This window comes from Mytilus trossulus, chromosome 2, assembly GCF_036588685.1.
Source record: "Mytilus trossulus isolate FHL-02 chromosome 2, PNRI_Mtr1.1.1.hap1, whole genome shotgun sequence".
NCBI classification, from domain to species: Eukaryota; Metazoa; Mollusca; class Bivalvia; order Mytilida; family Mytilidae; genus Mytilus; species Mytilus trossulus.
The window spans coordinates 20936151-21080329 of NC_086374.1; the positions used below are offsets into that span (position 1 = coordinate 20936151).

General features: G+C 32.3%; 6 protein-coding genes across 8 annotated transcripts; 4 read left to right on the forward strand and 2 right to left on the reverse strand.

Annotated features, from left to right (window-relative positions):
* Positions 1-2722: 2722 nt before the first annotated feature.
* On the forward strand, positions 2723-21833 carry LOC134705651 (ankyrin repeat, PH and SEC7 domain containing protein secG-like). Its single transcript, XM_063564371.1, has 6 exons — positions 2723-2801; positions 4544-4639; positions 9603-9701; positions 10840-10938; positions 16547-16746; positions 21449-21833. The coding sequence occupies exons 1-6, from the start codon at positions 2757-2759 to the stop codon at positions 21831-21833; spliced, it is 924 nt and encodes a 307-aa protein (XP_063420441.1). The 5' UTR covers positions 2723-2756.
* A 109-nt stretch (positions 21834-21942) lies between these two features.
* LOC134704962 (uncharacterized) lies at positions 21943-29233 on the forward strand. Its single transcript, XM_063563742.1, has 6 exons — positions 21943-22221; positions 22711-22976; positions 23979-24228; positions 26249-26633; positions 27461-27511; positions 28853-29233. Exons 1-6 carry the CDS (start codon positions 22078-22080, stop codon positions 29158-29160), a joined length of 1404 nt encoding a protein of 467 aa, XP_063419812.1. The 5' UTR covers positions 21943-22077; the 3' UTR covers positions 29161-29233.
* Positions 29234-30824: 1591 nt separating this feature from the next.
* LOC134706713 (endoglucanase 4-like) lies at positions 30825-44969 on the reverse strand. The gene is made up of 12 exons (XM_063565897.1): positions 44837-44969; positions 40015-40201; positions 39311-39647; positions 38596-38766; positions 38137-38324; positions 36566-36725; positions 36084-36195; positions 35562-35712; positions 34760-34904; positions 34226-34397; positions 31444-31616; positions 30825-30891 (listed from the first exon to the last, which is right to left on the reverse strand). The coding sequence occupies exons 1-12, from the start codon at positions 44914-44916 to the stop codon at positions 30833-30835; spliced, it is 1935 nt and encodes a 644-aa protein (XP_063421967.1). The 5' UTR covers positions 44917-44969; the 3' UTR covers positions 30825-30832.
* A 7334-nt stretch (positions 44970-52303) lies between these two features.
* Positions 52304-53817, forward strand: LOC134704963 (antistasin-like). The gene is made up of 3 exons (XM_063563743.1): positions 52304-52410; positions 52757-52858; positions 53702-53817. Exons 1-3 carry the CDS (start codon positions 52356-52358, stop codon positions 53782-53784), a joined length of 240 nt encoding a protein of 79 aa, XP_063419813.1. The 5' UTR covers positions 52304-52355; the 3' UTR covers positions 53785-53817.
* A 1374-nt stretch (positions 53818-55191) lies between these two features.
* Positions 55192-79974, forward strand: LOC134706714 (histamine H2 receptor-like). Of its 3 annotated transcripts, none has more exons than XM_063565900.1 (4): positions 55192-55354; positions 69332-70307; positions 78156-78276; positions 79453-79974. In XM_063565900.1, exons 2-4 carry the CDS (start codon positions 69459-69461, stop codon positions 79536-79538), a joined length of 1056 nt encoding a protein of 351 aa, XP_063421970.1. In that variant the 5' UTR covers positions 55192-55354; positions 69332-69458; the 3' UTR covers positions 79539-79974. The 3 variants fall into 3 exon arrangements, with proteins under 3 accessions (XP_063421970.1, XP_063421969.1, XP_063421968.1); XM_063565899.1 differs by lacking the exon at positions 55192-55354 and adding an exon at positions 63562-63688; XM_063565898.1 differs by lacking the exon at positions 55192-55354 and adding an exon at positions 66390-66615.
* Positions 79975-120387: 40413 nt separating this feature from the next.
* LOC134704964 (high-affinity choline transporter 1-like) lies at positions 120388-129870 on the reverse strand. The gene is made up of 8 exons (XM_063563744.1): positions 129641-129870; positions 125463-125570; positions 124638-124793; positions 123455-123603; positions 122554-122700; positions 122246-122375; positions 121486-121703; positions 120388-121067 (listed from the first exon to the last, which is right to left on the reverse strand). Exons 1-8 carry the CDS (start codon positions 129804-129806, stop codon positions 120528-120530), a joined length of 1614 nt encoding a protein of 537 aa, XP_063419814.1. The 5' UTR covers positions 129807-129870; the 3' UTR covers positions 120388-120527.
* Positions 129871-144179: the final 14309 nt, after the last annotated feature.

The following is a 144179-nucleotide window of genomic DNA, read 5'->3' on the forward strand; positions in this document are numbered from 1 at the left end:
ATGTTTGTTTTATGTTGTTTCGCCTTTTGCTTATACACCTGCAAATAGCGCCACGTTATTTGGTGAATGCTGTTCATGTATGTCTGCATGTTTCATACATGACGTCAATTGTATTTGACATATTGAATGATAGTAAGATGTCTATGTCTGACTGTCGGTCAGGGTTCATATACTTTCGACCTTATGTTATAAATTAATTGGCCAAACATGACTTTTACATTTGTCAATTTCTAAGGTACTATTTGGATTGGAACACCTATATTTTGTGTACGTGATGTTTGTAGAGATCTGTATAGCATGTTTCATCTAACCTTGACCTATTTTTTTTAACCATTGACAATCTTTTTTTGACACTTCTACTAAAACCCTTAATATTACAGACGTTAAACAAATATACTATCATAGGTTAAGCAGACGAGAAATTTCAGCATTTGCGCACTGGTATTCTTTAGTCTGTAGTATATAGTTATCACATTGGAAATCAACCAACATCTACTACGTTGTTTATAAAGATACATAGAACTTAACAAAGTACTGTTGTAAAAAATGTTGGTTATCGTTCAATCTAAAAATGTTCATTACAGATGCTGTTTTTGCTATAAGGTTTTGGTTGATGGTTAACATTCTGGTTTAAACGTTGCATATCCATATTATTAGCTAAATAATGGCAGTCTGCCTGAATTGTACAAAAACGATTCTCATAGCTGAATTGTTCACACTGATTTAGACACTTTTTAGTTGGTTTCTTTTTTACATTTAACTTTCGAGCTTAAGTGTTGATTTAAAAAAAAATATATATATAGCTTTAATGTTCATTTTTATTAAAAAATAGTTACAAATGGGAAAAGAAATATTGATTTCTGATTACTAGTATTAAGTCTGGTCAAGCATTATCTTTCACGACCAAAACAATGCGTTGCCTGTTCTTTCACGATCAAGTTTGATGAAAATTCAAGGTTTTTATAAACAAATTAACGGTTCTAAGGGAAGAGCATCATTTAATTTTACTGTACTATCAGATACATCAAAGATTAAATTTCAAATATATCATGCTATATTGAAATATGACCTTTAAAGGTACCAAAATTAATTCCATAGACATGGTTGCTTCTTTTGTGTTTTTTCATAATGTATTGCATATGTTCTTTATCTTATGGCCACGAATGTTGAGAAAGTGGAACCATTTTGACACACACATTTTTTTGTTTGGAATTTGTTCCTCGTTTTGAAAATTAAGCGATTTTTTTTCAGAATTTGAACAAGAATTTACATTTAATATCTTTCATGATCCGGTACCAGAGCTTTCACGATCCGGCACTAGAGCTCGCAATACCTGACCACCGTTAGTTATTCTTTCACGGTCATTTCTCTCGTTAAACCGAATGACATTCGTGTTTTTGTTCTTTTAGTTGTGAGATTGTTATGGTGTATCGTGTATTTTATTACTTCCATAGTGTTCTGTGGTTCAATCTTGGAGCTCTGTTGGTAAATTTTTTCTACGTTACGGGTTTTATCTTGGAGATCTGTTGGTTTACCTACACCATGTTCTGTGGTTTAATCTTGAAGTTCTGTTGGTTTACCTTTTGTACGTTACGGGTGTTATCTTTGGGTTTGTGGGTCACCCATAGTGTTCTTTGGTTTAATCCAAGTATTCAGTGGGCTTAACTTTACTATGTTCTTTGGTTTCATTGTGACATTCTGTTTGTTTACCTTTACTAAGTTCTATGGTTTTATTCTTGAGTTCGGTGGGTTTACATATACTACGCTCTGTTGTTTCACCTTGGAGTTCTGAGGAATAATCTTAACTAGGTTTCGTAGTTTTATCTTTACGTTGTGTGGTCCAAGAACATATTCAGTGAACGTTTAAGATATGTGCCTTCGTCTTTAGAGACATATATATTTTTTCAGGCGTTATGTGGACCTCTAGATGTCTTTGTTTTTGTTTTTGTTTTTGTGACGTTGTGTTACTATTTCATCAACGCATACTAACGCAAACATATTGGAAATCTAAATCCACACAGCGTGAAGAAAAATTACCTTCTAAGGTAGCTCTATGATCCATATATGTGACAAGTCTATTAAGCAAAAATAAAAGCGTTTAAAGTAAAACTGAATACCTACCTATTCCAAAACAATTTCTCAAGGTTATTTCACCAATCGATCTCCACTTATCTTTCGATACTAAGATTTGCTGACACGCATATCGACATACGATCGTATTACAACTTTACGATTAAAGTAATACTATATGTTTTTATTTTTACATTGTTTACTGTGAACCTATTCAATAAACACATCGCTCGAATCCAAAAAAGTCAAAAAGGCCAAATAAAATTGTATTAGAGCATCACGATTCTGTCGTTTTAATCACTTTCAAAAGTAACTACGACGTTGATTACTTTACCCATTGTATCATAGTCCAAATAATTAAAATACAAATTCACGATGTTCTATTGAAATATGCTTAACAAATAATTTGAACATGTGAATTGTTTGCATGTAATTATTTCGATCAGTTTATAACTGGTTGCGACATGTCATAGTCATGCAAAACAATTGTCTCCTACTGGTTCTTGCTGATTTTGTAATTAATCAACAAGCATAGGGTTAAGCTCTTCTTCAAATTTTGTTTAAATCAGTATCGGGAACTACAATAACATCTATCAATAAATGAAATAAGTGATATGTAAAAGATTTTGACATCTTCAAAATTTTATTTTACAGATTTTGAGAAAACTGAGCTGATGTAATCAACTATGGGGCTGAACAAGATAGAAATATCTGAACTTTCGAGTGAACAAGTAAGTATATTACGGATTACAAAAGTGTCGAAGTTTGTGATTGGATAACAACACAGAGATGTCAGTATATATTCAGGAAACTACCGGGGTATATACGACGTTTTTTTTATCCCAAATTGGAACCTCAAAAACGTCATCATAACACCGGTTACTATGTGACGTAGTTAAAAGCTATCAGACTGTCAGAGGCTTACAGAGGAAAAATAATGACGTGCTTCAGTCAATAATACATTTTTGATACAAAATCACGCAATTAAGACTTTTAATACTTAAATTTAATGTTAAAAGTGTTATTATAAATGATTACATACACGATAAAATTATGTTCATAGCAAATAGCAAATTAGAAAATCCTTCACGTATGCCGAACATATCAGGTTGGGTTTTTCAATTTATATATGTGTTGTCAACAAATACCTGCACTGGAAAATAACATTAAGTCAGGGGTAATCCGTAATATATGTGTAATTCAGGTCTCAGAAAGGGTATATACTGTGACATCCCCGGTTTAGGGCTTATATCTGATATGATATAAACTCTAAGCCGGGAATGTCACAGTATATACCCTGTCTGAGACTTGAATAACATATGATATTAAGGTTTGCTTTGTTGTATGATGTTTCTCCATATTACTTTGACCAGCTGTTAGCCACAACTGTGTTTTATATGAATTTGCACAGGTGTAGTGTTATTATAATTCTTTAATAAATAAACTTGATTTTCCTATTATAACCCCGTGTGTGTGACAGAATTGCTTATACAATATATACGCAATAAAAGAATAAAATGAGAAAAAAAACTTTTACTTTGTTGCATTTCCATATTACGGAAATTTATTCTTTTTGACTAAAGGGAAATTTGCGTGTGAGTATATTATATGTGTGACCAGCTCTCCACTAGATGCTTTATAGTTTAGAATCCAGTGTTCAAAAACTATGAAAAATGAGGTTATACAAATTTCTGTACTGTGAAGTTCCACGAGTCATTGCTCATTACACAGCAATACTGTTTCATTTCTGTACTTTTTGTACAAAATGTTTTGATATTTAACAGTATTTGAAAAACATAAGATAAGGAAATAGAACAGAAATTCAAAACAAAACGAAATGTCATCGACATAATACAAAGCATCGTCGTAGCTTTTACTGAATAGTGTTCATCTGAGAATTTACAATTCATTTGCGTGATTTTTCCTGAAGACCCCTCCACAAAAATCACGTCACAGTGGATATTTCGATTCCCACAAAAAGCTCAATGATAAATTAAATGATAAATAAGTACGTCATATGTTCAAATTCTTCATGTAAGAGTTTCTTTCATAAATGGATAAAAAAGATACAGTAGTTGAAGTTTTTTCTTGAGGGAGGTAACCTGCAGTGTAAAAGTTGTTGTGTAAAAAGCGAATTTACTGTCCATGCTTTTCTACAAGAGTCTTAAGAAATATTTATTCTTTTTTGTTAATTCATTTCAAGATGGCCATGGGTGCTCGTTTAACTCTTTTATTGTTTTTATTGCTTGTTATAGACCCGTCTTTTCAGCTCCATGATCTCTGATAGCTTCATAACAGTATAGGTTTCATTTTTTGGTCCACACGATGACCTGTGATTGTGACATACATTCCGTCTAAAAAAATTGTCTCACTACAATGTAACATAACAAATATTATCTTTTACAATGCTTTTTTGTAGCTTGATTGTTTTATAACTGTCTTATGAGATATACATTTTTTTTTATTAATTCAGTTATCACAAACGTTGATTGACTGTGTCAAAAAGAAGGATACAAAAAATGCAGCAGCCTTGATAGAAAGTGGCGCCGACTCCAATTATGCTGATGAGGTAAACATTTAATATTTCCTTAAAACAACCAACTTGTTAAAAAGTTGTTTATAGTTTTGTAACATTAACAAAATAAAGTGAACAACCTATACAGACATGAAAGCTTAATGTGACAATGATTTGGACTCAGCAGCAAAAACATACATACAACAAAACTGACTAAAACATTCAAGTAACGTTACTGAATTAATCTAAGTAAGGCGCGCAAAAAGGGTGTAAATATGACATTTTTGATAATGATACCGTAAATAGTGTTCGCTTTCTTTTATTAGTAAAAAATTAGTTAATATAAATATTTTCAAGGTACAGAAAATAGAAACAGAACTGCTCTTTATAGCTTGCTGTTCGGTGTGAGCCAAGGCTTTGTGTTGAAGCTCGTACTTTGACCTTTAATGGTTTACCTTGTATCAATTGTGACCTACATAGAGAGTTATGATTCTGTACACTACAAAATATAATATATAACAAGTCAAAAAGGGTACAATATCACCAATAAATAACTATAAAATGAGCAAATATTAGATATTTCGGATAACAGATATCTTTCTTCAATAAAAGCACGATGTCAAATGAATAATGTCATTATATTCAAACTGAGAAACTTTTTCTAAATCTTGAATTTATACAATTTAACCAGACGCTAATACAATTTTAAAATTTCCAAACACGGCGCACATATTACAAAGATATGCCAAATGAAAATAGTTATTTTGGATGTGAACTTGCACAACTCTAAATTTTCAAAGGTTGTGACAGTTTATATAAATACAATAGAAGACGAGTTTCATTTCATTCTACAGTGTGATTGTTATAATGCAATTAGGAGACAGTATATTAAGCCATATTATTATAAGCGTCCATCGTCATTTAAGCTTATAAGTTGTTGAGCACAGAAAATGTAAAAGACATTTGTAACCTTTGTAAATTTCTTTTCCATGCATTTAAACATAGAACAGACATGTTATAAGTTACCAATACTTACTACAGATTATTATTCTTCTCGGATGTATTCATTTATCAGTTATATATGTTTTGTGTATTTATTTATGATATATTGTATTTGCATATATATTATATTTGTACTGATGAGCATCATTTGCTCAAAGTAATAAAGAATTGAATTGTTATAACTGCATTGAGGGCATCCTCAAACAAAAAAATCAAAAAAATCAAAAATGTCCTCACCGATCCAAGTTGGTAAGTATATATGTTGTTTGTGCTGTTTTTAGATCCTTCTACAACGAAATTTGTTTGACATGCACACGTATAAAAATTGCGGTTTTTATCCAACGCAATCATAGGTTTGAACGTAGTTTTCAATTTAGACTCGTATATATATATATAAAGATTTGCTGATCGTTTATTCATTCATTTTGTATATTACAACGAAGCAAGTTAATTGTAAAAAGGAAAGATAAAACCAGGTTTAATCAACCTTTTTCTACAAAAAGAAATGTCTGTACAAAAAATACTAAAACAAACCCCAACAGAATATCAGTTTTAAACAAGTTAACTAAACTATAAATTTACATTGTCAAAAAAGTAATTATTCATATTCATAGAGTACAAAATCGTTTTTAATGACACTTATTTCCCAAACCTATCGCACATCAAACATTTAACCCTTATTATAAATGTAAAAGTGAATGTATAATGTCCTTTGTATACTAGTACAGACATCTGGTAAGGACTTTCTCGAAAGCCATAAAACACAATGATGAGTTTGCTAGAATTAACAAAGATGATTCATTTTTGCGTTTATGAACTGTATATCCATACAAAAATTTCTGATTCATTTTATCGGGAAAATAAGTTTTTTTGTGAAATTATAACCTGCAAACTATTTATATCTATAAGCAGTATTGTGTTTTCTTTCGTTAAATAATTGTTTTCATTTACAAAAAGTTGAAATTAGTGCGAGGCTTCATTTTGTTTTTTTAAAGGATACGTTTAATCGCCAGTTTTATTTACTATACTAATCACAATGTTGGCATTTTATTTTATGTTAGTTTAGTTATAATATTGCATGTTTTATGCCTTTTAAATTGTATTTGTTTTATTGTAAGTATCGTGTTTTAAAAGCGTTTGTAGCTTGGGTATTTCACTTTTTTTTGGTCTTGTATTATGTACAGAACATGCATATTTACTGCAAATATCGATATGGGACGCTTTGGTAAAATAATCTTTATCTTATCTTATTTATTGGTTAAGAATATTTCCCAGTTTAAAATATGTTTTAAGTGTTTAAACTTTTCAGCGGCGACGACTTCGAGTTCTTGTGTCCAACTATGCATGCTATTGTCAATTATAATTTATTGCAGTTTCATATATTTCCTTTATTATTTATTGAATTATATTTTTGACTCTGTTGAAGACTGGGATTCCTTTTACTTGCATTGCCTGTGTTTCTTTAAAAAAAAAATGTACTACGTCTTTCTTTAATGTGGCTCTTGGGTACAAAAATTTCAACAAAAATTTAAAACTTTATTTTTTCATTCAAAATTTTATTTATTACACTATTAGTTATTACTTAAAATGTTTGTATCATTGAACATAGCTCTTAAATATATCCCTTTGGTGAAAAATGCCATTTTTTGGCAATAAATTTGAAATATCTTTTTTAACTCATCGGTGACCTATATTTTTTTTTTATTGTTTGCAAATAAGCTGTACATAAACTAAATAATTGTAAAATTTAAGCGGTTTCTGTAATTTGGTTATTTTTTAATTTCGATACTATCTCTATTTCTCCTATTAGCTCAACAGAAGAAAAGGACATTGACAAACATGTATGCTTCTTCCAAAGGCAGAGTGTGAGCTTAAATGAAAAGTGACCACATTTTTTTATTTCAGTTTTCTTTTGAGTATATGATGAAGTTCATTTATCAAAAAATATAGCGAAATCCTATATTAGAAAAAAAAAATATACCCAGGATTATAACTGTTTCTTGTAAATGAAACAATAGAATGAATTTTAATCAAAGTAGCCGTTATATACAAATTTTACCAAAATCGATATTTAATTGCAGGACTAGATTAGAAAGGTATTAGACTTCTCTCGATTTATCTCTTTGCAATTAACCATAACAGAAAGTCATAAATTTGTATGAGATTACTGTTTTGCACAATCACTTTGAAGCAGGCTTTCAACGCTCACATGCAATAAAAACGATCCTTCTTTATTCTTATTTTGCTGCCCTCTTTCTAGACGTGTCATTTTTTATATTTCCATTTTCTTTGCTGTTATCTCACTAAATCCTTTTATTTACGATATTTATGTTTTTTACTTCAATTGTATGTAAAGCCGTTTTTTCTGAGGAAACAATAGATGAATATTCGTGAGATGAACAATCTTTTTTTTATATAACGGTTAAATCGCTTAACAATTGTTTTAATTATGCAATCGAGTTGTGTTTTCCTATAAACATGATAAAGACACAGTTGTATTCCGCTGTTCAAATCAAGGTATAGCTTTAAATAATCTTTCACTAAATAATTCAAAATTTGGTGACTATGTGGAACGCATCTATCCCATCGAAATAGAGATAAAGGATACTGTAGATACAGTTAAGTCGGCCTCATATCTTGACTTACATCTAGAAATTGACAAGGAGGGTCGGTTGAAAACAAAACTTTACGACAAAAGAGATGATTTCAGCTTTCCAATTGTGAAATTTCCATTTCTAAGTAGCAACATTCTAGCAACACCTGCATACGGGGTATATATCTCCCAATTGATACGAAAATCCTGTGCTTGCATTTACTATCATGATTTTCTTGATAGAGGGTTGCTGCTTTCAAGGAAACTATTAAACCAAAAGTTTGAAGTTGAAATCATCCCTTCGTAAATTTGACGGACGCCATCACGAGTTGGTTGACTTTTATAGAATAACCGTTTCACAAATGATATCGGATATGTTCCCTATGTTGTAAATACAATCCCCTTCTCTGTCAGGAATGTGACCTACCGAATGAGACTATTAACCGGATTTGTTATCACATTAACAACACGACGGGTGCCACATGTGGAGCAGGATCTGCTTACTCTTCAGGAGCACCTGATATCACCCCTAGTTTTTTTTTGGGGGGGGGGGGTCGTGTTGTTTATCCTTGAGTTTTCTATGTTGTGTCATGTGTCTGTTTTTCTTTTTCAATTTTTAACCATGGCGTTGTCAGTTTGTTTTCGATTTATGAGTTTGACTGTCTCTTTAGTTTCATTCGTCCCTCTTTTAAAGATATAATTAAGTATGCATACCTTCTATTGATACCTCTTGAAGTACAAGACTTTGTTCAATCGAGTTTTCCTGTTATAAAAGAAAGTTTTCCTAAAAATATTTCCACGTTTTTAAGATGTAGCTACTTTTAATAGTTGAGTTTAGATATGATCACATTTGTCATTTTTCTGAAGGTTCTTATAATAAGATTGTATTGTTTTTGTGATTTAGCAGGCATGCATTCCTTTTTTGAATTCTTAATGGTAAATATTGATATATACCTGTTTCAATTATAATCCTGGTATCTTTGATAACTTTCAAACAAAACAAATAATCTGGTCCTCAATCATAATCTGTATAAATTGGAAGATTTCTTGTACTTCCTTCTTTGGACTGGTGAACATTTACAAAGGTATGCTCACCACTTAATTTCTGTACCCATTTGAAAATAATTAATCAAGAAATCTACTTTATATCGAGTATTTGTAAATATTATGTAAGTAGTCAAGAAAGTGGTTGATGAAGAAGTTTTTTTATTAAAAGATTTGAATACCACTTGAATATAGTCATTTATTGCTCTCATACTATATCTTGATTATGAAATTTTCATAAGTCTTTCTATTTCAAAACGAATGTTAGTTGTCATCTTTGGATGTCCATAACGGTAGTTCAGGACATCAGCTTTACCCTAGCTGTTATTGGATGATATACATGCATGAAAAGTGCGTTCAATTTACTCTTTGTTATAGGCTGGCTGTACACCTTTACATTATGCTGCACTTGAAGGCTATGTTGACCTTATAGTCCAAATGATACAAAATGGTGGAAACGTTAGAAAAGTAGATATGGTACGAATTTGCCTTATTAAATAAACTCATCAGAGAAACCAGTATTGAAGTTTGTTATTTGCACAACACACGAGACTCATCATCAGTGACGCTCGAATAAAAAAAGAGAAAAAGGCAAAAGAAAAATGATATTTCGAATAAATATGAATTGAAATTAACATGCCAGTAACATCGTTACATGAAAATGCCAACACGTGGCAGTGTTGATTGAATATAAGGTGGCACGGTAGTATTTCCTGGCCCATAAAAGATAATAAAAGCCTTTTGAGAATTTTCATAACTTTCTAACACTGCAAAAAAATTCTATATTCACAGATAATCGAAGTACTGTCATTTTACTATTTAGAAATGAATATGAATGTGTATCATGACTGTTTACATTTTTTTGCTATTTTTAAAAAATGAAGGCAACTAGTGCTTTTATGTCTTTTATCATGCAAGGAATACAAAATTTAAAAAAAAATTCTCAAAAATTCATTTTCATCTGTTTGTAAAATAATTTCATATTTTCTGCACCTGATTCATCCTTCAGTTTGGAACAGTGTGTTCAGATGATACTGTATTTTTTTTCCAATCACAATCACAAATACATTGACGTAGATAGGATTCATAAAAGAGCACCCTAAATTCTGAAATACAAATACTACCGTGCCACCTAAAAGGATTGAGTGTAAAACTAAATTTCAAATTCAAACTGGAACAAACCAGGACATTCCGGTTTTATTTTTTACCTAATTATTTTTTTTTAAGATCACTAACCTGACGACAAATTACTGTGACCATGAATTTTCAGATAATTAAATGAGCCAACCGATATTGCTTGTTTAGAATATTGATATCACAAAGGACCAAACGATCTAGTTTGCAATTTTGAACTTTACAAGTTGAGCAACTTATTTCTATAGGACTAGTACTGAGGTATTAGAAATTTCAAATAAAGTAACTGCTGCTGGTCCAAGGAAAGTAATAACACTTGACAGAAGCGCCACGTTAGCAAATTACATGCACTGAAGACCCAATTCATACATGGAAAAGAGAAACTTCCTTTTAGAAACGTTATGTTTTTACAACCAGATAAAAGCACTGCTTAGCGTGCAATTGAAATTGGGCTTTTAAGTGACTGACTGATATTTTTCAGAATGGTGAAACTGCAATCCATAAAGCGGCACGAAAAGGACACATTGAAGTTATAGTGGCGATAGTAGCACACGGAGGAGATATAAACATATTGAATATGGTGAGATACTGAGACATGTTACTCTGTATTAGTTACAATGAATACAATTCCGTCTTACACGAAAACGTTCAATCAACAATTGATAGAAAAATAATTTTAAATTTAAAATTTAATAACCGAAGAAAAGTGTTTAACCTAAAAAGAATGCCTTTAGTTTGAAGTTATGAACGAAGGTGACTTTTCAATTGGAATATAAACATTACAGTTGAGATCATATTTAAGTTAACTTATTTTCTTTTTCATATATTGGTTTAACCATATTAACATGTTATCTCAAGATGATTTTATCTTTTGTAACGCCAAGTTCAACAACATTGAAATGACCTTAATGGTTGAAGCTTTCTTTTTAACAGTGGTTACTTTGGAAATATTTAGACCATTTGTGGACTTGAGTTGGTTTCTACCCTTTGGTCGGGTTATTGTCTCTTTGACACATTTCCTTTCTCAATTTTTAGTTTCTCGTATCCAAACAGTTTGACAAAAATTATCTCAATAAGACTAAAATCTGAAGATTCCTATACAAAACAATTCTAGACATAAAAAAAACCATGAACTTTGACCAAGCAGGTTCAGAATAGACTCCGACTTGAGTGTGAATATAATTTGACCAACATAATTCAAATACTGGGAGATTCAACATAAGTAAAATAATCTCTTGAAATCTGGTTGAAATATTTATTACAGTGAGCATACATTCACTGCATTATTTTGTCTTTTGTAATGGGCTTACAAAATCTATATCAGATCTTTTAATGGTTTCTGACTGTAGAGGCACTATAGGTTTGCATTAGTTCTGTTCTCCTGAATGGGGGTATAAAATAATATTTGGGTCGCATACCACGAACAGTAGGGGCGTGGCTATCTTATTTAGAAGCACTTTTTCTTTTGAAATTTTTGGACAGAAAGTGGATCAAGACGGGAACTATGCAATTCTAGATATAAAAATTTTCAATCATAGAATGACAATAGCAGTAGTATATGGACCCAACGAAGACAAACCAGTTTTTTATGAAATACTCCAAAGAGATATTGAAAATTTTGGTAATACTTCAGTAATAGTGGGGGGTGATTGGAATTTACCACAAAATTATGATATGGATACTTTAAACTATTTGCACAAAAATAATCCTAAAGCCCCAAAAAAGGTTAATGAAATGATGTCAGAAATAGATTTGGTTGATGTTTATAGGGAATTATACCCAGAGAAAAAGAGGTTTTCCTGGAGAGGACCTAACAAGAAGCAGGCAAGACTGGACTACTTCCTTGTCTCATCTGATTTTCAACCACTGATAACCTCGTGTGATATTGGTGTTGCATATAGGTCTGATCACTCACCTGTATCTCTGTCCATTCAATTTAATACAAATGAAAAAGGCAAAGGGACGTGGAAATTTAACAATGCTTTATTATACGACAAAGAATTTATTGCTAATACTAAAACTTGTATTGCTGATTGTATTGATCAATACAAAAAAGTTGATTCTGAAAATAGGGAAGAAATAGAATTTTCCATTTCAGACCAACTGTTTTGGGAAACATTAAAACTGATGATACGAGGAAAAACAATATCTTATTCATCTTTTAAAAAGAAAGAACGCAGTAGGGAAGAAGAAGAACTAGAAAGTCAATTGAACAATTTGAACAATAATGAAAATATCAATGATAAAAGGGAAGAAATTACACGTATTGAACTTCAGTTAAGGTCTTTAAGAGAATCTAGAATAAAAGGGGCAATAATGAGAGCAAAAGCAAAATGGCAAATTGAAGGAGAAAGAAGTACAAAATATTTCTGTAATCTAGAGAAAAGAAATTATATTGAAAAAGTAATTCAAAAACTAACTCTAGATAATGGTGAAACTATCACTGATCAAGCAAAAATTCGTGCGGAACAAAAGTTATATTATGAAAATCTATATTCATCCAAGAAAACAATTATAAATAATACACACAGAGCTAATTTCTTTTCTCTGGAAAACCCATTTATCAAAATTCTCTCTGATGAACAAAATATTAATTTAGAGGGGGAACTAAAAAGCTCAGAAATTCATAATGCATTAAAAAAATATGAAAAATGGAAAATCTCCCGGTCTGGATGGTTTTACAACTGAGTTTTATAAATTTTTTTGGCACTACATTAATCCTTTCCTACTGCGTTCTTTCAAAGAAGCATTTCAAGGAGGTAAATTATCAATTTCACAAACACAAGGTGTTATTACCTGTCTACCCAAAGATGGTAAACCAAAACATTTTCTAAAAAATTGGCGACCTATTTCACTACTTAATGTAGACTATAAAATAGTATCAACATGTATTGCAAATAGAATTAAAAAAGTCCTAGATCACCTGATTAGTGAAACTCAAACTGGCTTTATGAAAGGCAGATATATTGGTGAGTGTACAAGACTTATATATGACCTCTTGAAAAAAGTAGATGAGGAAGATATTCCTGGCTTGCTTGTTTTGTTGGACTTTGAAAAAGCTTTCGACTCTCTTGAGTGGAACTTTATATGCGAAACCTTGAAATTTCTAGGTTTTGGTGACACAATAGTGAAATGGTTCACAACTCTTTACTACAATTCAAAAAGTTGCATTCAAAATAATGGCTATCTATCTGATTTTTTTGTAATAGAGAGGGGGGTACGACAAGGGGATCCGCTGTCTCCCTATCTTTTTATTTTATGTTTGGAACTGCTTAGTGCATTTATAAAATATGACAACAACATTAATGGTATAAAGATTAAAAATTCTGAATTTTTACTCAGTCAGTATGCTGATGATTCGACTTTGATCCTGGATGATAGTGAAGAATCTCTCAACAGTGCTCTAAATAAGATAGACTTGTTTTACTCATGCTCTGGTTTGAAGGCTAATTTTGAAAAAACCCAAGTTATATGGATTGGGGCAAAAAGGGGCTGTGGTGAGGAGCTAAACACAAATAAAACAATAATATGGAACCATTCAGGAAATTTCAAACTCCTAGGCATTCAATATTGTTTGTCAAAAGTTGATATATGTGTTGATAATTATTTAGAAAAAATTCAAAAAGTAAAAAATCTTTTAAGTGATTGGTCATTCAGAAATATTACTATATATGGGAAAATTGTAGTTGTGAAAACTCTCGCCCTACCAATTCTAATTCAATGTTTTACTGTTTTACCAGATCCATCCCCAGATATATTAAAGCAGTTACAAGCTATGCTATACAGATTTGTGTGGGATGGTAAAGGGGACAAAATTAAAAGAAATATACTTATCTCAAATTACGAGGATGGTGGTGTAAAAATGCCACATATTGAATCATTTATAAAATCACTTAAGTTATCCTGGGTTAAAAAAGTTTTAGACCCCACAAATTATTCCTCATGGAAAGTTCTATTGGCAGATCACCTTGAAATGAATGGGGGAGAAAATATGTGGCATCTATCAAAATCAGCACTCAATGAAATTAAAAAAGAATTTAACCCTTTTTGGCAAAATGTAATTTCATCATATGCCTCACTGTGTGAACCTCTGACCACAGCCCCAAGTGATATCTTGTCTCAACCATTGTTTTTAAATGAAAATATTATGATTGATGGAAAAACAGCTTTTTATAAAAGGTGGATACAGAATAATGTATTTTTCATAAATGATCTCATTAAGGAAAATGGAGAATTTTACAATTATGATGAATTTATTAGAAATTATAATATAAAAACAACTTTCTTAGAGTTCTATGGACTAATCTTGGCTCTTCCAAAGGAATGGAAGAATATAATTCATTCACAAGTATTTATCAAACTAAATATTGTCAGTCACAAAATTGTTACCGCCATAAAAACAGTTGATAAAGTATCAAAACATTTGTATAAATTTTTTCTAGAGAAAATAAAGGAAACCCCATCACGCATACAAGAGAAATGGAAAATAAAATTGGGAATAGATATTGTGGCCGAAGAATGGAATTATCTTTTTAGTCTACCTTTACTTATAACTGAAGATCCCACATTAAGGGCATTTCAATACAGATTACTCCATAGAATTCTAGGAACAAATATTTTACTTATGAAGTGTAAATATAGTGAAACAGAACTGTGCACTTTTTGTACAGAAACTAAAGAAACATACATACACCTCTTTTTTGAATGTAGATACGTTCGAACATTCTGGCTTAATTTTTTTCAAAAGTTAGAAGATGTATGTAATGTAAGCTTTCTCCCAACCTTATCAAGTATAATCTTGGGTGTTAATTATCACATATTTAAAGATATTCTAAATACATGTATTCTGATATTGGAGAGATATGTTTACTTATGTAGAGTTAGATTTACAGTCCCATCTGTTGCTGAAGCAATTGAATGGCTTAACTATTATTATAGGGTTGACATGGTCTCTATGAGTTTGTGCTCTACCAATAAAGCAAAAAGAATAAAAGAAAAATGGTCAAACATTAATAATATTATTAGGAAATAGAGCTCGATGCAGATGTATTCTGTATTCTGTTATTTGACTTTGTACAATGTATTTTATAATTTATAACAAGTATGGTTAACCATATGTTTAAGATTTATAGCAGAATAATTTGTGTGTACATCTTTATTTGTAGATGAGATTTGAAAATGATATGAAAATAATAAAATATATATTACAAAAAAAAGTTCTGTTTTCCCACCATTTGTTACTAAGAATTGCTCTTGCTTTGCAAACAAGAACAATTTGTACATGTTTCTGATCGACGGAATTAATTTCACATATTACACACAGAACGTACCAGCAACAAACAACCGGTATTTTTATGGAACTTACTAAGCTCATCTTCAAACCTTCAATGCTGTTTAGCTTCTTCATTCAAAACTTTTCTTTTGAAGAATGGAACCAAATCAAACTACATACCGTTAAACATGTGCACTAATACCATATCTTCGTATATCTTGTTATGTATAGATTATCTGCTATCAATTGAAAAATATAGGGTGGTGAATATAATGAACGCATCTCAGGGAAATGGCCATTGTTATAGTATAGTTAGTTTCTGTGTGTGTTACATTTTTATGATGTGTCTCTGTTGTGTCGTAGTTCTCTTATATTTGATGCGTTTCCCTCAGTTTTAGTTTGTAACATGGATTTGATTTTTCTCTATCGATTTATGAATTTCGAACAGCGGTATACTACTATTGCCTTCACTATCGCATCAAACTTGATTTAAATGAATAAGCACATACAATTTAGTTTTGCCTCATATTTTGACTAACATTTAGCAATTGATCATGAGGGTAAGTTGGGAAAAAGAAATTACGACAAAATCTTTATTTCATGTCCTTATCATAAAAGGTTATTATGTTCTTGTGTTTACGTACACATCTGCTGAGTCAATCGTTTCCAGCAGACCTTTACTGTAGTTTGCTCTTATTTTGTATTGTTTAACCATTGCAAATGGTATGAGAGTGGTTAGTGCTTACAAACATTATACCGGTACAAAGAATGGACAAATTCACCAGAGAGCAAATAACAAAATAAACTTTCGTACTATAAAACAAATCATTTTGAAATAAGTCTTACCTCTTTCATAATTATTATAGATTAAATCCTTAGCAATGCATTTAAACACATGAATAATGTCTTTTAACAGCATGGTCATAGTGGACTTGAGCTATCAGTAATCAGAAAGGATGCAAATGCAGTTCGACTGTTTTGTAAATTAGGAGCAGAAGCTGCTCTCCAGGATTGGGTATGGACAGTGGGTGATACTAACGTGCTCGGTAAAAAAGACAAATGGGTTTTAGATCTACTTGTTTTACAGAGCAGTAGATACCCAGGGTATAAATATGGGTAAGCATTTGAAAGGGGTGCAGCATTATATATGTTGCACATTAACTTATTGATAACTACGAACTGTTGTGTAAAAACTTGTTTGCAGGCTTTTTCCGTTTGAATGTTTTTTCACTAGTCATTTGTTGGGCCCTTTATAGCTTGCTGTTCGATGTTGAAGACCGTACTTTGACCTATAATGGTTTATTATAACAAATTATGACTTAAATGAACAGTTGTCTCAAGGGCACTTATAACACATATTCTTATATCAATATAGTTGAAGAGGTATGTAACCAAAAAAATAACCAAACATAAAGTAGCCAAATCATTCTAAGGTCAATTTTGCATCAGTGAGTTGAAATTGTTGTTAATTTCTACATTTATAAATTGACAATTTTAAACGGTTTTTTATAAATCCACTTTTTTAAACGTCATTAGCTTTGAATGTTTCTAAGTATAAGTTTGAACGAGTGGTAAGGGACCATGTTTACTTCGATTGTATTTTTTTTATAAATAAATTATGTTAATGATTAAATCTAAATATGTATTATAAGGAACAAATAAAAGCACTACAAAAGTCAAAAAGTCTGAAAAGACAAGTTTTTGTCTGAATTTGCTTGAATTTTTACTCGACATTCTTAATTTGTATGAATAATTATTAAAAATTCTTGACATGGTATTAATTTGTCTAAAAAGGTTCTTGACTTTTCTTTACAAGTGTCTTGACAGTATGAACATTGTCTTAAAATTTCTCGACACTTCCTGTATCATCTGATAATGGTCTGGATTAGTCTTTACCATTTCTTGACTGTTTTAAATTTGTCTCGATTTGTCTTGACATGTTCTTGACATTCTAAATAATGTCTGAATCTGTCTTGACATATTCTTGACATTCTTAATAATGTCTGAATATGTCTCGACACATTCTTGACAGTCTTAAAGATGTCTTGACACTATGTAAAGAGTATAAATTTCGCCTGAAATGTGTACAAACTTATTCTGCACTGTTTATGACATTCTATTGCTGTATATACATATACTCCTTTTTATTATGGCTAAACTAAACTTTGAAGAATCAAGGATTAATTTGGTATAATAAGATATCATTTTTTGTGAACCTAAGTTGAAATACCCTTAATAATCCCCGATGGAGTTTAATTTTGATTTATTTTTATTAAACATTTAATTAATTGTTTTCACTTGGAATATAAGTTGACCTAACTGACAAAGAGCATTCAGATTTTTGCCATTTCACAGAACTGCCAGTCAAATTTGCTTTACTGAAATATGTGTCTTGAAGGCAGTTTTAAAATGTGACCATGTGTCTCTTTTGGACCTAACAATTCATCTTTTGGGTTTGTGCGGCTAAAAAAAGACGGGCCTTTCGTATAGGTCAAAGAATTCGTTCTCATCTTAATTCAAACACCTTATTCTTTTTTTTAGAACAACCCAAAAACATTTTTTATTCAAATTTGAGTGTTGAATTTATATTTTTTTTTTATCAATTTTCTTTTGTGATAACTCTTTCCTGAAAAGAAAAAAATGTTTAGATCTTTATTATACATGTCTGTTTGAGATCCATTTCATAAGATCATGATTGATGGGACCCGTTGTGAATACTTTTTTTTTTAATTATTTCTGGAGAAGATAATAATTTTCTTTTGGAATGGTCAACTGATAAGTTGTATGACAGGTAAATCAGTAATTTCTGTATGACAATTGCGTGTATTCTGGAATACCTTAATTTTATGGGGAACGTCCTGTCCATGTGTAATACTTGATATATTTTCCAACAGATGACATTACTCAAATTTTTCTTCTGTTAAATGAATGATGACATTATAATTTGCTATTTATATAAACCACGTTTCTGTACAATATAAAAAAGAAGATGTGGTATGATTGCCAATGAGACAACTATCCACAAAAGACCAAAATGACACAAACATTAACAATTATAGGTAACTATTTACCATGTTGTTAACATTGAATATTATGAACATGATTAATGTAGAATGAAATATGTCTACATAATGATTGGTTTTAATCATTTAATTAATAAGATTAAGGAATCAAAATTTTTTAAAAACCTACATTTAAATTGCGTTATATCAACACACCCACATTTAAATTATTTTGTACATTAGATTTCATACCATATTTGCATTTGAAAAAATATATAGATACCAAAATTTTTAGTTATTTTACATGCCTTACTTTCATTTTTGTTGTAAGAAGTGTAACTTAAAACAACAGTATATTATGTAAAGAGAAATAAAGATTATCACGAGCATCACTGAAGAGACATGTATTGTAGAAATGCGCATCTGGTGCAACAAAATTGGTACCGTTGATTTTATTACTACCACTGGGTCGATGCCTCTGCTGGTGGACTATTAGTCCCCGAGGGTATCACCAGCCCAGTAGCCAGTACTTCGGTACTGGCATGAAAATACGGATTTTTTTGTGTTATTAAAATTTGCTGTTACAAAATATTATAAATTATTATAAATTAAGGAATGTATCTCCCTCATGCAAAGCTCTGATTCCTTTCACGAATTTGGCTATACTTTTTGGACCTTTTGGATTATAGCTCTTCATCTTTTAAATAAGCTTTGGATTTCAAATATTTTGGCCACGAGCATCACTGAAGAGACATGTATTGTCGAAATGCGCATCTGGTGCAACAAAATTGGTACCGTTGATTTTATTACTACCACTGGGTCGATGCCTCTGCTGGTGGACTATTAGTCCCCGAGGGTATCACCAGCCCAGTAGCCAGTACTTCGGTACTGGCATGAAAATACGGATTTTTTTGTGTTATTAAAATTTGCTGTTACAAAATATTATAAATTATTATAAATTAAGGAATGTATCTCCCTCATGCAAAGCTCTGATTCCTTTCACGAATTTGGCTATACTTTTTGGACCTTTTGGATTATAGCTCTTCATCTTTTAAATAAGCTTTGGATTTCAAATATTTTGGCCACGAGCATCACTGAAGAGACATGTATTGTCGAAATGCGCATCTGGTGCAACAAAATTGGTACCGTTGATTTTATTACTACCACTGGGTCGATGCCTCTGCTGGTGGACTATTAGTCCCCGAGGGTATCACCAGCCCAGTAGCCAGTACTTCGGTACTGGCATGAAAATACGGATTTTTTTGTGTTATTAAAATTTGCTGTTACAAAATATTATAAATTATTATAAATTAAGGAATGTATCTCCCTCATGCAAAGCTAAGATTCCTTTCACGAATTTGGCTATACTTTTTGGACCTTTTGGATTATAGCTCTTCATCTTTTAAATAAGCTTTGGATTTCAAATATTTTGGCCACGAGCATCACTGAAGAGACATGTATTGTCGAAATGCGCATCTGGTGCAACAAAATTGGTACCGTTGATTTTATTACTACCACTGGGTCGATGCCTCTGCTGGTGGACTATTAGTCCCCGAGGGTATCACCAGCCCAGTAGCCAGTACTTCGGTACTGGCATGAAAATACGGATTTTTTTGTGTTATTAAAATTTGCTGTTACAAAATATTATAAATTATTATAAATTAAGGAATGTATCTCCCTCATGCAAAGCTCTGATTCCTTTCACGAATTTGGCTATACTTTTTGGACCTTTTGGATTATAGCTCTTCATCTTTTAAATAAGCTTTGGATTTCAAATATTTTGGCCACGAGCATCACTGAAGAGACATGTATTGTCGAAATGCGCATCTGGTGCAACAAAATTGGTACCGTTGATTTTATTACTACCACTGGGTCGATGCCTCTGCTGGTGGACTATTAGTCCCCGAGGGTATCACCAGCCCAGTAGCCAGTACTTCGGTACTGGCATGAAAATACGGATTTTTTTGTGTTATTAAAATTTGCTGTTACAAAATATTATAAATTATTATAAATTAAGGCATGTATCTCCCTCATGCAAAGCTCTGATTTCTTTCACGAATTTGGCTCTACTTTTTGGACCTTTTGGATTATAGCTCTTCATCTTTTAAATAAGCTTTGGATTTCAAATATTTTGGCCACGAGCATCACTGAAGAGACATGTATTGTCGAAATGCGCATCTGGTGCAACAAAATTGGTACCGTTGATTTTATTAAAGTTATATCATGAATATTGGTCATGATTTGTAAAACTCAGAACTGTCAAGTAAATTTAAGACACAATTCAAAATGTTAAGAATATGTCAAGCCATACTGAGAAATAATAAGAATGTCGAGAATATGTCGAGTAAATTTCATTCAAATTTGATATAAATGAGAATTTGTCAAGAAAAATTAAGACACAAGTCATACTTTTTTAGAATGTCGAGTAAAAATTCATGCAAATCAAGACAAAAACTGGTCTTTTAAGACTTTTTTACTTTTGTAGTGAAGGCATGCATAAATTCACAATTTGTATTTTCAAATAAAAGGCATACATAAATTCCAAATGATTATTACAAGGGACAAATAAAAGACAAACACAGAAATTTGATTGTGTATTACAAACATTTCCGTATTTAAAATTATAACTTTTTCGAATGCAAAAAAGGTAGATTAATTCTTTTTATACCTGAAAATGTTGGAATCAAAAACGTGTTGTAGTTAACCGCAAAATACATACGCGAAAACATATGAACGTACATCTTAAGTTTTGAATATCCTACTCATTTTACTTATCCAAATAAAAAAAATTATGTAATTTCCTTTTTTTTTTTTAGAGGAATATCTTTTAAAGTAGTACAAGTTCAACCAGGAACAGACGATATCAAAATAGGATCTCTTGGAATATCGATACAACCATACAATATTTTGAACAGTTTTTACTTGTATTGTGGTAAAATGCATCCAGAGTACTCAAATGCACGTGATCGATTGCAACAGCATGAAAGTTTGTTTAGTGACGTTGTTGAACTGATTGTATGGGGTAAAAAGCCTGGTTCTCTAAAATTAAAGATCACAGTACCTGGTAAACCTAGTTGCGGTGAGAGACTGTCGTTGTTTTCCATTGACGGTTCAGTAAATGGAACAATTGATGAATTCGAAAAAATTGAAACTGATGACCAAGACGACTCAAATGTAAGTTTACCATGTCTATTAACCTAACAATGAATATATATTTGTATTAACCAGGCAAAGATTTTAAATGTGTGGGAAGAAATCGCTTTTATAATTGCATTCTTAAAACAAATATTAGAACTTTCTTAGCATATTTTTGTTTTGAGCTAAAGGTTATGGACTGTTTATTATAATATATATAATTATCTGACCTCTTAATCACTAAGCATTATTTTCATTCCAGTACACAAAGGTAACTCTCACAATAACTTTTGGAAATAAAGACTCATTAATGTTTGCCATAATTACAACAGAAGTACCAGAAACATTCACGGTAACAGAGGATGCTGTGTGTATACAACCTGTAATGGAACCAGATGCCAAGATAGATATACCTCAAGGAACATTTGAAGGTCTTGGTCATTTACAAGTGAATGTAAGGAAAAAATCCTCAGTAATTTTCATATCATTTAAACATCCGGGGCTTAACCCTTAATAAGAGCACTCTGATTAATTGTTTCATGTCATTTGATCAAATAAAGCGGTCTAAAAAAAGTGAGTGTACCTGAGATCACCCCTAGTTTTCGGTGGGGTTAGTGTTGCTCTGTCCTTAGTTTTATATGTTGTTTCTTGTGTATTATAATTTGTCCTGTTTTTTTTTTTCATTTTGAGCCATGGAGTTGTCAGTTTATTATCAAATAATGAGTTTGACTGTTCCTCTGGTATCTTTCTCCCCTCTTTTAATTGTATCAAATACAAAACATCACGCAATTTTCCAAATGAGTCAAAAGTAAAACCAAATATAATGATAATATAAGTTATGTAATATATCTTTGGTTATGGAAGCAAAAAGCTAAATAAAGACACATCTTTATTAAAATTGGGTGAATATACTTCTCTTTTTAAATGAATATTTGAAAAATAGGTTTCAGAAACCAAAGATTTCTTTATGGATGACAAAGATGTAGACGAACCACTACTGATTACCAATGTATTGGATTTAACCATGTCAGATGGTAAACAGCCCAAGAAAACAGTTAAAATGCAAATGCCAGTGCACACTCAGACCGATACAGATGTTATCATCCTTGGCTGTCACAAGGAATACCCAGAGGATGATGATGATTGGGAAATCATAGAAACAAATAATCAAAAGAAATTTGTGGCATTCGACGTCAAACATTTTTCGTAGTAAGGTGTTGTTTTTCTTATTTTGCAATCGTTTCGTCCATATTTTATATTGTCTGATGTGTACTGTATAAAAGCTCAAAAGCTTTAAATGGCTCTGGTATGACAAAATTAAAAACGATTGAAAAAAAGCTGCGGCCTTATGCATGTTAAAACAATATACAAAAAAACAATAACATACAGCAACTAACAACAATTTTTGAAGTAAAGACGCCTGACTTGGGACAGACACGTTTAGAATGATGCAGGGTCAGACGTGTATTGAGCGCCCAACCCTCACCCTAGCCTTTGTCACTAGTTATCAAAGGTACCAGGATAATAATTGAATACGTCAAACTCGCGTTTCGTCTAGATAAAACTCATCAATTGCGACAGAAAATAACCATCATAACAAACTATCAAATTCATTTCAAAAGGATCTGCCAGGTAAGTCAAAAATCACTAAGTACCGATATGAGAGTACGTTTAGTGAATTAAATTCAAAGGCAACAGTAGTTTAATGGTGTTTAAATTCCTAATTTCACAAAACAGATATATCTATATATATATAAGATTAAAATCAAAACTTGAAAGCATCGCATGCATTCTAATAGGAGAGATACCAGGTCATTGACGGGACAAAAAGTAAAATCAAATCCAAACTGAAATCCGAGAAAAAGTAGAAACGGAAAGCCCATAATCAAGCGTCTTCTTCTATGTTTGCATATCCATCCACACTGAAATATAATATCACAATTGAAAATAGGTCACAGTCGGTATATTAAAGATAGTTAACAGACAATTTCAAATAAGAAATAAGCTATGTTTTCAAGAGCATATTACTAAAGTTTGTAATTAGATTAACTTTATGACAAGTATTCTAGAAAAAAGTTTAAATATTGTCAACAACACAAATAACGTTTTTGTGGTACCATTTAGTTTTCACGATTTTCCTTAGGCAAAATTAAATAAAGTACGAATAGCTTTCCTTGTGTCATTAAAACGGTGCTTTTTTATTTGTTTCAGCTTTGTTGCCGGCTCTAGAAAATATAAGAAGAAAGCGTCGAAATTGGCAACTCAAGCAATTAAAAAGGAGCAACCTATTGAATTGTTTGCAATGGTTAAGTTTGAAACAGACAGAGTGTTCACCCTGATTATTGAATGCAGTATGAAGAATTTGGGCAAACAACGACGTAAACATTGGAAAGACAAAGGATTTGAAACTCAGTCCGTGGTATACTTTGATTGTATTGTACAGGTGTACCAACAGTTTAAGGTACAGTGATATTTAGACGGGGGATACATATGGGAATATTGTCCTTGTATCAAATTGGCAGGGGTTTCTGTATGCCTTTTGAAGTTTAGGGTTTACTTCTTGTTGTCATTTGTCATCGTCCGTAGGTTTTTATGTATTAAATCCCCAAATTGAAGTTACTATATAACTTGTTTAATATGGGCTGGTCAATGTCGTATAATACATGAAATGTTGCTATAATTCCTACAAGAAGACTCATTTTGTCATTCTATAACTTTCATCATGAAGTTAGGAAGTAAAAGTAGTTATCTTAGTCCTGGCAAGATAATAGTATACGTTATGTTGATTAGGTATTACCATAACTATTCATTTTTTTCAGCTTTTAACAGCATCTAATATTGATTGTCTGTTTTCAACCTAAATACTTTTGTGAATGATATTGACGATGTTTTTTTGTGGAAATTCATTTGTTTAAGGCATCGGTTTATGAAACAAGTATCTCCACTACTTTGTATCTTCTTGTAGGAATTTGCACAATTTTCTTCAATATTTTATATTCTAACATGACGTCCTTCAAACGCTTTGAGTACACACCCGTGGTAAAATATGAATATCCCTCTTGCTGCCGGAGGGACACATATGTCCAAACCGGCAGTGCCGGAGGGACACATATGTCCATGGATAAATTTATGTAAGCTTCTCACCAATTCTGTATCTCTTTCAATTAAAAGACCGAACATTAAACAGGGTTATGTTTTTCTCCGATGGGTCCCAAATGTAATGGTCATTATGTCGTGACTTCATATATCGAATGACGTCGTTGTTTGTCATGTTACGTCATAGACGTTGAGCTGTCGTATTTTCCGGCATATGAAATGCAACCTTGAAAAACGGTCGGCAGCAAGAGGGTTAAATTGTTAGGGCTGTTCCTATTCTACTCCCACGTCATATGTATTTTAATGAATGAGCTACCCGACGTCATAGAACAACGACGTCAGAATATAAGCATTTTCCGGGAAATTACACGCTTGTGAAACCGAAAATCATCACAACAAGAAAACGTAAACAAATGATGCTAATTTAAAATGTTTTATGATAGCCATTTTTGTATACATATGAGACACTAATCATTTAGATTAATCAAATTTATCTAAATATGTTAGTGTAAATAGTTTAAGCATCATCATTTATTTAGTTTGCTCCGTTATTTAACGTAAATTTAATAGTGCGTTTATTAACGGGAACGGCAAAAAATGCCATCACCTAGAGCGCTTCGATGTAAAACAACTACGGTATTTGTCCTATTAGAATCGAAATAATTCATGGGGGCTTGAATATATCTAGATTTTACCACGGGTTGTCCCTTTATGCCTATATTGTACCCCTCGCTTTCGCTCAGGGTAAAATATTTGTCATAAAGGGCCAACCCGTGATAAAATCACGATACATTCAAACCCCATGAATTATTTCGTAAATGAAAAGAAAAATATTCGACTTTTGTAAGTTTTCATTGGAATATAGCGAAAAGTTTCGAATTTAATGTGTTGACTGTTTGTAGATAAATTTATTAAATTTCAGGTGTCATTTGTCGATAGTGCATGGCTATTGCAATTATGCTCACAGATAAAATTAAAAGTTACGTGGGGGATGTTTCACGAAAGGAATAAGCTGAATTTAATATATCAAGAAGAATAAAAATTTGAAAAATAAAATTTCTTGTTTGTTTTATTCATCACGAAATAAAAAGAAATGTGACTTTATAGTATATAGCTTGTTAAAATATGAAGTCTTTTGTACTAAAAACCCTTTTGCCTAATTCTTTTCAAACTATTTATCAGATTTTGCAGTCGGATGTATGCCAATCGTTTCAAAATACCGGTAAGATTTAAATTGTATAGATTTTCTTTGAGAAAAAATACAGTTTTGCTGTTAAGACAAAGAAACCATACTTAAACGATTATGTACACGGATTTTTCTCATAGGGGGATAATTTCGAGTCCAGATTTTGGTTCTAACGAAGTTATTCTTTTACTTTATCTAGATAACGTTCTCAGGAGATCTGCCAATTCAGGAAAGAACAGAAGGTGACAAAATTATCATATTCAATCCAAACAATAAGAAAAACCACATGACATTCAATTTAGTGGATTATCACAAACTGACTACCGGTCAAGTAACGGTTGATTCACCAAAGCTGCCTAACGGTGAAGTCAGAATCGACAAAATTATAGAGGTGGAGACAAAGTCAAACCAGAAAGCAGACTTGAATAAAGTACCAGAAGTAATACCACCACCTGGTTTTTGTAGCTGTTGTCCATTTTCAAAAACAACTGCAATTAAAAATGAAAACGTTGAGGAGAAACAAAAGCCACAGACTGAATATCCAACAACGTTACCAATTGCTGTCAAAATTCCTGACGTAGAAAGTAAGTTAAACCATTAAATTACAAATAATTTAAAGATAATCTAAACATGGGACTGTTTAATCTGTTGTTATTGCGTGGCTTCCATTATCCATTATCCGTACTTCGGATGCCTCCAAATCGTCTTTGGCTTTTCGTCAAATATCTATGTAATATTAAATTTGACTTGACATTTTTTAAATATATTGAAAATAAATTTAAACGAATTCCCATTTTATGTTTTCAAACACAGGAGGTAACTCGTGAATGTTATATATTTTTTGCACATGTGCATAGTAATTGCAATATCGAGATAGTAATTGGGTCTGGTTTTTTTTAAGTACAACACATGCTGAAAATACTGTAATAAAAAAACCCATACTCTAGTCAAATTGACTGTTTCTTCAAGGCGGTATAAAATGACTAAAATAAACAACCTTTTTGTGTGGAAAATGTGTAGAACTTCTTGATATACAAATATAGACTAAGTACGTATATGAACTACCACTCATAATAATGTATCTTAAAAATGTACGGACCAAAAAATGCCAATTACAGCTAAGGTAATCTATGTCTGAGGTTTAAAAGCCTCAGAATTTCAAAAATTCAAAATTTTGTAAACAGTTAATTTATAAATATAACCATATCAATGATAATTCATGTCAGCACACAAGTACTGACTACTGGGCTGGTGATACTCTCGGGGAAATAAATCTCCACCAGCAGTGGTTGTTAATAAACTCATCATAGATACTTGGACTAAATTTTGTATATACGCCAGAAGGAGAATAACGAATATCTATTGTGTAGTTTCAAGTGTGTAATATTCTTGACTATTGACTATATTTCAGTTCCAGATGGGCTGTTAAGAGAAACCAAACTTGATCCAGATGATCCTGAATGTAAGTTGTAGATACCGATCACAAATTAAAGTTCCCTTCGTTAGCAAAATAACAGCAATATTTAGGAGCAATATACATCATTTCTGAATATATTATTGTTGTATACAACAAGTCAAAAATAACTATAAAATTTACAAATATTAGATATTTCGGATAACAGATATCCTTCTTCAATAATAGCACGATGTCAAATGAATCATGTCAATATATTCAAACTGAGATACTTTTTCTAAATCTTGAATTTATACAATTGAAGCGAACACCACAGACGCTGATACACTTTTAAAATTTCCAAACACGACGCAAAGATTACATAGATATGCCAAATGAAAATAGTTATTTTCGTTGTGAACTGGCACAACTCTAGATTTCCAAAGGTTGTGACAGTTTAGATGTTATAACTGCATTGAGGGCAGTCCTCGAACAAAAAAATCAAAAATGTCCTAACCGATCCAGGATGGTATAAATTTGACAACGGTAGGGCAATTACAACAGAAACTACATGTTTAAGCCTCCCAAAGGAATAGCAGTCTAATAACGATTAAAAAAATAAGTTCTATATAATGAGGTAAAGTAATTGAACGTGGCTACGTACTTAGGGCAACGGTAGGGCAATTACAACAGAAACTACATGTTTAAGCCTCCCAAACGAATAGCAGTCTAATAACGATTAAAAAAAAAAGTTTTATATAATGAGGTAAAGTAATTGAACGTGGCTACGTACTTATACATCCATCACAAATCAATGGAGCCCTGTAATTTAAACTGTTATTTTTAAAAATAATTTCGAACTGTAAAGCCAGTACTAAAGCCGGCGTTGTTGGAAACAGGTGATGACAGGCAAAAGAGGGACTGGTTCTATGTTTTTTCATTAATGCCCTCTGGGGAAACTGTCCGTAACTTTCTTATCCAAAATCTTTCCCGAGCGACTCTGTCGACCTTCGACCAACCCTCGTTGTGGTCTATGATTGTGTTGGTAAGGTTTTTGAGATCAGCTTGTGTGTGTCCAGGTGATATCAAATGACGACTTACGGGTAGGTTTTTATAAAGCCTTTTTAATTATATAGCATTCACACAATTGCATTTTAATGATCGGCACTTTAATTTGTTTGTAGTTCGGTGTTTGATTTATTACTTTTGTTTGTTATGGTATTTTCCTCTATTTCACTATTTTCATTGGCATTATTTACCTGTTTGTTTTCATTCTTACAGAAAATAACTTTTGATTGTAATCAAAGAATTTATTATTTTTTATGAAAATTAATGTAAAAGAAGCACAAAAATAATGAAAAAAGGTGTAGGTCTACATAAATATGTATAAAACCTTTGATTTTGTTTCAGGTCCGATTAGATGTACAGTCCTTCGATTTGTGTCACTCACAAAGATTGGTGACAATTTAACTGAACAAGAATGCTTCAGACTAGGTGTTAATTTAAACATGTCAGTAGATACACTGAACGGTCTCATGAACGACCCCAACTTTAAAGAAAATATGTTTCGGAAGTGGCGACCAAAACGACCTTACGAAAGCCTGGTAGAAAGCTTAAGGAAAGCTCTGGAAAGAATTGACAGACAAGACATCGGACGTATGGTACAAGATGCGTTTGATAACGAAGCAGAGTTCAGATTCCAAAGAATAGTTGAATAGGCGAATCGTTTGAATGGAATTGTCTATGAATAATTTAGAGCAGAATCATTTTTATGGTCAAATGATAAACAAAATGTCGAAATAAACATATAAATAAGGAATACTTAATAAAAAATTCAAAAATACCAAGCCTGTTAATTGATTCCTGTCTTGAAAAAAAAACATAAAGTAAACAACAAACAATCAATCAATCGATCAATCATATCTCATGAATGGAATTCATGCAATATTTGCCACTGGATCTTAAACACAACTCAAACATCATCATCCTCCACCTATTTATATAAAACGGTGGAGGGCTAAATTTAAAAAACAAATAAACAAAACAAAACTGGCTGATCGTGCCATATATTATCATATGCATATTGCAACCCAGAAGCATCGTCTTGTTGCATATCTGAATATTTTATTTTCGCAGCTAAATATCTTTTTTATTTTACTATCTTAAAACATGTTACATTGTTGAAAAATGTGTTAATTACAGCATAAACTCTGTAATATTGATATTTCTAAAATGAAACTCTTGATTTTGATCCAGCGAGTGAAACAAGTAAATTAAACTGATAATTGGCCATAATTTTTTTCCGACCATGACTGCATCATTGATATTTCATGTATCAAGCGAGTTTTATCGTTTTAAGTGTTTCATGTTGATGGCAGATCATTTATTTTCGCTGATATGTAATATAACGAGTTTGCAAAAGTCTGCACCGGTCAATTTTTGAATCCTTATGGTGTTTGATTTATTTGGAATTGTGGTACTGGTTTTAAGGCGTATGCCCCAACTCTGCTTTTAATAAACAATTTGTTATATAAACACCAGCTATCACCATCCCAATAGTCCGCTATACTGGGTTGATATGCAAATCCATTTGCACGGTCATTGTATGTTAATCTACTGTGCATAAAATAACTCAAAACACTATTAATAGTCCTTACCAGATCAAAATTAACATAGCTAGATGTAGAACATTTTTTTTTGTGAATATTTGATTGTTTTATATTTAATTTGATAAACACTGATAAGACCTATCTTGGCAAATTGCGCGTTCATAAAAATATCCTTGTTGAGATTTTTTAAAACAACTGGGTCGATGCGATTGCTGTTGGATGCTGTTTACTACCCGAAGGTATATCCAGCCTAGTAGTAAACACATCCAACTTGACATGCCTCTAATTGGGCTATTTTAAATATAAACTATTCAAAACAATATGATTTTTTCTACCCCATGGCATTATTGGCATTAGCCAAACCCAACGTAACTGGTTTTGATTTTTATCGTTAATTCTTAAACTTGAAGGTCCCACATTTGTTTTGTAGCTATTCAAAGAATGTATTTGTTATAACCCTTTTCTCATGTCTCGGTATCTATCAAGTAATAAAAACTAAATTTAGGGAACTTAGGGCTTGGTTTATCTTTGTCTGTAATGGCACTTTTGTCTATATAAGTCTGATCATTGGTGTTTAAAAAAGACAAGTTAGAAAAGTAGTAAACAATTCCACACTATTTTGGACCACTTTAATTTTCTGTCAACTTTGTATAAAGAATAAAAAAACTGCTTTTGTTTTGAAACTATTAATTAAAACAGTAGCACAGTACACTGTTGTTCACTAAATATACATGAATCTGATTTTGAAACTGACAAGTCTGCAATGAGCACCATTTTTATTTTAACATTTTGCTGAAGGAGATGGTGGCAATTGGTTATTGACAGCAAAGTGGTAAAGACCTACAACAAAAGATAGTACATGATGATGAGGTTATAGTCAGTCAGTATATGCTGATATCAATTCTTTGTCAAATTGATAAAAATACTGACCGTCAAGGTACAGTTAATGGGCTCGTCACAGATTTTGGTAAAGTTTTACATTTGTTCATTTGTTTCTTGCAATGTAATGCATTTATTTCTTAAAATATAACTGAATAATTCTTTCATAATAAGTAAACATTTGTATAGAAAGAAAATAAAATCGGCGAAACATCAAATCTCCTATTTCAAATCAATAAATTCAAACACATATGTTTTTTCCAAATTTTTACTCTTTTCCTTACCGACCAAGTATTATATTACAAAATACACTAAAGACAAAGTCGATAAACCCTATAGTTTTTTAAAGTAAGAAACCTAACATACACCAGGATCCACACACAATGAATAGATCTAGATAACACTCCCTGCTTTTGAATGATTTGTCTGAAGTGAATGGGTTAACCATTAACTATTTTTTTAAAGAATCAAATGACAATCGAAACCATATTTCCTGCATTGTATCCTACATACCTGCATTAGCTGAATGGAATCCAGCATTATAATCACAGGCTACTTCATTCTTGACGTAATCTTGTCTGTTGTCTTGGTAGTCGTCATTACGGCCTGGACCACCAACCATAGCACCATCAAGTTGATGGGGACTGTCCTGACCGTCACTTACACACCCACTCTGAGTACAAGATCTAAAAGAAAAACAAAAATCAATATCATTTCACGTTTATAGATGGATCCATTATTACAGATAGCAAAAGATGTATTTTATATAGGGTTTGCGTAGATTTTAATTATTTGCCTAGCATTTTTAAAATGGACGTATTGTAATGTTTATTGGTCGTTATGGTTATATATCTAGAGAATCTTGTATTATATATGCAAAGTTTATACAGAAAGAAGCGTTGTGTAGATTTAGACGTTTGGCGGGAGAGTCGGTGGTTAGGTTCAAGGGTATAGGGGTGTTTTAGAGGGATTGCTGTGTTCGGTATCGAGAACATTTAGAGAACACCCCTATCAAGAAAATAGTATAGTCGCCCTGGGGTATATAAGAGAGTGAGAAACGGCACTCGAGGCTGTCGGTTGTCTGTCGATGAGCCGTCACCAGTCAACAGAGCGTACGTTAGGAATATTAAGACGCTAAGAGAGCTTTAATATTCAGGAGACACTTTGTACTGGGTACAAGTGAACGTACAGTTTGATAGGATTGACAAGGCAGACTGTCCCACTCGGAGGACAAGCTGTACCAGCCCGCACTGTCTGGTAGTGACAGGTTGTCCCACTCGGTAGACAAGTCGTTCCAGTCCACACTGTCTGGTAGTGACAGGTTGTCCCGCTCGGAGGACAAGTTGTACCAGACCGCTCTGTCTTGTATTGACAGACTGTCCCATTCGGAGGACAAGCTGTACCAGCTATACTGTCTCTAAGTGACACATCGTCCCATTCTTGAGGACAGGCTGGTTTATTGTATTATATTTGTATATTATATAATTGTTCGTTGTTACTTTGTATCGGCAAAGAGCCCGTGTATATATTTTGGTTCATTGCGGATTGTGCATAATTTAGATAGTTGTAGTTTTTAGCCTTACCGTATTGTGTGTGGACAACTTGGATCCAAGTATTTACTGGAACGGACGTTTGAGATATAAACGCCTGGTTGCACGTTACAGTATGAAACACACTTCTCGAATAAATTTCATAAGGCACTATCAAGATCAAAAGTATATAACGCTTGGGAGCTTCGGCTTCGAAGCATTTGTTACATTTATACCTTCAGTGAACAACAGTCTACTTGCAGTATTACAGAGCAATTAAAAGTAAACAATTGTATTCTTCCACATGTATATGTAATTAAGGACATCTGTTATTATTCTACCTTATTTATAATCTTACTTCGTGAAATCTTCTACCACATTGTCTGTGACTATACGACTGAGATAACCTTAGTTCAGAAACTGGATGATTTTTGACAAGATTGGTATGTCAAAATAATCTTCAATACCAATTTAGAATGGGAAAATCAATATAAATATAGTTTGTTACCAGGATTTGTCTTTTTGTATCGATTTATGAGTTTCGAACAGCGGTATACTGCTGTTGCCTTTAATTACCGAATCATAATAAACTCACGCTCCTCTGTGATGAGGTTTCTTTGGGAAATTATAACCGAATCATGTGATACTTACGCTCCTCTGTGATGAGGTTTCTTTGGGAAATTATAACCGAATCATGTGATACTTACGCTCCTCTATGATGAGGCTTCTTGGGGAAATTATAACCGAATCATGTGATACTTACGCTCCTCTGTGATGAGGTTTCTTGGGGAAATTGTTACCGAATCCTATTATACTTACGCTCCTCTGTAATGAGGTTTCTTTGGGAACTTATAACCGAATCATGTTATACTTACGCTCCGCTGTGATGAGGCTTCTTGGGGAAATTATAACCGAATCATGTTATACTTACGCTCCTCTGTAATGAGGTTTCTTTGGGAAATTATAACCGAATCCTATTATACTTACGCTCCTCTATGATGAGGCTTCTTGGGGAAATTATAACCGAATCATGTGATACTTACGCTCCTCTGTGATGAGGTTTCTTGGGAAAATTGTTACCGAATCCTATCATACTTACGCTCCTCTATGATGAGGTTATTTTGGAAAATTATAACCGAATCATGCTTTACTTACGCTCCTCTGTAATGAGGTTTCTTTGGAAATTATAACCGAATCCTATTATACTTACGCTCCTCTATGATGAGGCTTCTTGGGGAAATTATAACCGAATCATGTGATACTTACGCTCCTCTGTGATGAGGTTTCTTGGGGAAATTGTTACCGAATCCTATTATACTTACGCTCCTCTATGATGAGGCTTCTTAAATTATAACCGAATCATGTGATACTTACGATCCTCTGTGATGAGGTTTCTTTGGGAAATTGTTACCGAATCCTATTATACTTACGCTCCTCTGTAATGAAGTTTCTTTGGGAAATTATAACCGAATCATGTTATACTTACGCTCCTCTGTAATGAGGTTTCTTTGGGATATTATAACCGAATCCTATTATACTTAAGCTCCTCTATGATGAGGCTTCTTGGGGAAATTATAACCGAATCATGTGATACTTACGCTCCTCTGTGATGAGGTTTCTTGGGGAAATTGTTACCGAATCCTATTATACTTACGCTCCTCTGTAATGAGGTTTCTTTGGGAAATTATAACCGAATCATGTGATACTCACGCTCCTCTGTAATGAGGTTTCTTTGGGAAATTATAACCGAATCATGTGATACTTACGCTCCTCTGTGATGAGGCTTCTTTGGGAAATTGTTCCCGAATCCTATCTCGTAGCTCATATGTTTGTTGTTATCACCAAGAATATAATTCATCTGTGACATGGCAAACTTTTTGTAAGCATCACCACCAATACCATCAGCAGCGGCCGTTACAGCAACAAAAGCAGCATTGGCTATAAAATAAAAGTTTATTGGTTCACTTCTAGTTTACTGTTACAGACAAACCAACCCACTTTCATTTTTAACAGCAGTTTAATACGGAATCAAATTCATACTTGAACCTTAAATACTCAATTTAAATTAAATTGCATTATTTAATCGTAAATGATTGGATCTAAGATTGACTCTCACTGCAAGATTTGGTTCAGCTTTCAATTGACGTGAAAACTGAAATAATATAGAGTAAAAAATATGACCATTGTATACAAGAAAAGTAAGGAAATCATCGCATTGTGTGCTGAATTGAAATAAGAATAAATCAGAGATTAAAAGGGAGTAAGTAAACAAAATTTGTAAACAGACGATAATTCTTTACCAGCATATCTGTTAGCTCCCCACTGATCTCTCCAGGCAAGACCACATGGTGTGTATGGTACAGATCCACCCGGCATATACGATTTTACAAAGGCCTCAACAGATGTCTTATATTGAGCTTCTTGTGTGGCCTCCCATAGTAAAAGCTGAAATAAATGTGTAAAAAAAATGTGTTTGGCAAATATTTATACAAAAAAAGACATTATACTGGTATTATTTATAGAATGACGTAAGGTACTAGTCCATATTAATGAGACAACAGCCAATAGAGATTTTAACTTGTTTATGAAACGGCAATCTTTTTCGTAACCGTTTTCCGCAAGGGTGTAATACATAAGCCTATACATATAGTCTTCAAGAATTCATTTCTATTTTCGAATATTTCGCCAGGCATCTAAACTGTTATTGGAATTAAAGTCAAAATTTATGTTCCATGCAGAATTCTTAAATTTCATGATCCTGAAGATTTCTCCTTAAAGAATATCTGTATTATGTGTGTTTACATTATATCTGGTTAAAGTAATAACAGTATCATAGTCTCGATGGTACCTCATAAACCTGACAGATTTAACATTTGAAGGTTAAAAAAACTTTAAGATAGAGACTAAATGGACATGTGAAACTATTTTCATCTTGATGACAGATCAGTATCAAATTAACATGCTGATACTGCAGCATTGCATCTGAGCCAAACTGATGACCAATTATGATAATCTTATTACTTTATATGCCAATGAAAATAGTCTTAATAGTTATCACATGGTATGCATCATCATTAAACGTCCTACATTGATAAAACCTACCTGACAGCCTACATTCTGGTCGTCCCAGGAATATCCCCATGCAGTTCCACTATTGAACCAACCTTTAGCATCGCTCAGATATTTGGCATCTTGAGTAGCCTTGTACAGTTCTACAGCGGCTTCACACATATTATCTTTCCAACTGGTTGATCTATTGAAGTGAAAAGCGAAATATTGATATTTCTTTGAAATCTGTTCGTTCAAACACATACATACATACATGTGAAACACTGTAGGAATGTTTACCAGTAGGTTCTTAAGCAAAGGTATACACAAATTTGGTATTTTACAAAAATATGGCAAAAAATGTAGTTTCTGATAAAAACATTCATATTGATTGCCTAACAATGATCAACAATGCAATTAACACATAATTTTTGGTGTGCAAATTAAAATATATATATAAAACATTGTAAATGTGATGACAAATAGACACAGCATTTCGGAAAACGAATTTCCATCCACAGGCGTGTAAAGTTGATTATAAGTAAGCCGAAAGTAAGGTTACATTATATAGATTACCCATAGAAATCTTTGACTTGTGGAACGCTGTTGGAATAGAGACCAGGATGGGCCTTAGCAAATGTATACAAAGATTTGGCATTTTCCAAACATTTGCCAGCGAATGTAGCATCTAAAAAATAAAATTTTACAATACACTTAAATCTGATGAGTGAAGAAGCTAAATTATATCTCTATTATATATATATATCATTATCATTTGATACAGGTTTATTCATAAATATTCTTATTTGGAAAGATTTAATGAACTTATTTCTGATATGTAAATGTTATTTTCAGCTATTTGAAAAAGTAAAGTAATGAAAATTATGTTAATATATTAACTATAATAACAAAAAATGATAGTAAATAATGTGCACGGGGAAATATATTTTATTGCCAAGTGGCTCATATGTATTCTACATGTACCGTCGCATGATTTCAGTGACGGATGATATGTTAATCTGCAGTTACGTTGGAAAAAACTATCAAGAGTTACTTACCCTTGTCTTTGAAAACAATATATCCGGATGCCAATGCAGCAACTGTTGTTCCAGCAACGTCACTTCCTGGGGCTCCTGCTGTTATTTTGAACGCAGGTCTGTTCATATGCATGTCTTCAGGTCTTCCCCAGAAACCATGGTCTGCATGTCCTTCGCCTACCTGTTCAAATAATATAAATACAAATTATGAAATTTTATATGCTTAAAAAAGTACATTTGTGAGGAAATGTGATTCTCTTTTAAAAGACTAGCATGTACCTCGAATGTAAACTGATCGTGAATAAATAAAAAAAGATTAAAGAAACAACAGATCCTGGCGATATATCATATACGACAAAGTTAACACTCTGTATCAATAATAATTGATGATTATCGCTATTTTGTGCATTTTTTTTATCTTTTTTTGTGATAATTTTCATATCATGCTTCTCGCTTGAGATGGAAAAATTATCACTAGAAACTAAGGAGGCCACGTGGCGTTGCTAACGAAATTGACATGAAATTGACAACGTCGTCGTGGGTTAAAAAGCGATAAATAGATTATCATTGGTCATCTCAACTCGATTGCTTTTCTCACTTTCGCTGTACCAGCTCAAGCGAGAAAATCAATCTCGTTGAGATGATCAACGATAATCTATAAATCTCTCAAGATACATCCATGGACTCATATATGTGCTACGATTACCAATAAGACAAATCTCAACAAGAGACCAAATGACACAGAAATTAACAACAATAGGTCACCGTTCTGTGTTTGTTTTATGTCATCAGATAAGGTTTTTTCCGACGTAGTCGGTATAGTTTCGGTTTGTGCACTTTGAACTTAAGGACGCTTCACTATGGCAACAGAATACGCATGCTCGAAAATACTTTCTGTGATTGGACAAAATGCTGTCATGGTGGGTGATTTGGTTGTGTTTGGTTGTTTGAAAAAACGTCTCGTTTATTATATCGTGATGGAAAGCAAGTGAAAAACTATAAAAAATTGAACTACATCTTACAAAGATTTATATTTTTATTAAAATAATTGTTTCTCCAATAGCTTTTGCTTCCATGACAGCTGTTTATTCGGGACAATTATATAGTTTAATGTAAACTTTGTTGTACGAACGTACATGAAGTTTAGAACGCACCTACGCATGTGAGATTTCCGCAGGGTTGTGGTGAATGTGAACAGAAAGATACGAGGACCGATAATACTGAACTCAAACAGAGAAAACGTTATTTAAATGGTAAACCACTTATTTAAATAAAATCTGAATGTTCACGAAACAATTTGTAACTACGTCGGATATCTTTTTTAAAGATAGTTCTTGTTTTAAAATGTAGTAGTAATGAAAATAAAGTGAACAGGCCAAAATATTAACCTTAACTTGAATTCTACTGGTTTATGGATGGATTGTGATCGAATTGTTTATGAAATCATGAAATCATATTTTTGATATTTATTTTTGTCATTCTATTTGTGTTTTTAATAGTTCAACTCAGATACTAACTACAACACTATATTTATCCTGACGATATCAGTTTTGATTCCGATACTGAACTAACAAAACAACCTGTTGACTTACCTGTACCCAGTACTGCTGTTTACTTGGTTCCCAACATTTCATAAAGTATTCCAATGGCCACTTTGCCATATCATACATCATATCTAGTTGACCGGCACTTTCATAAGCGTCTTTAAATTTCTCTAATCCCCAAGTAAGCACATGAGAAGACCATGCCATAGGGAGGTTAAATTTAACATGATCTCCAGCTATAAAATAAAACAGTATGATTCAAAAGTAACAACTAACTTTCTCTCTGATTTCTCACTCTTTATAAATTAAATATTTGTTTTGAATATAGATCAATATACGAATATTTTGCAGTGTAATGCTTAGCTTGGTATACTTTTCGAACGTGTTCAAACTTTTTTCGTGATTGCAAATAAAGGCAACCGTATTATAACGCTGTTCAAAAGACGTAAAATCAATTCAGAGAAAACAAATCCAGATTACAAACTAAAACCGAAGTAAATAACTTACCGTCATACCATCCACCCGAGAGATCGTGACCGTCGCCATTATCATTCACTGCGGAATCACTACGCCATGGGATAGGGTTGTTGGCAGGTAATCTTCCAGATCTCTGAGCATCATAAAACTTGATAGAAAGTGACATTGCCTTTCCGTAATCGTATTTCATTTTTGAACCAGCTAAAAATAAAACAATAAAACTTTACAGCGGGAAAACAGTTTTTACTGTATCTATAGTTTTCTTATTGTACTTTCTTTATCTTCAAGTCTTCTTGGTCTTTTTTTAAATGTTTTATGTTAAGTCTTATTTCATTGGTATTGGTCATACGGCATTCATAGAGTTTATTTATGTATAACCCCGTTTGATTTTAATTAATTCCAAAAAAACGTCGAATAGTTCTGCGAATGCTGGTGAAATTTTTAATTACTCAAAACCTTCAAAGCACGAGAATGTTATCAAATTATGCCAATTGCGATGCGAGAGGGAAGTACTTCATCGATAAAGTATCGATCATCCTTGATAATGACAGATCAGATGATATATATTTATCGTCTTGACATCCGTAAGCATTAACCCAAATGAAGAGCCTGTCTAATGTAATTGGGAATGACTTTACATTTTTCTTCTACTCATCTTAGGTGACGGTGATTAAAATTTGAAGTACAATTATCGTACTAAGACTTGGAGATTGTCAAATGGGAACAGTCATCCGATTCTACTTACCGACACCTTTAGCTGGTGCTGGTGTTATGGGATTTCCTGTTCCTGTTCCAGTACCAGTACCAGTACCAGTACCAGTGCCAGTACCAGTTCCAGTCCCAGTTCCGGTTCCTGTTCCTGTTCCCGTGCCAGTTCCTGTTCCGGTTCCGGTACTTGTTCCTGTACCAGCATCCACGCCCTCTATCGTGACAGTGGCTGTTGGGGCGGATGTTCCAGGAGCACGTCCATTAAAATCAACCTTCAATTCGCCTCCTGCATCAATGTGTTTATCATAATCTTTGTTCGTAAGAACAAATTCTGTTTTATCACTGCTACTGGAAACCAAATTTGCTGTCCAGGTCTAAAATTTTCAAAATGTATAAATCAAAAAAGAAAATATTCCACGATGAACATATTTTTGAGTGGAATACGAATCATTGGTAGTTGAATTTGATGCATTTTGGTGGTACAATTGTATCAACATTTATTTTTTCAATAAACATGATTTGGATTCGAGCGTCACTGATGATTCTTGTGAAGACGAAACGCGCGTCTGGCGTATATACTAAATTTAGTCCTGGTATCTATGATGAGTTTATTTAACTCTTTTTTTTTATTAACTTAAGTATTAATGATATTTGAATCATATTTAGTGTCTTTAGTATCTTCATGTACCGATATAACAACTGCACGACATACGTCACTCGATTTAAAAAAAACAACCGTACCTCTAACTTGTCTACAGGACCACTGAATTTCAAATGTGCTGTCCAGCCATCTACTGCTTGACTTGGACTAAGAGTAAAATGTCCATGGAAGCCACCATTCCATGTATCGGTGATATATACACCTTGACTTTCACCCCTTGTTGATGATACAAACGCCAGGAAAGCTACAAATAACAAAGTCCTCATCCTGGAAAAAATACAAATTAATATTATAAATATTATCACCAGTACCGACGTAACGGCGTATCATCTTCAAATAACAAATTGTTTCTATGAACTATAAATGCTTTTACAAAACAGAATGTAAGCAAAGTACTGAAGTTCATTATACTCGGATGATCCACAGATTTGAGATCTGGCGAGTAAATTATACATCTCATGTACACCACTTTAATAAACTTCTCATATTTACTTTGATAAGATTGACCAAGTTCTAAATTCTTGAAGGTTTTTTCTATGGTCGGGTTGTTGTCTCTTTGATACATTTCCCATTTCCATTCTCAATTTTATTTAATAAAAACCGTAATTTTAACAGGATTTAGTAAATTATAAGAATTCATCAAAAATGTAAAAGAACGATATTCATCACCAAAGTCCAAAACTATGATGGAATTTAAGTTGTATATTGTCTGTTACATATTTTGCATTTGGTAAGTGACGCCCTTCGATTCACAAAAAAAATCTTTAGAAAATTTAATTTTGCCTCAAAATGACTTCAAAATAGCACAATTCAGCGCCGAATTTCATTTGAAAAATATTGAAAATGATACTCATAGTTATAGACGTTAAGATTTTGACTCTGTGACTGAAAAAAATACAAACATGTATACAGGGGGAATTGGTTATTCCTCTCTCTTTAAATTTCCACTAGTAAACATAATGTTGACCAACTGAGACGTAAAATGTTTACCTCATTTGCCAAAAAAATCGGTTTCCTGAAACCCAGAAAATCCTGACCCGGTCGATCGATGTTTTTCTTCTTCTTAATCGACTTAAAGAGACCATATAAAATACTATTCTTGGGAAGGAAAGACCATTTGACACAATAGGAGTTTTATTACTTGTGTAAAGTGTCTGTATTGGTTTTATGTAAGTTAAATGCATTAGTAATATATGGGGACATAAAATATTTTTAAACTCTGATGTGTATTATAAACAAGTTGCTTTCTTTAAAAAAAGAAAAGCAATACATGAACCTAAGACCGCTGACTGTCGGGTCATCAATGATCGTTGCTGAATTTGTGTTTACTTTTGAATTGAAATAATTGAATATGAATAGAAGAAGCCAGTTGAAAGTATATATTTACAGCTTCTATTTGAATAGTTATTTTAAAGCTCGACTATTTTATTTATTACTTGGGAATGTTCAGAATTTTCCCGATTATAACCCTTTGACAAATCCTAATTTCTACTAACCGGATGACTTATGCAAATTTCACAAACCTATCGCAATATAAATTTATGCACTCAGTTTGTTTTATAATCTGGAATTGTGGATGCATTTATTTTATCTATCATATCTTTATATTTTGTTTCCTAAATGAATGCCTATAAAATTCTCAACTCGTATTCGAAGCTGTCTTTACTCATGGCAGAAATTGTATGCGGTGAAACCTGTAGCATGCAATTGACTGGGACCTCTTATGAAGAGACTTATTTTGGTCTCATAAAACATCTCAAGGATTTCCTAACTTTTCTTAAATCAATTCAAACATTCTACAGGGAAACTCAGTTTTGCCGAAGAATTTCTTTATTCAGAAGTTTATGAATACACTTTCAAAACAACCAATTTGTATAAAAAGTTATGTAGATATAAAAAAGTATCAGAATTAAAATGATGTATGCCAGACACGAGTTAAGTCTACAAAAAAACATCATTGACGATCGAATGAAAAAAGTTTAAAGGCTAAATATATTAAAAAGTTCAGGAATCTATTCTTAGCTTTTTGTAAAGGTCAAAGTTTATAATAGGACAGTGACTCAAAAAAGAAATAAAAGAGAAACAACTCGAGTTCAAAATACCATTAGTAATGATGACCGTGCTTGAAAGTCACATGTAAAACTCTTTCTTCCGTGTCCTGAATTTAAATAACGAAAACGAAAATAAGCTTTCACGAGTGAATTTAATGGTATTGCATGCAAATAATCTTTTAGCGCACGAAATAGTAAATAGAAAGCATCTCACTGATACTCAGGAAAAGAATACGCATTTGTGTCATCACATATTTTCGAATTCGAATGTCAAACGGCCTACATTAAATGTTTTGACTCCGGATTCATTGACATTTTATCCGGATTTTTTTAGAACGCAAACCGATAGTGTGCTTTTGAAATGTGATGTATAATGTGAATGAATCTAGACGTGTAGGATAGTTGGTCAACACAATGAATACAAATTTCAGAACCGTTCCATAGTACAAATATGTAGATGCTAAAAGGTTAAACTATTTAAACATACGAACAAAAATTGAATTGAAATTTTATAATAAACTAACATTCCTGTTAGTATTTTTTTCAAATTCTTTTGAATATATATAATATCTATGAACACGAACGTCAAGTATTTACGGATGGACATTTTATTTATCGATTTTTTAAATTCTAACATTCCACTATGTGAATATATTAATACACAAAATATAAGCAAAGACTTCTAAATCCATACTTTTATGCAAAACAGTATAAAATAATCAACATTATGGTTGTAATTAAATTTTGTTGTGATTATTGTAAACTATTTTTACGGTTGTTGTGAGCTGCAAGGATTTAAAATCATGCTTTATGAATTGAAAACACACAAGCATTTTATTCACGACCGTTTAAAATAAAAAAAATAAAAAAAAATATCTTACTTTCCGTTTAATTGATATTATATTACAATACAAAAATATAGATAATAAATAAAAAAAACTAAAAACTAAAATGATATGAAATAATTAACGTAGAAATATAATGATTATTGTTTAAAATCATTTTTTTTGTAGGATGTAAGAATTTATTTAGATTCAGTTTTTTTGTTTCCTTTACAAAAGAATATTCAAAAATGCCAAAGCAGAGTATCTCGTCATATGTAAAATACTTCATTTCTTAATTGCAGCTTTGAAAATATTCTGATTTCAATCATTGTTAGTTTCTAAAAGAAAACATAAATACAGTATGTAATTTGTATATATTTCTTTGATACTGATCGAATTAAATACTTTTGATAAGAATATTATCTTTCTGTTTTCCGATCTAATATTAATATTTTAACCAGAATGTTCTCTCCCGTAAGGCTATGATGAAATACACAGTGATGCCCGTGGTTAAATCTTCAAACATAATTAGTTTACATGTTATCAAGACAACAGACAATGCAACGTTATAATTGACCCAGATACAAACGATGTACAGTGGTCGTTTTAAAACAAATATAATTGCGTCGTCAAGGACCATCAAATGACCATACCAAAGACGTAGATAACAACCTGTATAAATGACCGATAACTTTCGAGACGTTTCGAGAATTTATTCTGGCTTCCGGCCGAGAGATATCGAGTGACCCATAGACACATCCAAAACTCACCAATATATAAGCATGAACCCCTCAGGGGGTTCATGCAAAAAATATCTCAGTCTCTAAGTGCTTTAATGAATATTTCTGTTGATATCAGTATAAAAAAATCATAACCGATCCTGAGCCATAAGTTCAGAAACTGGAATGATACAGTTATGTCATATACATGAGATAAGACAGTTACGTAGTACGGTAGGTCAAATTTGAATAAGAATAATATTTAGATTTATGCAAGACGTCATCACTACGTACGACTACTCTCGCGAGTTGGTTGTCATGACCGTGGACATTAAGGAGTGCAGTATATTTTTTAATTTATGCATAATTGTGACTGGAAGGGAAGCAATCACCAATCAATCAACCAATCAATCAATATTCATGAAATAAAATCCAAACACGACACCAGCAAAATCAAAGACAAATGTGGAGTATTGTCAACAATTCAAATATGATGTGCTGCTTTCGTTTTGCATTGGAGAGATTTTGGCGCAATAATGTCATTAACTTCTCTAATATTGATGCATCACTTTCTATTGTATTAACTACATTTATCATGGATTACATAAAATATATATGGCGGCTCACTCCTTAGTTACCACATGTCAATCTCATGATTTTACAGTAAATAGTAGCCATTGCAATGAAACACATCATTGATAAACGTTTTGGTTTGGGAATAATAAGAATTATATTCTTATTTTCAGTTGTTCAGAAATTAATTATCCAAGTAAAAGATTCGTTGGATATTTGCGGTTTTATCTTACAGGGGGTATAACAACCACAGACAGGGCTCCCTTTCGCTTTTTTAAACTATGTTATGTCTTGACCTATTTGTTGTAATTTTTACATGGTCTTGGTCGTTTTATTTAGAACCACTCAGAAATAATTAAAACATCAAAGAAGTTAGGAAAACCATTAATGATTTGTTAGATAATATGCTTATATTAAGCTGATTGTTGGATTCAATATGGTTTTTTTTGCATTTTTTTGTGATTATTGTAGTTGATGGTGATCTTAAAAGTTTACATCTTAATTTTTTTAAATAAATTTCTGAACAAGGGTCGATTTAAAGCGTGAATATTGTTTCGACATAATTCTATTTTACATTACCTTTTGTTAAACCTTACTAATAAAATGGTGTTAGTTTGTTGTCTCGTTGAGGTATTACCCGCATCTTTTTTAAACAGCAATATACAATCAATTTAATTGTTAACTTGAACCATCTATACCAATAAGTAAGACGCTATCTATAAAGCAAATACCTACCTGCCAGTCTCGTAGTTTCGTCCACAATAGCTACTGGGACGAAGTGAACGTCTTATTATTAAACAATTTCTTATCAGCATGATCCCATTTCGTGAACGTAGGTCACTGGGTTCCTATGTATTAGTGTTCGGCATATACCTGTTAATAACAAAGTCAATTTATGTAATTTTAGAAGTCAAGGCAGAACCTGCCCAATTTCAAAGGAATTTGTTATAGCGATGAATTTTCTTGGGGCAAATACTAATACTACATGCACAAGAGTACCAAGTACAGTTCAAATAGTTGTTGCATAGAGTTGTTCAATTATAATTCTGTATCATCCTTGATCTATTTAAATTCATTGAAAACAATAAAAATTCATAATAAAATTGAAAATGGAAATGGGGAATGTGTCAAAGAGACAACCACCCGATCATAGAAAAAACAACAGCAGAAGGTCACCAATAGGTATACATGTACCATACAGTGTCTATCTTTTCGGCTCACTGACATTTTGATAACCGCTTTTTTTTAAAACAATCATTGAATGATCATTTGTATTTTTTCATCTTTTATTTTTGTTACGGTCTAGTCATTCGACTCACTTGCATCCATTCCTAACTCCAAGTCAGCAATAAAGGTACAAACAACTGATTAGATAAAAAGAGTTGTTGTCTGGCAATGAGAAGACTATCCACCAGAGAGCAATCAACGAAGAAGTAACCAAGTTGAACTATTAGTCATCGTGCGGTCAACAATGAGCAAAACCAGATAATAGTAAGCTACAAATACCCTGGCTTAATCAAATCTGAAAATGCGGTTTTAATAAAAAAAATAATTCAACAGAGAAGACCAAAGGCCCACTGTTTTTACTTAAATAACAATCCAAAAGAAAAGACAAACAGTCAAATGCTTAGTTTAAACAATTCAAATGGCTAGCCACGTTATCATCGGAGGCCTGAACATTGGCAATAACACTTCTCTGCGAAATTTGTTATCCAAAGGTCCGAAATATCATGAGCCGAAATAATTGGAAATGCAACTTAAAAAAACTGATGGATGCAGTCGCGGATTATGCCAGGCAATGGGCTAAACGCGAGAAAGGAGACGTAGATACTCTTTCCGAACGGATTAAGGCTACATGAAGTCGTTGATACAAATCCGAATAAAGTAACTAGACGGGTCTATCAATACCCACGCTACGTCAATTTGTAAAGACCCACATGTTGCCAAACACTTGTCCTACCTCCATGACAAATATGTTGTCGTCCCCGCAGATAAAATCCCAAATAACATTTTTTTTTGCAAATATCATTACATAAACTGCTTGATGAATGAATTAGGTATTGAAAATTCACTTGGAAACTCGTACCCTCACGACACTTACCAAAGAGGAAATCCTGGATAATCATAGGTCTGTTCTGTGTTCCTTTTGAATTCGAACCAAAGATGAAGAACGGGATCTTCCATGTATTGGTAACCTACACTACACAAGTGTCCTTACAAACAACAGTATATTTCTGGGTCTTCCAAGTGCTCCACGAAACCTCTTTTTAAATTATCAATATCTATGTTGTCAGCAATTAAAGCCGGGCTCCAAAGTTATTGTGAAAGTGCCTATTCTAGAGGTGGCGTGAATAAGATGTGGATACTAAAAAAATCCAAAGATCTTTTAGAGTACATACAATATAATACTCTCTCATTTTGCAATAGTATTAAAACATTTGACTTTTCTACACTTTATACAAGTATGCCCCATTTCAAACTAAAAGAAAAATTGAAAGAGTTGGTATTACTTTTTTTTTTAAAGAATGTCGAACGTAGATACAAGTAGCTTGTCTTGGGGAGGGATCAATCCTATTGTATAAGAATCACTCTGATCCAAACAAAAAGTTCTCTGAAACTGACATCAAGATGCTTGATTACTTGATTGACAACATTTTTGTTACGACAAGTCTGCCTCATATCTTGACTTACATTTAGAAATTGACAATGATGGTCGATTGAAAACAAAACTTTACGACAAAAGAGATTATTTCGGCTTCCAAATTGTGAACTTTCCATTTCAATGTAGCAACTTGGGAAAGGCACATAAAAACAGCTGAGTTCTTACTATGGAAAGACAACCAAAGACAGCTGAATAACAGGGTTGAGACTTGGGATAGACACCTAAAGACAGCTGAATGGCCCGAGAACACAGGTATTTCGTAGTGCATTTATTTAAGACAATAAATTCAAATTAAAAATATCGCACCTGCTCCATCTCAAAAAGATTTTTTACAGTGTAGTGTACTTTTATTGGGACAAATAATATCAATTTATAGAAACTTCTACTAGCTCTAATTAAAAAATAAATCTGTTATGCGGGTTTAAAATTCAGTTTGACAGCTTCAGATGTACTAATTTTTTTATCTATTTGAACAGGACCAAATATTTACTTAACATAAAGATACAGCACCAAACTTTTTTTAACATATAATTTCATCCCTTTACTCAAGAAATAAATTGGGATAGTGTAATAAGAAAATGCCAGTTATTCTTATTAGGAACCAAAAGAGGACAGAATAACAGGTTTGTAACTTGGGAAAGGCACATAAAAACAGTTGAAATACGGATTTGTGACTTGGGGAAAGGCACATAAAAACAGTTGGGTTTGTGACTTGGGAAAGGCACATAAAAACAGTTGGGTTTGTGACTTGGGAATGGCACATAAAAACATTTGAACTACGGGTTTTTGACTAGTTCGTTAAAATTCTACTGTCGTTATTAAATAATAAGAACACACTAAAAAAATATTAACAAATCCAAAAATTATCAATATAAATCTAGTATAGTTTGAAAATAAATCGGACTACAAAATGGCAATTATGGAGAATCTAACCATCAAATAAGACTTTGGTCGAGAATAGTTGATAATCGTGTGTCGCAGCTGTCAAAGAAGAGCATTCACACCTTATAATAAAAGGAAATAAAAGTCCGGCATATTATATCTTAATCTATCTTACAGGATTAATGACAACTGGTCTCCATTTATGACACTGTCGCTTTCCATATACCGTGTTAGTGACATGACATTGATAAACTAGATCGAAACTTTGTAGCAGATGTTAACAAAACAATAATATTTGAAAATGATGAAATCAATGCGGGCTATGATAACTTGATTTTATTTATGTAAGATCAATGTTTATTGAAAAACATTTGTGAATGCTAAATGTCAGTGGTACTCTATTTTCTTATATATTATAATGCATATTCACTAACGAAAACGAAAGTAAAAGAGTAAAAGTTAGCAACTATATATTTCCAATTTTTAAGCCTCTATTTTACTTTGGCATATGAGTATATGAGGTCAGAATGAGATAAAAGAACACGTCTTTAAAACCTGCCAAACACTAAGACGAAGACGGCATATCAATAAATGCATACATGTTTGATACTAAGTACTCTTGAAAAATAATTTTCTGTAGAATTCATTATACTGACCAGAGGTTAAAGCCGAGAAAAGTACAACTGTCACTATAGGTAAAAGATGTGGTAATGGTTTGATATAAAAAAAAAATAATGAAACATTGATCTGACCGATAGATAATAGTCGTAGTAATTTCAGTATTAGGCTGAATGAATGTACAACACTGACCAAGCAGTGTATGTGACAGTAATTGTGCAGACTAAATGGTCTCACTTTAGTGGACACTAGCCATGGACAGCGAATCAAATGAAAAAATGTATCTCCGGCAATACAACCAAAAGATTTATTAAAAAAAATAAACATGATATTTATTAGTTTTAGGGTTTTTGGCGTCAGTCAAGATATAGAGGAATAATTATCTCGTTGTGCTTGTCTTGTGTCCCATCTTCTGTTTCTACTATAACGGCTTTTGGCCAATACAAAGATCCATTTAAAACCCCGTAATTCAAAAATCAAGACCCAAAAACAGTACTGAAGCTGGAAGTATTGATTTAGGTTTGATTCTTTATTTGGTTGATGTTAAAAGTTCGTTTCGATTTATTTAGAACGCTAGTATTTAGTCTTTTTAGTATCATTGAATTATCGTTAAATTTAGAAATGATAGCAATGTTGAATCATTCAATACAGGCTGTGTTACTATTACTTCCTGCGAGATGATATATGTAGAGTACTATTTCAAGGGTTTAATATTTGAAAAAGAAGATGTATTCATGAAATATTTTATTTAAAAAGATGTCTAAACCTGTGACAAGAATGATGATGTTTCCGGTGGGTTTAGTTCTCAAAAGAGATTTACAAATGTCCATGTTTGACTGTCTTAATTGACTTTCACGGCCATGCCGCACATTAGAATAGAAAATAACAGTCTTTAATTTTCTGTAAAGAATTTTGTAGATAGTGATTGCCTTTTCGTCCTTTTTGAAAGGCCATATTGTTATTTGTTTTTGTAATGGTTTTTGAATGTACCATATTGATTATTTTCTTCCATTGTCCTGCTTTAACTGACTAAGATATTTGTAGCTAAATTAACCATTAATTTTATGTAGATATGGAAATCTTTCAATCTGTCTTAACTTTATGAATACTGAAAACCATTGCAAACTAAATCTTTATACTATTACTGACATAAAGAGGAGGATTTTAGTATTTCTTTCTTACAGATCATTAGATTTTTTCATCCATATCTGATTCACAATAAATGTAGTATCTTTAGTTTCCCTGAAGCCCACCTTTTACTTAAGAGGGTAGAAAAATACCAGAGGGACATTCCAACTCATAGTTCGAAAATAAACTAACAACGCCATGGCTAAATAAAGGCAACAGTAGTATACCGCTGTTCAAAACTCGTAAATCCATGGACAAAAAACAAAATCGGGGTAACAAACTAAAACTGAGGGAAACTCATTAAATATATAAGAGAAGAACAACAACACAACATAAAAATGTAACACACACAGAAACGGACTAAGCATTAGACAAAATCCGATGACAATAACAAATATAACATCAAAACCAATTACACGAATTACACTAAAAAAGAAAAAGACAAACAATAGTACACAAGACACAACAAAGAAAACTAAAGACTATGCGGTATGGGCTTTGCTCATTTTTGAAGGCCGTACGGTGACCTATAGTTGTTACTGTCTGTGTCATTTTGGTCTTTTGTTGATAGTTGTCTCATTGGCAAAACATACCACATCTTCTTTTTTATAAGCAACACAAACCATCACAAACTGGGGATGATCTCATGTGCTCCTGAAAGATATGCAAATCATGCTCCACACGTGGCACCCGTTGTGTTACTTATAGAAACGAATGTTAAATGAAGCCTTTGGCAGAGCTTCAGTATAACGTTGTTTTTAAGGAAGCACTCTTGTGCATTTGCGTGTCCAGTGGAGCGAATGATGCTCACGTCTTCTTTACTTGTTTAATTCTACAAGTTACATGTAACAGACTGATTTTTTGTCTATCTGATGAGTTAAGCCTTCTTCAAATGATTTTTTTAGCTCGTTCTTATGTTGTACTGTTATACCTCTGTCCCAAGTTAGGGGGAGGATTGGGATCCCGCTAACATGTTTAACCCCGCCACATTATTTATGTATGTGTCTGTCCACAGTCAGTAGCCTGTAATTCAGTGGTTGTCGTTTGTTTATGTGTTACATATTTGTTTTTCGTTCATTTTTTACATAAATAAGGTCGTTAGTTTTCTCGTTTGAATTGTTTTACATTGTCTTATCTTTTATAGCTGACTATGTGGTATGGGCTTTGCTCATTGTTGAAGGCCGTACGGTAACCCACAGTTGTTAATGTTTGTGTCATTTTGGTCTTTTTGTGGATATTTGTCTCATTGGCAATCATACCACATCTTCTTTTTTATATGATGGTGGTCCAAGAATTATATGTGTGAAGTCATTCAGTATATCCTGAATTTTCGAAGTAAATTGACAATGATTTATTAATGGTATTTGTATAATATTTTAATTGGAAAATACAATTTGTGTAGTATTACAGTGCCAGTTATTTATATAATGAGTAGGCTCTTCTGTTTTCTTGTGTTGTCATATTGTCTTTTCATAGACGTGTACCGGTTGGTTCATATTCTGAGCATATATAATAAAATAAACAGCTGCGCCACGAGCGCATGATACGCCCTTCGTCTTGTGTGAAAGTTTAATGCAATAATCATAATAAATTTCCGAGAAAGTTTAAAGCAATAATCATATATTGTTTTTGAGATACGGAGGGACAAATACCCCCCCTCTTTTTTTTTTCTCAAAAAAACTAAATATCACTAAGATAAAATTTTGAATCAAAACCAAAAAGTATACAGATCTTAAGATTAATGTAAAAAAGAAGTGTGTAAAGTTTTAAGCAATAATCATAAATTGATTTTGAGATACGGCGTGACATGTAAAAATACCCTCCCCCTTTTTTTACAAAATACTAAATAATTGAAAAATAAAATTTTAAATCATCACCAAAAAGTATACAGATCTGCAGATTAATATAACAAAGAAGTGTGTAAAGTTTCAAGCAATAATCATAAAGGTTTATGAGATACGGTGCGACATGTTAAAACCCCTCCCCCTTTTTTTACAAAATACTAAATAACAGAAAAATGAAATTTTAAATCATCACCAAAAAGTATACAGATATTAAGATTGATATAAAAAAGAAGTGTGTAAAGTTTTAAGCAATAATCATTAATCGTTTTTGAGATACGGTGCGACATGTAAAAAAACCCTCCCCCTTTTTTTTTTTACAAAATACTCAATAACTCAAAAATAAAATGTTTAATCATCACCAAAAAGTATAAAGATCTTTGAATTAATATAACTAAGAAGTGTGTAAAGTTTTAAGCAATAATCAAAAATAGTTTTTGATATACCGTGCAGTGCGACATGTGAAAAAACACACACCTGTTTTGGTGACAAAGTGGCGTAACTCAAAAAGTTTTATCTCAATTTCTCAATTTCAACAAAAATATTAATCTCAATTTCAACAAAAAGTATACAGATAATTTAACCATCATAAGAAACAACTATAATAAGTTTCATGAAATTTGGATAAGTCGTTCTCAAGTTACGGTGCGACATGTTTACGCCGGACAGACGGACAGACGGACAGACAGACCAACGGACACCGGACATTTGTATAACATAATACGTCCCGTCAATATTTTGACGGGCGTATAAAAAATGTATCAACGAAATTTTGACACAAAGGATATTATAATATAAAACCTGGCGCAAATATAAAATTTGAATCATGGTATGTATGATGAGTTTATTATGTATACATTGATTTGTTTAATACTGTATATGAAATTTGAACCCTACTTTCAAAGTAAATAATTCGCTAAAATCAAACGTTATAAGGCGAATAAACTAAACATTCCAGTAATAATAACACGACCAGGCATATCAGGAAAATTACATTCCAATAATCAAAACACGGTCAAGCATTTCAGGAAAAAATATCTCATTAAAATGTAATATATATATATACAGGTATCAATGTTCAGGTTTACATCATCACGCAAAGCACAACCAAACTGTGAGAAAGATGGACGGAAAATATTACATGTTTTTACTTATAATTGGAATCCTCATAACTTATGGTAAGAAAATCATGATTAAATCTAATTAAATACCAAAATATTCAAGTATATCCTTTCTAATTTTCATAAATAAGTGTACGGTTATATAGATGGGTTAATAAAGATGTATCAGTATGTATTCAATAGAAATATAATACATTTTAGAATATTTTATGGTAAATAGTTTTTACTCCTGGTTTAGACTAGATATATCATGAACTTAAAGTAGATGATTTGATTTTCTGATTAATAACATGTGTTTTAAACCAATTGTTTATAACAATACTGAGAGCACACAACTTCAAAAGTCTGAGAAGACAACTATTCCGATATAAAATCAGTCAAAATTTATAAATGATTTTTGTAGGTACCACTGAAAGGAGCGGGGATTGCAATCGTGTAAGATGTAGAAGAATTTGTCCTGGTAGCATGTTCCAAGTCAATGACGATGGATGTATTCTCTGTCGCTGTAAGTTTTTATCTGCTAGTTTAGGATTTGTGTGCGTGTTGGTTTCTTATATTTGTGTGTTTGTTATAAAAGGACATTCGGTAAAATACCATATAGCTTCGAACGTTATACAATCGGATGATTTTGACGGACTTTTGTGTGTCGACTTTTATAAAGTGATTTAAATTAAAAAAAAATTACCAACATGCAGACATTTAAAATCAAACAATAAACCGGCATATAAGAAATAATTGCAATCTGCGGTTAACATATAAGCATGTAAACATTAAACCCAAGACGTAAATAATTACAAGAACGATTCTAGTTGTGTACCATTGCTAATATGACGAAATCATGTAATGCACGATATCACTGGCCGCGCGGAGACCGGGGACTTCACTGTAAGTAAAAACATATACACCTCGACAATATATTGTTCTTTCATTAAGTCACAAGATGTATACCTCCATTAGGTTACAAGACACACACCTTAATTAAGTAAATATAATCTCCTTAAAAAAACTAAGACACGCACCTCCACAACAATAATTACTTTCACTAAGTAATACATTCTTGTAATATTCTTTATCGTAGAATTTGCTGCATAATTGCATTCATAGAAAAGAGGTGAAAGACGAAACTTAACATTAGGAACATATCCGCTATCATCTATGAAACGGATGTTCCATAACTCGTGATGGCGTTCATGCTATTTTCGAAGGGATGTTTATAAATTCACCAACTTGCATGCATTGAACTGTTCTAAGAATATATATTTCTTTTATGTATACTAGTATAAACAATTCTGAAAAGAAGTACTGTTGCCTTTGAGTTTGTTTTATCCTATTTTGTTTCTCGTTTCAGGTTGTACGTCCCCAGGACCAAACTGTATTAACACAAGACCAGAAACATCCTTAAAGGATTTACTCAGACTTAGTAAAGGATAAACTTAATGAAATAAAGAATTCTATGTAAACATATACGCAGACTGAATAAAAAATATCAGGTCAATGTCAGAAAGATATAATTTTATTGTTGATGAGGCCGAGAACCATGAGAAGCGCGAGATTTACTAAGCCATTAGAAGTTTCCTTCTGAATGCAATTTTTTTTTAATTTTTGCTGACAAAGACCTAAAATTAGGTATTTTTACTACGCTTGCAACTGCTACAATTATAGTTATGCAATGTCAACTTATTTTTTCCACCAATTAAACGAACCCCAAATGGTAAAAAATACTACTTGACATGAAAAAGACATTGCACGACATGTCACTTTGTTACTATAATTGTTAAAAAAAAAAAGACGATATAAATAGCTCTATCTGTCATATAAATAACGTTCTGAAATTGAAAACCAGTCACTATCTATATATAGGAAGATGTGGTATGAGTATCAGGATTATAATTTAATTCACCAGACGCGCGTTTCGCCTACATAAGACTCACCAGTGACGCTCAAAGCAAAACAGTTATTTCCAAAAAAATGTGCCAATGTGTTATCGATATAAAATCGAGAAATGGGAAACACTTATGAACCACAAAAAACAGACGACAACAGTTTTCTATTACAGTTATTGGGTGTGAGCGTTTGTGATGGAAGATAATTCCAGAAAATTGCTTCAGACGAACACAATTTATAAAGCTGTATCTTCCTTCAACCAAGGTGCCTTAAAATGTATTAAGAAACACTCTTGTCATATTCATAGTGAAACAAGAGTCAAGAGTATCGATTGAGGATTACAAAAAAGAATGAAAACATTAGCGAACTTTAACTAGTGCATTTGTATAATTCACAATAGATATAACTAGAAGTCGTTTTATTGAAGAAAAAAACCCCAGAGTTAAAAACATTTTTTATACAGATTTCTGGCATATATTTCGTACCCCATACATTCCTCTATCGTCACAATCTGATAAAGCTTACTTAAAGAAATTGCTTATTAGTGAAGCCAAACTAAATTTAATCAAATTTTGTTCTATTGAGAAACCATATATTTACATACGACGCAGCAAGGTGTCCTTTGATTATATACTTCTCTGTAGTACTAATTAAGACTTAATTTTCTTGTGTGTAGAAAGAGCGTCAAGAACTATAGATAAAAATCTACGGAAGATGTTTTTGTTTGGTATAACCTGAATGTTTATAAAAAGGATACATCAGAAATTACCCATAGCATTTGATTGGCCAGCAGTTAGTGGGAAGATTTCAAAGAAGCCGAGTCAGTTTGTTCGGTGCACTCATTTTGACATCGATGATCAATGCATGAAGTTCTATGTTGTAAAGCAATAATTTTATAATTTCAAGTTTATCAGATTGTCATTCCTCAATTGCTAAATGTAACCATGATGGGTAGTCCAGTGTACCTCATGTATTATTCTGTCTCCAAGTGGCCAAGTACAAATAAGATACATTTTACATGTTTAAAAAACGAATTTTGAAGAAAAGGATTATGTTTTGGGTGATTTTGTTTTGGTGTCCTTTTAATTATTCAACTACTGCGTTGAGCATAAATTTTGTAAGTATATTATTGGTGTTACAAAGATGTGCACAAATGTAGCAGTCCTGTCTGAATTGGGTAGATATCCTCTTTATATAAATGATAACACATATGTTTATGTATTGGCATAGACTAGAGAATTCTCCATCTGATTTATTGAAAAATGCTTATGCTGAGTTAAAAATGATAGAAAGTAATGGTCAAACTAGTTCCAATAATTCATGGCACTCTAATATCATTTTCTACAGTGAAAAATTGGGTATTGACCTTCGGCAAAAATTAATTAAAAAACTTACTGAAAAAAAACCTCAAATTAAATTTTCAAAATGATTGGGAGAAAATGCGAGATTTTTATTTACAGAAGCAAGGCAAATTTGACACTTATTTTTCATTCAAAAGGTCATTTGACTATGAAAATTATTTAGATTTAAAGCATCCACAAAAACATTTTTTAACAAAATACAGACTTAGCAATCACTGTTTAAGAATAGAAACTGGCAGACATGAACGAATGACCAATGTATGTGGTAAATATGAAATATTACCTCGACATGAGAGGATATGTTTATATTGTAATTCAAATTGTATTGAAAATGAAATGCACTTTCTTCTGGAATGCCCTATTTACAATAACCTCAGAAGAGATATCACTGATTATATAAAAAAAAAAATACCCCAGTTTAGATAGTTTAAATAGAAATGATCTTTTTCATGGATCATGATTAATGAAGATAGCAGATCACAGTTTTATCTATTTTATGTGCATAACTCGATAAAGGCCTGCAACTAAGAAAATCAAAAAATTAGTTAAATACTCTAAAATAATTCAAAATTATCTCCAATTGACCACTGATCCTTTTTCATGCATTTCCATTATTATTTTATGTTTCTTTAATCAGAGGTTTCTCAACATCTTACGAACGAACGAAAATCGCCCTAACTTGACGTAACTTGCCGTAACGAAAAAAGAGGGAGCAGTAATTTATTTTATAATTTTGGAATATCGGCGTGCTCTTCTTCCCTTTGACGTGTAAAATCTGCATGCTTGATTTTTTAAAACCATTTTGAATCAAATACATATTATATTTATTTGATATTATATAATATATAATATACAATTTACTGTTCAATCAACACAGTTGAAAGTCTTATTGATCTATTAATTTAAGTGAAGAATATTTAATTTAAGGACAGTAGTCGTACAAGAAATTTTAATAAACATGATGACAACATCACTATTTAGTATATGTGAAAAGGGTAAATATAGATTCATGTATATGGATCGAAAGGGATAAGATTTTTTTTATCTTAGCAAGAAGCTGATTAACAGTAGAAATTCTTTCGTGGACACGAGGAAAAATAAATCTAGGAGTGAATGCCTTTCGATTTAAAGTTAAAAAGAAAACATTCCATAAGTTCCGGGATAACTTCTTTGCCCCAACCACTAAAATCCAAATGATCTCTTCTTATTGATATATTGTAATAAATAGGTAGACTTTTAACAAGAAAATAAAGGAAAATATTGAAATACATAAAAGTACAGCAAAAGTACAGCAAAAGTAGGCGAGACTATTTGTTCTGCAAAACCCTTACAACTTTAGTAGCTTAATACATCGATAACCCATCTTCAGCTAGGGGTTGAATTTAAGGTCACATGAATATGTATTCAATGAGGTCCAAATATTCACTCGCAAGTGCACAACTCATCAACCTTGTACCTCAGCTAATTTAACAAAATAGAACTAGATTGTCTACTAACAGTGAATTATAATTTCACTATATTATTTTTATTAATGATTTAACAAAAAAAAATGTATTTAATTTTGTATATCTCGAAGCTAATGCACTTAACAGTTCATTCCAGTTCTTAACATTCACAACGTTATCTGATCTTTATAAGGTAATAAGTCTAAATATTCTTCAAACTCAAAGTTTTTTGAAAAAAGTTAAAACATAATGCTTTGGGAGAATTTTCCATTTCTGATTTCCATGTCTGCTGAAATTGGTAAAAAACTATCTGTATAATGCTCAACTTGAACATTTTGGATTGAAACTAAAGTTACTTTGATTTAACCAAATCTTTGAAAGTCCATATTTATTCAAGATATTTTGAATACAAATCAACCATTCAATATTTTAAGGATGTCTGCTGGTCATGTTTTTGAATTCTTGTCATATTTTCGATTTTCTCAGGTTTTATCCATCCAAATGTATTAAATTTTTTTTTACACGACACCCCACTTTTGTCTTCATAAATCTGTTCAATAGATCATTTCAGATTTAGTGATCCGGCGGCATGAAATCCTTGTTATTTGTTCTTGGTTTAAAGGGTAAAAAACAATTCCAATGTTAACAAATAGTAAAGTCTGAAGAAAACCCTTTTCCCGCCATTTTCTAAATGTCTCGTATTTTGAAATCTACACACGAGACTAATGATTTTATTACTTTATTTTGTTTAAATATCAAAGTTGTTTTCATTTTAAGCAACCACATGAAATCCTTGTTATTTTAAATTAGAGCAGCAGACATCCTTAAGAGTACTAACTGATCTTCTAGTTAGTATAACCATAACTTTTGATCATCTGACCATAATACAACATTGTTTTAGCAGTCAGTAAATAGGTGTAAAAACTCATTTTAAAATTAGTTATTACTGGTAATAACTGGGCCGTTTCAGGAATTACTTGTATTAACTAAGTGCATCGGTAATTACCTGTAATTCCTAAATTTTAGTAATTACATGTAATTCCTAATTTCACCTATAATAATTTACTGTAACATATACATATTTATTTTTTTATTATTATTTCCGTTAAGCTTCTATCGCATACTGTGCATATTTCCTCTATTTTTCATATTTCTAATTTTACTTTTTAGTTAGGGGTGTAGTATATGAAAATATATATTTTGATAACTATGTGACTTCCAGTTGTGTTAGGGCTGTAGCACTCATACTTTAAACAAGAACACACAAAACTCTATTTCTAACGATAGATCGAGTGCACCTTTGAATTTTTTTAACTGATTCCCAATAAATATTAGAAATAAAATAGCTATGTTACGACTTATCTATTCAAGATACTCTCCGATACGAAATAATGAAACTCATAGTAACTCAAACCGATTGGACCAATAGAAGGGACGTATGGATATATGAAATATATTAAAGTTGTGTTATCTCGATCACTTATCAATCCTTTACCAAACGCTAATTTCGCAATGAAATGGATGGAATATTTGCCACTGAACGTTAAACACCAAACAATCAATCAACCAATTGCAAACTAGATGTGTTGAATTTTTAGTCAAAGACATTATAAAAAAATAATCTTTTTGAATGGATAAGGGAGATAAATCTAGCGCATATATACGACATGTCAACAAACGGAACTCAACGTAAGAAACGAAACAGTCAACAACAGAAAATATATTGGAACACGGACGTTTAATGACAACAATAAAATGCAAGGTTGCAAAAAAGGATATTAAGTTGTTAACTGTTCTCTTTTAATCACACAGCAGTATCGGTAGACATTTATTATGGATTTTATTATAACAAAATTACTGCTCCATAACGATACGTTCGTAGAGTTTCGTCCGTTCGCAAGATGTTGAGAAACCTCTATTGGCTCATTCGAGTTAGAGGAGAAAGAACAAGAGGCTCTCAAGAGCCTGAATCGCTCACCTTAATTTTTTGGGTTAAATCTCTCATCAATGATTATTTTGGCTTTTCAATTTATTTAAATGTTCTTTGAATCGCCCTATTTTCTTCAAAAGCAAAAAAAATAAATAATTTTCTCCTATGTTCTATTTTAGCCATAGGAGCTATGTTTCTTGACATACAAGGAAATAAAATATAAAATTTATACTAGATACTCTGAAACTCATTTAGCCTAAGTTTGGCTGAAATTGATACAGCAGTTTCAAAGGAGAAGATTTTTTAAAGTAAGTCAACATGATGAACACATTGTGAAAAAAAGTCTTTAAAGGGCAATAACTCCTTAAGGGGTCAATTGACAATTTTGGTCAAATAAAACTTATTTGCAGATCTTACTTTGCTTAACATTTTTGCTATTAACAGTTTATCTGTATCTATAATGATATTCAAGATAATAACCAAAAACTGCAAAATTTCTTTAAAATCATCAATTAAGGGGCATTATACCTGAAAAACTAGTTACCCAATTCGGCTGAAAATTTCAGGACAGGTAGACCTTGACCTAATAAATACTTCAACTTCTTGTTTTATTTGCTCTAAATGCTGGAGTTTTTGAGATATAAGCCAAAAAATGCATTTTATCCTGTGTTCTACTTTTAGCCATGACGGCCATGTTTTTTGACGAAATAGAAAATAAAACACAAAGTTTATTTAATACACCTGACTGATCATTCAGTTGAAGTTTGGTTGAATTTGGTTGAGTAGTTTTAGAGGAGAAGATTTTTTAAAGTTAGCAAATATGATGAACAAATTGTGAAAAAATGTCATTAAAGGACAATAGCCCCTTAAGGGGTCAATTGACAATTTTGGTCATATTAACTTATTTGTAGATCTTACTTTGCTGATCATTTTTGCTATTTACAGTTTATCTTTATCTATAATAATATTCAAGATAATGACCAAAAACTGCAAAATTTCCTTAAAATTACCAATTAAGTGGCAGCAACCCGACAATAAGTTGTTTGATTCATCTGAAAATTTCAGGGCTGATAAATCTTGACCTAATGAACATTTTCACTCCATGTCAGATTTGCTCTTAAAGTTTGGAAGTATTTGGTCGGGTAGTTTCAGAGGAAAACATTTTTGTATAAGTTAATTAAGATTAATGAAAAATGGTTAAAAATTGACTATAAAGGGCAATAACTCCTAAAGGGGTCAATTGACAATTTTGGTAATATAACCTTATTTGTAGATCTTACTTTGCTGATCATTTTTGCTGTTTACAGTTTATCTTCATCTATAATAATATTCAAGATAATGACCAAAAACTGCAAAATTTCCTTAAAATTACCAATTTTAAAAGTGGCAGCAACCCAACAATGGGTTGTTTGATTCATCTAAAAATTTCACGGCTGATAGATCTTGACCTAATGAACATTTTTACCTCGTGTCAGATTTGCTCTAAATGCTTTCGTTTTTGAGATATAAGCCAAAAACTGCATTTGACCCCTATGTTCTATTTTTAGCAATGGCGACCATGTTTGTTGATAGATCAAAACTTCGGATACAATTTATAAACTAGATACCCTAAGAAACATTCAGTTAAAGTTTGGAAGTATTTGGCCGAGTAGTTTCAGAGGAGAAGATTCTTGAAATAGTTTACGACGATAGACGACGACGGACGACGACAGACGACGACAGACGACGACAGACGACGGACGACGACGGACGCCAAGTGATGGCATAAGCTCACTTGGCCCTTCGGGCCAGGTGAGCTAAAAAGTCATATTCAGATTGTAAACCAGTTTGTTTCTTTTAAACCTTGTGACATATATTACTGTATAAATAAAATGAGGTTGCAAATATACGCAATGGCAAATGTTTGTGAACAGAATTCCTTTCGATATTCGGTTTAATACTCAATACATTTCAACCTTAATGATAATAAAGTTATAATTTGTTGTTACCAAAATAAACAAGAAGGTATTTAAACAGTTTCTTCGTAATATTTTGGGTTTCACGGCTTCATATCCATATTTTTTTCGCTGTTTCAACTTTTTCCTGTAAAAACCAAATCAAAATGTTTGAAAAACAAATTCGGTGACTTCCTATGATAATGTCTGTTCGGTATTTTTATTTTTGGCAACAACATATCAATTTTCTAAGAACAAAATATATTCCGGTTTTTACATTTTAAAAAATCTAGGTAATTCCAAGTAAGTTTTTTATCTGCATTTACGTCAGTCTTATATTATATTAAACAGCACTGTATTTTTTTTTATCAGATAACATTAGATTACACACACACAAATCTGTGGATGTTACTTAACCAATGAAATAGAAGATCATACCTTTATCAGGATGATTTCTTGGAAGTTCTAATGATTTTTTTATGAAAAATGTCAAACTTTTGCATGTTAGTTCAGTAAAATAGTATGTGATATTAATAATTCGCGTTTTGCAAAAATGTACCGGTATATACTGTAACAGACAACAGCTGAATTATCCAAAGTTTTAAGGGTTAATTCCAGTTACTTCTAATACAAATTAATATTTCTTTCTCCTTTCTATCCAATAAAAATATAGCAACCAGAGAAAAAAAACTTTAAACTGAAATTATACTAAAATGTATAAAAAAAGGTCACTAGATGGAAGGACAAACCGAAAAAGAAAAAAAGCACTAAAAAAATATATTTAAGGTGATCCCTGATTGATACTGAATGAGGTCAAACAGTAGTTGCACTACAAGTGTCATCCGTCGCATCAATAAATGAAATGTTGGAGTTTTCGTAAAGGAGATATCAACCTAACAACATAATAAGCCAACACACATCTGTACATCAACACAACAAAAATTGTATATCACTTGTTAAGGTCTAAATCGGCTTTTAAACAATCGGAAAAAAGATTTCAAACTTTTACCATCCATCCATAAATACAGCCATTTTTTAGTACTTAACTTTTACCATCCACTCATAAATAAAGACATATTCTAATACATACACTGTTTTATCATTCATTCATAAATATAGCCGAGGTCTTAGTATTAAATTTTATATAGCTGACTATGCGGTATGGGATTTGCTCATTGTTGAAGGCCGTACGGTGACCTATAGTTGTTAAAGTCTGTGTCATTTTGGTCTTTTGTGGATAGTTGTCTCATTGGCAATCATACCACATCTTCTTTTTTTATATTTAAGAATTAAAATATTGCATGATACATTTAATGGCAGCAGTCCTTTTGCGCCAATTACTCTTTTTCAGGGGTATCATTTGCGCCAAATTTTATTTTCAAAATGTATCAATTGCGCCAATATTCGGAACTCATTTGCGCCATTTTACCTGTACACATATCTATCATAAATATTAATGATTACTGTATATTTAGTCTTATTTTTGCCTCAAAAGGTATCATATGTTAGGAGGATATTTCACCATAAAGACGAGTTTCTGAAGAGAATTTATTATAAATGACTTAAGCAGCATTAGACAGTCAAGGTACAGAGAGAGAATAAAACTTATTGCTTTGCTTAACTAAGATATGCCAATATAGAAAATAGAAGTGTTCAAGCAAGCTCTTTATGTTGGAGTCACATATGTTGATGACACAGAGCTGTGTTCCCACCATGCATATGGGCTTTATTATTATTATGAACTATTATTAACTATTTTATTGATTTCATCCTTCAATGTTTGTGTATTTGGACAATGAATAGAAGTAAAAAGCTACTACATACATCAAATTGGGAAGTACCCATCCAGCAGCAGTAGGAAAAACATATGTTTCAGAAAAGGAAACATATGCCGTGTTACACTACCGTTTCCAGGTCCGAATAAAGGATAAAGGAAGTATTTTTCTTTTAACTGGCGCAATCGTATGTTTTATTTTTGGCGCAAATGATACCATCTAAAATCAAAACATGTGGCGCAAACGTAGCATTTGAGAAAAAAAGTTGTGGCGCAAAAGGACGCATTTTTGGCGCAAACGGATCTTTCCCCATTTAATTGATACATTTAGATGAAAATGGGTATAATATTACACAAGGTTCCGGCGGCAATTTCCATGCTTTCTATATGTACTGTACTCTAATATATAACGATTACAGCCATTCATAAACATGCCAAATATGGGTATATAACCAAACGCGTATGGTCCCAATACTATCTGGAATACAAACAATCCATGTCATTCATCAAAAGTTTGATATTTTCTTTTTATTGATGACAGACAGAATCATTACCATATTTTCACCAGACGACAGAAAATGAAGGTACTTGGCTGGTTATTGGTAAAAACGCGCGCAATAAGGAGGGCCATTTTTACTATCCGCCAATGTTCAGTTTACCGCAGGAAACATAGTTTATATTTTTAGTTACTATTACTAAGAAAAAAATTAATAACAATACTCATTAAAATGACACGCACCGGTTAAGAATTGAGGAAAGCTGAGGAGGTCAGATACATTCGACAATTCTACATTTGCCTGTCACACACGTAACTTCCGACGGAATTCCGCCGGTAGCTTATTAGACATTTTTTTTTTCATTATGACAAACGTGTAACCACCACGCTGGTAAAAATATGTTATTTATATACATATGATTTTAAGTGATAAATTAGATAAAATCTAATAATAATAAATAGTTAGTTATTGAAAATGACACGAACTGGTATCGAAATAAAAGCTGAAGAGGTCAGTTAAATTCATTATTTGTTTCGCTTTTGTTTATCTTTTGTATCTTTACCAAAAATCAATTAAAAAGAGCGAATGACAGATACCCTTTATTTTACAGACTGTTAATTAAATTTCAAAATCATTTATTTTAATATGTTTATCTGGATTGATTGTTGTTTTATAAAAGTAAGTAAGTAAATAGTTTATTAAAGTGTCACGTCTCATTCATATTGAGGTCAAAATCAAATTATTTTGTTACGTGTAGAGAGGGCAGAAACTTAGGTGTGCAGCGATAGAATTTTCCATAATTGAGTCCTGCATATTGGGTCGACCCAAATGATTTCAATAACCAAAGTGCCCAAAGTTAGATAGAGCTTGCAATAAATCACCTACGTACCTCTCTAAGATTTATTCCAAGGGTCCAGTGAGCATGGAATCTACTTTCACGAGTATCGAAGATACCACCTCAATTATGGTCGGACGTGTAAGCGTTTCTATACATTCCACACAGCTGAACTGACCTCTCTATGATGGGAGTACTAAGTATAAGTACATACCTCAATCAAGATTTATTATTAATGCCCTTGAAATAGATAATTTAAGATACTTGTTTCAAATACAGAATGTTTTATAGTTGCACTTGAAGAACACTAACTAGAAGTTGAAATGGAACTATATTTGACGGATTTTTGTTTAGTTTAGGTAACCAATACATTGCAGTGTCCTTCTAATGTTCAAACGAGGCCTTTTTATTGGTATTATGTTTTTTTACTAATAGATTCTCCAAACATTCTGAAATTATTTGGGTTTATTTTAAAACAGAAATTTTACGCAAAATATACTCTAAAAAGATTTCGATTATTAAAATTAGTAATTGCCCTTCATTTAGATCAACAAAATTTGGCAAAGCAGACTCTTACAAGGATTAAGCTACTGGGTTCAATAACTGATTAGCAAATTATATCACTACAACACTTGCATACATAAAAATTTGACATTCTAAATTTAAACTGAAATATGATCGTTGAATGAAAACCATTAGTGTAATAGACATATTGGCTACACCACTGACTGTTTTGTCTTATTTGCTATGTTGTTATATGTTAACTTGCTGAGACATAAAAAAAGATGGATAGTTTTTGGCATCTTCAATAGCTTATTCGATTATTTTTTAATGTAATTGCTCTTACTGCAATGGGACTCAAATCTTGGACAAAGACTCTTTGTGTAATGGACTCCTTTGTCATCACTTGGCGTCCGTCGTCGTCTGTCGTCGTTTGTCCGGTGTAGACTATATCAAACATATATATATATATGGCTACAATTATGGATAAAATGCAGTTTAGGGCTGATATTTCAAAAACCAAAGCATTACGAGCATATCTAACAAAGGATAAAAAAGCGGCGAACGATACCAGAGGTACAGTCAAACACATAAATCGAAAATAAACTGACAACGCCATGGCTAAAAAATAAAAAGACAAACAGACCGTGAATAATAATACAAAACACACAACATATAAATCTAAAGTCTAAGCGACACGAACACCACAAAACACTGGGGATCTTAGTTGCTCCGAAAGGGTAAGCAGATACTGGTTCACATGTGGCACCCGCCGTGTTGCTCTTCTTATTACAAACCCGGTAAATAATCTATTTCGGTTGGTCACATTTGTGGTGAAAAGTGAAGTGGATTGTAGTTACGACGTAAGGAACATATCCGATATCATCTTTTAAACACTTATTCTATAACAGTCAACCAACTCGTCATAGTTTTCTATAAGCCCTGAATTTTCAGGTTAATGTAACAACCCAGTGATGGGTTGCTGCCACTAAATCGATAAAAAACCTGTTAAACAGCAAAAATGTTCAGCAAAGTAAGATCTAGAGACATTGTCCCTTACAGACTAACTTCACAATTTGTTCATCAAGTTTGCTTACTTAAAAAAAATCAATTTCAGCCAAACTCGGGCTGAATAAGGAGTATCTAGTATACATTTCGTATTCTAGTCAAGAAACATAGCCACTATGGCTAAATGGAACATAGGGGTAAAATGCATTGGGGGGGGGGGGGGGTAGAAGAAAATACGATAGATACAAAGAACATTTAAATGGAATTTTTAAGCAACTCATGGATATAAGTTGAAAAGTAAAAATGATCAATGATGAAAGATTTAAGCAAAAAAAAATACAGGTGAGCGATCCAGGCTCTTGAGAGCCTCTTGAGATACAAAAACAAAATTTGTGTATCTGTCCTGAGTCAGGAATCTCGAGCTTTTGTTAATCCTGTGTTTTTTGTTGTTGTTTTTTTTAAATTTGGGTACGTTTTTATGTTTCGGATTTCAGTGTAACTAGATATAAGAATGTGTACCATGAGTGCGAATGAGACAACTCTCCATCCAAGTCACAACCTATAAAAGTAAAGCATTATAGGTCAAACGTCCATTTTGCTAAGTTAGTATACTGAATATGCAGGAAATAATGGAAAAGTTAAGCAAGCAACAATCAACCACTAGATATAACATAAAAATATCTAAAAATTCCACAAATCTCATCAAAAACAGGGTAACTCTCATATCATAATTGACAAATTAACTTTAGTGTAAGTACTGTATTATCGATCACACAAATTAGGTTGGGGAATTATCTAATTTTGGTGTCTATTTATGTAATTATTGTATAATAATAAGACTTTTTGTTAATATATTACAAAATGTTGTGCCAATTTTAAATAGCATATCACAGATAAAATTCTTCACGAGTTAGCAAAACCTTGAAGATATGATAAAATATGTAAATGAAGTATTGCACGCCGGTGTTTTTCTTTTCTGGGAGGATGCAAATACTGATAATAATACGTCAGACATGATTCTTATCACATTTTAAAAAAACATGATATAAATGGTCGAATGGAAAAATGTAAACACATAGCAGAAGTTTAGAAGGTAAGACATGTTATTTTATTATATCTTATTAAATAATGGTTTGATTTTGTTTAGGTATTTTTTGTTTGCAAAGTTAAAACGAACAAGATGATCTAACCTTTGAAGTTTTTATGAAACTTTAATCAAGAACAGATTAAGAACCTCACTTATTCTTAGTCAAAAACATGGTTTATTGAGAATATAAGATAATATAATGGAAGCTATAAATAAACCGTGACTCTTTAATTTCCCTAGCAAGCATACAGTTTGTACGCGTGTGATCATCTAGTGCACATGGTGTAAAGAGTTTCCACTATCTTGACACATACCGAATATCAGTACATTAATAATTCCCCCTTTCATCCTAAATTCATTTATTGGTTTCTTATTTACATTTTTCTTTAAAAGTATGTTGCACTTGAACTGAATTTTTTTGGCACTGCCAGTCATATTTTCAAAAGAAGTATTTAGCCTTACTTGAAATTTCTATAAATTCCGTTGCCTAGTCATTTCACTCGTTGAACTTATTGTGATGCCGCCCTAAACAGTAATTAATGTGGACAGTGTTCTACTTGCAAATTTTCCCATATATATATACCTTTTTAATTTATTTCCTAATGTTATACGCAAAGCAAGGGGGGGGGGGGGGGATAGTTCACCGATGAAAATCTTGGTCCAGAATTTTGAGATAGTTAAGTGATTTGGTCTAGTGAAAAATTGCAAACATTTACTATGTGTAAAGCTGTCAAACTGAACTCAATATAAGGTTTTAAGCAGATAAAGTCATCAATGCAAAAATTATTTCTTATTTTTTTAACAGCAAGTTTCATTAAGATAATGTTAATGTCAGCTTTTCCCTAATTTCAGGACCTTTATTTGTTGACAGATTATTTGATTGATTGAATGCCGTTGACATTTTAATCACTTTAATGCATGATTGTTGAAATGGTGTGGAACAAAACATTTTGTGCAATTAATTGCAGTCGATTGCTTACGCAGTTGGGAATATTGCAGATGCAATCCTTCTACTATTGCGCATTAAAAATTAAAACATGGAAGTTGAGATCACAAATTATCATTGCATAACAGTTGTAGTTCTGTGCTTGTTATGACCTTATTGTGTTGTTCTCTGCTTGTTTACAGTCATTATTGTCATATTATATTATGTTATTTTGCTATTATATATATATAGCATTACGTTTGCTTCTGCAATAAAATATTCATATATTCATTCATTATCAACAAGTGATTACTGGATTTCATGTGTCGTCAACAGTAACGGATTACTGGACTAAACTTGACATTAACAATATATTAAAAGTTACCTTCAGAACTATATTCCTCGGACATGTGACAGCAATTATATGCCTGTAATTTTATTGGAAAAACTAGTAAACGATTATAACCTGTTTCCAAAGCAGAAAACATAAATCTGGCCATTGTTTTTCTTTTTTTAATTGTCTCATTTTGTCATATCTGGGTCTTGTATAGATAACTATACGGTATGATATTTCGCTAATGTAGGCCTTACGTTCATCTATAATGTATAGATAACTTTGAGGTAATATTTTGAATTATTGAAGGCCTTACGAAGTCTTACAGCTGTAAAGTAGGTAAGTAAGTAATGACTTTATTTAAAGAGGGTGACTCAATTAGCTTCCTCTAATCTACTTTGGAGGCCCTCACAAAGAACAAACAGTACAAATATTACAAAGGTAACAGTTTCTAACATATTATGTAAATGCACTTTTCATACTAACTATAAACTGCTGTAATGAATGTTTACATTTTCTTCCTTTGGTTTCTGGTGAACAGCGTCTCATTGGCAATCAGACCTCGTTTCATTTTTCATGAGTCGAAAACTGTCACACAGACACGTATTAGTATGAAAAAGAGCCGATGTGTAGGCCACACTTAATAATATTTGTGTTTGCCCAAACCCTACCCAAAGGTTGAAATTGTAGGTAGGTAGTTAGGCATTTGTTTTTTTGTTCGACAAAGAGGAAATTAAGCGTCAAATGTGTATAAGTGTCCATGCCTATCTTAATAAAACACAACTTTTCCACATCAGGCCAATGACAGATTTTGAGTAGGCAGCTATTTTTTTGGGTAGGTAGGGTTAGGGCAAACAAATTAATCTTTTCATGGCCTGGGGTATACGTGAGCGAGACAACAAGCCAACCAGTGGCGGATCTACATTTTGATAAGTGGGGACCCACTAGCTGGCCTAAGAGGGGCCCGCTCCCGTCACGCTTCAGTGATTCCCTATATAATCAAACATTTTTTCTTCTCATAAGGCCTCCTAAATCCGCCTCTACCAACGACAAAAACAATTAAATGATTTGTTAGAGGGAAGCATAAATCTTCAACACAAGAAAGGTTTCTACTTAATATGTCATGCAGAGTTGATGTTTTGTCTCTTAGTAAAACAATTTAGTGCTCTGTTTTTTACTTCAAGAGCACAATCCAAAAAAAGAGCTAGAAAGTTTCCTCTTCATGAATAGTATCGTCCAAAACCCAATTGTAGATTGTGAAATATAAAAGTTGATTATGCACAATATATATTTTTACAAATTTTGGAGATAAATTATAGTTAATTCGCTGATTATCAACCATGCCTGAATAAACTGAAAGCCAACATTAATCAATCGATCATACACGCATAAGTGTTATAAAGCAATACGTACGTTAAATAATAGCAATGTTTTAACGAACAAATGCTTATTATACATTTTAGGTTACTGAATATGAAATATATGAGATTTTCTTCAAACCATTGTCAATGCCTATCATAACAGCCACTTATGTGTTTGACTGAAGTAGAAGTAAAGGAGGATTTTGTGTTTTAACCATTCTATAAGAAAATGATGTCGAACGTCACAGTCTTGATAAGTAATTATACGGATTATTTTGGACCATTTCAGACTGGATTATTTGGAACTTGGTTAATAATTATAATTATAGCTTCAATAATAGGAAATATGATGGTAATACTTGTTATACTTCGAGACAGTAACATGAGAGCAGCTAAAAATGGCACCAATTTATTTTTATTCAACTTAGCTATTTCTGATATGATGGTCGGAATTTGCATGGCACCGGTATCTTTGAATACACTTATTTACGAAAAATGGCAGTTTTCGCAATGGTTTTGTAGTATGAATAGTTTTCTAAATTCTGTATTTTTGTCGTTATCCATTCATACTCTGATGTATATAAGCATACACAAATATTTCTCATTGAAACGACACTCAAATTTAGACCGAACATTTATTTCTCGAAAAATATGTGTATTGATGATAGTTGCAGCTTGGTTATGGGGGATCATGCTGGGTGTCGCTGCGGTATCTGGACTAAGTAAAGCAGTCTATAGTCAAAAGAAACTTCAATGTGGTCCGATGTACCCATATTTCAACATCCCAAAAGATTCAATTCTGTTTTTCGCTAATTTTACAATAAATCTCGTGCTACCAATTGTGATTATGGGAATTACATACAAAAAAATATTTACAATTCTGCATCAGTCTGCTATTTTCCGACGGAATTCCGCCAGTAGCACAGAAGATATTTTTTCCGATGACAAACGAGTAATCATCACGCTGATTCTTGTGTTGGGAGTATTCATTGTATGCTGGTTACCTTATGTTGTATACATTTTCTTGGCTTTGATGTTAGAGGACAAAAAAGATATTCCATCATACATAAACCCGTTGGTAAGTAAGCTATGTAATGATAATTGTGTGAATAAAAAAACATTGGCACTCGAGCAACAATAGAACACTCTGATGACATCTATATGTCAACATTCCGATTTCCTTGATAGACAATTGTCCTAATTATACATGTTACTAGAACACACCCGTGATATCGCGGGTCCGTGACTGAATTAAGGTATATAACTATGCGCAAGCCTTATTTTAGTATTAGTATTGTCATCTGATAAAGTCATGCCGATTATAAGATACACAGTTTTTCTCTGCTTTCAAATCTTTCTGTTTGAACCCGTCGAACTGGAACTTATCAATTATCGGTAATATTAATTATTTGGAAAACAAAATGATGGAGTATTTTTTAATCAACAACATTGTCCTATATTAGTTATAAATAAAGATGAATTCTTCGATTCGCTGTTTTACGTCATGTATGCCCACTAACAAATTGAAAACTGTTCCTCATTTTTAGTCTTGTTATCTTAGAAAGTCTTACTGATTAAAATACTACTATAGGTAGCTACTTGACAATTTAGTAGTGTCAACCCTGTGATTATGACCCGTGTATATAGCATATTAACCCTGAATACACCGTTTGGTGGTGCGCCTGTCAAATGCGGAACGTACAGATTAGGTAATAGGTAACAGGTGAATATACTATTGGTATCGGTATCGGACTCCACCAGGAACTTCTTAATTATTGGCAATATTAATTACGTGGAAAAAAAGGGCCTAGAGTGGTGTAATTTTCAATCTACACCTTTGTACTATATTAGTGATATATAAAGTTGAATTCTTTGATTCGTCGTTTTTACGTGATGACGGCTGAAAAATTAGACTTCGTAATTTTAGTATTATAGATAAGATATATACGGCGCGATTCTTAAGAGCGCGGTTACTAAGTGCAAAATTAAAGCTGTTGAGAAGTACACAGATTGATATATATGTAAAGAATTTCTAAGATGACATAAAAAAGAAGATGTGTTTTGATTTCTAATGAGACAACCATCAACAACAGACCAAATAACACAGAAATATGTCACCGTTTTGCCTGCAACATTGAACAAATCACATACCGCATAGTCAGCAATAAAAGGTAATGAAATGATAAATGTAAATCCATCCAAACAAGAAAACTAACAGACTAACTTATGCACAAAGTAATGAACGAAAAACAAACATGTTAAACAGCAACAAACAACCACAGGCTCTTGAGTTGGAATATTTATGGTGTTATGGCTATATTTGTTTCCGATCTTTTGAACTATATTCTGCATTTTTACCGTCAAATATCTTTTAAATTTGAACTGCAAATGGTGATCTTGGGTGCAATTTAAAACGACACACTTATAAATGCTTATTTTACAATGAATACTCAAATATATATATTTTTATTTAGATAAACGCATTAATAAGACAAAAGCGTTTTCGGATCATCATGTGTCCTATTAATGCGTTTATTTAAAAAAAATATAATAAAACAAATATTTGAGTATTCATTCTAAAATATCAACCATAAGCTTAAAACAATGATTTATAAAATATCAACCATAAGCATAAAACAATGATTTATAGGTTGCAAGCAAAAAATATTAGTCAGTGACTGTATATGACATATATATGTAGTCAACGCATTTTGACCTCTCAAATAGAACGAGTGCAGTATAAATATACTTATTGTACATATTGTAGTAGTTCACGCGTTTTGTAATTTTAGGTAAACATTAATTCCCTTATTTACGAAGGCCCGTTTATTATTATATTGGAATTGTACACTTAACTTGTTGGTTATGTAACTCTACTTGATATAAACCGATATTCAATTCACACTCGTTATGAAACCTATATATAACTCTCAATACATATTTTATCACATATTTCATCACATATGAACGTTACAATATCCTCTCAACCTTAAGGAATGTTTTTTTTAAATATTTTTATTAAAGAAGAAACACAAGATTTAAGTGATATTGCATTAGCATGATGTACTGGCACAAGAAAATCTCTTTGGATCTGAGTTATTGCTTATCATTATATGAAAACTTCACAAGTACTTCAAGTACATACTTGTTGGCGAAAGCTCACACAGATAAGTTTAAATTTTGAAACCCAGAATTCAATTATAAATGAAAGCAGATTCGATATGCAATATACATACTTTAATATTCTAAAGTAGTCAAAAATGAAAATTATTATTAATACGGTTTTCAATGAAATTAGTTTCTCTCAAGGCGAACAATTGACTTCTTGGTTTCAATACGCATACTTGAATAATAGGTCTTATAACGAACACTTTTTTGTTGGTCTTAGTTCTGCAGGTGTCTGTCCTAACTTTACTTATTGGTCTCATGCAGTTCGTACATTTGTTTGGTCTCAGTACGGATACTTGACTTGTTGGTCCCAGTTCGTACACTTGACTTGTTGGTTCCAGTACGAATACTGTATGTGTTGGCCTCAGTACGGATACTTGACTTGTTGGCCTCAGTACTGATACTCGAACAGACACTTGTCTTGTAGGTCTCAGGACGGACACTTGACACATTGGTCTTAGTACGGCCAGTTGATGTGAATGTTTCTATACAGATTTCTTAATTGGTGATCTCAGCAATGACAGCAGATTGTCGTCGGGTGAAAACTTGACTTGTTGAATTTCAGTACGGATTCTGAATCTGAAAGGATAAAGAAGCACTATGTTATGAGTCTAAATTGTATTGTACAATTTTTGTAAATAGAATGATCGTCTAAGGTTTTCGAAATCTGAAATTGCTTTTATTTATAACATTTAAAGTGTGTGTATAATAATTACACTGTTGGGAACATTCGGGATATTCCACACTCCGGCACCTTAGTCTTTCCCGTACCAGGAATAAGAAGAATATTTAGTTTGAATTAAATGTACATACTGATCTTTTGTTTCCAATTTGCCTGGACATTTTAACAAAACGAGGTCCTTCATTGTGAATCATTAGTGCAAACGTATCTTACTAAATGAAATCATCAAGTACAATTGCAATAATAAACAAACACAAATTAAGAAGTGATTCAAAATGGGGCTAGGAAACACATTAATTTTACTATATTATTTACTCCTAAAACTGCACACAATCCATATTTGTGTAAATTTAACTTTTTTATACAGATGTTATGATACAGCCCGTAACAGAGAAGTGATCGAATTGGTGTTTCTTTACCGTCAAAATTAGCAACGTTATCGACAAACTTAATTGAGTAGTGACCAAACTATTGGTACTTTAACGTTAAAAAGATTGACGATGCTGACAAACTTTCATATGTCGATAATCAAGTTTAATACCGATAATATTGAAAATAATTCTAATAATATGAAACAAAATATGTCCATGTATCATTTCGATTGGACGAAAAATAGTCATTTCTTCAAAGTCAGAAAAAAATAGGTTTATGGACGGACGTCTTGATAGTATTATTTCCTTTACAATTTTACCCAAAATTAAACGAAATATACTGGTAAACAATTAAAAAGGTGTTTGATAGGAATGAAGTCCTTTATTATGTGTGATGAATTTGAAATCAATCAATAACTTTGAAAAGTTTTCTCATATGTATACACAAAAGGGAGGACTGGTATTTGTACTTCTGTTAGAATATTTCTTCGTCCGTTTCACATGCCAAACTTTTTTCTAGTAATGTTTAAACGGTAAAATTTTGTTGAAATTTTTTTTTGATATGACAAAATAACTAGCAAAACTTTTTCTTGCAATGGCACACACAGAGAATATCTTTTTAGTAAAAATCAGTAAAAATTATTTCTCCAAAATATACCATGGCCAGGACCTGACAGTTTTTAGCCGTGTACAAATAAAAATCGTCCGCAAAACTGTGCTTGCTGTCATTTTGATGGATCATGCAACATTTCACCTATTACCCATAAACAACATAGGTTCTCAGTTACTAAAAAAAGTTCTATAAGATAGTTTCAAATCAGAGTAAGCATATTAACTTCCTTATGTACAGTCGAATTTGTCTATAGGTTACACAAAGCTAGTTCTTAAAACGTGTGTATCAGGGAAAACATTTTTCTTTGACTTTTAAAACGTGTAGTGGAAACGGATTTCCTAACCATTCATTTATAATATTCCGTAATTCTGATTTTTTTGTTCGATGACGTAAATTATACGACTTTTTTTATGACTACGTGAACTTGTGCCATTTATTTTCGCTGGTCTTTAGGAAGACAATTTACAATTTTTAGTGAACGGAGGCACTTATACATAACCTTATAATTCTGTTTGGAAACAAAAATAAATTTCCAATATATAAATATACATGTATGAATATACATGTTTTATATGTCGTGTACATGATTGGATTTTGTAGATATAACTACCGCACAGAAAAAGTTTTTGAATTCTACCCTTGTTGAAAACCTGTGGAGTTTTGTAAATTGGGTGCCGTCTCCCTGAACATGCTAACACTTAAGTCATATCTTTTCAATTTCATATTTGTTTCCCTGTTTGTCTCTGTTGTCTTGATTGTTGGAACGATTAGTGCTATCTAACAATATTTACGAAATCTTTCTGAGAATTATGAATATTTCTTCTCTGTCAGATATGGATCATTACCAATGATAAAATGAAATGCCGTACATCACATCTTATAGAGGTTTAAATTTCAAATATTTGTCAATAACTTAAGATAATGAGCAATTTTCAAATGTTAAAGGGTACATTTGTATTTTTTGCTTCGATTTGAAAGAAATTTATTTCAGTTTTTTCTGTGACAAAGTACAAGAATAACCGTACGGTTACCTATAGTTGTTAATGTTTGTGTCATTTGGGTCTTTTTGTGGATAGTTGTCTCCTTGGCAATAATACCACATCTTCTTTTTTATATGGCGGTATCGCAACAATGTATGATTGACATAATCCCAGGGACATAATAAACAGATACATGTAAGTATGAAAAAGAAAAAGATATGGGGTATTCTGTATCAGACGAAAGAAAAACTTTTACAGTGTTGAATCCCATAAATATTCACAGTGCAAGCAGTGCATACTAAATAATCGGTGATTTCTCAGATTAAATGAACCTGGATAAAGTGATGCAAATAATTCTTTATACTAGTAACAACTTTCAAAGAAACAATGTATAAACTACAGCAGGTACAGTGCAATTCGTTCTTGTTGTATGTAAACGTTAGCTATATTTGTCTTTTCGTGGAAACTAAAGTATAGAGATTATAGACGATATAAAGAAAAAAACTTCGACCTAAACAATGAAAACTTACACATTGGACATGAAATATTTAGTCGATGAAGAAAATTGAATTATGTCACTTCTGAAATAAGTTTGTCGATAACGCAACTTATTCTGACGGTAAAGAAACGCGAATTCGATCACTTCTCTGTTACGGGCTGTAGGACGAAATATGGTTTACATCTAGACTCTAAATAGTTCCCTTTTTCTTTTACATATTACACGTTTTTTAGGAAGACAGTCTGGTTAATGCTCAGCGTGCTTGCTACACAGATCTCTTATATATAACAATGTTTACGATATTTATCGACATTTTAATTTTAGAGCGTTACTTAATGTTTTCCCTGAAATTGTTCATCATTACCTGCATTGGTATGTTTAGTGTACATATAACCTATATTAGTCATATTGTTTATGTTGTGATACTCTGTAATACCGATTAAACTCTATTAAATGCCTTTGCCCGTTTTGATTCACTGCCTGTCAAAAATAATATGACATTTCACGCAACATATGCGATGGAAGTTTTTTTTTTATTCCAAATTTTATTAAATCAGTATGGAACAAATGGGGTTTAATCTATATATGTGAATCTACACATAGGTATAACTAAAGTGTGGTTCTAAAATTGATGCTATTATTCTACATCTTTATAATTTTACGTAACTTCTCGGTATTGAATGGAAAACTTAAATACATTTATAATAAAATAATAATAAACAAGCTGTATTAAGATTCGGCATAGTATATAAAACAAGGAAATAACAAAAGGTATATATGTTACAGTGAATTTGTATAATCATGGATTATGTAGAATCCCTGATTTTTCAGTGAATATGTAGAATCACTAAAATCATTAGTAATTATATATAATTCCTGAAAATGACCAGTGATTTTACATAATCACTGAACATTTTAATAATTATTCTACAAATTCCCTAATATAATTTCAGGGATTATGAATAATTTAAGGATCCTTTGTTTGATAAAAAAAAAATGAAAATATATAAACAAATTCTCATTTTTTACATTTATATTCCTTGCCAGATGAAATAATTTTGCTTTTAAACACAGGGGATGCTCTTAAAGATATAGCCAGCACAGGGTTTTGAGATAAAGTTTGAGACTTCAAAATTGACAATATCAAGATTCCCTTTGTAGCGATAACTTTACATGTAGTGTTTGTTTATTAAAAGCAAGCTTCAAATGGATATCCATGTTCTATTCTTAAATCCACAGAGCATGTTATTTGTGGTACATGTAAAACAAATGGTGAAGAAGATTATGGAACATGTTTTTTTTCTCGTTTTTGTTCAAACAGAGACAAGTTTCTGGTTCAAATGAACAAGAAATCCAACCAGAGAAATCTTGCACATCTAAATGTATAGAAAAGCTAAGGATTGCCAATTAGAACAAAGTTTTAGAGCATTTAGTGTTATATTCTCATAGCAAAAAAGGAAAAGGAATAAAAAAAAACATAATGGTAATTGTTCAACAAAAGTCGGAAAAAGGAAATTGTCTGGTAAAAAAAACATATCTTGATCGAACCAGTTCGAGGTTGCTAATTCTCTTTTTTTTACAGATGTTTTTGCTAAACACTTTATTCTTAGGCGGGTCATAAAATCTGATTTGATATATGAAGGAAAATGTTTTCTAAAATTTGGATATTGTCAATGTGGTAAAAACAGATGTGAAGCATATTATTTTGATATATTGTGTTTAACATTTTGATATGGGCTTAACATTTTGAAAAAGAACAAATTATCATTTTGATATTTTGTTCTTAGCATTCTAAAATTTATGTTTATATAGTGTAATGCTGTTTCAATATGATTTCATAGCATACATAATTTGACTTTTATTCATTTTCTTTATAAATAAAACTATTTCTTCATTTCAGTTATTATGTATAATCCCTGTCGTTATTTCTAGTGATTATACATAATCCCTGAAAATTTTAGTGATTATATATAATCCCTAAACTGGCCAGTGATTCTACATAATCCCTGAAAATTTCAGGGATTCTACAGAATCACTGATTATACAAATTCACTGTAACATATATAGTGTACTTTAAAGCGGCATAAACAACACTACAAAGAAAAACCAAAACAAGCATGGGAACTGGAGCATTATAATTAAGCATGGTTAATAAATAGTTTTATCAGTATATTAAGATAAGGTATGTTTCCCTTTTCCTGATTTTTTTTATTATCTATTGGTATTATATTTGCTGCAAAAATGCCACGTTAAATGGTCGAAATTATATAAAATAAATGTGTGAAAAATTGCCAATTTATCAAATTTTGTACGAGAGCAACCATAATTTTGACAAATATTTGTTAATGTGTTGATTTGAATACATTGGATAATTAATAGCAACACCTAAAATTTGACAATATCATCACATGATATTTAAGCTGACTGCATGCCAAAATAGTCTTCTTCTTAATTTTTTTTATTCACAACTACAATAAAATTTATCGGGATTTTCACACATACAGTTAAGTTGAAAATAATCAATTAAATGCATGCAATGCTACCATTATTCAGAATTTTGGTATCCGAATTTTGTGGAATTAATGTCTAATAGATATTTACATCTTTTTTCAGGCTTACTGTTCTGGTTTTACAAACAGTATATGTAACCCGGTTATATACGCCTTCCGATTTAAAGACTTCAGAAAAGGATACAAACAGATTTTACAAAGGTCGTCCTGTATGAGTACCAGAGGTAAATGTTGTGTAAACATTAGATAAACAAAAATATTTCACATTTCTAGGGAAACTATAAAATGCCACGAAATTACAATTCAAACGAGAAAACTAACGACCTAATGAACATAGTTGTTGTTTTTTTTTTTTTTTTTTTACAAAAACACAAAAATGTAACACAACAACAAATAACAACGACTGAATGATAGGCTCATGAATAGGTACAGGCACAAACATACATAATGTGGCGGGGTTAAACATAATAGCGGGACCCCCCACCCCCCAAAAAAACCAACAACAGAACCCACCCTTAACAAGGACAGTTGTGTAACAGTGTAATATAAGAACGAACCATACAAAAAATCAGTTGAAAAGACTTAACCCATTAGAAGGATACATATACAAAAAATGCATCCAACAAAAACAAAGTGGACGTGGTGGGTACCTGTACACCCAAACGACAAAAGAACCTTAGTACAAATCGGAGTGCTCGCAGGTACTGACAGCTAGTTCAAAGCCAATAACAATTAATAAAAAAATCATTCATCTAAGACAACATTTTCAATCAGTTCACATACAACACCCAACATCCAATGAAACAAGAGGAGAGATGTCATGAACAGTCCGAGTAAAACATGACTTTGTGCAAAGATACAAGAATCGACAGATTGTAGATCCATGGAAGTGTATATGTATATAATAATAATATATGGTTTGCTTTTGATGATCTAAAAATACAATTAATATCAATATCAATAAAATAAATATGCAATGATCTAATTACAGTGTTGAATAGGTAACTTTTAAGAAAAAGTTTATTTCAAGGATCTATTTAAGTTTACCTGGAGCGTTTCTAAATTTCCAGACACGGTAAACAGCATCTCCATAGGATACGCTGTCCTGTTTAAAATAAGTTTTCTACAGGTACAACTAAACTTCAGAACCAAATCTTTATGTCTATGAAAGATAAAAAAAAGTTTAAAGTAATTTGTGGTAACATCTAAAACGCCACAACAGACACGTGCATAGCGAACGAGTTGGGGAAATAAAAACACCGTAAGATTGTGCCAAGGGACATCACTATCCCCCCAAAAATAAATTAATAACAATAGAGAACGACAAATGGTCCCCTTTGTCGTAAATGACCATTTAAAAATGTTATATTATACTGATGTGGTTATTAATGTGCTTTCAGATTTAAGAATGATTGAACTTCAGGAATCTAGAAGACCCTCACAGAACTTGATATGTGTAGAAAAGAATAGAATTATAAATAAATGAACATTATCATTTCCTCTACAATTAATGTAATAGAAAAACAGATAGTTATTATTGAAATATTGTTTCATTTATATTTTTTTCGCTTGTAAGATCTAAACAGGTGGTGACATGACCATGACAAGAAATCACAGATTCGATTACTATTGTAAAATAAACATACTCAAACTATAATATTTAGAAATTAGTATACATATATCATTATTAAAGAATTTTAGTCAAAGACTATATGAGAAAGTATACGTGACTAGTTGTATTAATAAACCGTCAGCAGCACAAATAGAAAACATTATAAATACTGGTTTTCGCAGCCAACATTTCAAAACTAATCATTTATCTGATATTGACTGATATTTTTTTTATGTTTTGAAGCAGCGCTATTTGATAGTGCTATCTGATCAACTTTTCTGTAATTTATTTAACAAAGATAATCAGTGACATAATAAACATCTGTAACATGTTATGATGAGTAAGACATGTTACAAAGCTGTTGGCTGTTTTAAAGTTACATAATGACGACTGTGTTTTGCCTTCTTCACAGAACGATGTATGTTTCAGATACACTTACAAGCCAAAGGTCAAACACATCTTGTGCTGTACAAATTCTTCACAGTTAATGGTATAATCAGCCACTGTCAGGATTATTACATAAACATTTTTACAGTTCCGTTGGTAGCTTTAGAAAAATGATCAAAACAAGGTTCAAACTGCCTCATGAATTTCACCTTAGATTGTTTTGTTTTGTAAGGAGGTCCCTATGTTCAATTAGCCCTAAAAAAAATCCACGAAAAGCAGTTATGATGCACCAAATTTATAAATGTTATTTTAATTTCCTTCACCAAATAACCTCTCAAAATAAGATATATCCTAAAAAAATCGCGAAGAACGAAATAAACATGCAGTATTTTAACACGCGTTTCGTCCCAAAGGGTATCACCAGCCCAGTAGTCAACACTTCGGTATTGACATGAAAATCAATAATGTGGTCATTTTTATAAATTTCCTGTTTTCAAAACTTTGGATTTTTCGAAAAACTAAGGATTTTCTTATCCCAGGCATAGATTACCTTAGCCGTATTATGCACAAATTTTTGGAATTTTGAATCCTCAATGTTCTTCAACTTTGTACTTGTTTGGCTTTATAAATATTTTGATATGAGTGTCACTGATGAGTCTTATGTAGAAGAAACGCGCGTCTGGCAAACTAAATTACAATCCTGGTACCTTTGATAACTATTAATGTACTTATATATCAGGCATTACACAAGTTTATGATTTTCCCTAATTGCTTATCAGTATTTATTCTAAATACATTCAAAGTGTGATGAATGTATACGAGTCCTTATTCTAAATCCATTAGTATTTATTCTTCTTATTTATTATTTGTCATTCATTATTTGCGTTCAGTTAAGTTAACATGATAAATGAGTACTCTTAGAATAGTACTATGTCTTCATGTTAATTATTAATGAATCTGACGAGGCAATCCATTTCCAACTGTTGTTAATATTCGTTTGATCTTATGTTGAGCTAAGACACCACTGTCCCAGGATAGTTATAGGGTTGAGCGATCAGATACATTTTAATTCTATATATTTGTCTTGTCATCAACCAGAAACTTCTAATTTAGTGGTTGTGTGTTACCTTATAATTTAATGTGTTCTTTTCTGTTTCCATGCATGAAAGCAACGTTAGTTAGTTCAACTTGTTCTTGACCTAACTTATACTATTACTTTTTTTGTTCTTGGGTCATTTTTAGTCCTTATCGATTAGCAATTATTTCACATCTAACTTGAAAATAATTTATTAAAACATTCATCGTAGCAAGATGGGTCCTTCCTTGGCATGGCTATATAAAAGGGTTCTTGACCATGCAAAGAATTTATCACTGAAAAGTTTAATTGAAACGATCCATCTGACTCAACGTTCCCATATCTAATTCATCCTGTATGGTGCCATGGTACTACAGTAGAAACTAATATGAGAAATAAAAAAACTCCAAAAGAACCCAGCAAACTCTCAATTGTATGGTCCTGATCTGGGACAGGCAAGTACAGTGGAGATCACTTCTAACCTCTCATTAAATCTGTCAGAATCTGTCAGGAGAACTGTTCTAGGACAGTACGTAGAACTGTCAGCCTGACACCCTTTAGTCAGTTCTAGGTTAGAACTGTTCTAGCTAGAACTGATTTGGTCAGTTCTACCTAGAACTGATTTGGACAGTTCTACCTAGAACTGATCCTGACAGTTCTACCCTAGAACTGATTTGGACAGTTCTACCTAGAACTGATCCTGACAGTTCTACTCTAGAACAGTTTTAGTCAGTTCTACTTCTAGAACAGTTCTGATTACAAATTCTACGGCTAGAATTGATTTATAAAGTCTACGGCTAGAATTGATTTATAAATTCTACGGCTAGAATTGATTTTTAAATCCGACGGCAAATATTGATTTATAAATTCTACGTCTAGAATTGATTTATATGTTTTAAGAACTCTTTGTCTAAATATAAAGGCTTCGGCAAAATAGCGATTAATTTTATAAAGAGTTTTGCTATTTTGCCGGTTTTATTTCAAATTTTTCGTCGGCAAGAGAACATGTTTAACCCCGTCATATTCTGCATGTATGTGACTGTTCCAAGTCTGGAGCCTGTTATTCAGTGATTTTCTTTTGTTGATGTGTTACATAAATTATTTGTTTTTCTTTCATTTTTGAACATAGATTAAGCCGTTAATATTGGGAAAAAGGGGGGGGGGCATTTTTATTTCAATTGTTTTACATTTGTCATTTGGGGAGTCAGGATGGCTCATTTTACATAAAAAAATTATCTGACCTTAATCTTTGTGTAAAATGTTATTCTGGCCCAAACCACCAGGGACGGATCCAGCAGTTTTAAAAGGGGGGGGGGTCCAACTAAATGTCCTCATTCAAATGCATTGATCGTCAAAAAGGGGGTCCCCCACCGCTCTGGATCTGCCATTGAGCCACTATCAACTTAAACTGATCATATTTGATTTCATCATATAAATCTATATACATTTAGCTGCAAACTGTAGGAATCCAGTTTATCTTTAGGCAAGGATACCAGTTATATTGGAAAACATTAATGATTTCAAAATTTTATTTGCACTCAATTTATGATAGTACTAGCATGTCCTCTTTTTATTTAAAATATTGAATTGTAAACAAATGTGATATCTTTTTACAAGTAGTTTTCATACCTTAGACGGACCTGTTATACAAAAATCTTTTGACCGCATCAATCTAAACTGACCTTATTTGCTCTTTCTTCCTGCAAATCTATATAGCTGCACAGTAATTCAGTTATAAATTTAGGTCAAGAGGGACTGTAATATACAAGTTACAGCAATATTGGAAAACAATGACCTCAAAATTTTGTTCACATGAATTTAAAGTGCTAGCATGACCTCTTTTTATTCAAAGTATTGAATCGTAAACAAATATCAGTAGTTTTCATACTTCAGACTGAGTCGTGTAATAAAATATGTTGACTGCACCAATCTAAACTGACCTTATTTGCTCTTTCTTTCTACAAATCTGCTTAGTATATAGCTGCACAGTAATTCAGTTATAATTTTAGGTCAAGAGGGACTATAATATACAAGTTACAGCAATATTGGAAAACAATGACCTCAAAATTTTGTTCGCATGAATTTATAGTGCCAGCATATCCTCTTTTTATTCAAAGTATTGAATCGTAAACAAATATCAGTAGTTTTCATACTTCAGACTGAGTCGTGTAATAAATTGTTTGACCGCATCAACCAAAAATTACCATATTTTCTTTTTGTTTATGCAAGTCTATATAGTTGGACAGTACATCAGTTATAATTTTAGGTCCAGAGGGATTGTAGTTTATAAATAACTGCAATATATTGGAAATCAACAACCACAAAAAAAATTCGCATTGATTGAGAGTGCCATCATTTCCTACTTTTATTCAAAATATCGCATCAGAAACAAACATCAGCTAGTTTTCATAGCTCAGACTGACTCATGGAACAAAAATATGTGTCTGGGCAACAACAACCCAACCATAGAGCAGACAACAACCGATCACGATGGATTGTATAATTTAAATGACAGCGTGTCCTCTTTTTATTCAAAATATTGAATTGTTAACAAATTTCAGAAGTTTCGATATATCAGACTGAGTCGTTATAATAACAAAATTATTTGACCGCATCAACCAAAACTGAACATATGGGACCTTTTATAGCTTGTTGTTTGGTGTGAGCCAAGGCTCAGTATTGAAGGGCGTACATTGACCTATAATGGTTTACTTATTTTTAAATTGTTATTTGGATGGAGAGTTTTCTCATTGGCACTCACACCACATCTTCATGATCTTCCTATATCTATATATTCTTTATCATGTAAATATATATGGCTTCATTGTAAACCAATAATATTTCTAAGTCAGGACAGATATTGAATGATAAAGAGGACACCAAATTTTATCCACATCATTTTAGAGCGCCATTATTTCCTCTCTGTATCGATAATATTACTATTTAAGGAATGACTGTAATATTTTTTCTGTCTATGAAGAAATAACATAAAAAATTTGGTGCACACTGATAAATGTGCGTAGCGGGTTTTTAAACAGTGTGCACCACATTTTTTACGTTATTTCGAATAGACAGAAAAAATATTACAGTCATTTCTTATAATTTAATTCTAAATTTCATTTTAACAAAATGTTTAAACCTTGGCGAACCATAAAAAAACGTTGATGATGTTACGTTCACATGACTAACTTATTTCTATGGGTGTTGATAACAAAATAACGTCAGAAGACCCGTTACATCCAAACTTATATTATTAAATATTGAACCGTCACAAAAGTGACTTTTTAAGTCAGTATAGTTCATGATGGGTTTTTTAAACAAAACTATTTAACGGCATAATCCAACACTCACATGACTGATTCATATACTTTATTTTAAAATGAAAAGTACATGTATGAGAAGTTCTCTTCTTGGAATAGTATACTGACTATACTGTTAATATATAATTTGAAGAAGGATAATGATTTGTTTTGTTTGTAGCCTAACGTCCAGTGGCAAATATTTCATTTATGTTCAGATCGAGTATATTTTTCAGACTTTCAGGACTCCCAGATATTATTCATAATCGTTATGGATAAGTTTGGCAACGAGCTAATGCAAATGTACATACACAATGACATGTAGTTTTTTTTACGTTTAACAACACTGATATCATTAATCCCATAATCCATCCACTGTACAATTTTCGTTTGAACATTTGTCAAAACAGAATCCTAAATCATGAATGTAAATCCAAGGCAAACAAGGTAAATTAAGATTAAATTTCCATGAATTAAATGCCGAGTTATATTTATAAAGAGACTGTTAAAAACGGGGAACGAAGAAACGTAAATAATGATGTTTCATTTGCAATCTTATAAAATATTTCTCCGATGAGTTGGATAACCTCCTATCCACTTCGATATTTGTACATGTAAATTTTGATCAGAAAAAATATAGAAAAATCCGCTATTATATATAGTAAAGTAATTGGAACTGATTCTTTCTTCTAAATTCTAAAGTGCCCTTCCTGCAGTGACGTCATTTAGAACTGTTCTGAGTCCTGACTGATTTGGTCAGTTCTGCTGACAGTTCTACAGTTAGAACTGATTTGGTCAGTTCTACCTAGAACAGTTTTAGACAGTTCTACCCTAGAACTGATCCTGACAGTTCTACCTAGAACTGATTTAGTCAGTTCTACCTAGAACTGATCCTGACAGTTCTACCTAGAACAGTTCTAGGGTAGAACTGTTCTAGCTAGAACTGTTCTAGGACAGGTTAGAACAGTTCTATGACAGATTATTCTGACAGTTCTAATGAGAGGTTAGAACTGATCTCCACTGTATAGAGTATGGTACATAAGTATACAAGGATAAAAAAATTAAACCAAAGTAATTGATAGGAAAAATGGGCGGGCGCAAGTAATGGAAAAACTAAAAACACAAAAATACTGAACTCAGAGGAAAATTTAAAAAGGAAAATCAAAAATCAAAAGGCAAAATCAAAAGTCCAAACACATCAAACGAATGGATAACAACTGTCATATTCCCGACTTGGTACAGGCATTTTCTAATGTAATGGGACATGTTTATTATAAGTTGGTTGAGAAGTGCAACAAAAAGTGGTTTATGTTACGTTACCATTCGTCTATAATTTAGTCGCTTATCAATGTAGAATCTACAAGAACTGGCATATCTTATACAGTTTATTTCAAATGCAGATGATGCAGGTATTTTGCTAATTATCTCAATACTGAAAAAAAGAACCCAATACACCCAAGTATGTTTTTACTGCATAATTATCAGCTAACAGATTATATTTCCTATATGTACCACAGTGATTCAGATCCTTATGTTAAGTATACATTTCACTGTAACTTTCAAGTAAGCAATCAATGGAAAACGGATATATTTCTGCAAACTATTCGCAATTACTAGGATATTTGCGCCTGTCCCAAGTCAGGTGCCTCTGGCCTTTGTTAGTCTTGTATACTTTTTAATTTTAATTTTTTGTATATAATTCGGAGTTTAGTATGACGTCCGAAGATGTGGTATGAGTGACAATAAGACAAATCTCCATCCAAGTCATAATTTGTAAAAGTAAACAATTATAGGTCAAAGTACGGTACCCAACACGGAGGATTGGCTAACCCCGAATAACAAGCTATAAAAGGCCCCAAAAATGAATATTGTAAAACTATTCAAAAGGGAAAACCAACGGTCTTACCTATATATAAAACGAGAAACGAGAAACACTTATGAAACACATCGACAAACGACAACCACTGAATATCTATAACTTGATTTTATATAACTTGATTGTTAGTCCGGCGGCTTTGTAAAAAATTGTGCACATCCTGTTACAAGCATGAAATTTGGCATAGACCTTCCTCAACTATTACTCTTTTAATTCAGATAGGGAGGCATTTGAAAAAATGTCTCACTTCCGGTAAAATCTAAAATGGCGGACGTTATACTTAAATCAGCCCAATATCGAAGGCTAGCGTGTAAAAATGTCCTATTATCATGCTACTATCATTATATTTGGTGCAGACCTTTGTGTTTTACTACTTTTGGATAAATTAAATAGATTAGATGTCTTCAGAAACCCCACTTCCGGTTAAAATCCAATATGGCGGACTTTGTATTTAAATAAGCTTATTTTTTAGGGTGGGTAATTGAAATGTGTTTTAACGTATTGCTACTATAATTACATTGTGAATGAACCTTTCTTTGGTGCTTCTGATGGAGACAATGTATAAGACATATGTCTTAAAAACCCTTACTTCCGGAAGTATCCAAAATGGCGGACAGAGAAATATCAATTTTTTATTCAAATTTTCAACTTTTTTCAAAATGTAAAGAAAATGATTTTATTTTGTGCTAATCATTAAACTTTTGGCTTTAAGTTATCCCCAAAACCACTTATTCTAGCATGTTGTTAATGCTAAGATATAAAGTTGACACTTCCGGTTAAAAATATGAGTCCTCAATCTATTTCTTCGATGTAGAGTTTTGGAAAGATTGATTTAAACAAAATAAAATCACTATAGTACTAAAAACTATTTAAAACTACTTCTATTTGGCCAAGAATACATGCTTATTCACAGTCACCACCACATGCACACAAGGCAGTGCACGTGAGATCCGATTTTACACATTAAAAATAACCGCGGCATCCTTTCTTACATCCATAATGTACAAACTTCTGAAAAAATGATGAGGTCTCAGAAAGAGTTTTTATTAAAAGGGACCCTCTTTGTCCCTTCACAATCCATTAGTGACAAGACTAGGTAGCATAAGAGTCAATCCAAAGCTCGTCTCACTAAACACCTGCATTAGTATATTACACGTTTTACATGCTTGAAAAGACTAGAACAAGTCGTGGGAATAGCCTCACTTAAAATGAGATTTCCCTTTTGTGCAAAAATTGACTTTCTTGCTTCGTTAATCATGTTAGATCTGATAAGTTTGTGCGATCTTACAGTACAACCCCGATGATTTAGGCTAATCAATCATCACTCTTTATGTTAAAGTCACATCTTCAAATACCATCAATGTCTCCAACGCAGTCTTTTTTTTCCCTTTTCAAGCAAAGAGAGAACAGTATCACAACCCGTCATAAGGTATTGGTCAGAAATAAAAGTGTGTGATCACTCATTGCCTAGTGCATTTGAAAGGCCATTGATAGATATTCATCCAAAGATTTTTGCCTCCCCAAATACAATCAATAGTTCGTCTGCCCCTTTGTCCCGGAATAGCGAAATACTGGTAGTTTTAAAGCTGCTAAAAGAAGCAAGGGCAACATTTAGGGGAAAGGGAATACACAGACGAACCCAGGATTAAAAACATCCTCAAAGATAAGAAAGTTTTCTGAGAGATGACGACAGTAAGAAAGAACTTTTAAGTTTTCATTCACAGGAGCTTGCTCAATACAATTTTGAGTACAAGGTAGTTGAAGCAACAAATGATCAGGATGTTTAGTGTTATCCACCACTTGATGATGTTTCAAGTTTAGCACCATGTTTACACGAAGAGAATGACACTAGAATCAAGATAGATGTGTCTGATGCAGTGAAACATAGACTTAACTGAGTCATGACTCAAACAGTCGATACTGATGTCATTGCTTCGCTATTCCGTGACATAGGGCAGACAAACTTTGGTTTGCATTTAGAAGGGGAAAAGTATAAGATACTCAATCAATGACCTTTCAAATGCACTAGGCATTAAAAGATAACACGTTCGCTGGAAAAGGAACTGCGTTGGTGACATTGATGGAGTTTTGAGATGTGACTATAGCATTTAGAATGATGATTGACCAGCCAACATCACCATATGGATTTGACGTTTAATGTCATTGAAAACGATACGTGGTTTTGTTGGAAGATAAAAAAGAGAAAAGAAACAGATTAGGTTAACAAGGCAAGAAAATATGTGTTTTTGCAGAATTTATTAAGATATGAGAAACAATACCACAGTCTTTGTTAATGTTGGAAATCAGCTCTCCGATTGAGAATTGCGGCCTACTGAGTATGCTGATTGGGTATTATGTCCTTACCTAAATAAAATACCTTGAAACTGAAATATGAGTGGATGAAGTCTTGGATGCGTATGGTAGTTATAACAACAAATGGTCAGGATATTCTATCTTATCCACCACGTAATGTATTTCAAGTTAAGCACCAAGTTCACATTTAGAGGCAGACACTAAAATCATGGTGCATGTGTCTGATGCAGTGAAACACGCACTTAAACGAGTCATGATTCGAACAGTCGTTAATCATGATGTTGTCACTACTGTTTCGCTATTCCGTGACATAGGGGTAGACGTTGTGTTTGGGAGGGCAAAAGACTTTGGATTAATATCTATCAATGGCCTTTCAAATGCACTAGGTAATGAGTGATCTGATTGATCTGAAACACTTATTGTTATCCATGTCTTTACCTGTTGTGATATGGTTCTCTCTTTGCTTGAAAGGGGGTAAAAGACTATGTGGGAGACATTGATTGCATTTGAAGATGTGACTTTAACAAAAAGAATGATGATTAATCAGACTAAATCACCGGGGTTTTACTGTAAGATAGCACAAACTTAGCAGAGGGGTATAACATGGTTAACGAAGCAAGAAAATAACTATTTGCGCAACAGGGACGGCTTTTCGATGCTATTCCCTCATCTTGGTCTAGTCTTTTCCAGCATGTAAATAATGCAATATACTTAGGCAGGTGTTTAGGGAGACGAGCTTGGGATTGGCTCTTATGCTACCCACTCCAGGCGGGGACAAAAAGGATAACTTTTGAAAAACTCTTTTTGAGGCCTCAACATTTTGTCAAAGCTTATACATTGTGGATGTAAGAAAGGATTCCGCGGTCATTTTTAATGTGGAAAATCGGGTATCCCGTGCACTGCGATGTGTACATGTCATGGTGACTGTGAATAAACATGTATCCTTGGCCAAATAGTAATAATTTTAAATAATTTTTAGTACTATAGTGATTTTATTTTGTTTTAATCAATCTATCCAAAACTCTAAATCGAAGAAATAGATTGGGGACTCATCTTTGAAATTTACGTCATATTTTTAACCGGAAGTTTCAACTTTATATCTAAATATTTACAACATGCTAGAATAAGTGGTTTTTAGGATAACTTTAAGCCAAAAGTTTAATGACCATCACAAAATAAAATCATTTCTTTACATATTGAAAAAAAAATGAAAATTTGAATAAAAAATTGATATTTCCATGTCCGCCATTTTGGATATAACCGGAAGAAAGGGTTTTAAAGACATATGTCTTATGCATTGTATCCATCAGAAACACCAAAGAAAGGTTCATACACAATGTAATGATAGTAGCAATACGTTAAAACACATTTCAATTACCCTCCCTAAAAAATAAGCTTATTTAAGTACAATGTCAGCCATATTGGATTTTAACCGGAAGTGGGGTTTCTGAAGACATATAATCTATTTAATTTATCCAAAAGTAGTAAAAAACAAAGGTCTGCACCAAATATTATGATAGTAGCATGATAATAACACATTTTTACACGCTAGCCTTCGATATTGGGCTGATTTAAGTATGACGTCCGCCATTTTGGATTTTACCGGAAGTGAGACATTTTTTTCAAATGCCTCCCTATCTGAAATAAAAGAGTAAAAGTTGAGGAAGGTCTATGCCAAATTACATGCTTGTAACAGGATGTGCACAATTCGTCTGAAATATGCTTGTAGCCGCCGGACTATGTGTTCTAGTGACAATTTTACTTAAAAAAATATCTAACACCCGAGTTAACAAACAGTGAACATATAGTAAACATTCTCAACGGACGTGGGTTCGTATTTATCGGCATTCGGCATCTTCATCAGTAAAACCAAATTAAAATACGCGTTAAAACATATATTAACTGTGTTACTGGCTCATTCTTTAATCTGCCATACATTGATTTCTAAATGATAATGACATGAATACAGGTACATATCGTCTATTTACAGATAAGCAATAAATCATTTGGCAGATTAAGTAATGCTGGCAAGTGTGCACCGTTCAACAATATTAATTATGGTTACATCCATTAAAATCTACATCGATTTGGTTTTTGAAGAAGGTAAAATATTTCTTGGCGTTAAATTCTAAACAAATGAATTTATCATATCTTGGGAAGCTGTAAATGCCAACCAATGTTCTCTATCGGTTTATCATACATGATAAAAAAAAAGAGGAATATTTTGCTTGCTCATTATTTTGAATACTAAAAAGACTGCTCAACAAAATATGACCACTGTATGATTTTGTTTAATACTTGCAACATCTAGCTTGCTAGGCAAAATTATAGAAAACTAAAGAGAAATATTTCATCAAAATCATCTGTTCAACAAAAACAGAACTTACGACTTACGGAAAAAAAATATAAAAAAATTTTAGATAAAAAGATCAATTTACATAGAAAGAAAATGATGAGTGATATGAACAATTTAAAATCGAAAAATCCAGGAGAATTCTGGAAATTATTAAACCAAGGGAAAAGAAAACAACAACCTGATATACCTATAGAGTCTTTATTCGATTTTTTTAAAGGTCTAGATGCTGTTGATGTTGACACAGCGACCACAGATTTACCGGGTATTGACCCAGATCAAAATGGGTCAAATAATAATGATATAAATCTCCCTATTACAAGGGATGAAATAATATTATGTATTAGAAAAATGAAAAATAATAAAGCATGTGGTGAAGATAGGGTTATAAATGAATATATAAAATCTACTGTTGATGTTTTTTTACCATTTTATGAAAAAGTGTTTAACATGATATTTGACACAGGTATTATACCTAGCAAATGGTTGATTGGCAATATTAAACCAGTATACAAAAACAAGGGAGATAGACTTAATCCCAAAAATTTTAGACCTATTACTATTCTAAGCTGTATGAGTAAATTATTCACTGCACTTTTGAATGAAAGAATTAAGACATTTGTCGAAAATTTTGATGTTTTGAATGAAAGTCAATGTGGTTTTAGATCTGGATACAGTACGACTGACAACTTATTTACTTTGTCGGCTTTTTTTGATATCTTGAAACAAAAGAAAAAGAAGTTATTTGCAGCCTTTATAGATTTCGAAAGAGCTTTTGATACCATTTGGCGTGATGGACTCTGGTTTAAGTTGCTTACTCAACATATAAATGGGAAAATGTATAATGTAATTATACATTTATATGAAAATATTAAATCAAATATTGTATATAACAATAATGTGTCAGACTATTTTATGTGTAACAAAGGTGTCCGCCAAGGTGAAAACTTATCCCCTATATTATTTGCATTATATTTGAATGACCTAGAACACTTTTTGGAAGACAAAAGCCTGCAGGGGCTCGAGAGTATTTCTGAGGAAATGGAGTCCAAGCTTCAAATTTATCTAAAACTGTTTGTAATCCTTTATGCGGACGACACAGTACTATTGGCAGAAAGTGCTGATGATTTACAGAAACAGCTGGATTCTTTCAGTGAATACTGTAATGTTTGGAAGCTTAAAGTTAACGTCACGAAAACTAAAGTGATGATTTTTTCTAGAGGCAGAATGCCATCAAAACTGCATTTTGATATAGACGGCACTGACATTGAAATTGTTAAAGAATTTAACTATTTGGGCATATTATTATCTAGAACTGGTAATACTAAAATAGCACAGAAACACTTAGCAGAAAAAGCAACAAAAGCTATGTTTAATGTGTTGAAAGCAGGCCGCATGCATAATCTTTCTATTCAATGTCACTTAGATCTTTTTGATAAAGTTGTGAAACCCATACTTTTGTATGGATGTGAAATTTGGGGGCATGGTAATGTTGAAATTATAGAAAGAATCCATCTGAAATTCTGTAAACTTCTTTTGAAACTGAAAAATTCCACACCTAACTATATGGTATACGGTGAACTTGGTAGATATCCTTTGGAGATTGATATTAAAATAAAAATAGTGTCATATTGGTGTAAGTTATTATCTGCTAAAGAGACTAAGCTATCTTCTATCGCATATAGACTATTAAAAACACTATTTACTGTTAATAATGTATGTACATTTTTTGTGAGTAAAGTTAAAAATATTTTGGATGAATGTGGTTTTTCAAATATTTGGATTTCTCAATGTTTTGGTAATGATATATGGTTAAAAAATGCACTTAAGTTGCGATTACAAGACCATTATAAACAGTTGTGGAATACACAATTACAAGAGTCTACAAAAGCAGTAAATTATAGAATTTTTAAGTTAGAATTGAATTTTGAAAAATATTTTGATATCTTGGATATGCACGAAAGTATTATTTTATGTAGATATAGAACCACAAACCACAGACTCCCAATAGAGACAGGGAGGTGGAATAATGTTAATAGAAATGATAGAAAATGTCATCTTTGTAATATTGGTAGTATTGGGGACGAATTACATTATCTGCTAGAATGTCCATTTTTTAACGACAGCAGAAAATTATACCTTGATAAATATTATTTGGCTCGTGTTAATACACTAAAATTTGGAAAACTGATGAGCAAAGTAAACAAAAAGTCAGAGTTAAAAAGATTATGTAAGCTTATAAAGTGTATAAATAAACATGTGGGTCCTCCTGGCTAAAATGTATATTATTTTGAAACCACTGTATTTTATATATGTTTTGTAAATAGATGCACATTCATGTACATATTTTGCACTCTCTCTGTACCTATGTATCTGCAATGGTTATGAGAATAAAGATATTGTATTGTACTTGATATAAAAGAAAAAAAGACAATATGAATTGTTGACGACTACAAAATATAAACACACCGTACAAGAAGATGAAGGCTCTTTAATTGTATATGATCAAGCTGCAAGATCAAGATCTTAGTTGGTTACTTTGCAATTCATTTTAATCATGCAGTTTTCCGTATCTTTGGTGCATTTACGTACTCTGAAATATTCGAGAAAAATATTTAATATTATTATTGTTGTTAAATATAATTTTATCTCTCAAAATATATATTTCTAATTGAATCAATTTAACTCTAAACAAAAATAGAAAAAAATGATGCCCTCGCATCATACATGGCTAAAAATAAGTAAGCATTTGATTTAGTAGTTAACAGTTATATTGATGATCAATTCAAATGCATGAAACTGGATTATTCATTTGATGACCCTCAAGGGGCACTAGCTACGAGATATATAAAAAATCAAAAGTATGATTTGTTCTGTTCAATCATTAATGAAAGTGAAATAGTGAAATAATAATTTGTTTTTATCAGGTTCAATTTTGTCAAATTTAGCTAATAAACATTGAAAAAATGAATTATTCACTTTCAAGTGAATAACTCGACGTCCGTATTCGTATGAACTCCATTTAACCCTGTAGAAAGAGATATAATAACGCATGCATTGTCCGTGTACGGTTATTCAAAGGAAAAGAATGTCAACATTGAAAGTGAAACTAAGGTAAATAATTTGATTAACTGATTCGATCTACAAAAAGTCATTCTTATAAAGGTAAAAACGACGATAACTAATAATTTTGAATCTAAAATACATAATCTAACAGACTTATAAAAATCTAATTGCACGTGTTGCGTAATCTATTTATATATATGTTTATGTTTACATCGCTTATATAGAAGGTCAACTCGGTATTTAATTAGATGGCGTCTTGGTAAAAATTCACACGAAACGAAGCTACATCTTTTTGAGACCATGTCCTGTTAAATTGAATATTTGATACTTTTGATAGTTTGGGAAAATGTTTTACATTGTTATAAAAATATATGAGAATTTGAGTCGAATCGGTGAACATGAATTTGGCAGCTAGTGCCCCTTTAATATATTAGGAAAGTTCAAACATTATCTCATTTTTGAAAATATAACGAAAATAAAATTCTGATAATGTGTACACTCTATAATATGTTATTATAGCCTGTAATATATATAAACAAGTATATGTATAATTTTACTGAAGAGAACAAAACTCAACATTTTGTTATTCGCATAACTTTTGTATATGAGCTCACACGTAGCATTTTATAAAAGCGCAAACTCAAAAACTATAGGAAGAAAAGCTGGACAAACCAAGTACATCGCATGCATAATTTCGCAAAGTTCAACATTCTGTCTTTCATTGAAATAACCCTAACCCTAACCCTAATAAGATTTTTTTTATGATATCAAACTCCTGATGAAATGTATATACTTGATATAAAATTAACCTTTACATAACAGTTCTAGCTTTTAACAGTAGTAGGTGTTAATAAAAAAAAAAGCATGTCCCAAACACCAAATCAAAAAAAAATATGGTTAACAAACAGTTGGTGTCTAATTTCGATCATTAAAAATCTAATTGGTTTGATCATATTGAAACGTGTAAAAGAGAGGCAACAGATACATTCAGATTCATATGTCGAAAATATACCGACAACGCAATGACAAAAACAGACAAAGATAAAAACCAAACAGACAAACAACAAACATAGGACACTGATTTCTTCCCTGGTGAGTGTCATGGAGGTATATGTTGAGTTTCAATGGTAATTGATTGTACCTGATTCATTTATGAAGTGTATATAATAGGATTTACTCACAAAAACGATGTTGTTTGGCTGTTTCTACGGGGGAAAGTGTGAAATGCTATAGCTATCAACGATAAATGGCTGATTATCGGATAATTCACCTAAATCAGCATGATATTTATAAAGTTTTAGTAATTATACTAATAAATGTTATGCTAAGTACTTATACACATATCTTATATATCTACTCAGCATGACCCAAGTCACATACCGTATGTTGGTCGCCCAGTATTCTATGACATTACAATATATTCACAAAAAATTGAAACATTGTTTCATTTAAACAGCTTAAAATTGCATGAACCAATTTATCAATCTATATGTTTTAAAGTCATTCTATTTTCCATTTTCCCTTTAATGATAATCATTGACAATTTACATTACCTAAATTATTTTTGCTATCAGCCTTAATGGACCTTTATATAACTTTGAGCAAGCATAACATAATTAGAACGATTATGAACATTCTTTCCTTTGTTACATCCGGTGGCACTGAGGGCATAGAGGTTATATTTGATCTTTATAAGTTAAAGTCAGGTGAACTAAACCAAACACAAATTCAAACTTATAAGCCGAAAATAAATGACAATGCAATAGCATAAAATAAAAAAATGACAAGAAAACAAACATCAGTATACAAACCACAACATATGGAAATAAAGACTGCACAACACGAACATCACCATTTAGTTTTAAAATTGTAATACGATGATGACTGATGTACCCATATTTTGACTATTTTATTTATTGTGCCGGTTTATTTAACGCATCAATGAAAATATAACGGAATTTGATGAGACTGTCATTAAAGTGAGAGGGTTAGCGCTATAGAACCAGGTTTAATCCACCATTTTCTACATTTGAAAATGCCTGTACAAGTTAGGAATATGACAGTTCTTGTCCATTCGTTTTTGATTCGCTTTGTTATTTGATTTTGCCATGTGATTATGGACTTTCCGAATTATTTTCCTCTGAGTTCAGTATTTTTGTGATTTTACTTTTTAGAAGTAAAATAATAAAATACTAAACTCCGGGTAAGATTCAACTTGGAAAATCCGTAATGAAATGGCATAAAAGAAAGCTTAAACACATCAAACGAATTAGTAACAACTGTTATCTTCCTGGATTGGTACAGACATTTTCTAATATTTCAAACCACCCAACGGTTTAGGATGCAATTCTCTCATACATACTCCAGCTCATCCTTTGTCGGAAGTATAAGTTCGATGAAAAGACAATAAGAAGAGAACGAAAGCCCGAAAAGACTTCATCATTTGGGTTTGAATGAAATCAAAGCAATATTCAACAGAATTTGTTTTTTGGAATATTTCTAATGATTTAAGATATAAAAACCAATAAAGTCATATAAAGAGAATTCAGTATTGTCTAAAGGTTAAAAATATTTACATAATAATCATACGTGTTTTGATTGAGTTAAGTCTGCCAATATCAAAACTATCTATATAAATTTTTATTCAAATATTTAAAAGAAAATAAACTTAAAATGTTTAGAGGGAAATTACTACAACATATTCTACCTACAAAGAAACTTTTATGCAGGTGGAAAATTGTAAACAATAGTTATTGTGATTTTTGTACACAAGAAGAAGATTATGATCACTTCTTTATACTGTGTCCGTATTTAAAACTTTTTTGGAATAAAATAAATGAAGTTTTAAATAACAGTAAAATAACTTCTAAGGTAAAACTTAGACACTTAGTATTTGGATATAAAACTCCTGAAGAAGAATATTTTGACTTAAACTATTTTTTAACAATTGTAGGGTTTTCAATTTATAAAGCCTACTACATATCTGATCAAAAGACAAAAAATGTCAATGTTTACTCAATTTTTCGCAATGAGTTCAATAGAAGAGTATGTTTGGAAATTAAAAGTAATGTTTTAGGAACTATCAGAAAACATATTACGTGATTAAGTAATATTATCTAATATATATATATATATATATATACGATGTAAAAAATGTAATATGTATTTTGCAACTAATCACTACCCTGAGTGATTAGTGGATTATAACATGGAACATCAGGAGGAGCTTGGACTCCTGAATGATATTGTAACAAGCCAATATTTAAAATAAATATTTATTTATGTTGTTAAAAAAAAAGAAAGTCTGCCAATTGAAATTTTATCGTGTGTTTTTCTATGTTGTGATGTTATGCTATTGTTTCAGAAAAAGGGAGAAGGTTTGGATCCATTGAAAAATTAATCCCGCTGCAAATTTGCACCTGTCCTAAGTCAGGAATCTGATGTACAGTAGTTGTCGTTTGTTTATGTAATATATACGTGTTTCTCGTTTCTCGTTTTGTTTATATAGATTAGACCGTTGGTTTTCCCGTTTGAATGGTTTTACACTAGTAATTTCGGGGCCCTTTATATCTTGTTGTTCGGTGTGAGCCAAGGCTCCGTGTTGAAGGCCGTACTTTAACCTATAATGGTTTACTTTTTAAAATGTTATTTGGATGGAGAGTTGTCTCATTGCACTCACACCACATCTTCCTATATCTATATAAAGAGAAATCATTATTGTCTAAAGATTAAAAATATTTACAGGGGCTACGTAGTGAGTTCTGTAACCTACAATCACAAGTAATCATTAGTAATTGATTTGAAAATTAACGGACAGCGTCATTTATTTACTCTTTCACTAACCTGGTACAATTGTGTAAGGCTCCAGACGAAATATAAAAATAAGATATCGTATAATTGCCACGGAGACAACTTTGTTTTATTTTTTGCCATGGCGTTTTCAGTATTTTTTTTTACCTTTGTTGGAAGGTACATTTGTTATCTTTTTTCTGGTGTTGCTCTCCCTCTCCACAAGAAACTACATCACGCAGAAGTTAGCAACTACTGTTCACCGTCCGACATTAAACAATGAGTAACACCCATACAGCAAGGCACGGAAATACACCATATATTATATACTAGTCCTTGCTTGAAATCTAAACTGATTAATCCTTGGACGTACTGCTTAGCGAATGGTTTTATTTAGAATTTCATTTGATAACGTCATATCGCAACCCCCTCCCTGCAAAAAAATAAAATAAATAAAAGTAAATAAAAACGATGTGTATTTAAAATGATAAACTATATTTTGGTATTAAGAACGAATTCACTGGACGTTAATCAAACAAACCCATCAATAAAAAAACCAGATATGCAAAAAAGGTTTTGAAATTAACATATAATGGTTATACTTTGTACTTATAATTAGATAATTATCTTATTTATCTTTTAATTATGGATCAATACATATATCGTATGTTGAACTCAAAGCATGTCGATGAGTATTTTGTAATGTGACAATACGAATATAAAAACAAAAAATAAATTATTTCAGTTAAACAACTTAAAATTCCTTGACACAATTTGTATGTTTAAAACTCATTTTATGTTATGCGAAAGATAGAGGAATCGAAAAGCAATATCAAATGTAATGTGTCGTTTTGATATAATAATTGTACACGAATACGACTTTACATATACAAGAATAGTAAAGAAAATGAGAGACATAACAAACAGGTAATACAAATAACATTCATCAACGATAAATAACAACCCCATGACCAAGAGGGAACAAGAAACGTCAAACAACAGTCTGATAACAAGAAAACAGAGATTGCGCAATATGAACTCCACCAAGAAGCCTTGGTTAACTCACCTTCAATTATTTAATTATAGAAAGCAAGAATATGCAATATTAAAAAAATATATATGCTTTTATCACTTATTCTGATTTTCAATTTTGCCATTTGATGAGGGACTTTTCGTTTTGAATTTCATCGGAGTTCTTAAATTTTTTGGTTTTACTTATACAGTACAACAGAGGGGCAAAACATACCAGAGGGACAGTCAAACTCATAGATCGAAATAAACTGACAATGCCATGGCTAAAAAATAAAAAGACAAACTGACGAATTTATGTACACAAGACACAACATAGTAAACTGAAGGATAAGCAACACGAACCCCATCAAATACTGAGGTGATCGCAGTCGTCAAAAGCTAATTGCATTGAGTATACGAAATTACATTGCATTATGATTGCAAATTGGACAACTAACCTTCACAGACCCAAAACAGTGATGTTAGCAGCAACTAAATAGCATAACTCTTGTCAAATAAGTCCAGCATGTTGATGTTCATACAGATATCAAACGTGCACCATCAAATTAATTACTTGTATTACCTTTCGGATGTACAAAATTCAACGACCTTAAAACCTTTGGTATTTCAGGTGCTGATTAATACTTATTTTCTTATTAATATAACTTGTTCCTGACTAGTAGATTCTTTATATTTTACGTTGAATTAGCACATTATCCCTTGGATGGAGAATTGTCTCATAAGCACTCATATCATATCTATATATTATTGTATATTTGTACATGTATGTCTAAAAATCTATTGTTTGACTTGACATTAGTTCGATTATTAAAGATATTACGTTTTATTTGTATATATGTACTGTATCAATCAATGAGTGAAACTCAAATGAATTTATTATCAATTTGTTATTGTAATCATAGAAAACAATACTTTGCTGAAGAAATAAAACAAATTTAACTAATTTTTAACACGACACATCTATACAGGTAATCTAATTTAAATTCAATATGCAATTGTTCCCGTTCGGAAGGATGCACGACATAACACAACGGGAGCAAATTAAGAAACTAATTCTGATCAGATTGGTATACAGGCGTCTGTGTTGGGAATTTCATGGTGAACTGCTACATGCATCATTATATGAACTTTTTAAAGCACTATACATTACGTAATAACAAAACATTATACTAGATTAATGTCTGCCAAAAACAATCTTTGAAGAAAAATTAATTGCTTTTTGACTTTACCGTTATTTAATTATAATTTAAGCGTATGCCAGTGTATCTACAAGATTTGACATATCTTATAAATTTAAAATCTCATATGCAGGTGATGCAGACAGTTTGCTACGCAAATTACGGTTTACAATTCTATATTTGAAAAGGTCTCATCAATTTCAAAGGAGGAGTCTCATTAACCCAGTTTTTTATGATTCGTACAGATATCAATTAAACATGAATATGGTGTTTTTTTCAATTAGGGATATTTTTTCTATATATACTGCTGCGATGCAGAACCTTTATCAAAATTCAAAAATGTTACCTTGACCTTCAAGTGAATTGTTTTTGAATAAATTAACAGTTAAATAATGAGTTTATTCAGAAACTTGCTTATACATGATATTGGCGCATCTACAATTTTTCAATCCTGGTATCTATGATATGAAGTTAATATAAAAGTTAGTGTTCTAATCAATTCCGTTGATACTTCATTGTACTGTTAACTGTACACATTAGGTTAAGTTAATTCTTAATCTGTTCCTTGATTAAGCTTGAAACCGCAGACGATATAAATTTGCACAAGAGCTGCTTAATGATGAGCTTAGTGAACGACTGTGCGAGGGCTGTATAGCCAAGCAAGGTTGTTAAAATTTCTTATCATCATAATGATGAGTCGTAAAGTAAATTCTGCCTTAAAAGAGGGACGAAAGATACCAGAGGGACAGTCAAACTCATAAATCTAAAACAAACGGACAACGCCTGGCTAAAAATGAAAAAGACAAACAGAAAAACAATAGTACACATGACACAACATAGAAAACTAAAGAATAAACAACACGAACCCCACCAAAAACTAGGGGTGATCTCAGGTGCTCCGGAAGGGTAAGCAGATCCTGCTCCACATGTGGCACCCGTCGTGTTGCTTATGTGATTACAAATCCGGTAAATAGTCTAATTCGGTAGGTCACATTCATGAAAGGGAAGCTTAAGCCTTAAGCTGTCATTTAGGATGCATGATGTAAACTTATAACTAAATATAGATTGCATTCGAACATTAAGACAAATTTTTAAACTCAGTTCTCACTAGAAAATAGTTAGAACGTTGTTTAATTAGTTGAGATATAAGTTTTTAGTGCACTTTTTTTTCTGTGGAACTACACATCTAATTGAAAAATCAATTTAGCAATTTTATGTGTGAGAAGCGTGCCTCGTAGCTCTTCAAATAAATCGCAAATGGTACATACATATTACGACGAGAACCAATTTAGGCGAGACTAAACTACTAATAAATGCTATAGGTAGGGTTGCAATAAAAATTGACCAGGATAAAGGTCGCATTATTTATAAATGCCATCGAAAGTTTGGGTATGCTTGATAAGGACAGAAAGTAAGACTCGTAACATGCAACTAAGGGAACAATCAAAGAAATATTGAAATGATTCTTAAACGAACATTACGCATGGTACTCTCTACATAAGGTACCAAATGTAAAGTCCCCATTATCACCTGACTAAATTTCGTATTTATTAATTCAGCATCTTCACATCGACTTACAGAAAAGCGAAGACACTTCTTTTAGTAGATTACGTAACCTTGGCAAGTGTTCAAGGTGCAAACATAAATGTTTTGGCTGTTTGCGCTAAAATGTACATCATTTGTTTTTAATAAAGTGGAAATATTTCTTTGCTGTAAACAAATGAACTTGTGTTAAAGCGTGAATGCTGAAAAATTTTGCTCATTATTATTTATGCTACATTTATTCAAAATGTTTGTTTAGAAGAGGGGCGAAAGATTCAAGACGGATACTTATATAAGGTCACTTTATGACTTTTGTTTAATTCTAACAAAATCAAGGATCTTTAACTTTGAATTAAGTAATATATATTAGCTTCTCATGTTTAAGGGGCGTTAGGCCCGAAGATATGAGACGTTTATATCTGATTTCATCGAAGTAATAAATACATATTTGATCTTTTCTCTTGTTCTTATAGAGTAATTACATTTGAAAAAAACAGGAAACAGGGTCATTATTTCAAATCTTTCAGATGCAGTAACCGTCTCAGAAGATGTTATGTAGTGATGGAATTGGAATGCAATCTTAATTTGCGTCTATTTTATATCTTTACTTTACCCTTGCGATATGAGTTGTTTGACTATCTTGCCTTATTTTGGTTTAATTGCCAAAATCCGATTTTTTGCCTGATAAATAAAAACACTTCTGTGTAATAAAAAAAACAGATAACTTTTTGACGACTCAAAACAATAAATGAAACATACTTGAAGATGTAGTCTTTTAAATGGTATATGATACATATAACAGCCTGTGTTAGTAAGGTGCATTAAATAAGTTCATGCTATGCTACTTGATCAAAACATTTAAGCATGCCGTTATCTTCAGAGCATTTACAAGAATGAAAGCATGGGGTATAATCTATTTGTTTAAAGATAGAACACTCATCAGCTGTGTTAAATCTGAATATAAAAGACAATTGTCTGTGAATTTCATTTATCTGTTATTTAAATGAATCAACTGTTTGAATCATACAATAGACAAAGATGATGCCCTTGCTACATGCATCGATAAAGAGTAGTAAGCATTTGATCTAGTAGTGGACACGAATGTTGATATACAATGTAAATGATTGTATCTGAATGAATTTGTTGATGATCCAAACAAAAAAAGATCAAACATTCTGTCCTCAATAAAAATTTAAAGACAATCAAAATCCCGATAATGTGTTCACCCTAAAAATATTCAATAGTGTAAAAATGAAATAGCATAATTTCACCGAGGAGAACAAAGCGCAACTTTCTGTTATTTAAAAGAAGAAAAAAATAAACTACATGACTTTTATTTGTAAACATACACTTAACATAGTATAAAAGTGCAAGCATAAAATATATAGTAAGAGATTGAAGGACAAACTAAGTATACTGTATGTGACAAAAAAAGTGGCAACACATTATGTGGAAAATTTAAAGAAAATCAGAACCAAGATTAAAAGCATATACTTGAAATAAGAACTAAAAACTTACTCTGAATTACAAGGTTTATCTTAAATAATGTAGGAGGCGTTAATCGGACTCTGTACATAGCTTTGATAATATAACCAATAAAGAGACAAAAGTCTACAACCTGTTATTTCTAAAAAAAATATAAGGAAAACTAAAATCCAGACAAAGTATAAAAATAAGAAGATGTGGTGAAATTGCCATTAAAACATCTCTATACCAGAAACCAACTGACAAATAAGTAAGCAACTAAAGATCATTGTATTGCCTTCACCAAAGAGCAAGACCCATACTTTATAGTAAGCACCTGCATATATTCGCCAAATGAACTTACACTCTACACGATAAACAAGTTATAGCTTGAATGCAGTAGAGCAATAATCGGTCAAGCCATATATCGTATAGATTCCTTACGATACCTGGATTGAACAAAGTGTAGACCGTTTGTTCCCGTTTGAATGGTTTTTACACTAGTAATTTTTGGGGCTCTTTACAGCTTTTTGTTCGGTGTGAGCCAAGGCTCTGTGTTGAAGGCCGTACATTGACCTATAATGGTTTACTTTTATAAATTGTTATTTTCATGAAAAGTCGTCTCATTGGCAATCACACCACATCTTCCTACATCTACGAGCAACATAAAGGGTACCACATGTAGAATAACAAATGCTTACCTGTCTGAAGCACATTCAATCCCCCGGATATCTGTCGGGGTTTGTGTTGCGCAGTTTGATTTACGTTTACTTTTTTGTCTGGTGTTGATTTCTTTTCGTCGTTTTTGCGGTTTTTGCCATGGTGTTGTCAGTTTGTCGTCGACTCGAATTTTATACTGCAAGGTGTCTTTTGCCTCATTTTCAGTTTTTTAAGTATCAAAACAAATCTACCAGACGTTAGGCAACCTACAATAATAACAATAATAAATTCGAATCATACTTTTGAGTTTAACTGTCCCTTTGGTATCTTTCACCTCGCTTTGATGACCATTTTTCTTTGTGATAATTGTATGGGTTAGATTATACTGTAACGTGTAAAACGAAGGAAATGCTGTTGATATACTAGAAATGGCTGATAGTCGGGGATTTTATCATTTGATAAGGAATTTTCGTCTTGAATTTTCCTCGGAGGTCAATATTTTCGTGATTTTAATTTTTGATACTGATAGAGATTAAGAAATTATACTATAAATGAGTTTTATGCTAGGTACTTATAATTAACTAGTTTATTTATATAGCATGAATCAGTTCATATATCAATTCACAGGAAAATCAATTCGGAAAGTCCATAAACACATGGCAAAATCAAATAACAAAACGCATCAAAAACGAATAGACAAGAACTGTCATATTCCTGACTTGGTACAGGCATTTTCAAATGTAGAAAATGATGGATCTTTAATAACAGTCTCATCAAATTCCGTTATATTTACATAATGCGTTAAATAAACAGTCACAATTAATAAAATAGTCAAAATATGGGTAAATCAGTCATCATCGCATAACAATTTTAAAAGAGACAATTTAACAGAACACAAAAACATCTATCTACGAACACATGGATTGACTCGAGTGTCTGACGTCATAATTTTTTTTTATACGTCACATAAATTTGTCGTTCAATGTGCATACAAACAGTTTTAAAATTTACATAGGCAATGAATGCATACAGAGTTAAAAAATCAAAAATATGTAAGAACAAATTACAGAAATAGACCGAGATTTAAACTAGTCCAAAAGTTATAGGTAGAATTTATGAGAATCCAAAAATAGTTTATTCCACTACGCGATTGAATGATTTTGACGTTTGTGGTTCAACGTATATAGTAATTCATAATAGAAATATATCATAATGACATATAATAGACCAAAATAATACTGACGGAATCTTTTAAAGTACAGAATCACATAATAAGAACAAAAGAAATACAAAGAGACAGTCAAACTCATAGATCGAAATAAGCTGATAATGCCATGGCTAAAAAAAAACAATAGTACACATGACACAGTAAACTGAAGAATAGGCAACACGCACCCCATCAAAAACTGATGTGATCGCAGTCGTCAAGAGATAATTGCATTGCGTATACGAAATTATATTGCATTATGATTGCAAATGGGACAACTAACCTTCACAGACCAAAAACGATGATGTTATAGTGTCTTACAAGATTTTGTGAGGTAGACGAAATTGATTTTAAAACGATCGTATTGACTTTTGATGTCCGGAAATAGGCAGATCGGACATATATTGACTTTATTTACTTACCTATTAAGTTTGGGATTAATTGTAATTAACATATTCCAATGAGACTTAAAAATGCTTTTTTTTTGTTGAGATAAATAATAATTTTACCTGCCATGGTCGTGCGTAAAATATATTTCGGCATTTCTCTTAAGAACATGACTTGTTAATGGAACAAATCGTCTTATTTGTAAACTTTTTCATTTGTCTCCACAATAGGCTTTTAAAAAATAATCTTTCAACTGTTTATTCCGAAAAAATTGTGAAAAATAGAAGAAGTGGCAATTCTTACCTTTCTTACCTTAACTTTCATTGATAAAACATAATATTGAATCGTCCAGTGTCCAGTCAGTTACCGTACATATTCATGCACGTTCTAATTAATCAACAGTCATGTATGAAAAGCATAAACAAGTTTAAAGGTAAACTAATAACAACCTAATCCAATCAAATTGCCTACGATTCAATAACAATGACCAGTCCACATCATAAAAATGTATAGGGGTAAGTTGGGTAGGGAGAAAATGTCAGATATTTTAAGTTCATTATTTTGCAATAACGAATAAAAATTTGTTAACCAATAGATTTTCTATTATTTCATAAACATGTTGTTATGTATTGGTATAGTTTTTGAATCTTTTATTTGCGTATTTAAGACTGTAGAAAGTTTGGCCTTCAAAAGTCAACATAATCATGGACTTCATACAGAAAATTTGACCTTTTAAAACATAGAATGTTTAACAAATAATACGCGACAACAAAGTAAATTCATTTCTTAAAACACTGCAAAAAAAATCATTCTGATTGATGCAGTGGTATTGTCATAAATTGCGCTGGAGTGAACAGTGGTACAGCAAACGTCGAATTCCCTCACACAATGTTATCACACACTATAGCAGCAACTAAATTACCTAACTCTTGTCAAATAAGTTCAGCATGTTGGTTTTCATACAGATATCAAACGTGCACCATAAGATTAATTATTACCTTTCGGATGTACAAGATTCAACGACCTTAAAACCTTTTTCAGGTGCTGATTAATACTTATTTTTCTTATTAATATAAATTGTTCCTGACCCGAAGATTCTTAAAATGTTTTACGTTAAATTAGCAAATTGTGCCTTGGATGGAGAATTTTCTCATTAGCACTCATATCATATCTATATATTATTGTATATTTGTACATGTATGTCTAAAAATCTATTGTTTGACTTGACATTAGTTCGATTATTAAAGATATTACGTTTTATTTGTATATATGTACTGTATCAATCAATGAGTGAAACTCAAATGAATTTATTATTAATTTGTTATTGTAATCACAGAAAACAATACTTTGCTGAAGAAATAAAACAAATTTTAATTATAGTAAACACAACACATCTATACAGGTAATCTAATTCTAATTCAATATTCAATTGTTCACGTTCGGACGGATGCACGACATAACACAACGGGAGCAAATTAAGAAACTAATTCTGATCAGATTGGTATACGGGCGTCTGTGTTGGGATTTTCGCGGTGAACTGCTAAATGCATCATTATATTAACTTTTTTAAGCACTATATATTACGTAATAACAAAATAATATACTAGATAAATATCTGCCAAAAACAATCTTTGAAGAAAAATTAATTGCTTTTTGACTTTACCGTTATTTAATTATAACTTAAGCTTATGCCAGTGTATCTACAAGATTTGACATATCTCATAAATTAAAAATCTCATATGCAGGTGATGCAGACAGTTTGCTACGCAAATTAAGGTTTACAATTCTATATTTGAAAAGGTCTCATCAATTTCAAAGGAGGAGTCTCATTAACCCAGTTTTATATGATTCGTACAAATATCAATTTAACATAAATATGGTGTTTTTTTCAATAAGGGATATATTTTTTTATATATACCGCTGCGGTGCAGAACTTTTATCAACACTCAAAAATGTTACCTTGACCTTCAAGTGAATTGTTTTTGAATAAATTAGCAGTTATATAATGAGTTTATTCCGAAACTTGCTTATACATGATATTGGCGCAAATACAATTTTTCAATCCTGGTATCTATGATATGAAGTTAATATAAAAGTTGATACTTCATAAGCACAATAAAAAGATTTTTTTAATTCCAATCACTCACTTTTGAAATGCTTTAACTTACTTATGAATGCATAGAAAATAACAAAAGAGGTATATACAGATAGATAAAAGATTCATCTTTTAAATGAATGCAATACTTTTATTATGCAATTATTATGTAATCAATTATTATGTAATTAGTGGCAAAATCTGGGTAAGTTAACTTGAATGAATTTAGCTCTATCATCTCTTTAACTATACAGAAAATGTTAACGAAATCTTAATCAACACATCATGGGCTTCAAAAGGGTGTCTCAGATTGTCTCTATGGTATTTCATTCTCTCATAAATCTCAAAGTAGTGTTAACATCCTAAATAAAGGCAACAGTAGTATACCGCTGTTCAAAACTCATAAATCCATGGACAAAAACAAAATCGGGGTAACAAACTAAAACCGAGGGAAACGCATTAAATATAAGAGGAGAACAACGACACAACACCGAAACGCAACACACACAGAAACGGACCAAGCAACAGACAAAACACCACGAGAAAAACAAATATAACATCAAAACCAAATACATGAATTTGGGATAGACAAGTATCGTGCCACGTCTTATCTCAATATCTCAAAAATAAGAGAAAACACAAACGACTCAACGTTAAAATGCAACACACACAGAAACGAACAATATTATAACAATGGCCATCTTCTTGACTTGGTACAGGACACTTTTAAAGGGGAATAAAAGTGGTGGGTTGAACCTGGTTTTATGGCATGCCGAACCTCGCACTTTAATGGCAAAGTTAAATATAACATTGAAATGAAAACATAATATTACAGGACTACAATACAAATAAAAAGGAGAACATATTAGACAAAGAAAAGCATGATTAATAGATAACAAAAAGCATCAGGTTTAAAATTCAATACGCCAAAAACGCGTCTTGTTCACACAAGACTCACCAGTGACGCCCAGATATAAAAGATCGAAAGTGAAAAAAGTACAAAGTTGTACAGCACTGAAGATCAAAAGTTGAAAGGGTTTTGCCAAATACGGCATTGTTTGTATGCCCGGGATAAGAACATTCTTATTATATAGAACACTTCATGCTATTGCAAACAGTAAATTTTATCAAATGAATATGAAAGATATACATAATGAAACTGAAGTATTAACTAATTACAGAAAACTAAACCCGAATACATAACGCCCAGATATAAAAGATCGAAAGTGAAAAAAGTACAAAGTTGTACAGCACTGAAGATCAAAAGTTGAAAGGGTTTTGCCAAATACGGCATTGTTTGTATGCCCGGGATAAGAACATTCTTATTATATAGAACACTTCATGCTATTGCAAACAGTAAATTTTATCAAATGAATATGAAAGATATACATAATGAAACTGAAGTATTAACTAATTACAGAAAACTAAACCCGAATACATAACGCCCAGATATAAAAGATCGAAAGTGAAAAAAGTACAAAGTTGTACAGCACTGAAGATCAAAAGTTGAAAGGGTTTTGCCAAATACGGCATTGTTTGTATGCCCGGGATAAGAACATTCTTATTATATAGAACACTTCATGCTATTGCAAACAGTAAATTTTATCAAATGAATATGAAAGATATACATAATGAAACTGAAGTATTAACTAATTACAGAAAACTAAACCCGAATACATAACGCCCAGATATAAAAGATCGAAAGTGAAAAAAGTACAAAGTTGTACAGCACTGAAGATCAAAAGTTGAAAAGGTTTTGCCAAATACGGCATTGTGTTTATGCCCGGGATAAGAACACTAATATATAGAACGATTCATGCTATTGCAAACAGTAAATTTTAACAAATGAATGTGAAAGATATATTCATAATGAAACTGAAGTATTAACTTATTACAGAAAACTAAACCCAAATACATGATGCCAAGTATAATACAGTATAGAAACACCCGAATCAGTCCGGGCGTAAACGCAATAAAAAAAAAAAGACGTCACATACGATGGCGAAAAGGCAAACGTTATGCCACATTTGAATTTATGAAATTTAGAAACAGCATGACGTCACACATGAAAAACTATAATTCAATTTTTTTTATAGAATTAGTATTGCTTTAAGATTATATTAGAACTAAATACTGATAATTCATTAAAACAAAATGCATATTGCAATACTTATTAATAGCAATTAACTGTAATATATATATATGTCCAGTTTGTTATGAATCCAACTTCAAACGTTATTAATCGTACAAAATTAAATATAATTAATAAAGGCGGTGATTAATTTTTCTATCCGTAGCACCTAAATATAATAAAAAGACGTCAACACATTTGACAAAATCCGATGAGAATTACAAATATAACATTAAACATATAAACTAAATACATGAATTTGGGATAAACAAGTACAGAAACACGTCTTATAGTAATACGAATTCACATTCAGCAAAACAGTCACAATCGGGAATAAGTCACGTATGGTAATTAAAAGATCAGACGACATAATGACAAACCACAATCTACCATGTGGTAAAAATGTCCTTAGCTAGTTTGGTTAAAGAGACATCTTATGGATCCACCAATTCGTGATGGTGTCCATAAAACTAACGGAGTGTCAATTTTAATCTGTCCTCCTCATAACTTTGTCGGAGCAGTTTCTGCGTAAGGAGCACACTCCTGTATATGAAATCCGTATAGTGTGAACAAGCACGTGAATAGCGTATCAATTGTGATATGTAAACACCATACGAAGGGGCAGAGGGTATGTTACTGCTAAGAAATGGGAAATTGATAATTGGGAAGTTGAAATCGTCCCGTTTATCATAGATTTTCGTGTGAAGTCGTCCATCTACGTCAATATTGAGGAAAAGATCAAGGTATGAAGCAGTCCTTCTAGTATCAGTAGTATCCTTAATTTCAAGTTCACTAGGATATATGAGATGTAAGTATTGGTTGAAGTATGGGTTGTTCAATGATAAAACATCATCAATATATCGGAAAGTAAAATTAAAGAATTTCGCAAGTTGCTTTTTCTTTTTGTCTTTTAGAAGGTTCTGAATAAATTCTGCTTCATACGAATACAAAAACAAATCAGCCAGCAGGGATGCACAATTAGTACCAATTGGAATACCGACTGTCTGTTGAAACTACATAAAAGAAGATAATGTTTAATTAGGTGTAAATTTCGTTCTATACGTTCTATCTGAAATCTGAGACACTTTTTGTAGATAATAGCCATAAAAACAACATATAATCAAATCAACCATCTAGGGATACCTATGAAGAAGCTAAACTTGGGAGTTGGAGATATAAAATCTTTGTATTGTGCTACCTTAACTGTACACATTAGGTTAAGTTAATTCTTAATCTGTTCCTTGATTAAGCTTGAAACCTCAGACGATATAAATTTGCACAAGAGTTGCTTAATGATGAGCTTAGTGAACGACTGTGCGAGAGCTGTATAGCCAAGCAAGGTTGTCAAAATCGTTTATCATCATAATGATGAGTCGTAAAGTTAATTATGCCTTCAGCTGTCAATTAGGATGCATGATATAAACTTATAACTAAATATAGATTGCATTCGAACATTAAGATTAATTTTTAAACACAGTTATCAATGGAAAAGAGTTAGAACGTTGTCTAATTAGTTGAGATATAAGTGTTTAGTGCAATTTTTCTGTTGAGCTACAAATCTAATTGAAGAATCAGTTAAGCCATTTCATGTGTGAGAAGCGTGCCTCGTAGCTCTTCAAATAAATCGCAAATGGTACATTCATATTTAGACGAGAACCAATTTAGGCGAGACTAAATTACCAATAAATGCTATAGGTAGGGTCTCAATAAAGATTGACCAGGATAAAGGTCGCATAATTTAGGAATGCCATCGAAAGTTTGGGTATGCTGGATAAGGACAGAAAGTAAGTCTGGTTACCGGCAACTAACGGAACAGTCAAAGAAATATTGAAAGGATTCTCAAACGAACATCGAGCATGGTAATCTCTACATAAGGTATCAGATGTAAAGTTCCCATTCTCACCTGACTAAATTTCGTATTTATTCATATAGCATCTTCATTATGACTAATTGATTTCTTATTGATAATGATATGAAGACAGGTAGTTTCATCGACTAACAGAAAAGCGAAGACACTTCTTTTAGTAGATTACGTAACCTTGACAAGCGTTCACGGTGCAAACAAAATTGTTTCTGCTGTTTGCGTTAAAATATACAGCTATCTTTTTGAATTAAGTGGAAATATTTCTTGGCGTTAAACAAATGAAATTGGGTAAAGTGTGAATGCAGAAACATTTTGCTCATTATTTTAATTAAAATTATTTAAAATTTTTATTTAGGAGAGGGGCGAAAGATACCAGGGTCTTACCAGACGAGCACTTATATAAGGTCACTGTATAACTTTTGTTTGATCCTAACAAAATCAAGGATCTTTAACTTTGAATTTAGTAATATATATTAGCTTCTCATGTCAAAGGGGCGTGAGGCCCGAAGATATGAGACGTTTACATATGATTTTATAGAAGTAATAAATACATATTTTGTCGTTACTCTTGTTCTAACAGAGTAAATAAATTTGAACAAACAGGAAACAGGGTCATTATTTCAAATCTTTCAGATGCAGTAACAGTCTCAGAAGATGTTTTGTAGTTATAGAATTGGAATGCAATCTTAATTTGCGTCTATTTTATATCTCTACTTTACTCTGGCGAAATTAGTTGTTTGACTATCTTGCCTTATTTTGGTTTAATTGCCAAAATCCGATTTTTTGCCTGATAAATAAAAACATTTCTATGTAATGAAAAAAATCCCCGGCTAAAGACTTTTTGACGACCCAAAACAATAAATGAAACATACTTGAAAATGTAGTCTTTAAAATGGTATATAATACATATGACAGCCTGTGTTAGTAAGGTGCATTAAATAGTTCATGCCATGCTGTTATCTTCAGAGCATTTACAAGAATGAAAGCATGGGGTATAATCTATTTTTTAAAAGATAGAACACTCATCATCTGTGTTTGATCTGAGTATAAAAGACAATTGTCTGTGAATTTCATTTATCTGTTATTGAAATCAATCAACTGTTTAAATCATACAATAGACAAAGATGATGCCCTTGCTACATGCATGGATAAAGAGTAGTGAGCATTTGATCTAGTAGTAAACACGAATGCAATGTAAATGATTGTATCTGAATGAATTTGTTGATGATCCAAACAAAAAAAGATCAAACATTCTGTCCTCAATAAAAATTTGAAGACAATCAAAATCCCGATAATGTGTACACCCTAAAACTAGTCAATAGTGTAAAAATGAAATTGCATAATTTCACCGAAGAGAACAACGCGCTACTTTATGTTATTTGAAAGAAGAAAAAAAACTACATGACTTTTATTTGCAAACATACACTTAACATAGTATAAAAGTGCAAGCATAAAATATATAGTAAGAGATTGAAGGACTGCACTATGTACCTCGCTTTGATAATATCACCAATAAAGAGACAAAAGTCTACAACCTGATATTTCTAAAAAATATAAGAAAAACTAAAATCCAAACAAAATATACAGATAAGAAGATGTGGTTAAATTGCCATTGAAACATCTCTCTACCAAAAACCAACTGACAATTAAGTATGCAACTAAAGATCATTGTATGGCTTTCACCAAAGAGCAAGAACCATACTGTATAGTAAGCACCTGCATATATTCGCTAATTGAACTTACACTCTACACAATAAACAAGTTATAGCTTGAATGCATAAGAGCACTAACCGGTCAAACCATATATCGTATAGATTCCTTACGATACCTGGATTAAACAAAGTGTAGACCGTTGGTTTTCCCGTTTGAATGGTTTTAGATTAGTAATTTTGGATCCCTTTATAGCTTTTTGTTCGGTGTTGAAGGCCGTACATTGACCTATAATGGTTTATTTTTATAAATTGTTATTTTCATGGAGAGTCGTCTCATTGGCAATAACACCACATCTTCCTATATCTATGAGCAACATAACGGGTGCCACATGTAGAATAGTAAATGCTTGCCTGTCTGAAGCACTTTCAATCCCCCGGTATTTGTCGGGGTTTGTGTTTGGCAGTTTGATTTACGTTAACTTTTTTGTCTGGTGTTGGTTGCCTTTCGTCGTTTTTGCGGTTTTTGCCAATGATGTTGTCAGTTTGTCGTCGACTCGAATCTTATACCGGAAGGTATCTTTCGCCTCATTTTTATTTTTTAGCTCACCTGGCCCGAAGGGCCAAGTGAGCTTTTCTCATCACTTGGCGTCCGGCGTCCGTCGTCGTCCGTCGTCGTTAACTTTTACAAAAATCTTCTCCTCTGAAACTACTGGGCCAAATCAAACCAAACTTGGCCACAATCATCATTGGGGTATCTAGTTTAAAAAATGTGTGGCGTGACCTGGTCAACCAACCAAGATGGCCGCCACGGCTAAAAATAGAACATAGGGGTAAAATGCAGTTTTTGGCTTATAACTCAAAAACCAAAGCATTTAGAGCAAATCTGACATGGGGTAAAAATGTTTATCAGGTCAAGATCTATCTGCCCTGAAATTTTCAGATGAATCGGTCAATCCGTTGTTGGGTTGCTGCCCCTGAATTGGTAATTTTGAAGAAATTTTGCTGTTTTTGGTTATTATCTTGAATATTATTATAGTTAGAGATAAACTGTAACAGCAATAATGTTCAGCAAAGTAAGATCTACAAATAAGTCAACATGACCAAAATGGTCAGTTGACCCGTTTAGGAGTTATTGCCCTTTATATTCAATTTTTAACCGTTTTTCGTTAATTAAAGTAATCTTTTACAAAAATCTTCTCCTCTGAAACTACTTGGCCAAATTAATCCAAACTTGGCCACAATCATCTTTAGGGTATCTAGTTTAAAAAATGTGTGGCGTGACCTGGTCAACCAACCAAGATGGCCGCCACGGCTAAAAATAGAACAAAGGGGTAAAATGCAGTTTTTGGCTTATAACTCAAAAACCAAAGCATTTTGAGGAAATCTGACATGGGATAAAAATGTTTATCAGGTCAAGATCTATCTGCCCTAAAATTTTCAGATGAATTGGTCAATCGGTTGTTGGGTTGCTGCCCCTGAATTGGTAATTTTGAGGAAATTTTGCTGTTTTTGGTTATTATCTTGAATATTATTATAGTTAGAGATAAATTGTAAACAGCAATAATGTTCAGCAAAGTGAGATCTACAAGTAAGTCAAATGACCAAAATGGTCAGTTGACCCCTTTAGGAGTTATTGCCCTTTATAGTCAATCTTTAACTATTTTTCATAAATCTAAGTAATCTTTTACAAAATCTCCACTGAAACTACTAGGCCACAATCATCTTTGGGGTATCTAGTTTGAAAAATGTGTCCGATGACCTGGCCATTCAACCAAGATGGCCGCCACGGCTAAAAATAGAACATAGGGGTAAAATGCAGTTTTTTGCTTATAACTATGAAACCAAAGCATCTAGAGCAAATCTGACAAGAAGTTAAATTGTTAATCAAGTCAATATCTATCTGCCCTGAATTTTTCAGATGAATTGGACAACTGGTTGTTGGGTTGCTGCCCTCCAATTGGTAATTTTTAAAGAAATTTTGCCGTTTTTGGTTATCTTGAATACTATTATAGATAGCGATAAACTGTAAACAGCAATAATGTTCAGCATAGTAAGATCTACAAATAAGTCAACATGACCTAAATGGTCAATTGACCCCTTAAGGAGTTATTGCCTTTTATAGTCAATTTTTAACAATTTTCATTAATTTGGTAAATTTATGTAAATTTTTACCAAATATAGTTCTCTGTTACTAATGTGCAAAGTTCATGATAGATATAATTGTAAGAAGCAAAATCGTTCAGTAAAGTAAGAACTTCAAACACATCACCATCACCAAAATACAATGTTGTCATGAATCCATTTGTGTCCTTTGTTTAATATGCACATAGACCAAGGTGAGCGACACAGGCTCTTTAGAGCCTCTAGTTTGTAAGTATTAAAACAAATCTTCTAGACGTTAGGAAACCTACAATAATAAAAAAAAATCGAATCAAACATTTGAGTTAATTGACTGTCCCTCTGGTATCTATCGCCCCTCTTTGGTGACCATTTTTCTTTGTGATAATTGTATTGGTTAGATTATATTGTAACGTGTAAAACGAAGGAAAATGCTGTGTATATACTAGAAATGGCTGATAATTTGAGATTTTACAAATCATTTTGATGTGTTTTTATCATTTGATTTTGCCAATTGATTAGAAACTTTTCGTTTTCAGTTTCCTCAGAGTTCAGAATTTTACTGATTTTAATTGATACTGATAGAGTTTAATAAATTATACTATGAATGAGTTTTATGCTAAGTACTGATAATAAACTAGTTTATTTATATAGCATGAATCAGTTCATATATCTCATATTGAAACTGGATCGTGCCGATAAGTATATTGTACTGTCACCTCATAAATATAATCACAAGAAAAATAAACGGATTATATGACATTTTATTTCTTTTTCACATTTGGCTTGAACTCATAACAATACGCTTAGAAAGTATATTTAATTTGTTTTCTTAAAAAAATGAAGATACTGCAATCTTCTACAAAAAGATGCATTTTATCAAATTGGTGTCTGGATGAAAGATAAAGTCAAAGCGAACATGATAAGTCAATCCGTATTGAATATAACAACAAAAGTGTGAAATTTTAGGTTAAAGAAAAGCAACAACACCATGACTAAGAGAAAAAGAAAGAAAAGGCAAACAACAATATAAAAACACTGCATGATAAAATAGAGATTGAGGCACACGAACTCATCCAAGAAACCGTGTCTGAACTTATCACCTGAATTAAGACACTTAAATTATTTAAACAAAATTATGCAAAATCAATGAATTAATTTTTTATCGCTAATTTCATGAGAAGTACTATGTCGCAATCAAATACAGAAAAAAGTCGTCAATAGCTGATCGCAATAAGTATGTGTCTAAATTTCGAAACCTACTTTGATATTTTAGATGACAGAAATATTGCTTCGTTTTGTAGATTTTTGTAGAACGTTGAACATAAAAATTCCTATCGAAATTGGTAGATGGCAAAATATTCAGAGAGAAAACCGTATTTGTACTTTGTGCAATTCCGGTAACATTGGCGACGAGTTCCATTATATTTTAGAATGCTCGGCAATAGACGATAGTAGACAAATGCTGCTAAAGCATCATTTTATAAACAGACTAAATATTTTAAAATTGCAAGGTCTAATGAATAGTAGCAAACCGTCTGAACTAAACAATCTGTGCAAGTTTATAAGAATTATTATTAAATGCCTAGAATCTCCTGGGTAAACACTTTATGTCTCTATTCTACATTTGTATTTAAATTTATACTATGTTAATTTATTTGTATTTGTCTCTGTACCATTGTACTTTGGTTTATGAGAATAAAAAGATATAGATATAGATATAAGGAAATGCAGTATGATTGCAAATTTGATAACTAACTACAGACCAAATAGGCAACAGTAGTATATCGCTGTTCGTCGAAGTCGAAGTCGAAGTCGAAGAAGAAGAAGAAGAAGAAGAAGTTGTTTTGTTGATTGATTGAATGCATGTTTGTCTTTTACTAGTTTTCTGAAATCGCTTCTTTTAAATTTAATCGTATGTGCGTCTGTTTTGTTAAGACTTGGTATACTATTTGACGCTTTATAGTAGTTAGAAATTAACCAGATTCTCATCCATTTTCAGGACTTAATTCAATACAGACCCATCATATTAATTGTAAATATACATGCAGATAATATAAGTTGGTGAATAAATTAGAATTAACTAGTTTTTATATTATGCTTTTACATTGTTTAAGTGTTAAAATGTATTCATTGTAGATTTTAATTGAACCCCATTGAACGTCGACCGTATAATGCTTGCCCCTGCCGACGCACCTGGACGTGCTTCTTTTTGAAGTCAAATGATAAGGTTTTTGTTTGTTACTTTGATTTGTCTTAATAATAGTAATAATGAAAATTTAAAGAGCGCCCTATATAAAAAATAAAAATTACTCTAAGTCGCTGTACATTAAGCATGGTAATTAAAACAAATCAAAGACAAAAACATTAAACATACACTGTCTTAGATTCAAGTACTAACATAAAACATAAAACACTAATATAAAAAAGAAGATGCGGTATGATTGCCAATGAGACAACGATCCACAAAAGACCAAAATGACACAAACATTAACAATTATAGGTCACCGTACGGCCTTCAACAATGAGCAAAGCCCACACCGCATATAGTCAGCTATAAAAGGCCCCGATAAGACTAATGCCTACCATAATATAAAAGGTCGATACAAAAAAAAAAACAATTGTAAAACAACAAATTAAAAGATAAATAGCAATCTAGGTTAAAAGCATGCAAAACACGCAAAAATCCTATAAAAGGTATACAAACAAAATCTATTCAAAGTTTATACAAAACTACATGAACTAGTATAAACCCATAAAAATGAAAGGAAAAAGTCTGATTAAAAAGTGCGACAAAAATGAGTTTTTAGCTAAGATTTAAACACTATAAGGACTTGTATTGTCTTAAACTGTTCGGGAGATTATTCCAAGGAGATGCCGCTGCCCAATCGAATTGTCTTTCACCGTACGTCTTTGTCCGCACTTTTGGAACGGTAACATGTAGTTTAGTTGAGCTTGAACGCAGAGATCGGTTTGGTACATGCAAGTTGACCAGTTCCCGAATGTAAGTAGGACCCAATGCCATTCAAAGCGCAGTACACATAAGTATGTATTTTGAATTGTGGTCTGTAGTTGACGGGTAACCAATGTAAATCGGCAAGTATCGGCGTAATATGCTCATGTTTTCTAGTCATGGTGATAAGACGAGCTGCTGTATTTTGTACTTTTTGTAATCTGTTCATCTTAGTTTTGTTAATACCACTCAGCAGAATATTCCCATAATCTAGTCTGGATGTTACTCGACCGTTCACTGGTGTCTTGCAAGCGGATGTTTTTATAGAGCTGCGAATACGACCAATGTTACTGATGTGAAAATGACAAGATTTTCCTATGGCTTCTAAGTCGATAAGTGATATTTGAACACCGAAAAACTACTACTGCCTTAATTTATGTGTAAACAAAAGGATATGAAAATTATAAGTTTATTATACAACATATAATTACAACATGAAAACAGATATAGGGGACGAACCCACAGGCTATTTCTTCGTGAGAACTCTCAAAAACTCGCACACATTTCATCTTCCCGATGAACCTAGTTTTCCTGAAGTATTTGCATAATGTTTCACATTTAAATTCATTTGATGGTTTCAATACAACATCCAGTGGTTTATCGAATAATTCAACAAAGTGAATTATAATTTCATGAAATATCGGAATGGACATAGACTTTTCACGTGAATCTGCTCGTGTACTACAATTGCATTTGAAACACAAGTCATATTTTTATGGACTGTTATAGCTTGCTATTCGATGTAAGCCAAAGCTCCGTGTTGTAGGCCGTACGTTGACCTTCAATGGTTTTGTTTTACAAATTGTGACTTGCATGGACAATTATAGTTTGGCATTCACACCAAATCTTCTTATATCTATTGAAGAGTATGTGCAAACTGTAACACTACTCTCTATGAAGAGGAATAACTCTTTATATTTAAGTTTCAAAGATGTCAAAATTTGTATATTGATAAGAATCATTGGGGATATCTATCGGTATACAAACTAATTCAGTTGCTATATTTCATAAATATTAGGGAAGCAAATATTTGTAATTTTTAATGCATTGTCTTTGAAAGTCACAAGTGTTCTCATACATCTTCTTGTGTTTATGTTAATAAGTTTCTTTTTGTTTCGGGATGAGTATTACCATTTCTAATTGATATTTCATGTTTGTTCTTTTGTTGTACTGTTTCACTACGTTCCCAGCTTAGGAAGGGATGCGCACTCACATCAACGTATGTTAACTCCGCAATACACTTTAATTAGTCTCACGTGAGATCCTTTCATCACTGTCCGTGTTTGTGGGAAGTGTTGAGTGCTCACAAACCTTATTAACCCAACACCATCATGTATATGCATGTTCTAAGCCAGGTACAGTCAATCATGTATGTTTTTTGTTGTTGTTGCCATAACTCTGTATATTTATATATGGTTTTACTCATTGTTAAAAACCGTAAAGTGACATTTTGTTGCTTAAATTCGCTTCATTGAAACACTGTTCGATAGCGATAGTTGTCTCATTTGCACTCAAATCACATCTCCTTATTATCTCTCTCTCTGATACTACTTAAGGGCATAGGTTTGGCACGTCATAGATGACATTTTAATAATTAATTATGGTATATAAATTTATGAAATTCTTGCAAACTATTTGAGATTTCCCATGTTATTAAACTGTAATCAGTTCATCACAAATTGATACAATCAAAATTTAGTCATTAAATACCGATGAATACGGAATTATGTCACATTACTTTATATTCATTCAATAATAACCGACTGTAATAAATTGACCATTATTTGATATTAAAACTGATGACGATGTTCTCCGAGTAATTTATTGCAGATAAACGTAGACGTAGATACGTAATCAAACATTGATATTTCGAAGTTCGATAATTCGTTGACAATGATAGGTGATCTGAAATGTAGGAAGAACGTTATTACCGACCATCATTGTATACATCCATGTACAGTATGTTTTTGTATCATTGTCAATAATTCGCACAAAACAATAAAGTAAAACATTTCTTTCGGTTTCTAACTTGACTTCTGAACTTTTACAATTTATTCTAATCTATTATATATCTATATATTATACATACATTTGTTATAAATATAATATACCAGGATACAGAGATATTGTCAAGATTATAACGGTGCTCTTTTTCTTCAGCCATTAACTTTGATACTTTTATGATTTAAGGCTCCAATTCCTGAGGCAAATATTGAAGCGAATAAAAGAACAACGCTGTCTTATTTTCCAAGAAAAAATATTTCATAGAAACATTTGGATCGTGCAACTGTGGACGTTTGAATATGAAATCAATGCCCTCTTTATAACAAGCTTATTTTGATTTTATGAGTATATTTAGACACTAACTCTTAAAAAATGCCTCAGATTCCTCCTGTTTTTCATCAAAATTTTCATCTGATTTTAATTCAACTGCATTCCTTTCAGATTCGTCTTTTTCTTCAATGGTCTTTTCTTGAAAGCAGTTAAAGATATCAAATTTCTTATCAATCTTGTTATTTGTGAAAACGTAATCTGTTATAAGAGAAACTCCTATTATAGTTATAACACAAACCAACATTGCAAATGTTTTATGCGGAAATAACTGTCCATCTACGGGATCGTACCATGGATATTTGATGACTGCTGGAAATGATAAAATCGGTTCCCCGCCAAGTATGCGTAAGAGCAAACCAACAACGAATCCTACAAGCGAACCATAACCGTTTGCCTTTTCAAACCATAACGCACATGTTAACTCCGGCATTTGGATGACATACATAATGTCCACACATAGAATAAACAACCCATACACACTTTTAACGACAATAGCGATCACCGTTCCCAAAATGCCTGTCATTAAAATACTGACTCTCAGGACCCAAGTTAATTCACGCTGTGTTGCCTAAAAGGAGTATAGAATTAAAGAAAAATAAATGTTCTGAACAATATATTTTTGTAAAATAAACAGGTAAACTGACAATTGTGTTGCTTTGAAAACATGTCTCACGTTATACAAAATATATGTGTTGTCATATGTGTTATTATTTTGAGTTACAGTCTTAGTCTTTTTAGGTCTAGTTTCTCCTAAAGACTTTGCATTGGTTTATCTGGAGCAATAGTTTATGTTTACTGTAATCCTGTAGCTCAGATTTCAGTTTTTGATGAAATCTTTGAATTAGATTTGTTGTCTATTGTGTCTTTTTTTTAATCTTTTGATCATAGTTTTGTCAGTTTAACTTTAACCTATACTATTTTATTGGTCATTCGTGGTATCTTTTCTATCACTTGTACTTAAACAAAATAATGTTCTGCCTACATACCTTTGGTCGGAAACAGTTTTTATATAAATTATGGCTGATGACAGATCCAGTTGCAAGAACAATAGAATCTGCAGACGACATGACAGCAGCACTAATAGCCCCTAATCCAAAGACTGATACAGCCATCGGACAAAGATAGGCCAGCACCATAGGTAAAACATAACTCCATTCTTCACTAGACAATTCGGGGTTCCCATTATACATAGTTTGATTCCAGTCTAAAATGTGAACTTATAGTATTTGTAATAGGCTTTACAGTGAACAATTATCTTAGAAATGACAAGTTGTCTAGCTCCATTTTATGCTACACTTAGTAAAGAGCTTACATCTGTTCAACTGCATTTATAAAATCCGTTGAAATAAACGTAGAAACTATGTGTTGAATATTTACAAAACTTAAAAACTAACAAATTTAGAAACCCAAAACAAACTAACTCGACAAGTGCAGTTACAGCAAGAAATGGCTGTAGTATTTAATGAAACTTATAACCTTCAATGAAATAGTTTCGGAATGAATGCAAAAACATTTATATAGCAAAACGGATATTAACAACATGGCAAAATCTGCCTAGTATGTGCGGACCAGTATGTGAATGATTAGTACGGAGCTCTGGTCATTAGTTTTATGATGAAAGACAGCATCGAGGACAAATCTTTGTTATGTGGGGTCTTCTACTTTTTTTAAATGTCAAAACGTCTTCTTTCTTTTTGTTGACATAAGACATTCAAATCCTACAGAACAAACTAATATAAAACAAACCTGTAGCGGCTCCAATAACACCTGCTAATGCTGGTGGTACACCCATCAACAAGGCCAAGAACGCGCTGACTAACACGGCATCCCTCGCCATTCTAGTGGTTTTACATGCAAGTACACGCTGATAAAATGCCTATAATATCGGAATATGATAAAGAAGGTAACTACTACATATGTTATATGTATTCTAGAAAGTTTTTTTTTTATGTAAGTCGTAGCAGGTTTTGTAAAAATGTATCATAGTAAACATTTCTTTAACTTTGACTTTTCTAGTGTTAATTTATTATCTTTATGTAAATCACATGTTTTACCTGCCACGTGAAACATCCTCCAATGGTTATTAACCACACATCAATATATACACCTATAAACTTTGGTTCCAAGCTTCCTTTCCAGTTGTCTTTTATTCTGCTTATATCAACAGCAGGATTTGTCCAAGCAAATGGTATTATTAAAAGCTGGAATATTATATAAAGTAAATGTACTAAAATAGTTCTTGCATTCCGATCGCGAAGTTTAGATCAAATAAAGGATTTGTATAGTAAGTCTTCCTATACAAATTCTTGATCAAAGCCAAGTGACATTGACCAGAAACATTTATCGTGGCAACAAAATGTATGTAAGATATTTGTTTTCATATGATTTATTTGAATATAATTTATGATGAACAGGTCGATTTTTCTTCTATTGATTATGTTTTGTGTCTATGGTGCATAGTGCTACTTAATATTTTTGGGTTTCGTTTTCCGTTTTTTACCATTGGCATAAGCGACTTAGATTTGAATAACAAAACCACTTATGTTAATAAAATACTTTTGATTGTGAGCTCCATATATAAGAACGAATAAACAAAAGTTAAAATTAATGTTGATATAAAACATGACAATGAGACAGCAAACAACAATATTTTACCACAAACCAAAGAATGCTCGCGGAGACTGACACTCAAAAGAATTTTGTTTGGTTTTAATAAAACAAAAAAGGTAGGAAGTTCATAAAAATAAATAAAACATTAGACATCATCAACATTAACCGTCTGAAAGAATGGAAAACACATGTCATATTTCTGACTTTGTACAGGCATTTTACGATGAAATACGAAGTTCAACAAAATTACCAAAATGTAGTTGATTTTAGCTTTTGAGGAATCAGTATATATTCAAATTATCTTTAATAGTTCATAATTAAACGTGTTTAGAATAAGCAACATACCAGTCCGATAGATATAAGAAAAAGTTGAGCTACATCTGTATATGCAACCGAATACAATCCTCCAAAAAAGGTATAAAACACAGCCACACAGGCTGACACAATGACAGCCGTCGACATATCTATACCAAGTATTATATGTAAAGTCGAACCTGTATAAAACAATCATATGTAAAGTCGAATCTGTTTTAAACAATCATATGTCAAGTCGAATCTGTATTAAACAATCAAAAATCTACACCAAGTATATGTATATACATGTACGTAAAGTCGTATCTGTTTATGTGAAAGCATCGATATCACATGTGCAGCCGAAAAAACTCCATTTAAGCAAAACAAGAAATAGATAAGACTTAGTCAGAATAACTGTTATGGCATTTTTTTTAACAAGTGGTCTGAAACTAATTAATTGAAAAGCAACAGATAATTTGATTTGAATCTTTTTTATCAGGTTAATACATACGTTTGCAACTCTAGTGTATGCCTTAATTATGGAGAAGATATGTGTTCTATTGTTTTACAAAAAGAAAATTAAAAATAATTAAGGATCGAAAACAAAATTGTCATCTGAATTTTTAAAAACTGCCTGTTCAACAGCTTATTTTGATTTGTTAATATTTTTCACGCGGTACATGGTCCGAGACCACCATTGTCGTCCCTTGATTTTCGTTGCTTGATTTTCGTTGTTCGACAAATATAGTCCCTCGTGTTGACAGTGGGTTACTTGCCATTAATTTTTATACCCCTTCCAAATTTATTTCTCCATGTTTAATGCCTCAAATTGCAAGTAGGGGGATGAAATTACACTGTAAAAAAAATTGGGTCCAGAATTTTAAAGGAAAGTAGGTCCAGCTGAAAAAGGTTGAAAATGAGCACTTCGGAAGCTGTCAAAAGATTTCAAGACGCCCTAAACACAAAATTGTCCATATTTTGAGTTAGAGCCGATGAAGTTTTCTATAATTTTGATATAATTTGTCCCAAAAGTAATACAACACACTGTAAAAGTTTCTTTGAGAAAGCGCAGGTGGGATTTTTTTTATTTTCATTTATGTTCTAAAAGAAATGCACTACGAATTAATTGTGTTCTCGGACCACATGTTCAAAGAAAAAAATATTAAGGTATAATCATATGACAATCTGTTTGTTTGTAACCGTAAATGATTATATATATTATGATATATAATACCTAAAGCAGAGAGTATCGCTGATTCCCAGAATACATCAGCCAATAACTCGTTTATAAAAAGTAGTCCACCAATTCTCTTTCCATATTTTTCTTGCAATAAGTCGAATATTGTTGTATACTTCTTCTCTCTTGCTTTTGGAGCATAGAACAAGGCAGCTTAAAACCGAAAAGTCGAGATTATAGACGATAATAAATGTCACATAGTATTTTTAGTTTTTTTTTAAAACTTTTTATAAATCGAAATGAACAAATAGGTTTTAATTCTGAGAAATGCCAAATTTCACACATCATCGTTTGAATTTATGTCTTTCGTCCACATTATTTATATGTTTCGGCATCCACGCTGCGATATATGATCAACATTTCTTAGTTTTTAAAATATATCTATAAATGCATAGAAATGAAGCAACGTAAAAATAAATGCCTTTGATATTGTTAAAAAATTCTCCCAAACCTGTTCTAAGAGTTTTGTACATTTCTGTTGTTTTGATGGGATAACATTTGGATTTACCATGCATAATAAGCATATCACCGGGACAAATTGAAGCTGCAAATGGTAATTCTGATTGTTTTCTATATCGCAACAATGTAAATAATTTAGACACTAAAACCCTTCCATATAGTTCTGATCTACATGTTGTACATGTAATAACCATGGCAATTATTGAAGGCCGTACGGTGACCTATAGTTGTAAATGTCTGTGTCATTTTGGTCTCTTGTGGACAGTTGTCTCATTGGCAATCATAACACAACTTCTTTTTTATATGGAAATGTTCTTAGCAATAGCAATGACATGTGTCTTTTAAAAGACTTTTACCAATTACCAATTATGATTCCAATGCAAAAGCCAACAGGTGCAAAACACCAAACTAATCCGTCCCTACCCATGACTTCCGCTGTTCCGTTAATGTAGGCACCTCCAACCATTGTTGCTATAAACAAATTAAAAATTAATAGTCGATAACATACATGATTATATAAGAAAAGTTTAACATTATGTTATAAACAAATAGAAGATGTGGTATGATTGTAAATGAGACATGTATCTAGCAAGGTCAAATGAAGAAGATATAAGAAAATAAAGGCAATCGTACATGCCTTTAACAATGAGAAATTGTCATACCATATAGTCTAAACGGCATCGACATAAAAATAAATTGAAGCAATGAACTTGAGAAAACTAACAAACTAATTTATAACAAAACAAAAAACGAAAACTTGACAGACATGAACCGATGATAACAACTGAATAACATACTCTTGACTTAGAAAAAGCACACACAGAATGTGGCGGGGTTTATATAAAAAAGGGAAGATGTAGTATGATTGCAAATAAGACAACTCTCTACAAGACTAAAATGACACAGAAATTAACCACTATGATAGGTCACCGTACGGCCTTTAACAATTAGCAAAGCCAATACCGCATAGTCACCAATAAAAGGCCCCGAAATAACAATGTAAACGAGGAAACTAACGGCTTTATTCATGTACACAAAATGAACGAAAAACAAATATGTCACACAGAAACAAACGACAACCACGGAATTAAAGGCTCCTAACTCGGGCAAGGCACAACCACATACATACATAATGTGGTAGGGTTAAACATGTTAGCGGGATCCCTTCCCTCCCCTAACCTGGGACAGTGGTATAACAGTACAACATAAGAACGAACAAATAAAAATCAGTTGAAAAAGACTCAACTCATTAGATGGACAAACATAGAAGTGGACGAGGCCGGGTACTTATACATCCCAACACAAAAAGACACTGACGAACTTGCGCACGATATTGGTGTCACTTTGGAAATATGGGTTAGATGGCGGGTTATTCAAGTTCAAGCTCTTATCCTATACAATAAATAGCCATGTTATGTATATCATTCGAAAGGCAATAACCCATAGAAATCAATAACATAGATGAATTTGTGCTTTGTCTATTTTTTTATGAAAAAAATGCTCATTTCGATGCCTATAACGTCATTTTAAGGTTGTCCCGCTGTTACAATTTTGTTTTATGTGCGTCTTTGAAATCCCAGTGCGGTCTCATTAGTAAGCAGAATGGTTTAAAATTTTACAACTACATTGTATACATTTGACGTTAAATGAAGTTGGGCCCATTAAAACGTTTAATCCCGCTGCAAATGTTTGCACCTGTCCTGAGTCAGGAATCTGATGTACAGTAGTTGTCGTTTGTTTATGTAATATATACGTGTTTCTCGTTTCTCGTTTTGTTTATATAGATTAGACCGTTGGTTTTCCCGTTTGAATGGTTTTACACTAGTAATTTTGGGGCCCTTTATAGCTTGTTGTTCGGTGTGAGCCAAGGCTCCGTGTTGAAGGCCGTACTTTAACCTATTATGGTTTAATTTTTAAATTGTTATTTGGATGGAGAGTTGTCTCATTGGCACTCACACCACATCTTCCTATATCTATGATAGACGTTTTTAACTATAAGAGTAGGAAGATCGTCAGAAAAGTTTGAATAAAAAAGAGAAAAAATGTCCCAATTTGCTGCTCAACCCGTAAAAAAACTTTCTGTCTTCAATTTCATAATATATAACATACGAAAATGGATTTTAATAATATCAGAAAAATTATACATGTTCAGAAGAAGCTATCTGAAGACATCATTATGTAACTGCGGTCTTATTTTAAAAACATCGTCATTTTTCCCGTGTCCAATAAAATGTCCCGATTGACAAAATAACACAAAAAATAATTCAGAGGCTTTTTATCAAACGAAATTCTACTATATCTCAAATTTTTATCACCTGGTAACTGATATGAATGGAAAATACATTTAATTTCCTTTAAAATGATATGATATGTACTTTAATTTGAGTTGCAGGTAGAAAATCCGAAACGATCTAAGATGTCCAATGAAATGTCCCCGTAACCGTAATTTGACGTTCGCGTTATAATAACGTTAAACTGTATACGACTTTTTCTTGCATATTAGGCATAACATAATTTCATGAAATGGTCTGATCTATACAAAATAAAGTTCTCGTTTAATATGCATTAAAATGCAAATCTGCATTGTTTCAAGGATATAAGATGTCGAAATATTTAACTTGGATACTCCAAAAAGACAATGCTCCGGAGCTATAACAAAGAGAAAATTTACTATTGACCCACCCCCCACTTTATAAAAACAAGATACATTGAAAAGGGAAATGCAAACAAAAATGAGATCTTCTTTATTATCCTCCTAAGCCAAAACAATAGGCAGTTAGTTTTCTCGTCTTAATTGTTTTACGTTGTCATTTCGGGGCCTTTTATAGCAGACTATGCGGTATGGGCTTTGCTTTTCAAGGCCGTACACTGACCTATGGTTGTTAATTTCTGTATCATTTTGGTCTCTTGTAGAGAGTTGTCTCATTGGCAATCATACCACATCTTTTTTTTTATATATATTTCAATCATTTAACAAGACATCAAATTGTTATTTTGTGTTATTGTTGCATATATAATTCTTCGCAAAAGTAAAAAATTGTTCATGTAATTAAAATATTGTTAAAATTCAATGAAATTTTGTATTTGTACCGGCTTGAAAAAATAAAACTATATACAGAAGCAACTTCGAAAATCTCTGTACTTTAAGCGGCATTTCACATGAGTAGAAAATGAGGTCAACGTTTGAAACTTTCCTTGGAACAACGTGGAAATCGTCGTTTTATTAGGAACGTCGTGTAACGCTAAGTGGCACCAATACTGTGCGTAACGTCACTAGGTACTGATCTGAGAGAACTCGCAGTTAACTGACAGCTAGTTAAAAGCCACTAACAACTAATTAAAAAATATGCATCTAAGACTAAATTATCAATCCGTAAACATACAACATCCAATGGATTAAGTGTAAAGACGTCATAAACAGTCAGAGGAAAACACTTTTTTTTTATATTATTTATACCAATAAAAACAATAATTAATCATCTTATAACAGTGTTTATGAGCGCTTAAACCCCAGTGCGTGGGATAGTGTTGTTACAGTTAAACATAAGAACAAACTATAAAAATAAGTTGAAAAGGGCTTATTTGATTTAGATCGATACAAAATAGAAAGCGCAGACAGGACATAGGATGGTATTTATACATCTCTAACAACAATTAGAAAGACACACAGTATAACTCTTAGAGTCTCGCAGTTACCGACAGCTGGTTCAAAGCTAAAAACAACTAATAAAAACAATAATGCAGCTAACAACCCATTCAACAAGCAATAACATTTTTTCTAAAATTTGAAAATATTTTGTGAGACTAAGAAAGACAGAAAAAATAGTAATACATATGTAGATATAGGAAGATGCGTTGTGAGTGCCAATGCATGAGACAACTCTCCATCCAAATAACAATTTACAAAAGTAAACCATTATAGGTCAATGTACGGCCTTCAACACGGAGCCCCAAAATTTCTAGTGTAAAACCATTCAAACGCGAAAACCAACGGTCTAATCTATATAAAAAAACGAGAAACGAGAAACACGTATAAATTACATAAACAAACGACAACTACTGTACATCAGATTTCTGACTTAGGACAGGTGCAAACATTTGTACCAACTTATTATGTAAGAAACGTATTTGGAAACGAGAACATTTTTTTCTGCCATTTAAGACGTTAAACATTTCGATCTTATATTTAGTAATGCGAGCATTCTTTGATTCGGTCTTATTTCGTATTGACTTTTTTCTTAATCTATTTTCATCATCCAGACTAAAAGGGTAGAGATCTATGAAGAAAAAAAATAACCCCTACCACATGTTCATCATCAGCGACGTCGTCACAGTCAGGTATTGTATGACATCTACTTTTTGTCGTTTAGGGAAGTGAAGTATGTTTTATTCTTTCACATTTGTTTTTTTAAATTACAAAGAATGTAACAGCTTAATAACCTAAGATACTAATAATTATCAATTGGTTTCAAGTTATTGCTAGAGATTGAGAATGTGCTGATGATTAAAAATAAACAAACAGAACAATAAAGTTATGTCACCTGTATTCGTCATGACCGCTACAAAGAATCCCAGATTTCTTCCAGCGACTAACATTTCATCTGAATCGCCTTTCTTGTTCTTCTTTCTGCCAGCGATTATTCCAATAGCAAGAATGAGAAGGTAAAAGACAATGATACCTATTAGTCCGGGTATATGGATTGCCATTGTCGCACTGTATTAGACTGAAGCACAGGTATTATGCTTATGCTTTTATTATCCAAAAAATAACCTGCACCTACAAAGAGAAAAACAATGGGATACAATAAGTAAAATGTGACAAAGTTGAAGAAGTTATTGCATTACTGTAAACAGAACACCTCAACTTTTACCAATTTTGAAGCATTAAATGTTTTGACATATTCGGTAATATTAATGACTCTGTCATCTTGACCATATTATAGCACTTTTTACCAACGACGCTTTTATGATTTTATTTTTTTGCCATACGTATTTTTTGTTTTTTACAAATAAATTGAACTTGTGATTTACATTTCGATATTTACAAGTACGATGATTTATTCCGATATGAAATATAGAACTATTATAATAAATTGGCGGAATCAAAGCAATATTGCAGGAAATTTACCAATATCTTTAATTAAAATAAAACAAGATACACCCAAGTAGTATTTGTGCATGAGTTAATACAATGCAATAATAATATTTGTGAAGGATGGAAACTGTATAGGCCAAAATCTTGTTTTCTTGATAATGTTTTGCTGATTGCGTTTATATGATTCAGAACTATATTTTTTTAAGTAAACGAAATAGTTAAAAATCATCATTTGAAACAATTACTTCTCAAACGAGTCGATCGATACTGACGAATTCAACTGGATGACCTATTTGATGATCACATTTCCAGTTATGAGTTTCCCTTTATATCCGATCATTTCTTCCTAAAACACAAAAAGGGTGATTCAGTCGGCCTTGGTGACTTAATTGCTGATATCACTGTCTGCCAGAGCTTCCAGAAAATAATTTTAAAAAAATGGCCTCAAATCTTTTTTTAAGGACTAAACTGTCCGTGGCATATTTTCTCTATCTAGAACGGTTTCCAAGATACTAGACAATTATACTTGTATTTTATGTTCTATTTTTAGATTATGTGGCCATCTTGGTTGACGGGTAGGATCATCAGATACATATTCAAACTAGATACGCCATGAGTGAGTAGAATTTTTTTGTTACAATCGTGCAGAGTGAGGTTAAAATAATTGTAGTCCTTAATAACATATATATTTTTTCAAGGTGAAATTGTGCATGCATAAGACTTAGTAGTAAATCTATTCCAGAGAGATAAAAAGAACACTTATAGCAGATCAGGGCAATGACATTATTGTTCATCTTATTGTAATTTTCCTTCACCAAATAGTTCATGTACCGGTATTTTGTATACAGTGGTACAGTATGAAATGACAGAAGCATGAAATGGATATTTTTGTTGATTAATTCAAATTGAAATCTTATATGCTATATAGCTTCTGCATACAAATAAACTAGATTGCGATATAACCATACAATTAAAGTCTTCGTGGTGGGTGAGTAGTTATAAATCATGAATATAGGTTACAATATAAGATCCTACAGCGTTTAAAAGATTTAACCAAAAATTTTTTTTTAAAAAATCCAAAAAAAAAATCGCTGAGTTTTTCTATTGAAAATTTTTAACTTGATATATAGGATTCATTTTATGCCTCGTTCACACGGACATTTAATTCGAATTGAATTCGAATCGAATTCGCTTATCGCGTTCACACACTCTTTTTTTTTTTTAATTCGAACTGAATCGAATTAGTTATTTTGGCCTATTTCGTGGCGGCCAGTTTTTATTGGTGGAGGAAGCCGGAATGCTCGGAGAAAACCACCGACCTCCGATAGTAAAACTGACAATCCTAGACAGTTAAGATTGGAGTCGAGTGCACCAGCATGGGCGGGGTTCGAACTCACAACCTCAGCGAGACCCCGTCTTTACATGATGAGTATCTTATACTGAGAATATTATGTTTGAATTTGTTGAAACATAATACAGACATGGTCATGAAGCAGATATTAAGTTAATATGATTTTTACTAATTTCTTTGATCTTTTGTGTGCTTTAAAATCTGATGTTTTGGAAAGGAGTGCATTAACTTCCCGATTTGAACGTTGTTGCACTGTCGTAGAATTATTCAACAATCTCCCATTAGAAAACCATTGGTGGGAGGAGCCAAAAAGCAGTGCATTAACTTCACTGAAAGTGCACAGTAAGGATCCACCTCTTTTTTTTACATAAACAAACTTCTTTTACTTGAAAAAAGAGAATAGTGTGTGTTTTTTTCCCTAAAATTCGCACTAAAATTAAACTCTTGTGTAGAACCTCGCATGGAATATCTTTGAAAATAGCAAAAAATGAATAAAGTGAAATTTTAATTGCTAGTACTGTGATTTATACATTCGAGTGAAAATATATAAAAGCCCACCGTTATGCTTTACATTAAATAAAACAAATTCAAAGTTAGTCAGTTAATAACTCGGCAACATATTAATTCAATCTTCATGTCCGATATATAACCAGTCTCATAATCGGTCTTGTATGTTCGAACGCCTTTCGTAGAGCTTTGCCCAGTCCTTTCCATAATCTGTTGCTAATCTATTCCTGCTTGATATAGCGCAGTAGCACGTGTTCTTTTCCCCCGATTGGTCGGTAAATTTGCCAACGAAGCCCTCCCCCCCTTATCACACAGTTCACGCATTAACCCATTCAACTTGTTCACTCCTAACGACCCCCCCCCCTTATCACACATTTCACGCATTAACCCATTCAGCTTGTTCACTCCTAATGCTGACTTTCCATAGCGATGCTTATCTTGGACATCAGAAATAAGTGGTTTGCGATAAAATACGCCAGATCCAATTGCCTTCAAGTATGTTTCTTAGAAGTCAACTATGAATCTTTGACCTGCAAAAGAAGAATTATGAACTTTAAAAATGTATTTTCCTCCGCTAAAATTATGTTGCATGTATAGAAACAGAAAAGAAATAACAAGTGGTATTTATTAATAAGTTTAAAATTGATATAAAAACTAGAAAACAGTCGACTGAATAGTTAGAAAGGGTCTCCCACCGGCAAAATTTTAAATATTTTAGTGGAAACAGCTGAACATTCAGAAAATGATATAGGCCAGTCAGCAACCCCGTCCTGTCTCTGCAGATGAAGCGCCCACAATAACTATCCGTTTGGAGGGACGGAAAGACAAACAAACAAACGGACGGACGGATGGACAAAGTGAAAATAAAAGACAACCACGTGCTTTTAATATGGGAGTCTTCAGATTTCTACAAGTTTATACGATTTAGCCTGAATCAAATTTGTCACGGCTTTTGTTTAAAAATACATTAAACGTGATATGCTAATTGCTGTTTTAAAAACATGTTTTTTTTTTTTTTAAATAATTTGAATACGTATACACTTACTCCTTGCATAGGGTTTGATATCTTTATTATCCAGCCGTAAATGGCCTAAACCACCTTTGAACGTCTTGTTGTTTCAACCAATGAATCTTATAAATCATCCAGTAGCATCTTGTCCGGAGATTTGAGAGAGGACACAGTTTTCTTAATCGTCGCCTAAAAAATCAGCCATTGCCTCCGACATTTCAGTTAAGCTTCTAGACAGACAAGAGCTAGTGCAGAATTTTAGTGGGAATAACGTCATTTTGGCCACGCCGTAATAATTAACATATTCAATGTCTGTATAATATAGCATTTTCATTGGTCATATTACAAATCATATATAGCCACGCCCGGCGTTTTGCATTTGCGCCGATCTGCACTTCATTTGCGCCGATTTTTTCTTTCATTTGCGCCGATATTTTCTTTCATTTGCGCCGATTTTTTTTACAGGTAAATTACAGGTGAATAGATATAAGAAGATGTGATATGAGTGCCAATGAGAGAACTCTCCATCCAAGTCATGTTATTTTTCATTTAACATTATAAACCTCTTCCATTAGCCACTTGTACAAATTTATGAATTGTCAATCATAACATGTATATAACTGTTGTCCCCTGCTCACAGTCAGTGGGGAGGTGGAAGAAGGCATACAAGATACATCTCCAGACATTTTCCCTGACCGTAACCGTAGTTCTTTAGCCTCTGTCTTTCGGACATCTGCCACATATTTATGCTCGATCTGTGTTTTGACAATAAAATCCGTGGTGACCCTGGCTTTACACAGTTTATAGTACATTAGTAAGATATGTTGTTATATTTCAGGACACTAACCTTCCGATATGTATGGCCCTTGATGATTAAAGAATTGTCTCCTCAGCTTGTTTCAGTGTGCAATATGTCTATCAATGAAGTTGCAGAAAAATATGAATCAAAATTATCTTAAACATAAATGAAAAACATTTAGAACCAAATTTTACCAATGGTATAGTACATGTACAAGTATTAATTTACCTGTAAATCTAATTAGGAGCAAATAAAAAATCGGCGCAAATGAAAAAATGAAATCGGCGCAAATGAAAGAATGAAAATATTCAAAATCGGCGCAAATGTCATACGCCCGCCACGCCTTACTCATTAAAATTTTTAATACACTCAAACGCTACGCGTTTTCGATGCATTAAAAATCTTAATTCGTTACTATGAGTGGCCGTTCATGTCATTTGCGTGATTATATACGCGTATATGATTTTATACGCGTAAATATACGCGTATATTGTTGTTTTCAACGAGTATATTGTGGTTTTCAACGCGTATATTGTAGTTTAATACGCGTATATTGTTAAAATAAACACGTTTATACTTAAATCCAATTTATTTATCATATACGCGTTAATATACGCGTATGCAATCATTAAATACGCGTTTATATACGCGTTAATTGCATAAATATACGCGTATGAAATCATTATATACGCGTAAATAAACATTCGTTTGTCTTTTTGTTTTAACCAATGAAAACTGCGTTCTTAAACTAGTTTGTATATCACAATTGTAATGAAGTGCGGTTCTTTCGACCAACATACGTAATTAATCTCAAGACTTTACACCGTTTTATTTAAATTTCATTTATATAAAAGTTCGTTGCCTATAATTAAAATAATAACAAACAGTGTTTCTGGAATATATGCTTATACTATTAAAGCATGGGTCCCTTTTCAAAAGTCTCCCAACGAATAAGTAATAGGGCATTAACCGAGCGCTGGAACGGGTACATACGCGCTAATCGGGTTATTTCATCTCTCAGAACACATAGTTACCACCAGAGACATGCACCTAATTCAAAATCGATTTATTTCAAGGTGCAACATATACCCCGCGTATTAAAAGCGAATAAGGAACGAATAAGTAACAGGTTATTAACCGAGCGCTGGAACGGGTACATACGCGGTAATAGGGTTATGCTATCTCTAAGAACACATTGTTACCACCAGAGGCATGAACACAATTGAAAATCCTTTCTAAAAGGTGCAATGTATAACACACGTTTTATATTTAGATAAGTAACAGGGTATACACCGAGCGCTGGAACGGGTACATGCGCGCTAATAGGGTTATTTCATCTCTCAGAACACATAGTTACCGCCAGAGACAAGAACACAATTGAAAATCATTTTCTAAAAGGTGCAACGTATAATACGCGTGTTATAAAAAAGGTATTAGTCAAGCTCCGACACGATGTGCATGTACACCCCGCTAACATGTTTTATAGCTGATCATGCGGTATGGGCTTTGCTTATTGTTGAAGACCGTATCCTGACTATGGTTGTTAATTTCTGTGTCATTTTGGTCTGTTGTGGGTGAGTTGTCTCATTGTCGATCATACCACATCTTCATTTTTATACAAGCGGTAAAAGGTGATTTTACCTCTTGGAACCGAGAACCAGACCTTCAAACATACGAATATAAAACATTTAAAAGGTAGATCGTATAAAAACAATATAAGAAACAAATAAGTATCGAACATAAAGCAACAGGATCGGTTGAGCACAAACACATATAATGAGGTCATTAAAAGGTAATTTTACCTCAACAAATTTAGAACTATAACCAGAGATAAGAATGTACACAATTAAAAAGGGGAAAGGATATCAAAAATCGAATAAGTAACGAATAAGGAATAAGTAATAAGTAACGAATAGGCAACGAATAGGTAATAACGAAAAAGTAACGAACAGGTAATAGGGAATTCGTAACGAATAGGTAATAACGAAAAAGTAACGAACAGGGAATAGGGAATACGTAACGAATAGGTAACGGATAGGGAAGAGGGAATAAGTAACGAATAGGTAACGAATAGGGAATAGGGAATGAGTAAGGAATAGGTAACGAATAGGGAATAAGTAACGAAAAAGGAATAAGTAACCAACTTGACGTCCATGTTGAAGACACCATCTGTGCATGTCGGAGAAAATGTACCACTATAATTTGTTTGTATAATTGTCCATTAAATTCAAATTCATTGTTTCTTAGTATAAATTTAACAGATGCCGTTAAAACTTTTTTGATGGGAATATTTAAAGTATATTCTTGTGTGTCAATTGATTCTAATAAAATTGAGAATGGAAATGGGGAATGTGTCAAAGAGACAACAACCCGACCAAAATAAAAAAACACAACAGCAGAAGGTCACCAACAGGTCTTCAATGTAGCGAGAAATTCCCGCACCCGGAGGCGTCCTTCAGCTGGCCCCTAAACAAATATATACTAGTTCAGTGATAATGAACGCCATACTAATTTCCAAATTGTACACAAGAAACTAAAATTTAAATAATACAAGACTAACAAAGGCCAGAGGCTCCTGACTTGGGACAGGCGCAAAAATGCGGCGGGGTTAAACATGTTTGTGAGATCTCAACCCTCCCCCTATACCTCTAACCAGTGTAGAAAAGTAAAAGCATAACAATACGCACATTAAAATTCAGTTCAAGAGAAGTCCGAGTCTGATGTCAGAAGATGTAACCAAAGAAAATAAACAAAATGACAATAATACATAAATAACAACAGACTACTAGCAGTTAACTGACATGCCAGCTCCAGACTTCAATTAAACTGACTGAAAGATTATGATTTCATCATATGAACATCAGGCACAATCCTTCCCGTAAGGGGTTTAGTATCATATCATCATAACATATATGAGAAGAACATAACCCGTGTCATGCCAACAACTGTTTTTAGAATAAATGTGTTTAGTTCCGACGCAAAGACCTTATCAGTGACTCAATATTAACGCCAAAATATGCAATCTTTAATGACTTGACAACAGTATCGTAATTATATCCCTTCTTAATAAGTCTATTCAAAGGTTTTGTAAGTTTATGAGGTGAATACTGACACCTTTGTGCTTTATAAAGAATATTTCCATAAAAAATTGGATGTGAAATACCTGAACGTATAAAAAGTCTGCATGTTGAGCTATATTTACGAATGATGTCTTTATACCGATGATAAAATTTAGTAAATGTTTTGACTAGTTTGTGATATCGAAAACCCTGGTGTAATAATTTTTCAGTAATACATAAATTTCTCTCGTTAAAATCTAAAACATTGTTACATACACGAGCGAATCGTACAAGTTGAGATATATAAACACCGTAAGATGGTGACAAGGGAACGTCACCATCTAAAAACGGATAATTAACGATAGGAAATGAAAAATCATCCCTTTTATCATAAATTTTAGTATTCAGCTTTCCGTTAGTGATAAAGATATCAAGATCGAGGAAAGGGCAGTGGTCATTGTTAGTATTAGCTTTATTTAAAGTGAGTTCACCAGGATAAATTTCATTAATATACATACTGAAGTCGTCATTATTGAGAGCCAAAATATCATCCAAATATCTAAAAGTATTATTAAATTTATGCATTGATAACTGTTTCTTCTTAGTTATTAATGTTCATATTTGAGTACATAGACGTTACATCATAGGCAATAAGAATGCAATCCTTGATGTTAGATCACATATTAAAAAAACTGAAACGTATCAATATTTACCAATCACTAGTGCACATCCGAAAACACACATTCACAAGTATTACAGTTTGCAAGTGAATATATACGTCATATTAGAAATAATAGTGACACCAAGGAGTTAGATAGAAATTTAACTAACTTACAAGATAAGTTTATATTGAAAGATGATACTGTAAAAATAAAACAGAGCATATTATTAGAAACGTTAGAAATACTACAAGCAGAAAAACAACCTTATTAAAGGCCGATAGGACAAAGAATGTTCCACTCACCCTCCTTACTAAACATAATCCAATGGTACTAAAATCTAAATAAGGTTATAAGAAAAAAATGAGCAATCTGCAAAAAGACAAACATTGAAGTGAAATCTTCACCCAGGTGCCTATCATAGCGTATAAACGTACCAAAACAATCAAAGAATACCTTGCTAAATCAAGGAAATAGTTGGGAGACTTTTGAAAAGGGACCCATGCTTTAATAGTATAAGCAAATATTCCAAAAACACTGTTAGTTATTATTTTAATTATAGGCAACAAACTTTCATATAAATGAAATTTAAATAAAACGGTGTAAAGTCTTGAGATTAATTACGTATGTTGGTCGAAAGAACCGCACTTCATTCTGACAATTGTGATATATATACAAACTAGTTTAAAACGCAGTTTTCATTGGTTAAAACAAAAAGACATACGAATATTTATTTACGCGTATATATAATGATTTCATACGCGTATAGTAACGCGTATATAAACGCGATATACGCGTATATTAACGCGTATATGATAAATAAATTGGATTTTAGTATAAACGTGTTTATTTTAACAATATACGCGTATAAAACTACAATATACGCGTTGAAAACCACAATATACGCGTTGAAAACCACAATTTACGCGTTGAAAACCACAATATACGCGTATATTTACGCGTATAAAATCATATACGCGTATATAATCACGCAAATGACATGAACGGCCACTCATACGTTAGAGCCGTGCTATATATATAACTTGTATTGGTTCTTGTAAACTCAAAAGTCGAAATAAACTGAACGAGCATCAAAAACCCCTTCAAAAACTGGATTTGATCTCAGGTAATCTAAAGAATTTAAAATATATAAATATTATTTGTTGCTCTTTCGCTAAGCTCGCGGCATTTAGAAATAAGAGTAAAGACAAGTCGGTCGGGAGAATATAAATGTTATACTAGCCACTGGACGTTAAACACTTCACAATAACCCTCATACAATCAATTATTTATTTGCAAACCGCAATTAAATTTTAATATAAAGTTAGTGCGAACATACCTTCTTTGTACAAATCCAATGAAGTATACGAAAAGTTTTAAAAATTTCACCTGGTTACAAATAAGGAGATAAATTTTAGTTGAGATTTTAGTATAATCTCATATTACCCGTCAAACAACCCTCGAAGTTGATGCATTGAGGTATAATGTTTAAAGGTTAAAATTAAGTTGTGATGTTTTAAAATGAATAAATTAGGTATTACATGAACTACAAAAGGTACATTGCCATCCGTAAATGAGGTCAATGGGATCACGAGAGAAGGTAAAATATGTAGGGGTAACAACATGTTGTCGCTGTAACATTATATATATGTTAAGGAAACCCAAATAAGTAATGCATATATTTTGTCTGGAAACTCTATACGTGTAATAATAATCTCTCTCTGTTATAAACACTGAGTCTCTTTTTCAATACACATACGGTAAGCTGCGTCGTTCACCGTTGGTACTGTAATGTTTATTGGTCGTTAAGGTTATAATCAAGTAGAATCTTGGTGTATTAATGCATGGTTTACGCTTGAGAAAGAGTTAAACAGATTAGACGTTTGGCGGGAGAGTCAGTGGTTGGGTCCATCGGTATGGGTGTTGTTTGAGAGGTACTCTTGTTTTCGGTATCGGGAACATTTAGAGAACACCCATATCAAGTAAATAGTATTGTCGCCCTAGGGTATATAAGAGAGTGAGAAACAATACTCGAGATCATCTACCAGTACTCCATCATCGAGGTTAGCGGGCTGCCAAGCTGACCAAACTGGCCCTGAAAGCAGCCGTTGTGAAGTAACCAAACAACAAAATAGTCAACAAAAGAAGGAAAAAAACCTCACCTCCATTTGGCGTCCTTTGCTACCTGTTCCAGACCCACGGCACAAAATATTCAAATGCTCACCAATCGTCTTCGGGCACCGAGCCAATAGTGCGAGGGCTGAAAAGCCAGTCAAGGTCGTTAAACACTTCCATGTATATACTCGAGGCTGTCGGTTGGCTTTCGATGAGCCGTCTCAAGTCAACGGAGCGTACGTTGGAAATATTTAGCAATAGAAAGAGCCTTAATATTCAAGGGACACTTTGTACCGGGTAAAAAGTAAACATACAAGTTGAACGGATTGACAAGGCAGACTGTCCCACTCGGAGGACAGGCTGTACCAGCCCGCACTCTCTGGAAGTGACAGGTTGTCCCACTCGGAGGACAAGTTGTACCAGACCGCTCTGTCTTCTATTGACAGACTGTCCCATTCGGAGGACAAGCTGTACCAGCTATACTGTTTCTAAGTGACACATTGTCCCATCTTGAGGACAGGCTGGTTTGTTGTATTATATTTGTATATTACATAATTGTCCGTTGTTGCTTTGTATCGGCAAAGAGCCTGTGTATGTATTTTGGTTCATTGTGGATTGTGCATAATTTAGATAGTTGTAGTTTTTAGCGTTACCGTATTTAGGATATAAACGCCTGGTTACACGTTACATATTTGGTGGCTAGCGGTTGGGATTCAAGTTGTCTATCAATTAATTTTTGATTGATTGATCGTCATTTAATGTGTTTTCAGTATTGATTTGAAAGATTAAAGCGAATCAACCGTGAGGCATAGTCATAAGTCACGGCTGAGTTGTAACACGATTGTATTATTTAATAAAAATTGTTTCATTTTGATTACACTGTATCGCAATAAGTATGTCGAATGTTGACGATCAGATTGCTGAAATTAGTAGGCAAATACAGTCGCTTAGTGCAAGCACAATACAACATGGGCAAGGTTTTATATCATCTACTCCTAAAGGGCAGGGTGTACGTCCAATGGTTGTTAAAAATAAAGATAGATATTTCAATCATAAGCAGGAATTAACGAAAGATCAAAGTACTGCTCATACTGTTTGCTCTTGTTGTAACAATGTTAGAATTAAACCTTTAAAAATATGATGGCAATACTCCTTGGATAGATTACTTAGCACACTTTGAGATGTGTACACTGGTTAATATGTGGTCTGAACACCAGAAAGGTTTGTACCTGGCCGTGTCACTGATTGGACAGGCTCAAGCAGTCCTTGGCGATTTACCAAAGGAAAAGAGACAAATATTTTCAGACCTAGTATTTGCACTGGAGGAACGCTTTGCTCCATCTGGTCAAACTGAACTGTATCGTGTACAACTCAAGGAATGTCGACGAAAAGCAAGCGAGACTTTGCCGGGGTTAGGTCAGTCAGTTCGAAGACTGTCTAATCTGGCCTACCCGACTGCTCTGTTAGAATTAAGGGACACGCTCGCCAAAGAACAGTTTATAGATGCACTAGTAGACTCCGAAATGAGACTGTGAATTAAACAGTCCCGTCCAAAAGGTCTTAACGATGCTATACGGTTGACAGTTGAGCTTGAAGCGTAAAACACGACTGAGAGCAAAACACTGAACAGTATAGGTCATTTACGACAGACTACTAGTGACGAACGGACAGACACACCTGATAGTCCTGACACGACTGTTTCTGTGGGACAAATGGCGACATGGATGCAGACGATTGAGAATAATTTACTGGCCATAACAAATGAGATTAAAGATTTAAAGTCCCAAAGAAAGTTCCAACGGGGGAAGATAGATAACACACACAGTAAAGGGAAAAGGGGTGGCCCTTGTTTTAGTTGTGATGAAATAGGACACTTTGCAAGAAATTGTCCCAATAATATTCAGATATCAAATACGGAGGGAACACATAAAAACGATATTGGTACAGACGGTACGGTCAAAACACTAAAGTCTGAATTTAATTGTAATTACAAAGGCGCAGTTGTTATTTCAGCATCAGGGGATGCCGGAATGTTTGTCGAGTTGAACATTAAAGATGTACCAGCCAAGTTTGTGGTTGATACTGGGGCTACACTCACTTTGGTCTCTTCAAGAGTGTATGATTTAATGTCTGACTTGTGTAGGCCGCATTTGAGTGAAACTAGTTCACAGATTAAGTCGGTCTGTGACAACTATCTGAGGATAAGAGGGAAAGGTAATTTTATATTTGATTTTGGTCAAGAGAAGCTTACCTCAGAGGCCGTTGTAGCTGACCTACAAGTCGATGGAATTCTAGGTTTAGACTTCATGAAGAAAAATAATTGTCTGTTTGACGTGTCTGTTAACTTATTACACATTGATAACTTTGAGGTCCCCCTACGTGTTCAAGGTACACACAATAGAAATGCGGATGTTCACAGAAAAACATGTCGGTAAATATCAGACAGACAGTCAAAAATGGACCGTGGTTGTTCTTACGGGGCGCCGAATGGGACTCTTGTGGTTTTGTACAAAATTCAATTCTGTCATAACAAAATCATTTTTGTCTTACAAAACTATGTGCTACAGACTTGTTTTGTGAGAACTTCAATTTTGTGATGACAAAATTCATCTGTGTAGACAAAATTCATTTTTGTCATGACAAAATTCATTTTTGTAGACAAAATTCATATTTGTCATGACAAAAGTCAATTTTGTCTTAAAGGTATGCAAATATAAACATATTTGCATACAAAATTGACTTTTGTTACCTGATATGGAAATTAAATCACAAAAGTCAATTGTGTACGGTAAGATTCAATTTTGTGAGACAAAATTGACTTTTGTGAAACAAAATTAACTTTTGTGAGACAAAATTGACTTTTGTGAGACAAAATTGACTTTTGTGAGACAAAATTGACTTTTGTGAGACAAAATTGACTTTTGTGAGACAAAATTCAATTTTGTCATTTTTGTTGAGACAAAATTCAATTTTGTCATTTTTGTTGAGACAAAAGTCAATTTTGTTAATTTTGTTGAGACAAAAGTCAATTTTGTAAATTTTGTTGAGACAAAAGTCAATTTTGTTAATTTTGATGAGACAAAAGTCAATTTTGTCAATTTTGTTGAGACAAAAGTCAATTTTGTCAATTTTGTTGAGACAAAAGTCAATTTTGTGACGACAAAATTCATTTTTGTGATGACAAAATTCAATTTTGTAACAACAAAATTGACTTTTATGAGACAAAATTGACTTTCGTGAGACAAAATTGACTTTCGTGAGACAAAAATCAATTTTGTTGAGACAAAATTCAATTTTGTTAATTTTGTTGAGACAAAATTCAATTTTGTTAATTTTGTTGAGACAAAATTCAATTTTGTCAATTTTGTTGAGACAAAATTCAATTTTGTCAATTTTGTTGAGACAAAATTCAATTTTGTTAATTTTGTTCAGACAAAATTCAATTTTGTCAATTTTGTTGAGACAAAAGTCAATTTTGTCAATTTTGTTGAGACAAAAGTCAATTTTGTCAATTTTGTCTAACAAAAGTCAATTTTGTGTAACAAAAGTCAATTTTGTGTAACAAAAGTAATTTTTGTGTAACAAAAGTCAATTTTGTGTAACAAAAGTCAATTTTGTGTAACAAAAGTCAATTTTGTGTAACAAAAGTCAATTTTGTGTAACAAAAGTCAATTTTGTGTAACAAAAGTCAATTTTGTGTAACAAAAGTCGATTTTGTATGCAAATTAGTTCACAGAAAAATACTAAACTAATTTAAATACAAAATTGACTTTTGTCGCTCAATTTTCAAATTAGGTAACAAAAGTCAAGTCTGTGTAACAAAAATGAATTTTGTCATGACAAAAGTGACTTTTGTCCGCTGATAGATAATTTTGTATGACAAAATTTCAAATTTGTAGTATGATACAAATTTTGTTAAACTGAACTCATTTTTGTTGAACAAAAGTCACTTTTGTCCGTACAAAATTGAATTTTGAGTACAAAACCACAAGAGTCCCATTCGGCGCCCCGTAGTTCTAGGAGAGAACAAAGTCAGGTAAACATAGTTACAAGTCAGATGCTGGACAAAAGTGAAGACTTTACTTTAATATTCTCTAAGGTCATTATGGAGTCAGTTTGGTTGTCTAGAAGTCCATCGTGATGTAGTAGTTAGTCGCCACATGTACCGTGAACTGAACGTTGTGAAATTACAAGCGGTAATTCCAATGTCTGAGCGTAAGCAAGTTTTACAATGCTGTCATAAGACAAAGTGTGCAGGTCACTTAGGTATACATAAAACTATAGAGAAAATACGTCAGTTTTTCTATTGGCCTGGTTTGCAATCCGAACTTAGGATGTATGTTGCTGGTTGCAATCAGTGTACTAGGAGAAAACGCCCAATGAAAAGGAAACGTGTCTCGTGGAGATTAGAGGATAATGGTCGTCACGATAGAAAGAGACCAACTTGTATGGCTGATAATATTAATAAGTAAATTTCGGATTATGT

What these genes read in the sequence shown, in the direction of transcription:
- LOC134705651 (XM_063564371.1), top strand. Translation starts at nt 2,757, where the DNA reads ATGGGGCTGAACAAGATAGAAATATCTGAACTTTCGAGTGAACAA. An exon ending in ACTCCAATTATGCTGATGAG is followed by an intron (nt 4,640 to 9,602) that starts GTAAACATTTAA and finishes TCTTTGTTATAG; the next exon opens with GCTGGCTGTACACCTTTACA. An exon ending in TACCCAGGGTATAAATATGG is followed by an intron (nt 16,747 to 21,448) that starts GTAAGCATTTGA and finishes TTTTTTTTTTAG; the next exon opens with AGGAATATCTTTTAAAGTAG.
- LOC134704962 (XM_063563742.1), top strand. Translation starts at nt 22,078, where the DNA reads ATGTTTGCCATAATTACAACAGAAGTACCAGAAACATTCACGGTAACA. An exon ending in TTGGTCATTTACAAGTGAAT is followed by an intron (nt 22,222 to 22,710) that starts GTAAGGAAAAAA and finishes TTTGAAAAATAG; the next exon opens with GTTTCAGAAACCAAAGATTT. An exon ending in TGATCCAGATGATCCTGAAT is followed by an intron (nt 27,512 to 28,852) that starts GTAAGTTGTAGA and finishes ATTTTGTTTCAG; the next exon opens with GTCCGATTAGATGTACAGTC.
- LOC134706713 (XM_063565897.1), bottom strand. Translation starts at nt 44,916, where the DNA reads ATGCTGATAAGAAATTGTTTAATAATAAGACGTTCACTTCGTCCCAGT. An exon ending in GTCCTGTAGACAAGTTAGAG is followed by an intron (nt 39,648 to 40,014) that starts GTACGGTTGTTT and finishes TGAAAATTTTAG; the next exon opens with ACCTGGACAGCAAATTTGGT. An exon ending in AACAGCAGTACTGGGTACAG is followed by an intron (nt 36,726 to 38,136) that starts GTAAGTCAACAG and finishes TTATTTGAACAG; the next exon opens with GTAGGCGAAGGACATGCAGA.
- LOC134704963 (XM_063563743.1), top strand. Translation starts at nt 52,356, where the DNA reads ATGGACGGAAAATATTACATGTTTTTACTTATAATTGGAATCCTCATA. An exon ending in TGGAATCCTCATAACTTATG is followed by an intron (nt 52,411 to 52,756) that starts GTAAGAAAATCA and finishes TGATTTTTGTAG; the next exon opens with GTACCACTGAAAGGAGCGGG. An exon ending in TGGATGTATTCTCTGTCGCT is followed by an intron (nt 52,859 to 53,701) that starts GTAAGTTTTTAT and finishes TTCTCGTTTCAG; the next exon opens with GTTGTACGTCCCCAGGACCA.
- LOC134706714 (XM_063565900.1), top strand. Translation starts at nt 69,459, where the DNA reads ATGATGTCGAACGTCACAGTCTTGATAAGTAATTATACGGATTATTTT. An exon ending in CATCATACATAAACCCGTTG is followed by an intron (nt 70,308 to 78,155) that starts GTAAGTAAGCTA and finishes ATCTTTTTTCAG; the next exon opens with GCTTACTGTTCTGGTTTTAC. An exon ending in GTCCTGTATGAGTACCAGAG is followed by an intron (nt 78,277 to 79,452) that starts GTAAATGTTGTG and finishes ATGTGCTTTCAG; the next exon opens with ATTTAAGAATGATTGAACTT.
- LOC134704964 (XM_063563744.1), bottom strand. Translation starts at nt 129,806, where the DNA reads ATGGCAATCCATATACCCGGACTAATAGGTATCATTGTCTTTTACCTT. An exon ending in GAGGATGTTTCACGTGGCAG is followed by an intron (nt 122,376 to 122,553) that starts GTAAAACATGTG and finishes CCGATATTATAG; the next exon opens with GCATTTTATCAGCGTGTACT. An exon ending in AAAACTGTTTCCGACCAAAG is followed by an intron (nt 121,068 to 121,485) that starts GTATGTAGGCAG and finishes TACTCCTTTTAG; the next exon opens with GCAACACAGCGTGAATTAAC.